The following is a 133,862-nucleotide window of genomic DNA, read 5'->3' as shown; positions in this document are numbered from 1 at the left end:
CTCTCTCTCTCCCTTGCTCTCTCTCTTTTGCTCTCGCTCTGCCCCGCCATCTTTTCTGCCGTGACCAATGGAGACGCGGTCGTCCCCGAAACTGAGGAGGCTCCGGTGCTCCGTCCAGAAGTACGATTGGGGCCGCCGCGGGGCGGAATCGCGGGTCGCCAAGCTGTTCGCGCTCAATTCCGGCGCCGAGGCAGACCCCGACAGGCCGTACGCGGAGTTCTGGATGGGGACCCACGGCTCCGGGCCGTCCTTCCTGTTGCCAGCCGGGTGCGGCAATGGGGGCCACAAAGTCTCCCCGGACGTCACTCTGAAGGCCTGGATTTCGAGCAACCCGGATGTTCTTGGTGATAAGGTGGTGGACGAGTGGGGCTGCGATCTCCCCTTCTTGTTCAAGGTAGGATTTTTTGGTCACTCCGGCATTGCCTGGTGAGGGTTGAAAAGATTCAATTTTGGGTCTTTTTTTCCACTTTCTTGTGGGAGTGTCGGCGATTGGGTGTGGTTGGTTCTGTGCTTCTCATAAAAATTCGCGCTTTCAGGCACGTGTGGTGGTGGGTCTTTTTTCTTTTTTCTTTTTCTATCGTCCTCTTTTTTGGCAGAATTTGTGATCCATCGTGGTTGGAGATCCGGAGATTGAACTGCAGTTTATATTGGTCTTCTGGTCTGGTCTTCTTTTTCGTGAAATGCGATTGGATTTTCACTTGCACTTGTCAATCAAAGCGAAGAAAGTTCAGTTTTTTTTATTATTATTAGCCTCCTTTGATATATGGTGTTTCTGGGCGGGCGTTAGGTGCTTTCGATCGCAAAACCATTGTCGATACAGGCTCACCCAGATAAGGAATTGGCGAGGGCTTTGCACAAGGCGCGGCCAGATGTTTACAAGGATGCTAATCACAAGCCCGAGATGGCTTTGGCCTTAACCAAGTTCGAGGCCATCTGTGGATTCATTAGCATGGAGGTAGCGTTATACTAGAGCTTTTGGATTTTTTTTTTCTCCGGTCATTGAGACAAATTCACGTGGTTGAGGTACCGTCACGTCGGGGTTTGCGTCTTTTCAGGATCATTCGCACCATATGATATTTTGCCTTGGGTTGCCTGGAGAATGTAGGTTAGGTGTTTGTTGCATTTACCTTTTTTATGAGAGTTTTCTTGAGTATGCGGCTGAGTACCGTCATTGTATATCCTCCTCCTGAAACTTTCCACCTTCTTGGATAGCTGAACTAGTCGATGTCCGTGGAAGTCTGGGAGAGGCTAAATAAAAACGTGGCCTAGCACTGACTTTGAGTTTTGTTTGAATGGTGCAGTATCGTTTGGGGGAAAATGGATAGTTGGGTTATTGCTCTTGGACAAAAGAATATGAATTATGTTTTTGTAGTGATTTTTCCCTTTTAGGTTTTTTTTTCTTGAAAAGCTTCTGTTGGACATCTCGTCTAATGCCCTTGCTCCCTTCCTACCCCTTCGTTATGCAAGAAAAATAAAAAACGGGACATATCTGTATAAAAGGATAATTTGACAATGCAGAACCTGGTAGATTTAATGAAGTTTGGGTGAAACTTCTCAGAACTTATAGTAGAAAAGTGAATGGTTTAGCTCATATTCTTAGCATGCCTTTGGACCAGTGGAACAGGTAAATGAAAAAGGACAATTGATTGACCTAGTAATGTGTACGAGATTTACATGTTTCTCTTGTTGGAGCAATAAATCCGCTTTGATATCTGTCATGGTATTTTAGAGGGAGATTTTGATTTTCAGTGAGCTACAGCCTGTTGAGCATTGGTCGGATGGAGTTCCTCTCTTATTCACCTGGAGGAACCTGCTATTTTCTGTGCAGGAACTTAAACAAGTGCTGTGTGATGTTCCAGAGATTGCGGAATTAGTTGGCAGTACAGATGTGGAAAAATTCATCAAACTGGGTGAACAAGAAGTGGAGAAAGCCAAGTGTCTTCTGCAATCGATTTTTACCAAACTCATGTCAGCTAGTGCAGATATAGTTGCTTTGGCAGTTTCCCAGATAAAAAGTCGTCTGGAGTTGGAGGGTCAGGTAATGCCAGAAGTTCGATATACTCTGTTCTTCAATTACAATTCTTCAGCTTTTCTGATGAAGTAATCAGTTCGTTGTGAAACAGTAGTTAGATCGATTAGATAGCTTGGAAACCTGGTAAAGAGTGGGAGCACTGAATTCCTTTTTGTCAGTGAAGTGGTTAAATGTCCTTTTCTTTTGAAATATATTCAGTGTGTTTCAGTCAAAAATTCCAAAACTGTGATTCTCACCTTTTGGCTATTGGAGGCTTTCTAAGAATTGAATGTATTGTACTTCCTTTTCTAGTTCTCAAAAATAACATGACCCTGATAATGACTTATACAGAAGCTGGCTTCATGGCAGAAGTTGGAGGCGTGCACATCTTGAGTAGGAGAGTTGCGTGGTCTAGTGCACATTGTCATATGATTATAAATCTTCACTTCACCATGAACTGTTCCTTGCACATGTATGTGTAGTTGGGTATATCTATTCACAGTTGAGTGTCAGAAAGTAATTGCCACCATAATAGTTTGGCACTGGAGCATTGCAACATTCTGACACCCTTTTCAACTAAAGATCTGTGACCAATAATAGTTTGGATATATATATTTTTTTAGTTTTAAAGTACAATCACAAATTCACGGCAAGATGTCCGGCCTCAACTGAATGCTGCAACTCTCTTTTTTCCATTTTCACTCTCCTCTTCTCCTTGTTTTGATAGCTCCTGTTGGTAATAATCGCTGACTGTTATTGATTTTCTTTTCCTTTACATCAGGTGAGACCATTGACAGATAAGGAACAGCTGGTGCTGAGGCTAGAAAAGCAATATCCAGCTGATGTGGGGGTAATTTCAGCATTCTTTCTCAACTATGTGAGGCTTAATCCAGGCGAGGCATTGTATCTGGGGGCAAATGAACCCCATGCATACGTATCTGGTGAGTGTATTGAGTGCATGGCAACATCTGACAATGTTGTGCGAGCTGGCCTCACTCCTAAGACCAAGGATATCCAGACTCTTTGTTCCATGCTCACTTACAAGCAGGTGTCAAGTTCTTTCTTTCCTTTTTGCCAATGAGATACTCTTGCTTACTGTGCTTAATCCATAGGTGTTAAAAGATGATGCATCATCGTTATTATTTTCTCCATTCCTAATTTCAAACAGTTTTGCAAGAAGAACTTTGCTCTTCCCTTGAATCAGAATAAAGGGATCAAATGTTTTTCTTATATCTACAATTAGTAATGCATGGACAATTTATTCTTAGGGATGTTTATAGATTCTGTAATTGGCTTTTTACTGGATTTATTGTTAGTATCTCTTACTGTGAAATGCTTTCATTTTTTTTTTTTTGGTTGGAGCTCTCTTCAGTGAAGAATGTTTCAATTCTACCCATGAGATGCCTTTCTGGTCAAAGGATGATGCATCTTCTACTTGACCAAGGTTAACATGGTAATGAAAACTCTTTCGCAGGGCTTTCCGGACATCCTAAAAGGAGTACCTCTGAAAACGTACATAACGAGATACATTCCCCCGTTTGATGAATTTGAAGTTGACCGCTGTGTACTACCCAAGGGCTCATCAGCCGTCTTTTCTGCAGTTCTGGGTCCTTCCATTTTTCTTGTGACCGACGGCGAGGGAACTATAAATGTGGGGTCCGTGAAGCAAGATGTAGTTGCTGAAGGCTATGTTTTATTTGTACCTGCGAACGTGGAAATTCATGTGACATCTGTGACAGAGCTGCATGTGTATAGAGCAGGAGTTAATGACAGGTTTCTCAAGTCCCGTGAGTTGGAAAACGGCAAGAAGTCTCAGATTTAAATCCAGTGTAGGACAAAAGATTTTGTTATGCCTTCTGTGGTCAGTCTCCGTTGTGTATGTAAATCATTCGTTTTCATTAGTTTCTTGCATGTACATGCATGAAACATGAGATCAAGCGAGTCTTATGGGGAATTATAACATAATTCTTCATAAAGTAGTTGTAGACTCTGATCTCAGGCAAAGATAAGCTCTTGCTGCAACCTCCTGAGGTTAAAATTCTTGAGCAAAATCCAGTAATTCCTATCCCGTACCTTCCATGGTTCCCTTTAGTCAAGGAAGTGTCCTTTGTTTTGAAGTTTGAATCCAGCCGCAATATTTACAAGGATCGATCTATTTCACATTTTTGCGGGGATGAGATATTTGATCCTTTTAAGAATAAATTGAAGAGGAATGAAGGAAGTTCTATATTTTTCTGAAGTTCTGTTGAATTGTGACCGATGATGTATTTGGGTTAGTTAAAACACCTGTTTCTGTCTTGTACGTTGTGTTTGGAGGAGGATGGTAGCATCCGATCTGATGGCATCATTGGCAAGTTCAATTACCTTTTGGTTGTTTCCCATCTTGATTTCAATTATTTTAAAACTCTCATGAAATAGATCAGTTAATTGATCCACTCAAGTAGTTTAGTTTCGATAAACATGAACCGATAGGCGTAGCTCAGTCTTAACAAACACGGTTTGATTATGTCAGATTGATCCATTTGAGTACTTTAGTTTAGAATAACGTGAACCGGTGGTAAATCAAATCGTTCTACAAATCTGATCACAATATAAGGTGCAACTCATGCATCAGTACTTCGATATGATGGAATCATTGACAAATTCAATCGCTTTTTGGTTGTTTCACATCTTGATTCCAATAACTTAAAAAGTCTCATAAATTAGATTAGTTTATCAATCGATTCAACTAATTTAGTTTGGAGAAATGTGAACTGGTAGGCGTAGCTCACAGTTGCAACAAACACAATTTGATTATGTCAGATTGATCAATTCGAGTAGTTTAGTTTAGAGTAACACGAACTGGTGGTGAATCAAATTGTTCTACAAATCCGGTCGCAATATAAGGCGCTACTTAGACATTAACACTCCGATCTAATGGAATCATTGGCAGGTTCATCACTTTTTGGTTGTTTTACATCTTGATTCAAATCACTTTAAAAGTCTCATGAATTAGATCGGTAGATCAATCTATTCAAGTAGTTTAATTTAAATAAATGTGAACTGGTAGGTGTAGCTTATAGTCGCAACAAACACGATTTGATTATGTCAGATTGATCTATTTGAGTAGTTTAGTTTGAAGTAACACGAAGTGGTGGTGAATCAAATCATTCTATAAATCCAATTGCAATATAAGGCATTACTCAAACATCAATTCTTCAATCTAATAGAATCATTGGTGTTCAATCAATTTTTTGTTGTTTCACATATTGATTGAGGCGCAGATACTTGGAGTGCCAAAAATTAGTATAATAGGACACTTAAATGCCAAAAGTTTAGAAAAATATACTTAAGTATCCAAATCGGAGCAAAATGTATTATTTAAATGTCAACGATGAGAAAATCCGACAAAAATACTGACGTGGTGTTTTTTGGGTAAGATAAGTGCAAAACGATATTGTTTTGCATGCTACGAATGGCTAAACAAAGAGCCAAAATGACGTTGTTTTGTCTTGGATTTGAATTTTTATATAAATATTAATTAAATTAAATTTAAAACTATTTAAAAAAAAAAAAGAAGATTGCAAAACTTCGGCTAGGGCTACAAGCCCTTGTTGCCACCTCCCCCACCATTGCGTAGTGGGTAGCGACCTCGACCAATCCTCCCCACTATCATTGGGAAGGGTGTTGGCAACCTTGGCCGACCAGCGGCAAGGGCTTGCAAGCCCTCGCCCAAATCTAGGGCAAGGGTTGCAACCCTCCTCTAGATTCGACGAGGGTCGCTAGCCCTCATGCAGCCGGGACGAGAGCCATCTCTAGCTAGGGCTCTAGCTAGGGCCTAATGACCATGGTCGACCCTCCCCTATCGTCACCGACCTTTCCCGGCAACGGTGGGGAGACGACGGCGAGGGCTTGCACAGACCTCACCCAACCTCTTTTGCAACTTCTCTTCTTCTTCTTCTTCTTTTTAAAAAAAAAAAAAAAAATAAAAAATAAAATTTGATTTAATTAATATTCATATTAGGATTCACATGAGAGGCAAAATGACGTCATTTTGATTATTCTTTACTGACTTAGCTCTCCGGAGAGATATGTAGGTGAGTTATATTATTAAAAATACTGCTACGTAGGATTTCTAACTTCCTTCGTCGAAATTGATACTTAAATATCTCATTTTTCAAAGAAAATAGTAGTTATATATGTATTTTTTGTAATTTTTTGCACTTAAGTGTTTCATTGCACTAAGTTTTGACACTTGCATTGCACTTTTACTCATGTTGATTCCAATCACTTAAAAGTCTCATGAATTAGATGAGTCAATTGATCTATCCAAGTAGGTTAGTTTGGAGAAACATGAACCGGTAGGCATAGCTCATTGTTGCAATAAACATGATTTGATTATGTCAAATTGATCCATTCGAGTAGTTTAGTTTGGAGTAACATGAATTGATGACATGTCAAATCGTTCTACAAATTCGGTTGCAACATAAGGCACTACTCAAACATCAACACTACGATCTAATGGAATCATTGGCAGGTTCTATTACTTTTTGGTTGTTTCACGTCTTGATTCCAATCACTTTAAAAGTCTCATGAATTAGATCAGTCGATTGATCCATTCAAGTAGTTTAGTTTAAAGAAACGTGAACTAGTGGGCATAGCTCATAGTTGTAACAAACGTAGTTTGATCATGTCAGATCAATCCATTTGAGTAGTTTAGTTTGGAGTATCACGAACTGGTGGCGAATCACATCGTTTTACAAATCCGGTCGCAATATGAGGCATTACTCAAATATCAACACTTCGATACGATGGAATTATTGGTAGGTTCAATCACTTTTTGGTTGTTTCACATCTTGATTCCAATCAGTTTAAAAGTCTCATGAATTAAATTAGCCAACCGAACCATTCAAGTTGTTTAGTTCAGAGAAATATGAACCGGTAGGCTAACTCATAGTCGGAGCAAGCATGGTTTGAATATGTCCGTTTGATTACGTTTAATTGATTCATTTGAGTAGTTTAGTTTGGAGTAACAAACTAGTGGCAAATCAAACCGTTCTACATGATATAAGATGCTATTCAGATATCAACACTGGTAATTTTTGGGCGATTCAAAGATTGCACAATACATTCTGTATGAGAAATTGAGGATGGGACATTTTGCATCCGCTGGACTACTTGAACTATCCCCTTTCCTTAAGAATTACGTTCCTCTGTTTTTGGGCTCAGCTGAAAGTGAGATCAACTTAAAATGGAGACACAAAGTTGAAAGGAACACATTTGACACAAGACAACAAAAGATAATTCGAGAAGTCACCTCGTCAAGCTATTACTCGAATACATTCATCGACATTATGATATCATCATTCTTTAGGAGACTAGATTAGTAAGAGAACTTAAGTATTTAAAAGAAACTTAGGAGGAGAAAGAAATTTTATGAGAAGTACCAAACCCAAGCTTCATTTTTCCAATGTAGGACACAGAATCAAATATTAAGCAGTCAAAATTTCAAATGACATTCTATTCAATGCAAACTAAACTCTCCAAAAAAAACATCGGTTCCACAAAGATAAGCTCCTCAAGCCTCTGTAATCGGATATTCGAACACTACATCTTTTCCTGTAAGTTTCCTGTAAACTCCTCCAAAGGTCTCCAACTTGTTCTCGGTGTTGTTGCGCTCCTTGGGATCCAAGAAAATCTGTACAAACCATACAACAGCTGTAAGTTAGAGCAGCTCCAAGTCTCTAATAAAACTATAACAGGAATTTTCTTGTGATTGTATTTCACTCAAGAGACATGTGAAACGACCTTCATTATCTTAGATCCATCAAGGCGGTATCTGACACGTTTTCCAACAATCTCGGCTGGAAACACCACATCCTCCAGCATAGCATCGTGAACAGCTGTTAAGGTGCGGGTACGGGGTCTCTGAGCAGCAGAGCCTTTCTTTGGTGGCCGCACTATTCTGCGGGAGGCAAGAAGGACTACATCCTACAAAAATAACAATGAATTCAATGCATGCAGCCAATTTCATGCCCTAAAATTGCATGAACTTCAAGCACTCATCACAACTCACTACTCTTTGACATCTAGAATTCCCGAATACTAGAATTCCCAATATTAACATGATTATTCATAACCCAAAAGGCTTGACAATTGTAATGCAAACCACAAAATTGATGTCTTCCACATTGACTCCCGAATCAAATGAAAGGAATGTTTTCTTTTTACGGCAAGATACTAAAAGTTGAAAATTCTCCAATATCATAACAATCAGAAGTATCCTCACCTTACCAGAACCAAATACTGAGAGACAGCATCATTTATAGCACATATAAATGTCTCATTATCTAGATATAGAAGACTTTGACACATGATTGCTGTGTTATCAACTGGAAGCACTGCTACTACCTTATTTCCTACCCTAAGTCAAACAAAATTTCACTCCACGCACTGCCAGAGTACAGTGATTCCTTTCAAAGAACACAAACCTTGCCACTGAATTTCTTCTCCAGCTCCCTAACAAGACGCAGGTGAACCTTGCGGAAAGCTTTCCTCAGTCTAAAGGGGACAAAGATGACAACAGCCTTGCGGTTCCCAGCAATGTCCATTTCACTAGAGACAATATAATGAAATTGAGTCAGATCATTGACAAGCCTATAAAAGGAACAGATTTAAAAGCATTGTTTCTGAAATCCATGTAGTGATAGTCATACACTGCAGAATTAATGAAAAGATCTTTCAGTTCACTTTTCAGCTCCTGGTTGGTGTTCTCCAAGTCGAAGAATGTCTGCAACAACATCAAATTGAACTTCGAAATCATATAATGCAACACCAGAACATAAGAGAAAGCTACACACATCTGCACGGCACTGACCTGTGCGACCATCTCCTCAAATTCGGAGGGTTCAACATCCTTGTCCTTCTGGATCTTCCTCCTGGAGGTGTACATCTTGACAGATCTATTTCCATCCAAAGCAGTCAAATATCAACAACAATGTAATGAGTGTCACCTACGACTAACCGACGTCTTCAGAAATTGCAAATCGAGAGACATTGTCGACTGGCACATGAGAAAAAAGGTACCATTTTATCGAATTTATTTAGGCACGTGCTAAGTAACTTAATCACTTTAAACTGGACATCAAATTGAAATACAAGCTATTAAGGGCATAACCAACAGCAAAAACAGTGAAAAACTGTCTAGAATTGCAGATGGAACTAAAACCTCGCAAAAATCGAATTTTTTTTTGCAGCACAATAGGTCCATTCTCCAAAGGCTTGCTCTGTCGAGCCCTTACTAGTCCTCTCAACTACCCCTAGACTCTAAGTCACCATTCACCCCAAATGACAATTGAGAACCCCTCAAAAAAACCCGGCATACATGAAGCACCAGAAAAACTCAAATTTAAAGAACGAGGCTGGTTCACAGAGGAAAGTTCAAATCCAATCCACAACAAACCCAAGAAAACAAAAGGGTGCGCCCCAAACACATCAATGACCACTTTCCCTTAAAGTCAATCCAACGAAAACTGCTCAGCTCGAGCAATACAAACACATCACAGGAGCAAGAATGTATTGCAAGAATCGACATTCTGACGACGACGGAGGAATTCGTAATTAACATCAAGTTGGTAGGAAGATAAGAAATTGATTCAGATGTACTCACGTTCAAGAAGGTGTACCGAGAGTCGGCACGTCGAAGGCCAAGAAGCTCGAAGGAAGCCTGCTTGAGGTGCCTGACGGAGGAGGGAGGGAGGTCGAAATGGAGAAAGAAGGTTTATAAAGCAAGGGAAGACAGTGTAACCCTAGCCCTCGTGATGGACGGTGGAGATTCGTTTCCCATAATATTTGGTTTCTCTCTCCTCTTGTTTTTATGGGGTAAAGCTAAAGCTCCCCATAAATATCACGAATTAATCAAATAATGGTCCCTCCTACCCAAGTAATTTTCATGTAAAATATACGCTTATTATATTTGAAAATTATTTAACCCGTCATCTTTCAAACACATTAATTTATCAAGATGATATCATGTAAGCAATGTGATTGATTAATTACGCGATTATGACTTTATGATATATATACATAAAATACTCTTTCTTCCGAAAAAAAAAATACGGGACACATATGTAATGGCTACACAAATAAATTTGACAAATGGCTATCGATTAAATTTTAATTTTTTCATGTCATTTTATAGCCATCCGTTCATATAATAATCGAACTTATTTTGATATTATTGATTTTCCTTTAGATCTACTTCAGTGGAGAGGACCTGCCTTCTTATTGTGTCAAGTTTCTGAAACTTCCCACGAATGAAGTAATAAATACTTAGATTAAGAATTGTAATATACATCTTCTTCTTTTTTTAATCTTTGGCAATTGATAAGTATAATTAATGGGGGAGAGTTTAAGTTTAACCTAATCGAGTTTTTATAAGTATTTATTTTTTTGTCTTTAGCCATTAATATGCAAAATTAACCTGCTTAGTGTAATCCGATTAGACTGTTTAGTTTGAAAATCCTACTTGATTACCTACCTCCATGAATATTTGAGCAAATTTAGACTATTACGTGAATTCTAGTTTACAATATCATTTGATTGCAACATTAAAAGAATACTAATGTCATCTTATATGACTTACGTGATTGATTATCTCCAAAAAAAAGTTTCACTGCTAAGCATATATACTATATCCATGCATTTTTGTCTGCGAAGATGCCAAAACATTTCATCTGTATATATATTTTTTTCTTTGAAAATTGTCCTAAGAATCCTAAACTTATTGTACACCTCCAATTTAATTGTTAAACTTTTCAATGTAATCCATCCGGCTAATTTTGATTGTAAATCGTTAACGTGATGACCAGTCAACGTTAGGTATCCTACATGGTAGCATGGACATGAATGATTTATATAATTTCATCTAAATTTTCCCTTTTTCTCCCTTTTCTTTTTCTTTTTTCTTGTTTTTTTTTTTCTATTCATCTTCTTCACTCCCATGGAGAGCTTGTGGGAGTAAGGAAGTGAGGTTAGGGAGCGGAGGAAGAAGCTGAAGCTCCCATTGGTGAAGCTTTGATCGATCGGATAAAACGCATGTGAAATAGTTTATCAGAGATTTCAACTCAAACAAAGTGCACACAACATGATTACCGGATCTATGAAATCATGTGTGCGAACTCTTATTTCAGGTGCATTTCACATCCACTGGTGAGGGCCGAGTTTCTTGCCTATGGCCGGTGAAGGAGACGAAGAGTGGGGTCGGAAAAAAAAAAAAAAGTAAGAAGAGAGGGAAAAAAAAATTAGATTTTTCTTCTTCTTTTTTTAAGTTGCAAATGACCTCATTTTGATTCATTTCTTTCTCACCTCTCAGTGACTTGTGACATGTGAAATGGCCAACGTTGACTAAACCGTTATACCAGCAATTTTCAACCTAAATTAATGAACGATTACATTGAAAAACTGTTAACATATTTAGGACTATATTGGTCAAAGTGAAAAGTTTATTATCAAATTGACGGTCATGTAATGGGTTTAAGATTTTTTGGACAATATTATTGGCCTTAAATTCTCTAGAGACGTTTTGAGGACAGCAGGCAGAGCGTATGGACAGATGATTCTCGCACTCTCGCACTCGATGTGAACGTACCATTTTCAAGTCCTTCCAAAAGCATGAATACACAGTATTATTCGATTTCAAATTGGTTTCCTGAATTTATGAACCGAACCAAAATCATGTCGATGGAGAACCAAAATATAATCCACTCCCCTCGTCGTCGTATGTTAAAGCGCTTTCATTTGACGATTCATCATCTTTCTTATGCGTCGAGGAGACAGCCAACAACGTTCTTGATAGCTTTGTAATTGCTGCCAATGAATGACGGGAAGTTTAAGACTGTCGCAGAAGTGAACCTAACTTTGGCTATCGGTCGGTCGCAGCCCTTTCGCGATATGAAAGACTTGGCAGCAATCGTTACATTAGCATTCTCAGCTGCAGCACTCGCCGGACTCTGCTAGGAAGAAGCAGCAAGAGTACGTGGAAAGGTTGAACTGGGATTCTTCGTTTTTTTGTTTGTTTTCCCTTTACTAAGTAAGCCATTGCTCGCCTCCTTGGGGCTGGAATCATAGGCAAAACCTGCTTAATAGAGAAAAGCTGTGTTGTCGTCTTTCCGAAGTCAGTCCAGTTAACTAATTGTGAGTCTTTCAGTCATTCCAAGTCAGTCCAGTTAACTAATTGTGAGCCTTTCAGTCATTCCAATTGATATCGCAGTAACTTGAGTTTCTGCAACGAGCGAATCCGCATTTCACACGCATGAGAAGAGCTTGCAGCCGATAGGCAAAAGAAGAGCCAGCTCAGGTCTTTCTCTAACCCCCTAAATTCAGGAGTCACAAAGCAACTTCAGTTGAAGAAGCAGGCTCGGAAGGTTAGAGTGGGAGGGGCAACAGTTTCCACAAAACCTGCGAACTTCTTCATCATTGTCAGCACCTCAACCTCACTAGACATGCTCAACCTCATTGCCCTGGTCAAGGGGTCTGAAGCAAGTTCGGGTTACAATGAGAGGAAGAAGTCCTGGACTTCATCCACACTCACCTCAATGACATCCAGAAATGGGTAGGCAATGACGCAAAATATATCTATGAAGGAAACAAGAAGAATGATAGAGTTGGCAAAGAGAATGTGGATGGAATCTCAATGATGCACCAAATGAGTTATTCCATTAAAGCTGTGTATCTCAATTGTTTCCACCAGTTCGTGGATTGATGAATTTCTTGATCAGTCAGAGGTTCTCCTGGACAGTGCTTTCGTGACAAAATGAGTGGCAATTCCAATGGGACAGAACAGCAAGCAAAGAGAGACTGAATGCCGTGTCTCGATTTGATTTTCCAATCCATCATGAAAGACCTGCCTGCATTTAGTACGTTGCAACTGTCAATATTGTGCATGCGTGACATATAAGAGAGAGAGAGAGAGAGAGAGAGAGAGAACCTTGCAGCGAAGAGATCTACTGCCAGCAAGTGAATCCATCCAGAAGCTACAGTCATTTCATTTGTGAACAACTTTGCAATCGCAGGAAGCTGCACAATTAACAAACAACATCGAGATCAGAAGACTCAGATAGTTGTCTGAGAAGATAGACAGATTGGAATCAAATGTGCAAAGAGCACAAATAATAGAACCAGCTTCTTCTAATTGAACACACCTCTGGCAGGTAATATTTGCTTGAAAACATTGCCTTCAGCGTGTCTGGTGTCCAGGAGAGGTATAATAAGTATGCATAGAAAAGACCAAGCACTATAAATGGTACACCCGTCTTCATGGATTTCTTAGTCTGCATTTGCTCAAACATAATAACCCAAGTATTGCAATTTAATATCATTGGGCCAGTTGAAAACATCAAAAGTCAAGCTTAATTACATGGAGAAAACAGAAGATTATGATCCACTGGTTCGCACATCATGTAGAGCAAGCAAGAACTGTCCAAAATTAAAATTCACCACGGGTTTTTATGTCGACGCAGCAGACAATAGCAAACAATCTGCATAACCAAATGAAGTGAATCGGTCACACAATTTTAAGTTCAACCGACTAACATGCTAGCAGTAAGATTGCATGTTGGATAAAGGCCAACCCCCCCACAAACCCCAACCAAAAAAAAAAGTGAGAGCATTTCTAAAATAGATGTCATCAGATGAACTTGCTAGATAGAACCATAGAATTTGCAGGAACTTCATAACATTGAACTGACATCAGATATTAAGTATTGGAAGGACCATACAAATGCATTTCAAATGAATAAAAAAAGAAGAGAGGGAGGAGGGGTAATACCACTTCGGCCTTAGGAGCCACAACCATGAGAGTGTAGAAAGGGAGAACAGCAACAGTTCCCCAAGTGAAAGCACTGCTAGCGATTTGAGATGTTGGCAGCCCTGCAACAGGTTAATAGTCTGAGATATGGCGCTAAAGGTAGTGTGAAAAATTCTGGGTACTCCCAGAATGAATCTTTTTTTCTTAGTCAGATGTAATGTCAACCATCTGTTTTTATTTTTTAGTGGGTACTACTGGTATCTTTTTCTAAGATTGATGGTTGTGATTGACTGCTCTAGAAGTACCAAAAGATGTACTCCATCAATTCACCATATTTGCTCATTGAACCATCCAATCCTGTTCTAATTTCTCAGGTACCTAACTTTCCTTGACAAACTAAAGATTGACAGATACAATCATCACTTTTTTGTCGCAGATTGTGTGTCATGTAGAGCCACAACAAGCAAAAGGTTATATTGACTATAGTACCAGCACTAGAACCAGAGAGCGTCAAGTTTTGAGAAACTTACAAGAAGCATGTGCTCCAAGAGCTTTCTGGTTTCGGATGAACCTTGCTGAGTGTGGTATTGTAACAATTCTTGATCCTCTGGCAAAACTCCACTCCCTGGGTATGTTGTCTCCTGCCCTCGGAATATGTAGGCCTAAAAGCTCAGCGTGACAGCTTTTCAGAGGAAACGAGGATCTTTGATGTGCTCCAATAGAATTTTGATCTGAAGTGGTTTTTATCAATCTTGAACTGCCAATCTGTCCAAATGAAATTGAAATTATAAGAACAGCTCTCAGACCCAGACAAGATCTGTCTAAATTGCGAACAAAGTTACTCAAGCGGCCTGCTTGAATCCCATGGCAGTACCAACACTTGAAACCTTCTCAAATCAAGCACAAGAAATCACTCAGAGGTACAGAGTAACAGAGAGTTACAAGTTAGCACACGGGACATTACAAAAAGAAGAGAGGTAGCTTGCAGGTAAGTTGAAGATGTACATGGCCAATTTTCAGGACAAGTGATATGCTCAACAGAGAATGTAAGTTCTGAGTTGACTCCATTATTTCTATCATCTGCCGAACGAATGGAAGCAACAAGAAGAAACACGCACTTCATTTTTACTAAAATTACCCTCAATGAAGCAGACTCAAATTCAAGCACTTCCTTTCTTTCTTTCATTTCATTTCAGCGTTTCACCACGGCACACCCGCAAATCCGCAATCAACAATCAAACATAGAACAGTTCGAGCAAAGGGCCTTTCAAGAACGCCGGAAAGAAGCCAAACAACACACACACACACACACACACACACACACAAAAAGGAGCTCAAATTGAGAAACGCAAGAAAGAAAAAGGGCATTTCAAGAAATGAGAACCGAAAAGAGAGAAGATCAGATTGATACCTGGAGCGGAGTGAAGTGGGCATAGCACAAGCAAGAAGAGAAGCCCATTTTTGCAGCAGGAAGGAGATGTCCAGACCCGATAATGCCTTCTTCATTCGCTTCTAGTTTTTTATAATGAATAACAGCTCGAGCCCCCGAAAGAGAGAGAGTGAGTGAGGTGGGTTACTTCCCAATGCGTGCCCAGCAAAGCGAAAAACCCGCAGCTCAAAGGACGGAGGAGAGAGACACAAGAGAAATAGTGGGAGACATGAAAAGGGCGCTTTCCTTGTAAGAACAAGGTCATTCGGAGCGCACCGAGCGGAAGCACCGAAAGAGGAAAAGTCCACGTGCACTGAGCGTGGGAGAAATTGCCATTGGCCGGTCGGACAGGATAGACCTCTCCCAGTCTTTCTTTCGGTTCTTCTCTCTCTTCTTTCTTGCTTGACTCGCTTATTGGCTTCTTTTCTTTCTCTCCGACCACCCATGTGTCGACACCTCGGATGGCGTGCATCTAAATGGGATTCGTAAGATTTCCATGTGTCGGGTGTTTTTTTCGAAAGATTACAATCTGAATTGCCAAAAAAAGATAAAGTTTTTTTTTTCTCTCGGTGCTCTGCTGGGGCCGTGAAGTGAGCGACCACTTTCACGGTTTTCTCTTAGGCTAATTGCGATCCTACAGTGAAGGGCCAAACTCTTGTCGGGACGACGGGACCCTCTATGGATGGATTCAAATGAGCTGTTGGACGGCTGAGATCTTCCGTCGCCGTGGATCGAGTGCAAGAGGCCCGTTGACGGAGGGCTCCGTTACGAGATTCTTATCGTCGGGACGGGCTAATGTTGCGTGCGTCTAGAGTGACGGCTACAGCTGGGGGATTTTAGGATTATGCAACCACGAGGCCATTCAGAAAACCTTTTAATCTTACATTGTAAAAGGTTCTGCTACAGAGTGGGAGAGGCAACAGTCTCCACAAAACCTGCGGACTTCTTCATAATTATCGGCACCTCAACCTCGCCAGACATGCTCGACCTCATTGCCCTAGTCAAGGAGGCGGTCTGGAGGAAGTTCAGGGTACAGTGAAAGGAAGATGTCCGGCACTTCATCCACACTCACCTCAATGCTCTACATCCAGAAATGAGTAGGCAATGATGCATTATATATCGATGAAGGAAACAAGAAGAACTATAGAATTGGCAAGGAGAATGTGGATGAAATTTCAATGATTCACCAAATGAAGTTATTATTTTAAAGCTCTGTATCTCAACTGTTTCCACTAGTTCGTGGGCAAAAGAATTTCTCGATCAGTCACGAGTTCTCCTTCTTGAGAAAACTCAATCCAGATTTTGAAATTGACAAAACTTTCTAATTCTAATGTTTATGTTAGAACAAGTGTTGAGACGAGCACCTATAATGCTGAGCAACCTTCAAAAACTTTATCCAAAAGTCTATTCTATTCCAAAATATTCATATATCATCCTCATGAATGTCCTCCCACTCTAACGGGTTCAGAACGTGTCAAGGCCAAAACGAAGTAAATCCAGAACGAGAGAGATTGCAAATTTGACACGGGATCAGAGCGAGAAAGATTTAAAATATAATTAGCAATGGCTAATAATTTGGACTTTCCATAAATATATATTCATCGAGTCAAATCACAAATTAATGAAATCAATTTTAGAGACAAGTTCCAAATGAGAAAGATATATTTATGAAAATCAATATTCTATTTGTATGGGCGATCGGAATCAAGTGAAGATTCTCTCTGTCTTTAAGGGCCACAAAATCTCTTTGAATCATTCTAGCCAACGGGTAGATTAGAAGAAAATCATTCGATAATTGGCTAAAGGCTAGTGTAGAATGGAGTAATATTTAAGGAAATGAATCGGTCAAAAAGACATACATGAACCTGAAATTCCAAGGTCTAAAGCTGATCTCAATATTACTTGTCTTTTTCTATGAGCTTTACAACTTGTGATTAGAGAAACATTAAAAAGAGTGACTTATGAATTAGTGCGATCTACCAGTGAGTGTTTGCACTCATATTTGTAATCTCTTATTGATTCTTTAGTGGAATCTAGCAAGTAAGTTGTCAATGTGAGAGAGTAACCATAGGCTTAATTTGAGCCAAACCACTATAAAATCTCATGTGCAATTTTCTCTTCCCTTGACTCATTTTACTTAAATCTATTGCACACTTACAGGCTATTTCAAAAGTCTGTTTCATCACATGACAAATTCTGATCTTTGTTCATATTTTGATCTTGACTTATTCTATGTTGCATTTATTTGCCTTCGATTTTATTTTAAACACTTACTCACCCCCTCTAGGTGTTCATACTAGTTTTATCACTCCTAGTTAATGCTTTCGTGACGAAATGAGTGGCGATTCCAATGGGACAACACATCATGCAAAGAAAGACCGAATGCCGAGTCTCGATTTGGTTTTCCAATCCATCATGGAAGACTTGCCTGCATTTGGTAAATGGTAACTGTCAATACACATGCACGCATGAGAGAGAGAGAGAGAGAGAGAGAGAGAGAGAGAGAGAGAGAGAGAGAGAACCTTGCAGCAAAGAGATCTACAGCTAACAAGTGAATCCATGCAGAAGCTAAAGCCACTTCATTTGTGAACAACTTTGCAATCCCAGGAAGCTGCACAATTCACAAACAACATCGAGATCGGAAGACTCATAAAATAGCACGATAGTAGTCTGAGAAGAACGATAGCCAAATTGGAATCAAATGTGCAAAGGGCACAAAATAGTAGAACCAGCGTCTTTCAATCGAACACACACCTCTGGCATGTAATATTTGCTTGAAAACACTGTCTTTAGCGTGTCGGGTGTCCAATAGAGGTATAATAAGTATGCATAGAAAAGCCCAAGCACTATAAATGGAACACCAGTCTTCATGGATTTCTTCGTCTACATTTTGCTCAAACATAATTGTTAGGGAAATCCTTATGACGTTTTGAAAATGACAAAATAAATCAAATGCTACCAATGTGTTTAATGGTTGAGTAATAGACTATGCAAATAATAAAACGTGTAAATGATTTTATCAAAGTCTATATTTGGAAGAACTAGAAGACAAACTCAATACCGAAGCTGAACTTATTTAGACTGTGTCCAAACCTTAAGGCTCAATATGTTCAAAAGTAGAATATATTCAAACTTATGTTTAGATTGTAAAGTCTATTTCAAACGGAAGATACTCAGACTCTACTTCAAACGAAAAACACTCAAACTTTACTTCAGACTGAACACACTCAGACTTTACATATAGAATGAGACACAAGTCCAAAATGTGACAAGGTCCAGAACAAGACACAAGTTCAAAATGTAGCAGATTCAAAACGAAACATGTTCAAAACGAGTTAACTTAACAAAACGTAACATAAGCCCCAAGCATATAACGGCTAGTGATATGATTTGAATTCTACATCAAAATAGTTTTGATTAACTCAATCTAATTGATTGACAATTGGATCTTGAAGACAAGAACTTTCTAAACAAAGAAGCTCTACTTATGGAATCAAGATTCTGTTTGTATGGGCGATAGAATCAACTTGAGATTCTACTTCTGTCACTCAACGACTACTAAATTTTCTTGATATAGATCTGTCTAATAGGTAGATTGGAAGACGATTCTCTAGGTACTATCAAACGGCTAGTTTAGAAGTAGATGAGTATTTAAGGAGACTAGGGACCTATGAGCAAGTAAGAGACGAAACGTAGAGTTTATAATTCCAAAGTCTGAACCACATTCGATCATACATTTGTCTTTCGCGAGCTTAAACATTTGTGATCGTGAAAAAAATACCAATAGAGTGACTTAATGAGATAATGTGATCTATCACTAAGGGCCCGTTTGGTTCAACTTTGGGGAAATGGCTTTACATTTCCCCAAATATCTCTGAATGAATGGACATTTTGTGAAGGCGAGAGTGTTTAGATACTCATTTTTTATGTATATTTTGCAAAGCAACTTTAAGTTAAAAAGAAAAAGGAAAAAAAAAGGAGAATAAAAGAAAAAAGGGAGGAGGAGATGCAACCACGTGGAAAGGGGAAGATCGTGGGGAAGGTGGCTCGACAATGGTGCTAGTGGCAGTGGGGAGGCGGTAGCGACGGCGGTTTTGGGGGGCTCACCCGAGGTTGCCAACCTTAAGCGACGTTTGGGTCGTGCACCAACCTCGGGCGACGTCGCCCAAGGTCAAGCAACCCAAGCGACACTCAAGGTCGTTCGACCTCGGCGAGGCTTCTCGATGGCTAGATCTAGTCGCTTGCGGCTAAGCTTCACGGTGGAGCAGCAAGGCCACATCCAAGGAAGAAAACAATGAACAGTTTTTTTTTAGGACAAAAGGGGAAAACAAAATTATCAATGAGGGCAATATTGAAAAAGAAAAAAACTCATTGAACCTTATATCAGCATTTCAAAGATAAGCATTTGGCCAATGAGACCTTAAAATACTAAACCAAACACATAATATTTTTCCCAAAGGACTTTGGGGGGCTCAAAGCCCATTAGGAATGCTGAACCAAACGAGGCTTAAGTGTTTACACTCAAATATGTAATCTCTTGTTGATCATATAGTGGAATCCAGCCAGAAGGTTGTTAGCATGGGAGAGTGGACGTAGATTTGATCTAAGTCAAATCACTATAAATTTTGTGTGCAGCATTCTCTTCTCTTAACTCTTCTTATTTAAGTCTGTTGCACACTTACAGGTTATTTCAGAAGTCTATTCCATCGCATAACAGATTCTGAACATCTACCAGAAGTCTGGTGGCTCGTTTATTAGACTCCAATGCTTATTTAGACTTTGCTCACAATTTATTTTATTCTAAATTTATTTGTCAAAACTTTTTTAAAGACCTATTCACCCCCTTCTAGGTGTTCATACTAGCATTTTTCAATATGCATATGTGTTGATTGGTTGATATTATTTATTACATAATATTGAGCTACGATTATTTCTATATATTGTTGCTCAATCTGTTTTGTTTTCTTTTGCTTCAAATCACGGTTTTTGAAAATCTAAAATTTGACGATTGATTTATCAATATTTTAGAAAGTGTGTTTACACATCTACATATTCAGAGATTATTTGTTATCATCAAAAAGGAGGAGATTGTTAGGAAAATCTCTTATGATATTTTGAAGATGACAAAATAAATCAAAGGCTACTAACGTGTTTAATCGTTGAGCAATAGACTATGCAGATGATAGAATGTGTAAAGGATTTTATCAAAGTCTATATTTGGAAGGACCAGAAAACAGACTCAATGTTGAAGTTGAACTTATTCAGACTGTGTCCAGACCTTAAAGCTAAATATGTTCAGAAGCAAAATATATTCAGACTTACATTCAGATTGTAAAGTCTATTTCAGATGGAAGACACTCAGACTTTACTTCAGACGGAAGACACTTAGACTTTACTTCAAACTGAATATACTCAAATTTTACATACAGAACGAGACACAAGTCCAAAATGTGACAAGGTCCAAAACAAGACATAAGTTCAAAACGTAGCAAATTCAGAACGAAGCATGTTCAAAATGAGTCAATTTGACAGAACATAACATAAGCCCCAAACATATAACAGCTAGTGATATGGAATGGATTCTACATTAAGATAGATTTGATTGACTCAATCTAATTGATTGACAATTGGATCTTAAAGACAAAAACTTTCTAAACGAAGAAACTCTACTTATGGAAATCAAGATTCCATTTGTATAAGCGATCAGAATTAACTTGGGATTCTACTTCTATCACTCAACGACTATAAAATTTTCTTGATACAAATTTGTCCAATGGGTAGATTGGAAGACGATTCTCTAGATGTTGTCCAACAGCTAGTTTGAAAGTGGATGAGTATTTAAGGAGATTAAGGACCGATGAGCAAATAAGAGACGAAGCGTAGAATTTATAATTCCAAAGTCTAAGTGACCTTCGATCATACATTTGTCTTTCATGAGCTTAAACGTTTGTGATCGTGAAAGAAATACCAAAAGAGTGACTTAATGAAATAGTGTGATATATTACTAAGTATTTACACTCAAAGTTGTAATCTCTTGTTGATCATATAGTGAAATTCAGCCAAAATGCTCTTAGCATAGGAAAGTGGATGTAGGCTTGATCTAAGCCGAACCAGTATAAATTTCGTATGCAACATTCTCTTCTTTTAACTCTTCTTATTTAACTCTGTTGCACACTTACAGGTTATTTTAAAAGTCTGTTCCATCGCATAACAGATTCTGAACATCTACCAAAAGTTTGATGGCTTGTTTATCAGATTATGATCCTTATTCAGACTTTGCTCGCAACTTATTTTATTCTGCATTTATTTGTCAAGACTTATTTAAACACTTATTCACCTCCTCTAGGGTTCATACTAGCATTTTTCAATAATAACCCAAGCATCGCAAAATTAATACCATTGGGCAATTGAAAACATCAAAGATTAAGATTAATTACATGGAGAAAACATAAGATTTGGACCCATTGGTTTGCACAACATGTAGGGCAAGCAAGAATCGTCTAAAATAAAAGTTCACTGCAAGTTTTTATTATAACACAGTAGACAATAGCGAACAATCTGCATAACCAAATGAAGTGAATCTATCACGCAATTTTAATTTTAACCAACATGCAATCGGTAAGACTGCATGTTGAATAAAGGCTAGTAAGTGAAAATGAGACTGCCCCTCCCCTCTCCCAACAATGAGAGCATTTATTAAATAGATGTCATCAGAGCAACTTGCTAGACAAAACCATAGAATTTGTAGGATCCTTAAAACAACAAACCGATTTTATTGATAAAAATTCCCTAATTGATTTTGAAGATTGATAAAACTTTTCTTAATTATCTTTTGATTCTGATGATAAGTTTTTCTAGGTGGAAACTCTTATATATATATATATATCATCAGACGTTACTGATCAGACTCAAGGATGTAGTGAAGATCTTATCCTTAATATTCAATCTCAACGGAATGTGGTATAGATCCAACTACAAATCATTGTGCTAATAGTTAGAAGATTGGCATGGATTCCTTGCTTATATATAAATACACACACACACACACACACACACACACATACATAAATATATATTGATCATTTGAAAGGAAAATATGGAATACAATCTTACTTATTTGGAACATCTCAATCTATCAACGGAAGAATCAAATGAAGACAGAATATTTTCCGAAGGAATAACTCAACTTATGAAAACCCTATTTAATGTATGGGTAGCAAATCTTTCAAGGAACTTTATTCTCGACATCAAATCTTCTATAACATTCAAGTCCAATGAGTTGAGTGGATGAATTATCTTCAAAGCTTGGGTCCAACAGTCAGCTTGGATACTGAGGAGTATTAAAGGAAGTTGTAATGCTAAAAGATGAAAAAGAGAATATTCTAAATTCCATAAGTTCAACAAAGTCTTATCCTTAAATACTTTCATCTTTGGTGAGATGTTCATTCTAATCTTTTAAAGGTTGTGAGTGTGAGATCAAACAATCTTTCACACAAGCTTTAATAGTGAATACTCAATCCTTAAAACCTCTTATTGATTAATCATAGTGAAATCCAATCGATAGACTATCAGTGCGAGAGAATAGATGTAGACCTATCAAAGTTGAATCAATATAAACTTGCTGTGTGCAATTTATATTTTGTGATAGATTATTATACATTGGTAAGATCTGAGCATTGCACCAGTTTGTTACCAAATGTTGTCCTATCGCAATATTATCTCAATTTTGTTTAATTCAATGTTCTTACCTATTCACCCCACTCTAGGTAATAAATCTAGCCCTAATAGTATTAAGTATTTGAAGGACCATGCAAATGCATTTCAAACAAACAAAAGAAGAAGAGAGGGAGGGGGGAAAGTACCAGTTCGGCCTTAGGAGCTACGACCATGAGAGTGTAGAAAGGGAGAACAGCCGCGGTTGCCCAAGTGAAAGCACTGCTAGCAATTTCAGATGTTGTCAACCCTGCAATGGGTTAATAGTCTGAGATATGGCACCGAAGGTAGTGTGACAAATTCTAGGTACTCCCAGAATGAATCTTTTTTTCTTACTCGGATGTAATCTCGACCGTCTGTTTTTATTTTTTTTGTGGGTTCTACTGTTATCTTTTTCCAAGATTGATGGTTGTGATTGACTGCTCTAGGAGCACCAAAAGATCTACTCCATCAGTTCACGACACTTGCTCATTGAACCATCCAATCCTGCTCTAATTTCTCAGGAACCTAACTTTCCTTGACAAATTAAAGATTGACAGATGAAATAATCACTCTTTTTTGTCGCAAATTGTGTCGTGTGGAGCCACGACAAGTGAAAGGATATATTGACTCATCACCGGGAAGCAAAATCAATATTATCCATTCAACAAGACTAGAGAATTAGCGCTATAACAAGAAACCGTCGAGTTTTGCGAAACTTACAAGAAGCATGTACTCCAAGGGCTTTCGGGTTTCGGATGAACCTTGCTGAGTATGGTATTATAATAATTCTTGATCCTCGGGCAAAACTCCTCTCCCTGCGTATGTTGTCTCCCGCCCTTGGCATCTGTCGGCCTAAAAGCTCAGTGTTACAACCTTTCAGAGGAAACGAGGATCTTTGATGTGCTCCTATAGAATTTTGATCTGAAGCCATTTTTATCAATCTTGAACTGGCAATCTGTCCAAATGAAGTTGAAATTGTAACCTGACAAGATCCGTATATATTGTGAATGAAGTTACTCGTGGAACTGAGGGATTTGAATCATTATTTCAGGTTTCAAAACAGATGCAAGTAATTATCGTTTTGTCTATGGTCCTGCTGTAAACTCATACTTCTATTATTGGACATATCTATTATGAGAAACATGAACTGAATACAATGCAATTTTCCAACTTATTCAGGAGAATGATGATAGGTAATCTCAGTGTTGACGCTTATAAACTTTCCAGTTCATCTGAATTGTGCCCTGCATCCTAACGTTCGCTTTCAATGAACCTAGAAATGGGGAAGAATCGACACCGATTATGTGTTTCATATCACGATAAGTTACACAAAACCATTTATACCGTGTTTTTAAAGGCTATTATCAACTTAACTTGTCATGTACTTCAGTAACACGACATCAATAAGCATGCACCAGAAATTGTGATATGAAATTGAGCCATGCCAGTAAGACGGCATCATATTCCAATCTGCATCCTTGTGTGGTACACCAGATACGGCTGCAGTAACTCTTTAATTCCATATGGATAGTAGCCGTTTAAGAGTATAAAGAACAATATGCGATTAACAGGAGCAACTAATCGGGTAATCAATCACGCTAAGCGTTATTGCGATCCTCCCAACGTAGGTCCACATTGAAAGCAGAGGAGTAGCTTTTGGGAACACGACATTCAAGCAGCCCGCTCGAACCCCATGACAGTACCAACATTTGCAACCTTCCCAAATCAAGCACAAGAATCACCCACAGGTACAGAGTAACAGAGTAACAGAGAGTTACAGATAAGCATACAGGACATTACAAAAAGAAGAGAGGTAGCTTGCAAGTGAGTTGAGGATGCATATGGCGAATTTTCAGGACAGGTGATATGTTCAACAGAGAATAAAAGTGCTGACTTGACCGTATTATTTTTAGGAAAAATTCCAAATAAGCACCTCAAGTGTCCTCATTTTCTCAAATGAAGGTCTAAAGTGGATATCATATCAAATGAAGGCTTGAAGTATTATCATTTTCTTAAATAAAGATTTGAAATTGACCTTATTCCAAATAAGTGCCTAAAATAGCCATATTAGTCTCAAATAAGGGCTTAAACTCACTATTTGGTCAAGGGCAACTTCGTTTTTTAAAATTTTTCCTTCTCTATTTCTTTTTTTTGTTTTTTTCTTTCCAAACTCAAAAAAAAAAAACACACACACACACACACAAAGGGAGGGCTCCCTCCGGTCTGTGGCCGCCGCCCCATCTCTAGTGGGGGGATGGTGATGGCCAGCAGGGTTACTTGTGCGAGGGCCAATGACCATTGCCGACAAGAGCCAAGGGCCAATAGGCGCTTGCCAGAAACTAGAGAGGTAGGCTACCCTTGCCCCTCAACCTAGATGGCAAGGTTTAGGGCCATTGGGTGATGACCGCCAGGCCTGCACGAGAGCCTCACCTAGATTTGGGAGAGGGTTGCTGCTCTCTCTTGTCTTTAATGAGGGCCTACTAGGCCTCACCTTTGGTTGGTGAGGGTCACCAGCCCTTGCTCAAGCGCCAACGACCCTACCAGCCCCACCAACAATGAGGTAGCGGCGCAAGCAAGAGGGTCCTCCCGCCTCTATTTTTGCTTTTGAAAAACAAAAAGCTTTTTTTAATTTTTAATCTAATTTAAATTTAAATTATATTTGGACAAAAATATTCCTAATCGGTCGGCGAGGTTAGGCTCTTATTTGAAACAATCATAATCACTTCATTCTCCCTTTTGAGACCGATATAGCCACTCGAAGCTCTTATATGAGAAAATAGTGACACTTCGGGTCCTTATTTAGAATTTTCCCTAATTTTTATCACTTGCTAAATGAACCGAATCAACAGGAAACACATCTTCCATTTCCACTAAAATTACCCTTAATGAAGCAGACTCACATTCAAGCACTTCCTTTCTTTCAATTCATTTTAGCCTTTCACCACGGGACACCCGCATATAAGCAATCAACAATCAAACATGGAACAGTGCGAGCAAAGGGCCTTTCAAGAACGCCCGGAACATTCAAACTCTGGAACATGAGAAAGAACCCAAACAAAACAAAAAAGGGAGCTCAAATTGGGAATCACAAGAGAGAAAAAGGGCATTTCAAGAAATGAGAACAGGAAAAAGATAAAGAAAGAAGAACAGATTGATACCTGGAGTGGAGTGGAGTGGGCATAGCACAAGCAAGAAGAGAAGCCCATTTTTGCAGCAAGGAGGGGATGTTTAAACCCGATGATGCCTTCTTCATTCGCATGGTTTATATAATGAATGACAGCTCGAGCCTCCGATAGTCAAAGAGAGTTAGGTGGGCTACTTCCTAATGCATGCACAGCAAAGCGAAAAACCCGCAGCTCAAAGGACGAGGAGAGACAGAGACAGAGAGAACTAGCGGGAAACAGGAGAAGGGCGTTTTCCTCGTACTCACATGGGCAGAGTCGAAGCACCTTCCAAACAGGAAGCAGAGCTGTCCACATGCACTCACATGGCATCGAGCCCCATCAATAACATTGCCGTTTAGGCATGTGCAAAACGGACAGCTCGAACAAAACCGTCCGAATCGGACTAGATTAGCCGGTTTCATTTGATTCCCAGAAGTGTTGATCCGGTTCCCAATTTCTAAAAGTAAAATAGGTGTACAGGCGATCCGGTTCTTGATTTTGAGAGACCGAACCGACTGATTAAACACTTTTTCAATTCGATTTCAAATAATGAAAAACAAGTAATAGGAAAAAAGAAATGATCATTTCCATTGGATCGAAATGAAAATTAGATCAGATTGATGATTTGGGATGGAATTAGGAATTGGATCAGAAACCGATCACCCATATTGCCATAGGCTGCACAGATAGGATAGACCTCTCGGTCTTTCTTTGGGTTGTTTTCTTTCTTCCTTTCTTGTTTGACTTTGCTTATTGGCTTCTCTCCGACCGCCTTTGGGTTGTTTTCTTTCTTCCTTTGGGTTGTTTTCTTTCTTCCTTTCTTGTTTGACTTTGCTTATTGGCTTCTCTCCGACCGCCCATGTGTCGATACGCGGGATTCGGTGCATCTAAACGGATTCCTACGATTCCCAAGTGTTGGGTGTTCTTTTCGGAGGATTCCAATCTAACTTTGCCCAGAAAAGATTATTCATTTTTTGTCGTTTCTCCAATGGGGCCATGAACTTGGCTCACGCGCATCGGGAGCGACCGCTTCCGCAGTTTTCTCTTAGGCTAATTGCGATCCTATATTGAAGGGCCAAAATCTTGTCGCGACTCGATGGATGGATTCAACTGAGCTGTTGAACGGCCGAGATCTCCCGTCGCCGTGGAACGAATGCAAGAGGCTCGCCAGCATAGGGCTACGTTCCGAGTTTCTTCACTTCATGAAAGGCTGGGGTTGCTCACATTTAGAGTTACGCTTACAACTAGTGTCTTCGGAAAATTTGAACCACAAAGCCTTTGAGAAAAACTTCTGATCTTTCGTTGTGAAAAAGGTTCTACTGCATACACAGTACATACTTCCGTTCAACTTATGCAAGGCCGTGCATCCTCCTGTGGACTACTTTGCTTGATTCAAAACAATTAGCAAAGTTACACACTTTTTATTCATCAGTCAATACGATCAACTGTACAACTAGCAAGTGCAGAGTCGTCAAAACCCCGGACTAAAGGCGGAAGTTGGATGCATCGACACCCAAAGTTTTACTCCAGGACACAATATTATTAGATACCTCAATGAATCAATGTGGATTTATCGTTACATGGCATACAAGTCTGTCGTCATGGGGTACTTTTCAAGCTGTGCTCGTCGAGCCAGGAGATGATATCATCGAGAACACGAAGAATCGTTTCATCAGGTTCGCCCTCGAGAAGAGCATGATAAGCATCAGGATACATGATGAGCTTTTTGTCCTTACTGCTAGCCTTCTCGTACAGGGCCTTGCTCACCGATGGATCAGTTACTCGATCGGCCTCTCCATGCAGAATCAGCAGCGGAAGCGAGACCTGGCAGGTTCCAGCATGCTAATCCAAGTCAAATTCGGTAAATTCTGGTCAATCAACCCAACACTGAGGCAGATTGCTTAACTTAACCTGGTAGGCCTATAAATGTTATATTAAGAGCCGAAATAAAAGCAGGACCGCACTTGTTCATGAAAACCAAGAAAAAATCAGTACTCACAGGATACAACTTAAACACCACTGCCATCATGCAGAACAAGTTTTTATACACTAGTTCAATGGACGATAGTCATTATAACAGAAAAGCCACAAGCAGCTGAAAATCCCGCTATACTGGAGTCATCAGAAAAGCGTGTTCATGTCAATGCCATAGCATCTATCACTGTATATAAATCAAACTGTTGCTTAAGTATGAAGATCAAGAAAAACTAGAATGCGAACTCAAGTTATACGATTTATTCTATTTCAATACACATGAAAGGATCAAGATGCATGTCAGATACTAAAACAAGCACAGAGATTGACTGTTAACAGTGATGACTTCACTCCAGAAAAGCTAATTGTTGTCTCAATTTCTTCCTGTTAGATTAAGTCAGAAAAAAAACCTTCAAACTTTCATGTAATATATACTGAAAAGATTTTTCTTCAAGTAGATATTTCCTCAAGTTTTACAAGATCGAGATCAGTAAAAGTACCACCCAAACGTCGTCAAGTATTTAATAAGATGTCTTCACAGAAGTGTCACATATTCAGAGTATCCTCAAGTGTGTAACTTATAGTTTCAGAGATCCTGGAGAATATAACTAGGAACTAGACATATAAAGGTGTATTCCGTCCAACAGAGGTTGAGGAAATGACCCAATACATGCTTCTTGGGAAGCCCTAAGTTTCACAGATACATGATGCATCTGATTTAAATGACTGAATCAATTAGGATTCATGGCATGGAGATACCTCTTGCAACCGGCGCTCTATGTCTTGGGTAGTCCTTAGCATCTCTAAAGCAGTCCCTAGGCGTGGTTTGTGTCTGTAGGCAATGACATTATAGGCAGTCTGCAATAGGAGAAATAATCATATTGCATAGCTACTTGTTAAACTGCGTTACGTTTTGATGCAGAAACAAATATGCAAGATAAAAATGTCACAAGCAGGAGGGCTGGTGGAGCTCAAGGCATTTGAAGGACCGAATAGAAACATCATCACAGCATAAAAGTTTTAAGCATCCCTTTTAACTAGGAATCTGTATCTTCAGAGAACAATTCTTGCATCCAAGAAATGCTTGCATAGAAACAAACCTGTTCTCTCTTCTTTGGTTCCCTAAAAGCTGCTTCAGCTAAATCCTTCTCTGGAACTAACTTCTGCTTTGGTAGAAACTTGGCTACACCAATTAGGATCTGAGTGACTAGCCACGGAGGGACAATATCATCTGCAATCTAGACAACTGACTTTCATTAACTACCCATTAAACGCCAGAGCCAAAAAACAACATTGACATAAGACTGACTTGAGAGACATACTTTGCACATGGGTGCAACAAGAACAGCCCCATCCCAGGCATTAGGCTGTTTTAAGTGCACCTTCAGGACAACAGCCCCACCCATAGACTGCCCAAAGAGGAAGCTTGGAAGAGTACGGTAATCTGGGTTCGCTGCAAGGAATTTGATCATGCATAGTGAGATTAGGTTGCCATAAATATGCATTTCAGTGATACTTTTAGAAGCACAATGATGATAAGAAACCCATGCATGTATTCCATACCTCGCAAAGGGATGTTTCCTTTATGAAACCATCACCACCAGTGTGACAAGAAATATAGAAAATGTTCAGGATTCCTTTTAGGTAAAAATATCATAGGAATGCACAATGAACCTCCTTTATGGCTAATGAATACATCTCACGATCCATGGACAGAAAAATCTCGAACTTCAAGGAACTAAAATCAAGTGCTGTGCATCTTTATTATTCATTAGTCTATAAACCTAAATCAATTAAAGTTTCTTCAAGAGCATTTTACAGCTTATTTTGATGGGGAAGGGAGCATTTCAACAGGATGAAATGCAACTACAAATGAATCGGACAGCATTTTTGTCTCCAAATTACAAGGGAAAAGTGTCATAGAGCTTAAGGAACACCAGCTTCGGCTCATCAAAGTGAAGAATCATTTTGAATGCAATTCTGCCCAGCAATTATTTTCTGTGATAAAATAGCTAAATAATTTCCTCTCATCAATTGCAACACAGCAAGAGGCAACATCGAAGTCATTTGACAAGTGATTTCTCCACCAAAATATTTCCTAGAAAACCTCAGGGACACGATGGCTGTGATTGTAATTGAGAAAGAACAATTCAAAAAGAACCATGGGTAACCTAGTATGATGCTTCACCGAATGATGAATAAGATCATCCAGATCATTTATTACGATCATGCCGTTTGTCAGTCCACGACTACAGCGTATAAGGGACAACCCAGTCATATGCAGATATGTTGCCTTTCACCAGCTCTTTCATGTACACCGAAGGGCAATAGGGTGCTCGGAATTCATGGAGTTGACAATCCAGATAAGGCTATCTTCAGCCGAAACTATTCATCAAGAACCAAGAGTGTCACTCCACTTAGAGGCCCAAACAATTTTTTTATTCCTCATGAGCTCAGAAATTCTCATGGTACCATCTAGTAGTCAAAGTTCCTTCACAACATGACCCAAACTCACCTACTTGCTTCCTCATGAGCTCTGAAATTCTGGCGGTACCATCTAGTGGTCAAAGTTCCTTCACAACATGACCCAGACTCACCTACTTGCTACCACAAAGAAAATGATCTTTTTTATTCCATGACTTCCTAAATCGGCATTGCGTTCTGTCCAGAGGCACCAATCAACCTCCAGGATGTCTTGGAACACCATGTCAAGACTACTTTGAGAATTTTTTCATATTTAAAAGTGATATTCACACGTCTGCTTCACCCTGAAAAAATCTGGCCGGCACTATGCTTTCATCATCTATCTTCTAAACAAAGCACCTAAATGTTGCAACTACTTAATGAGGCTTGTTATCTTACCTTTAACTTTGGAGAAATGTTCAATTACATCATCAACTATCCTGTCAAAGCTTGGAATGTAGCAGTGAAGACCTTCTGAAAGGCCAAATCCAGGGTAATCCATGGCAAATACACCATATCCTTCTGATGCCAATTTCCTCGCAATTCCTGCAAAAAAGTGTATTGACTATTTTATTTGCATGTATCAGAGGAGTCATCAGACAAAGTTGATTGCTTCCACTGTACAGGAAATACATGCCTTCAAAGAAAAAAGTGCAGGTGTCTCCATAACCATGGCAATAGCAAACAACTGCTTTGAGCTGAGATGTGCCTGGAAGCCAACTTTTTGTGAAGATCTCCACTCCTCTGGAATTCACCTCGTATTTCTGAATCAAAGAACATGAACTGATTAACTTCCTTGTGCTGAGATATGTCCAAAAGACAACTTTCTTTGGGGATAAAAAGCAACATGAAGAGCCCCTATCAGACAACTCCTTAACTGAGCCACTTCTGCTAATAATTAAAATGGCCAAAAAGTAAAAAGAAGAAGTCTGCCCTTTTACTCAGTCCTATATTTCTTGATGGCACTCTGTGTGTAGTTGCACATACATTAAGGTGTGTTTTGTGTCTTTAAATAGAGTCTCTGCAAATTAAGTTCAACTAGCAATAGCACCATAAGAAGATCGATGTCGCATTTCAGTGTGGGACCAAACTGATAAACCACTTCTTCATTTGCATAACAAGATACACATTAATCAATAGGCTTGGATGGGTATATGCAATAGGTTGCTCCAATGAATAATGGGAGCCACACCAAAGAAAGATGGCCCTGAGAACCAGTGAGTGCTTAAGTTTTGCAATGAGTATCCTCAAGCAGATGAAGGCCTCCCAATAGGTAACTGGAGTACCAAATATAGGCCATAAGGTTTATTATTACCTCCTCTATTTTCAACCCTTCGTCTGGTGTCTGCAACAAGAGAAAACACAAATAAATCAGCTGTCCCCTGATCAATAACTCGACTCTGTAATTACAACATCGGTAGTAGTGGAAAATTGCGTGACAAATAAAAGAGTGAACAAAACATGGCAACATAATGATAATAGTAATCCCAAACAAGAGTCCCAGGGAACAGCAAGTTCACAGCAGTCTCACCCAACGCCGACTAAGATAAACAGCAAGTGCTCTTAAGTTCAGTCAAAGGCAGGGGACCGTAAGACAAATTAATGTGGGTAGCATGCTTTGCTAAGTTTTTTTTTTTTTTTTTTTTTTTGGTGACTGAGGAACTGCCAAAGATCACCTTCAGGGATCACACGACCCTCCGGTGCTCAGTAGTACCGTTGGGCCTCGTCGCAAGCCACTACTTAAACGTAAACCTCGGGAGAGGCTGGCCAGGACCCCGCTTAAGATACTTTTAGCAACAAGAGGGTTCGCCCGTGGTTGGGTTGCTTTGCTAAGTTTATGTTTGGTCAATGCAACAAAGTACAGAACAGACGCAAACATGAGGCCAATACGGATGACCTTGAATTCTTGGAAGCAACTAACAAAACAGATAGAAAAGAAAGAATCTTTCTCAGAATTAGACGCAAACGTGAGGCCGATACGGATGACCTTGAATTCTTGGAAGCAACTAACAAAACAGATAGAAAAGAAACAATTTTTCTCAGGATTCCATGCCTAGCATCATTGGATTAGTAAATTCTCCATATTACCGTACCATTTTTTCCTGTCCTTCACCAAGAAGAAACGGTAATTTGTGATGGGAAATTCGATTACCACGTATGAAAACATCCGACGTCGAGAAAAAAAAACATCCGAAACATCAATCAATGCCGGAGCACCTAACTCTGCGATCGCCCAATAAATGCGAGAAAGCAACAAGGCACGGACATTATCTGAATCCCGACATCACAAAAAACAACGCCGACAACAACAGAGGCAGCGCTTACCTTGAAGAGAATGTGATCGATCCCGAGCTGGACATCCTTAAAGGCGTCGCGGGCTCGCCTCCTCGCCGGCGCCTCGTCCATGTGCGCGTCCAGAATCTTCCGCACCTCCGGCCCCACCTCCTCGAACCTCACCGGCTTCCCCATCGCCGCTCTGCCCACTCCCTCTCTCCCTCACCTCTACTCCTCCCCCTCGAAAGGCTTCACCTTTTTCGCCACGGAAGCGAGAGAAGAGGCGATCAACGGTCAGCGCGGAAAAAGCAGGGGTTACCCTTGTGAGGGTGGCGGCGCCTGCAAGTTTTTACATCACGGGCATCGAGGCCGTGTGGAATTTGAATAAGAATTTTGTTGGGTCAGAGTCAGAGATGACGAAAGAGAGGGGAGAGAAAGTGGGACGAAGGAGCCAGAGAGTCTACGAGAAATCTTCGCGGCTTCCAGATGGTGGGCGATGGGGACTCAGCGGAATCTTGGGTCTGCGTGGCTCTGCGTTTTCCTTTTCGTCTTGGGTCCATTAAAAATGAAGAGATTATATTCCCGAATTGAGCGTCCATAGCATTACCGTGCTGGAAAGTTTACCTTTTTTCTCTGGTCTGGAGCGGGATTGGTTTTGTTCCCAGCGATGGGTGTCGAAGTTGGACACGTCCGCTTCCCATTTGGGCACGTTCGAAACCTCCAAACGAGAGGAGAGAAGAAGAGTGGTGGGTGGTGGTTCCCTTCCCCCTCCCTTTGCGGTCCATTTCATAGAGTGGTGGTTGCAAGCAAGGCATTGGAAAGGAAGATGATAGCACTCCATTTCGTAGAGTGCGCTCTACTGTTGATTTGAATTGAGTGGAAGGGCAATAATTCACTTTGTTTAGTTTGCCCCGGATGTCCAGCCACTCTGTGAAATCTCTCCGCTATCCCGCCTTGCCCTGCCCCGCCACCACCGCCGCCAATGCCGTCGTCTGAAGTACCGCTATCGGGTCAGTGACGCTGGGATCACCGGGGATGTAGTCGCTGAAGTTGTGGAGATCGCCAATGGTTGTTCCATTGCCCATTGTTAGAGGTGGAAGGAGGGGAAAGACGAGATTTTTTTTTTTTTTGTGGAATTACGGGATGCAAATGATTGTTTTATTCGAATCACAAGAAGCAAGCGAAAGCTTATTGTGTAGAAGATCGGTTGATAGAAATTATAATTTTAACTGTAGTAGTGAAATCAATGTCGTTACAGCCGAACCCTGAGTTCGATCTTTCTCCGAGCCGGACTATTGTTTGAATGGGGGTTGAACGACCTCGCTTGTGTTTCGCAAGAGCCTGCACGAGTCAGTTTATGTTATGTTGTATGGGATACTTGCTGATGCACAAGTCAGGCAAGATCCTTTACGACTGTGTGTCCATGGACCGATGTTGCCTAAAGTGACGTCGTTTAGCCAAATAGAGGAGGAGGAGGAGGAGGAGGGGAATTCACCTTCGTTTTAATATTTCTTTTTTACTTCTTTCTTAAGATTTGCCCAGCATTCGCATCAAGAGTTGCGTCTCTTTGAGAGAGTGTCTTCCCTAAATTAGTTTTCCAAAATTTTTACCCATTTGGTTTGCTAATTAGTCAACTAGAAACACTTTTTGACCAAAAAAAATAAATTAGAAACACTTTTTGACCAAAAAAAATAAATTAGAAACACTTTTCGACTAAGGAAAATACACATGCATAAATTACGAAAGTACATTCATAAATCTAAGAAAGTGAAAACACTTTCCAGAATCGTTCCTCTCAATTTTTGAATATTTAACTTTTTTCTTTATATAAAATCCAATTTTTTTTTTTTTACTTTTTTTATTTTTTCTTTTCCTTCTTCCTCCTTTGCTAGTCACCAAACCTTGACCGAGGCTTGAACTAGTTGGCCTTAGTCAATCTCGCCGGGAGTCTCGTCAAATCCCTAGAGGTTTAACCTTGCTCAAGGCCGGCTAGGTTGGCCTAGATCAAGCCTTAGCAATGGTGCCAATGGCCTATCACTTTTGCCGTCAAGGTTTGGTGACTAGCGGAGGAGGAAGAAGGAGAAAGAAAGAAAATAAAATAAAAAGCAAATATATTTATAAAAAAAAAAAAAAAAATTGTTTGAGATAAAGTCATGATATTGAAATCATTTTCCAAATGGATTCACCAAACAAAGAGAAGCCAACCATTTTCCTAAAACTAATTTCTCTAAAAGCAATTTTCTTTTTTATGAAGTTTTTCCCTAAATAAATGCACCCTAAATATTGAGGACCTCAACTAGTCCATCTCTCTAACGATCTATGCTACCCTCATCAGTACAATGGAATTTAGAATTTTTCTCTCAACTTGAACCCAGACTATGATGAAAAGAGTAAATTCTTTTGGCCAACATCTTGTTGGACACTCTTTTATTTTGCTTTTTAAGCCAGAATTGTTGTTCAACCTATCCATTAGAATTTTGGATGCTCTCCATTCAAGCAACTTGTGCTAATCACAATAGATAATAAGTGAATCTATCACTTCATATGCTCTCAAAAAAGCTTTCAATGTACAAAAGGAAAAACCTAGGTTTTCTGAAGGAATAGAAACAAAGCCCCAAAGAATCTTAAACTATGCTCTCACTATGACACTTTTATATTATACTATATTGTGATAGAAAACACCTTAGACTTATACTAGTGTAACACATTTAGTTAAAGATTTTTTTGTGATATAGGAAATCCAAAACTTATATCCCTGCAAGATAGTTACACCAAAAATCCTAAATTTGTACTCGCGTATAAGAAAAAACTCAAGATAAATGTGTTGCGATGATACAAGTTTGAGGTAAATGTGTCACATTAGTACGAATTTGGCTTTTTATTATTATTATTGCTCTAATACCAATAAAGGGATCTATACTTAGAATCAAGGAAAACTAGGTTAGCATGTAGCAAATATGTTATACCACAGTAGGTGAACTTTTGTTCAGTCCCTGTAGGGCTTGCCTCTTAATTGCAAACTACCTAGATATTTAGTTCACAGCATAGAAACATTCAAGAATGCTAGGATGATTACATTTCTATCTAGCTAAACTGTATTTTTTCAGAAGATCCTATCAGGTTGGAGAAGAAAAGATGTTTAGAGGGACATGGGAGAGGTTTGGTAAATATGCCATAGTGGACATAACACTAATGAATACATTCAAAACACTTTATGAAGATTCTTAATTTTCATTTATATCAAAATGGTGATTGCACATAACACGAAAAAAATTTCGTGACATTGATTCTACTACTACACTTAAATTATTATATGAATACTTAATTACACTTCACTTCATGTGTATGATGAACTTTGGTCTAAGAAAAGGGCTAGAAATGTAGGAATTATGGTAGAATATCTAATCCAAATGCTTAAAAACTAATAAGTGGATAGATACCACATGTATAAAAGAAATGTATAAACCTTATAATTTAGCGATCTGTGATAATTCAATATAATACTTTCCAGAAGCATCTTTAATAAAGAAAATTGAAATTCTTCTTAGAAATGAAAATAGTGAAAAACAGAAATAATAGAAAGGAGCCCCGTCTCGTCCTTCATAGGAATCTCGTCCTTCAAAGGAAAATGAAAGCATCGTATTCTTTTGCCAACCAAACAATGTCTTCCACGTGAAATCATTGACGTCCACAAGATCAGATCATTGGTCTGTCTACGGATCAGATTCCCCCACAACAACAAACGACAGCGATGCAATCTGAAGCCCCAGTCAATTTTGACGTCATAAATATCCGAATATTACTTAAAGTGACAATCAAACCTCCATGGCCTAACAAATACATGTTAGGCAACTTCATGAATCGAGATTTATAAATTTTTTATAAGGAATCTCTACGATTCATAGTGCAATCTTTCGTAGAATTGCATTAGACATCAAGCGTTTAAGGGAGAAAATGGCTTTTACTAGCTCCATCTATTGCGTCATTGGTGGCGATTTGTTCGGTTACTAAATTCAACCCGTGGTCAAATGGACGGCCACGTGAATTTTGGGAATGACTTAGCTTGGATCTCATATTTGATTCGCCAAACAAATCTTGTCTTGTCCGTATTTCTTTTGTTTATCATTTTGGCTTAAATGCCAAATTGTATCAACGGAAATATATTATAGGCTCTGGTCAGTGTCTAAAAAAGACTTTTCATGCTAAAACCATTGGATATTGAATTTTTACCGAATTTTCGTACATCGACCTTGGTGAGAATTAACCAAAAAGTCCTCTCTCTCTCTCTCTCTCTCTCTTCATCGTCTTTTTCAACCTTCAACTATGGGTGAGAATTCGAGTTAGTCCTCCCCTTCCTCTTTTGTTGTTTTTGTTTTCATTTTATTGTTCTTTTCTTGCTTTTTCTTTTCTCTCAATCTAGACTCGAGAGGTCTCTTCTCCCAATTTAGTTCTTGATTTGAGAGTTTTGAACTCTTTCGTGTCAAGATCTATGTGTTATAATCTCCGAATCTAGATATGGAAATTAAATAAATATAATTTTGGGGATTGGTACCCCTCCACTCTATTCATGTATGGATTCTCTACATTCAGTTTCAATGATAACTGTAAGAGCTTTAATGTTTCATTCAATCATGAAGATTTGCTCATTCATATGTTAGATTTGTAATTGTTCGTGCTATTTTGGTTGCTCTGTAAGATGATGGTGGAGAGAAAGCTGAACCTTGGTGAGCATCGCCGACTGGCAATGTTATAGTTATTAATGTATTCATTATTAAGAGAAACATGATATTCAGTAATCAGTCACCGATTATAAATTCGTTCTTGTGGAATGAGTGTATGCTTAATTTTGTTGTTACTCAATTGATCGTCCTTATTTTCTAAAGTTGGCTTTACTTTTCAATATCCTTGAAGTAATGAATATAATTGTTTTGACACAAAAACCTTTGATAAGAATCAAGATGTAAATATGAACAAAAACCCATTTGTGTGCAAGATAATAGTTTCAATCACATCAGAGTAAAGTTAGTATGATGAAATTGATATGCTACATTTATATATCAAGTGAATAGATGAATCATGAAACGAGTCTCTCAATTAATTAGTAACGAGAAAAATGACTGCACTAATCAGTTCATCAATCTAACAAATTAAATGTGCTATTTTTGTTCCCGATCTAATTAAATCTACCTCATTCAATTCACGGCATCTGGCTACGTTTTTATAAATATTTTTTTTGAAAAAATAAAATTTATTTTATCGAAAGTAACAAACGGACGTAACTAGCATTATCATATTGGAGATATTTTTTTCTTTAATCGTGAGGCGACTAATAGCCATAGGGCATCTGGCGTTTGCAAGAGTCCAACGAAGCCGCCTTTCTTCCTCGGCCATCCCAAAAAACGAGGTGCACATGTCCTGCCTCTTCCCGCATCCCCATTGGTCCTCCCTTGTAATGCTGCCCGGAAGTGGAGCCCCAGATCGTGTGGACACGTGTCGCGATCACCGCCCAGATCGGTGGGGTGGGGCCCACCCGATGTTGGGTTTCCTTGCACGTTGCCTTTGCGGAGGTGGTGGGGGTGGAGCGTCAGCGTCAATTACGGATGTTGCCCCGTCCGGACAGATGGACGTGATCTGGTGCGGCCCGTTCCCGCTCGTCGCCTGCGATTGACCATCCATCTGGCGTGGACCCACCTTTTAATTCATCAAAATTAGATCGTACTCCAACCTGAAAATACGAATATCTTCGTTGCGCCTTCGCCTTTTCAAAAGAAATATAATGATTTCGTTAAGTCTCTTTGTTGAATATTGATTAATGAAAATTGTTGGAAGGTTTTCACTATATAACCGATGAGATTTTAGTTCCAATTAAACATTTTATCATGTAATAAATTACGTAAATATTTCGATCATCTTTCTTATGAATAATCAAGTCATTTGATGCGGTAAGAAAGGAAGGTAATAAAATGTTATAGGAAGTCTATCATCCAAATCCTCCAATAATACTCGCTATTCCATGTTTGTTGAGTAACTAAATTTATTGGGTAATGTACACATATTATCATGATATTTTAGTTTTTGTTGAACATTTTATCATGTAACAGATTGTGTGAGTAAGTCGATCCTCTTTATTGTAAATAATCAAGTCGCTTGATGCAGTAAGTGAGGAAGGTAATAAAATGTTATATCAAGCATGTTGTCCAAATCCTCCAACATTACTCGCAATTCCATGTTTGTTGAGAAACTAAATGTATTATGAATTTCACACGTATTATCGCCAGACTTTTTGATCTTGTTCTTTTGATTTTACGAAAAAAGTCAACTCTAACTTTTGATTAAACAATTTATGAAGTTATTTGTAGTTAGAGATTATCGAACACACGTAATAACTCTTGATGCCAAAGGGTTTACTTTCTTAGTGCATGACGTGTTATCAAACATATTTAGTGTTGCTATCAGTACGTGATGTGTTATCAAACATACCTAGCGTTGCTATCTCCGCAATAGTTGTTCTAATCACTTCATGTTATTGTTAAATGACTTACTGACCGACGAAGATTTGGTTTTCCACGCAAAATGAATAAGAACGTATCAACATAAAATTCTGTCAATGACGCATGTTTTTAAAAAATTCAACATTTAATGAGATTAAGTCTATTCTAATATTGACTCTAAAGATTCAACCAAGTAGAGAGAGAGAGAGAGAGAGCCCTAACCGAGTAAGTAAAGAAGAAGTATTTATTGAGTTAGAACTATGAGATTTTATCATACGACTGTTTAAATGAGTTAATTATTTTAACTGTTTAGTAGGTGAGGAAGGTAATAAAATGCTCCGGAAAATCATAATGATAGCAAGCATGTTGTCGAGATGCTTGCATGATAATCATCGTTCCATGATACAACTCTTGATGCTGTTGTTATTTTTGTTTTTTAATTTTTTTACAAAGCAAGTCCACTCCAATTTTTTATTTAAACAAAAATATACCACGTGTTAGAAATTATCAAATAGACGCTCAATGTTTCGTCAAATATATCCAGTGTTACTATTTTTAATGCATGGTAAGAGAGTATTAATATCCAGCGATCATCAATTCTCAAGTAATCGTTATCAAACAAATTTTCGTTTCCATTTCCATCCTTCAAAGTAACGTGCCCCGTCTGAAATCGTCACGTATACTTGTTCCTTCCGTAATTGCAAATTACGCTGTTAAAGTATCACGAGCGAACAAGATATGATCACGACACCAGATCCAAATTTACTATTTTTTTATTTATTTATTTCATGGTTAGATGTCCCAATTGTCAATTTCGAGGAAATGTCAAAGTTGAAACTTGGGGGGATGTGTTGGAAGCCAGCTTCGAAAGCGAGTGAGGGAGCGGACCCGGTCTGTCCGAACGTGCTTAAGTGGCTCCGTCCGTCGCACTCGACGTGACGTGTTTGGTCCAAGTCAAAGGCTCCGATTGCCGACCTCCTGTTCAACTTGGGATGTTAATACGCCGTCCCTCGTTTTCCCCGACTTAAATATATTATCTTATCTCAATTTGCCCTTTTTTTTATTGTATATAATAAAATAAAATAATCAGTAAGATACTTTTCGCCCCTTGTGATTTTTGTTTTGTGTGGAATTTTACTAATTCAGACCGTGCGACTCTTCAAAGATCCTTTTTACCATTCTAAGCCTCCAGAATCTTTGAAAGCGTGCTCCGAAACATCATGTAGATTGACTAAAATTATATCTATTATATATAATTTCATTGCGGCAGTTTCGGTTTCATACAAATTTTCTATGGTATATAATCCAAAGCGGTAATTTTAGATTTTAAATCATCTCACTTCCCTTCTTTTCCCTCATGGTGCGATTTTTAAGATACAGCAGTACTACGTAGGTAAAGAACCAAAAAGTAAAGGTTGTCGGAAAAGGGAAAATTGCATATCTTTATTTCCGTATATGTGCACAAGTAGTGCTATTTTTGTTACTTTCAACCCCGATTTCTTTTTCTTTCTTTTTTTATCGGTCATATTCTCCTCCTGCTCTAACTCTCATTTTCAGATTCTGGTTTACTTACCTCTTTGTAGGGCGTAGGAGTCAAAACCCACATTTGAAATTAAATCATTCTCACCCCAACTCTTTGAAAAAGTCGGGATTCAAACTTCCCATCTCTCCCTTCCATGTTGAAAGGGTGGAAAAAAAAAAAACACCCCAATTTCTTTTACCTTTTCCGCTCTACTTTCCTTGTTATGTACTTAAAATTTATATTGCGGTAGTTTCATTTTCATACAAATTTTCTATGGCATATAATCCTAAGTGCTATTTTTAGATTTTAAATTATCTCCTTCCCCCTGTTTCCCTCATGGTGTGATTTTTAAAATTTCCTTTTTGACAAGGGCATATGCACAATTTTGCTTCCAGGAAACAATTTTTGAATAAAATAACACGTTTGGTAACTGTACAAAATTTATGTTTCTGAAATAGAAAAAGAACAGAAACACACACACACACACAACACACACACACACATATATATATATTCTTTTAATTTTTAAATATTTTTATTTTATTTTTCTTTTCTTTCTTTCTTTCTTCCTTTTGGCCGGTCGTTGGCCTTGCCCAACCACAATAAAAAAGAAGAAGAAAAAGGTGAGGTTGTTTAAGTGCTTTCATTTTTTTGCTTTAAACATGGCCGAGGCCTCGACGCATTGCTCTCTTTTTTGGCCAAAGAAAAAGAATAATAAAAAGAAGAAGAAAAAGGAGAAAAAGAAGAAGAAATGTTTCTCGGAATTATTCCCAGGAATAAGAAATACGTTTTTCTACTTTTTATTTCGACTCTGGCGGCGAAATCAGATCTATGAGCCTCGGCCTCGCCGGGATAAGAAATAAAAAAATTATACAAAAAAATAGATTTTTTTTGTCGAACAAGTTTACCAAACGTGGATAAAAAGAATAAATAAATTTTTCAAACGCAAACAAAACTGTTTTTTTTTTCCTCGAAAAAAAAAAGAACATAAATTTTTGTTTCGAAATAAAAGAACATAAATTTTTGGAAAACAAAAACACAATTAGACAAACAGGGCCTAAGTGAACCATAAACGCTAGACTCAGAGAATCGAATGGCTATTACGATGTGATATTTTATACATGGAATATCGGTTTTTAAATTAAGAAATACGAGAGAGAGAGAGAGAGAAGTCCGGGAGGGAAGTGAGTCCACGGCCGGAAATACCGGCAAAAATCACGTTTCCTTAATTAGGAGATATACAAGCGTAATTAGACGAGAAAAAGGTGAGTGGAGCGAAGTGGGGAATAAGATAAATCTGTGGATTAGAATATTTCCTTCGAGGAAGAGAATGGCAACATGCCAAATAAAATCCGAGCCACCTTCGTCGAACCCCAAGGGGGGCATTGAAAAGTCAAAGCGGGGCCGAAGTAGAAGTAGCTTTCGCTTTCTCACTCATGCCCAAAAGGAAGAAAAGAAAATTAATAATTAAAAAAAAAAAGAAAACTGGATTTTCTTTTTCCCTAAGGGGGGCCCCGCGACGGCTGCAGGAAAATCCAAAACGACGCCGTCCCCGGCGCGTTCCCACCTCCCGGCCTCACCTAATCTCCGCCTTTGATAATAAATTCGCGTTAAAAGCCGTGGCGAGCTGCGAAGTCTACCCCTCTCTCCCCGTTGCGCGTCTCCCTGCTCTCCTTCCCTCGGCGGATCTCTAGAGGTATTCCCCTCTCGCTTTCTCTCTCTAGCTCTGTCTCTCTCTAGGTCCTCGACTTCGATCTCGACCCCGATCTCGCCGCCGCCGACGGTCCTCGCGCGTCCGGCGCCCGTCGTCGCCGGATGAGCTCCGGCGGCTCGCGATTCCGCGCCGGATCCGTCGCTTCCGCCTCTGATTCTGGAAGTTCGGAGCTCGGACGGCGTCGCTTGAGCTGCTTCCGCGAGGAGAGAGCTTGCGTGTTGACGTCGCTTTGCGTACGGTCTGTGTGCGGTTTGGACTGTCGAGACGTCGGTTTCCAGCTCGGTTTGAGCCGCGCGCGCTTCTATTTTTGCCGCTCCGGTCCGCCCGGTGTGGAGCGCTGGGGGAGAGACCTGTTTTTCTCCAGGTGTTTGCTCCGATCTGGCGGTATCGAGAGAGGAATTTCGTAGTTATCTTGTTTTTCGGGGTTTAGAAGGATTGACCGGCGATTTTGAGCGAATCGTTTCGACTAGACTGGCCTCTTTGGCCAGATCTTGTTTAGGTTTTCAGCTGCGTGTGTTGATTTTGGTGTTTTTGGATGTGTTTAGGCGTTCTACTGCGGACTACAGCGGTTTCAGGAGATGGATCATTTCCGGAGAGTTGAGCAGAACGCCTTTGTTGCCGCCTTTGAGGAGATGAGGGGATTCGTCTCCGTCTCTGACCGGAGGGAATCGGTTGTTTGTCCGAAGCCTCGCCGGGTCGGGGTTTTGTCCAACAACCCCTTGAGGTCTCAGATAAGGTAATTCTTCGTCTTGTGTTTTGGATGAAATGATTTTAGTGTTTTGAGGTTTGGAAATAACACACTGTGGTTTCTGATGAACAGCCATCGATCTGAGATTTCCAAGTCAAAAGCTGCGGCAGAGCTTCTGGACCTCATCCTTAAGAAGGTAGTTGGATCTGTCTCATCAGTCCACTTCTAATCCTGTCTGAACTGGCTGGAATTCTGGCTCAGACTTTTGTCGCCTAATAGTCAACGTCCGAATTCAGTTTTATTATATGTTTTGGTTCTTTGGAAGTATGAATCAGTTCGATCGGCTATTTTGCTTCATATGTAGTGTCCTAGTCCCTATTGTTTTGTTAAGTGGATCTAGTCGAGCGTTCTTTGGCAAAAAAGAGGACTAAGAATAACTTGAAAACAGCTGCTCAATTGAAACATTAAGGAATTGTTAATAATTAATTTGGCCGAACACATCTTTTAAAGTTAAATCTAATGTTCTGTCCATCTATGCATTAATATTTAGTCCCCAGAATCATTTTTTTTTCATTAGCCCGTCACATTAAAGAAGATTTTATTTATTGCAGGAGGATTATGAGTTGGAGCCGCAATCTCCACTGCCAATTGCTTCGACACCACCCCCATTTTTTGCGGGATCTCCACCGAGAAGGGCTGAGAATCCTTTAGTACAGGATGCCCGCTTTAGGGATGAAAAGATTACTCCAATTATGGCGTTGCCAGCTATGTCGCCATCAGGTTTACCATCTCCATCAACTTCTGCACGCAAAGGGTGTGCGAGGATGAAGTTTGGGCTCAAACCTGCAGCTGTTAGAGTAGAAGGTTTTGATTGTCTTAACAGGGATAGCAAAAATTCTAGCATTCCTGCTGTTGCATAACTCCACTGAAGAAACTGTATATAGAAAGGAGCTTAATGCAGGGCATACTTCACATAGTCAAGCAGAAGATCGAGAGTTTCGAAATATTTTGGAAGCAGAGAATTCGAGTACCTTTTAGTACCTTTTAGTACCTTTTAGGGTTGTAAATACCATCTGTTCTAGTCGGCAATTCGCATTTCAGTAATCTGTATAAGTAGGTTGATTGAACAAGAAAAGAGCCATCGAGTATCTGTTCTTGCAGCAGGTACTGAATTAGTGAGAGAGTTCTTATGTAATATAGGGAGGATTCCTAAGAGACAGTATTTCTGAGATTCAGAAATCATCCATTAGATGTGCTGTACAGTCCATGATTTTGGGTCAGATGTAAATTTGTGGATATTTTCTGATTGATCTTGGCTTATTTTGCGGCATAACTTGCTACTCTTTTGTGAGACGTGGTAAAACTTCGTTATGGTGCTTGAGGTGTTAGATCGGCTTCAGACGATTTTGAAGTTACAAGGTCTTATTGATTCTGATCGCACCGCTCTTCACGCTTCTTCTGAAGTATATCTATTCTCGTCGATCCACGTGCTTTGGAAAAGTATGCCTTCCATGACTTATCCGCTGTGCATTTCTCCCCATCATCAGAGCAGCGCAGGGAAGAGCTTACCAATTCAGCGCTTGCCTCACCATTCCCTCCGCGAGTGAACTTGCTTTTAGTAGTCTTGGTGTAGGTAACTGCATCGGTAGGTCGTCATTTGTATTGTTTAATCACTGCTTTAAAGGGGTTTCGGTTTTGCAATCTTTGTATACCGTCATCGCCTTCATTACTCTAAAAGGGCATATGGGATGGTTGATTCAAGTTGAACGGTTTATCTCAACGATTCGAAAGCTATTAAGGAGCAACGCGATACCTTACATTCTTTTGTGCAGTGGTAGACAACCTGATAATGTTCTTTTTGCTGAGCAATTTCACAGGTTGTTAGCAACTGCTTCACATTTCATGTCATGGTTCGAGTAGACTGTGTCTTGGTTGTACGATTGTGTCATCATGTCGAGAGGACATTAACGGGCTCTTTTCTGACTCGCAGAAGTACTGGCATGCAATTCTCACAAGTTGGTGTCGTCTAACGTAGAAATGGTACTGAAATTGGACCCAAAGCTATCTTATTCGTATCCGGTGGCCGGCCCATCTGAATTTCAGCTCACAAGATCTGCAGTTCAGAAGAATAAAAAGGATCATGTTCTTCAATGTGTAAGCTGAAGAGGCTCACCCAAGGCTCCAAGCTACCATTTGTTTCTGATGAAGACTTCAAATTCATAGAGGAAGATGGAGTCGCTAAAAGGGCTCTAAGAGGGTCCATTTTAAAATTTCGAATGAATGGGTCCAAAGTAGCTGAGACTAAAGACAAATGAATAGATGGAAAAATACATAAAACCGGCCTCTAGTTTCGCAATTTCATCAATTTGCATTCCGCAATTTGGCAATACAACTTTAGAACATGGGAAGGAATCCAAGACTAAAAATGAGTAATTTCCCTTCTTTAAAGGAAAGAAACACTTCTGAACAAAAAAGAAAAAAAGGGAAAGAGATGATTGGTTGAAGGGTGGATAGATTCTAAATCTGAAATTTAGAACTTGCCATGTTAAACCTGAAATGTACCTTGTTTGCCCTTAGAATCACCCCCTTTTTTTGGTTTGGTTCCAAAGTCTACCTAAAAATCTAATTTTCATTTGTTCCCTTTTTTTGTTTTATTTTTTACATTGAAATTATATGAGCAACAAAGCGGTTCAAAGTCAAGATGAACAATAGAAATCTCTTGCCACCGGCGCGGTGGCTCCACCGGATAAGGCTCGCGATCCTCAACGAAGAGGTGAAGGGTTCAAAACCCAGGGGAGGCGCTAGGTGTATTAAGTGTGACTCGGGGGTGGTGGGTCCTCCCGCTAAGTGTCACTTGGGGTTACGGCGAGCGCAACTGTCGGCTACAAGCTAGTTCCTCCAATTCAAAAAAAAAAAAAAAAAAAAAAAACAATAGAAATCTCTTACTTGCCAAAAGCAACAATCCATAAGATGAACACGTAGCCATGTACAATTATAAATAATAAAAAGTTCAAAAAATGTAAAATAAAACATAATTGTATGAAAACAAACAAATAACATACTTAATTATTGAATGATAGTCTAAGTGAAGGCGAATTGAGAATGAGTGAGGGTTGTGAAGCTCAAACAAGTGAGGGAAGAGAGAGAGAGAGAGAGTCATGATAGATTTGATTGAGGAAGGATTTTTGGAGATTACAGAGAAAAATAGCAAGAGAAAAAATTTGAAACCTGAAACCGGATGAATTTTTAAGGTGATTCGGTCTATATACCGGTTATAACCAGTCTGGTTGCTTAACCTTACTTATCACCTCTTCACATCACTTTTTCAAGGGAAAAGTCGAATGATGCGCTTAGTTAGTCTAATCACCGGAATCAACGTCCATAGAAAGAACAAGTTGATAAGTAATCGAGATTACTTTTGTCTTAAACCTTTCCAAGGACAACGCGGTAAAACTTTGGGAGGTTTAAGAAACACAACAAGATTATCGTTGGAAAATAAAATAAAATAAAAGGAGCAAATTGGAGGTGGGGCGGGAAGCGGCGCCACCTTACCATTTACATGGCCCTAAAGTGGCAAAAGCCATCATGAACAGTGAAACACGTCTCGACTGTCGTTTATATGCCTTTTTTTCTTATTATAAAATTTAGAAATTTCGGTAAAGAAGCAAAGTTCAACAAATTAGAGAGAGCAGCGTAATATCATTCCTTAAAATAGCCATTGAAAAAGAGAGGAAAATGTGGCGGCTGCACCGAAGGCAACTTGGTATAACAAAAAGGTATAGACTTGGTCAAATTAAAATATTCATGTGTTGGGGTAAAATTCCAAAATTGTAAGATTAGTGGGTCATTTGCCTAATAAAAAGTAATAATTATATATGTAGAGAATCCCACAACTTGACGATTAGTGGGTCAGCCCTAGATTCCCCAAAAAGAATAAGATAGTGAATCCAGTGTACGGCGCAAGTTTAATGTCGGTAAAAAGGAAACTTTTTTATCGTTTGAATTTTCCATTAAAATTAAAATACTTGCAAGTGGTTGTTCTGTAAAATTAAGAAAAACAATTTGAAGTGACATTTGATGTCCTTGCCTATATACACACACATATGTAACTCGGACCTTTCATCCTAATTTCACTATGCATATTCTCTCTCTTCATAGAGTTTTTTTAATACTAAGATAGTTGTTTTGAAACAAAGAAGATAAAAATAGAGTAGGTGCAAAATATGAACAGGATTTTTAAATTTCTTTTGCTACTATTTCCATACACACATAATATATCATGCAGATCTTCGCCTTTAGCAGGTCAATATCTAATCCAATGGTACAAACGTGATGGCCTAGCTATATGGAGTCTAAAGACCGGTGAAACACTCAAAAGAGCTCTAATTTTGAGCTCTAAATTTATTGATGATTCAAACAAATTTGTGAATGAATTTGTAAATAATTCACTATAGAATCATGACGTTAAGAGATATGTGCAATCCATCAATAATAAGAACATGAAGATTTGACAATGAGAACCTACTCATTGCCTTTTCCATCCACCACTTTTTCGTGTTCATTGTATTATAGATGAAAGTGCTCCGTCATGTTTATAAAGCAACGAAAAGGGTTCAAATACTTAAGAACGAAGTTAGTAGTTATAATTCAAACTGAACATCAATAACATGTGCAAAATCTTTATGATGACGCTAGAATAGAGTAGTGGTGCATATGGTCGCTCCTCAAACTATGGGTCGGTGCCTAGGTTTTGAATACCGAACACGTCGTTCATGCGTGCACGTGTCGAAACACATGGTCTCTTTCGCATAAACCAAAAATCGAAGGAATCCATCAAATAAAAACTTGGAATTTGCATTAAGAGTTGCGCAAACTATTTTGTTTTAAGAGTCACGTAAAACATTTACTTGATGGTAAGGTTGCTATATCCGTATTATTGGCTAAAGATCACTATAAAAAGTCGGTGAAAATAAGATTTCTAGCATAACCATTTTTAGGGGAAGTCGTCCAATCAATATTAAATATATTGCACGGATATCAATGTAGTTGTAAACTTCTCAATTTTATCAAGTTAATCTTCTTTCGTGAAATTCTCGTGTAATCATTTCAATTATTTTTTGCTAAAAATTATTAATGTAGTGGGATAGTCACGAAAGACGGTTGGTGATGATTAGATGATTAAGTCAGCGATTTTTGGGCAAAAATTGACTAGAAGGACCTCATTTGAATATTACACAAAAGTTTATAATTAATTTGACAAAATTGAAAAATTTATTACTTAAGCAATATTTGCACAATAGATTTAGGACTAATTTGATCATTTAAACCATCGCTAGTGTGAATGAGTCTGAATTGATTGATTTTGGGCGGTTGCCGGTTCACATAAGGGACTAGACCCAACCGATGGACCAGTCCATATTACTTAAATTTTATTTTTATCTTATTCAAAAGCAAACCCTAGTTGGTAAATTATGTTTCATTTTTTTTAACTAAATAGAGTAATGAAACAAACCCTACGCATTTGTTCATTATTTCGCCTATCCATATATGTATACATACATTCTATTATTATTTAACAAATTGATATGACACCATGAAATAGAGTACCTACAAAATCTAGTTGATCGTACCCTTGATCATGCAAACATTTATTTAATGAATAAAACGAAAATAATGCTCATTTCTTTTAATGTTAGGAAACTCCCACTCATAAGGAATAAAAGAAAAAAAATCACCGGTTGCGAGACTGACCTTGAAATCAATCCAGTTCCACAAATTGTGAATCGATTCTATTAAGATAGATCAGATTTCAGGTTCCAAGGTGGGAATCAATTAACCTTAGTATTTTCCTAAGCTATGCGTTATATCTAAGAAATCAATGGAGATGCTGTCGATGAAAATCATGTGCGCACATTGTTGCAGAAAATATATAATAAAACTTATTAATGAAAAAAAGAAAGAATAGACCTAATATCAATGTACGAGATTGAAAATCTTGGAATTATTTACAAAAAATAAAAAGGCACGATCCAAATGGTCATGCAAAAATCGAATCTACGTACGACATAATCACTAAACTAATCCAACTTGGCGGGCTTCTTAATCCAAATCTCAATGCTAATCACCTTTTTTTTTTTTTTTTTTTTTGGCTCTCCAACCAACCAGAAAACAACGTGCCCACCGCCATAGAAAAGAAGGAAAAAAACCGGAAACCGGCAACCGGTATCGCCGACGGCGGTTTTGGGCTGCTTCCCACAAACCAGGAGCGGACGTGGGGGTCGCGTCTCCCGGTGGACGGTTTCCCACATTCTCGGCACGTGCCGCCCGCGCCCCCGGTCACGTGGTTCCGCGGCCGAGTCCTCCTCCTCTTTTGCATGGACGCCACTTACTTCCTGTTCTCACCGTCCTTCCGAAGACGGGTTTTCTTTTTGATTTTTTATAATAACAAAAACATTAATTTATACAGTTCCGTGAAATTACTACTTGACCCACAATGTATATATATATATACACTTACATACATTTTTTTCCAGATAAAATATATATTTCTAATAGTTCAAATTGCAAAACTCTTTAACGAAGTCGGCCAGGTGGTGCATAAAAAATGGGTCACATGTTTGCCACTTGACAAAACTGTGCCACATGGCTCATATTCGATCAATAAGCATCAATCCAATAACATGTTGGACAAAAAATTTGTCGCGTATTAGAGTTTAGATTGAGATTCAAAATATAGGAGTCGATTGAAAGAAAGCATGTTAAAATATATTAGACCAATACATAGATAAAGATAGAGATAAAGATAAAAATACTTTGAGATAATTTGTTTAAAATCTACTTAATTCAAAAATGAGAAAACTCTAGTAAAAAAAATGTGATAAGAGCAGTTTGCTAATGGACAATCGTTTGGGTAGATAAGTTTATATTGACAGTTATCCAAGTCAAATTCGAAATAGATTGGATATTTGTTTAAACCCAAAATTATGGATGGATAATCTCAAATCAGCCATTCGAGATAAAGTACGAGCCTCTCCTCCTCTTCAAAATATCAATTTTGAAAAACTGATCAAGAAAGAAGTTCATAAGGTTTAATTTATTATTTTATGTTCAACAACATTTGTTTAAAATCTTACAATTTGATTAGAATTTTAATAAGGGAAAAGACCACTAAAAACTTTACACTTTGCCCAAAGTGACGAATTTACTTGAAATTTTTTTTTGTGATATGAAAAATCCGAAATTTTGCAAACTATGACACATTTACCCCACCGAGGGCATTTTCATCTTTTTTTTTCTTCTTCTTCTTTCTTCCCTCTGCTAGCCATGGAAGTTAGGGCTGCCCTCGCTGGCGTTGGGCGAGGGTGGCCCTTGGCTAGGTCAGCCAGCGAGGGCACCCTTCACTGGACTTGAGCAAGGGGTGTACTTGGCGGTGTTAGGCGAGGGGTGCCCTCCCCAAATCTGGCGAGGGAGGCCCTCCCCCAACCCAACCGAGGGCTGCCCTCGCCCAACGCCGGCAAGGGCAACCCTAGCCAATCCAGGTGAGGGTGACCCTCGCCGGACGTTAGCTTCCCTCCGCCATGGAAGAGAGAAGAAGAAGAAAAAAAGAAAAAATAATTTAAAAAGTACAAAGACTAAAATGTCATATAATTTAAGGTAAATGTGTTACACATATATAAGTTCAAGGTTTATTATGTTACGAAAAAAGTTTAAGGTAAATGTGTCACGATTGACGAAATTCGGGGTTTTTTATGTCATAAAAAAAAATTGGGTAAATTTGTCACTTTGAATAAAGTTTAGGGTTTTTGGTGGTCTTTTTCCCTCTTAATAATAGATAGGGAGGGACCACCCCGAGTTTTCACTTAGTCAGTAAGATTGAATAGAAATGATATCTAAAAAAATTAGCAATTATTAAGAAATCCAAATGCTTGAAAAAAGTGTAAGTATTCTCAAGATTAAAAGCAATGCGTAATCTTCTATCTTTACTTTAAAGATTAAGATTACACCCATTTCAATTTTAAAGGCAAGTTGTAATCCAAGTCTTAAAAGAAGGAAAATAAGTATTCTCAAGATTATATAGTAGCTAAAAATTAACAATATCATATACATATATTACCAATATCGATATAGGAGATATCATAAGATTCTTGAAAGGGTGGGGACCGGCAAGAATGTCTAATAAATATCGAGAATTGGCATTAAGCTAATGTCCTATAGGACTAAATTTGTACCCCCCACTGGAATCGTAGCATTAACATAATGTCGACGAGATGTGGTGGGGGTGCAATTTGAATTGCAAAGCTTCCAAGGCGGCGGTAAGATTGTTTAATACATAATCGGTGGGCACAAAGAGCTAAGTTCTTGTAGGCCCTATAAGTGGCCAAATTGGAGTCTTCCTTTGGGGAGTAATGATGACCTTAATCAATTTGACAAATTGGGTGAACCAGGGGGAATGAACCGAGCTAAGTATCAATATAATTAGCTAGTTTAGGTACTAAACTAAGTAACCTATTAAGCAGACGCACCAATTTCAAAAGTAGGGAATAATTGAGGGGAAGAGAGAGAGAGAGAGAGAGGGCCTCTAGAGTCAAGATGGAGATGTGTATGGGATTGGTGGTTGGCTCAGGGGGCGTGCACATGCTTTTTTTTCCAAAACAATGGGTGTGCATGCGAGTCAACATCGCCACCAGCTTTTGGCAAAAATATATGGTGCGGAATCCGGACGGGAGATCAAAAGGGGAAATGGCAATGAGTATCACATGATCCATGTGGCCACCCCCCCTTTTCTTTCGAATTGCATCGTGGGGAAATGCACACGCACATTATCGTCCTGAGATTTCGGCAAAATCTTCCGTCCCGATTGTGCATGATGACATATTCCGTTTGTGTGGGGGAATTCGGTCCTGTAGGGGGATTTGGGGAGGCAGCCAATCCATTGCGTTTTAAACATTGGGGCGTGGGAAACGCAAGCAAGTTGCGTTTGATGGGGGTATTGCAAGTGGGCGTTTATTCTAAATGTGGATGGTGGATCCTCCTTCTCATTGCATTGCCATTTTGTGGGGGAGTCGGAACTCGGAAGTGATGTTCTCCGCATTCGCTTTAGTTATTAAGGGGCGTGCATCATTTCTGGTCCAACTCGAAAACCGGATCAAATTGATTGGTTCTGAGTGATTTGCATAGGAATCGATTTTTCCTATTTCTGAAAATGAATCATATTGACCGAACTGCTGAAACCAGCTCATACTTATATATTATTTTTTATAGCACAATTCATGATAAAAGTTTGAAGACAAAGAATTGATCGAGCATTATGTTCTCGGTTCCTTATAAGATTGTCTCGTTTTTTTTTTTTTCTTTTTTTTTTATAGCAGAAATCATAGAAAGAAAATAATAACATTGCCAACTCTCGGGACAAGCCAAGAATTGAACTGTGATTGGCTGCTCCGATCTAGTTCCTAATTTTAGGGTACATAGAATCGATTCCTAGTTCTATAGAACCACCAATTTGATTTCTCGATTCTCATTCGAGAATTGACTTATATTGAAATCGATCACCTTTATTAGTTACCTCCAATGATATTGAATGCAAGGTAAAAAGCAAATGGAGGAAATAAAGGTCGAAAGCAGCCGAGAATCTCAAAAGACATATCCTAAAAGAACAAAGGGTACATAAAAAGCATGATTCCTATTAATGAATGTTTCGACACGTTTGTCAAAATGAGAAAGCGGGGCGATATGGTATCCAGCGAAGGAAGGCAGGCCCGGAAGTTAATCCGCAATCCCACAGAAGATTATCACCGATTAAACCTTGACTTTAGAGATTGAGAGAGGTTTAGTCAATTGCTTACGGGATGGGGGATCAGCATTAAACGCCGACTCCAAAGTCAACGAGAACGAGCCACACAGGAGAGAGAGAGAGAGAGAAAGAGAGAATATGAGTTAGGACTCCAAAACTGTTGGCCACTCCCACTGCGCCCACAGCCCCAGCTCAAAACCGGAAACCGGTTTTTCCCCTAAAAAGAAAAAAAGAAAAATTCAGCTGCGAAGACTTCCCGAAAACCAGGAGCTCTCGAGTTTCTTTGTTGTTATTATTATTTGGGGATTATAGTGGCGGAACCGACAGCTGGAGGTGGGGACCGCGTGGGCGGGCGGGGGAGGACGTCCTTTTCTTGCTTCGATGTATGTGGCGATTCGACCGCCGTCTGACACCTGATGAACGTGCCCGCCACGCGCTCTCCCTCGGCCCTGATTTCTGGGCCCACTTTTGCATGGCGAGACCTGTTCTCCCCCCCCCACACGCTCGGGCCACCTGCCGCGCTGCATGCGGAATTACGACTTTGACCTCGTACCTCTCTACGTTTACTTCACGCTCGGTCCGGTGTATAGATTTCAGATCCTTCTTCGCGAAGTACATTTTATCAGCGAGAGACCAAATGCACCCCCGACTTTCATTCAATCTACCATGTTATCCATTTGATTTTTTTTAATGTGACTAATAAATTTGTAAACATTCCACGTAATTCATAAATAACATCGAGTATTTATTAAATATTAAACCAACGTTCAGGAGTCATGTTACACAAATTAAAAATTTAGAGATAAAATTACATAATTGAAATTCAGAAATTGTTCGTGCTATTGTCTTTATTGGTAATTGCATGAACGACGAATCGTATAGTGTTTTACTACCACGCACATAAATAAAAGAGGCGAACTATACCAAGTATCTAAGATAATGCAAGACTCGGATTCGACGCAATTATGTGAAAAAGGTTGGGTCCTCTGCTATTGGGGATGAAAATATCACCAAATCCATGTCATATGGGAAGAGTTTAGAATCTATGTTATAGACAAATTGAAGAGAGATGTAGGATAAACACAATCCTAATTAGGAATCAAGATCAAATTTCCCAAAGTGGACTCAGTCTTCGAGAAACATCTTTAATTGCGCGAATCCGATTCGAGCACAAGTAAGATCCGATCTTCTCACCAAAATTCGGATTCGAGATAAGCTTTAACTATTCTTAAACCCACTAGAGTCGGTACGTTTGATGGGAAGTGGACTCTGCGGGTCCCAACGGTGAGAGCACGAGTCACATGTGTCGGAGTTGTAATGCTTTTGATGTCATTGCCTTCCCCAAGTTTCCTTGAAGAGGGAAAAGAAACAAAATTCACACAAGAAATTTGATCTTTTCAATAAAGTCCGGATTCAAGATAAGCTTCAATTATTTTAAAACTCGTTGAGTCTAAAATTTATGTTACAGATAAGTTATATAGGATAAACAAAATCCTAATTAAGAATTAAGATCGAATATTTGGAAGCGAATTGACAATTTAAGCATGAGCAAAATCAGATCTCCTCATCAAAGTTGGGATTCCAGATAAGCTTCGACGGCTCTCGAATCCGTCGGAGCCGGTACGGCCGATGGAGAGTGGGACTCCGTGGGTCCGGATGGCGTGAGCGTGAGTCGCACGCGCCGGAGTCGTCGAGTGGTGTCGGGTCGCGATTTGGGATGACGTGGCCTTCCCCAAGTTTCCTTGAACGGGGGAAAAAAGAACAGCAGAATCCGCAGCGCCTCCTCCTCGAAGAAAACCAAAACCGCACTCATCCTTTCCCCGTTACGCCTTGCTACTCATCCGAAACCATAAAAAGGAAAAAAAAGAAAAAAAAGCCGATAGCCCTTTTCCATTAATATATATATGTATATATATGTATATATATGTTTATAGATAAATGTACGTATGCATAATTACTCTCTCTCCCCAGTTAAATACCCTCACAGCTCCCAGACCTGAGCAGAAACCCTGAAACTCCCACTTGGCTTCTCCTTCTCTCTTCGAGGCTTATCGTGTTCTGTACTCTCTGTGTGACGAGGAAGATAGTGGAAGGAGGAGGAGGAGGAGGAGGAGGAGGAAGAGGAGGAGGATGAGGATGAGTTGCAACGGATGCAGAGTGCTGCGGAAGGGCTGCGGCGACGACTGCAGCATCCGGCCTTGCCTGCAGTGGATCAAGTCGCCCGACTCCCAAGCCCACGCCACCGTCTTCCTCGCCAAGTTCTACGGCCGCGCCGGCCTCATGAACCTCATCAACGCCGGCCCCGAACACCTCCGCCCCGGTACCTACTCTCTTCCCCTTCTTGTTCTTGTTCTTCCCTCTTTTTTTTTTTTTTTTTCTTGTTTTTGGTAAGTTTCGAACTGAAAACCTAAGTAAAGATTCTTTTTTTGGCTTTCGAAGCATGCAAAAGGTTGAAAAATCTTGACTCTTGACTCGCGATGGTTTTTGGGTTTTTCAGCGATTTTCCGATCCTTGCTATACGAGGCCTGCGGCCGGATCCTGAACCCGATTCACGGGTCGGTCGGGCTGCTCTGGGACGGGAGCTGGCAGCTCTGCCACGCCGCCATGGAAGCCGTCCTCAGCGGCGTGCCGATCACGCCGATCGCCTCGGCCGCTCCCTCCGAGGCCGCCGCCCCGCCCCTGAAGGCCTACGACATCCGGCATATCCCGAGGCAGGAGAACCCCGCCGCCGCGGCGGCGATGATGGCGGCCGCCGGCGAGGCCAACAGGGCGAGGCCGATCCGGTCCGGTCGGTTCAAGCGGCCCGGAGCCCGGACGAAGGCTCAACGGCACCCGGCGCCGCCGCCCCCGGCGGTCGAGTGGTGTGACGAAGAGTCGAACCGGTCGCCGAGCCACGACTCGTCTTTGAGCCACCAGTCGGTGCTGGGGGCCGCGAACGCGGGGGTCGGGTTCGGCGGCGGCGACAGCAAGGAGACGGAGAGCAACAGCATGGTGTCGGCGGAGACCACGACGACGACAGTGGCCGAGCCCCCTCAGCCGCTCCAGCCCGAGCCGGAGCCGGAGTCGGCGGCTGCGGCGGGGGCGGCCGAGCGGGAGGACGGAGCATCCGCCGAGCCGGAGAGCGAAGTGGGGCTCGAGCTGACGCTAGGGTTCAAGCCGGCGTCACGTGAGGACCACGTGATCCCGGTCAAGAAGAGGAGGTTCGAGCAGAGAGACGAAGCGTGCAGCATGGAGCTGGGGCTTTGACTCGACTCCTAAGTTTTCCTTTTTCTTCCCTTCTTTTTAGGCCGACGGCTCTGAGAATTCGGTAGAAGAGTTTTTCATATATTTCTTTTTTCTCTTTTCACTTTTGGGTTTGGATTCGGTAGAAGAGTTGCAGAACCCATTTTCCTTCATGGTTTTTGGCTAGTTTTCAGCCTTAGGAATTTAGCATATTCAATGTTTTCTTTGCGAAACGTACAGAGCGAAATATACCTTTCATCCAAAACAAATATTGCTCTCGAAGCGCTTCCCTTTGTTCGTCCTTCTGTAGCACTAGAATCATGAATCATCCCAAATTCATGTATGTATGTCACATGAAGGCTGCAATTGTCCTGAGTATTTGGCCTCGCGGAAGCAAGGGAGGGCACATGGAATGCCCACGCGATCTGACCTGACACTTCGATTCCATGCCTCGCGCGCTACGTTCCAAGCCATGTGAGAACGGCACCTCCTTTTAGGTTTTTCTGGTTGGGTACAGAATTGGCCCAACGTCGCGTCTGCATCGCCTTTCTAGGTTCGATGTATCGTGAACCGCGAAGCCGATGGATGCGCGTCATCGCATGCTTGTCGGTCGGCTTCATATGCTTGTGCGTACGAGGTGATGTGTATGTATGCATGCGAGGTTCTACTTGAGTTTTCGCCATCTCAAACCCGTTCTCCCGACCTCGACATTAGGCTCGGAAGTTGTACTAGTCTGTTTCCCTTTCGGACGATCGTATGGTGAGGCCCGTATCGGTTTATCCGTGGCTTTCCAAGTTCGTCGATAACCCAGAAAGAAGTCCAATCCTGTGACTCATGCAAGCGCGGAACTTACATGATTGATCGAGCACAATTCGGTTGGAGTTAAATAAGGTGCGAAGCTCATCGAATCAGAGATATTCATGGTGAGGTACGAGAAACCAGATTTCAAGTAACCTGTCTTCTTGGCTACGGAGACGGACTGATCATTTGATGACATTAATGGGGTCAGAGAAGTCAAACGTGGGGTTATTAGGAAAGGGTCGGCAGAGAACGCGATCAGATCAGATCCTGGGAGGAGAACGAAGCATTATTTTTCATGAAGAGAGAGAGAGAGACGGAGGGAAGTCTTCTTGGAATGACGGAAAACTGAGGTGGTACGAAACATGTGACTGAGTATGGCCACGCAGTTGATGGCCAGCTGAAAAGAGCCGTCCTCGTTACATCAAAGCTGCAAGGACAAATGCCAAACCCAGTACAAGTCAAGTGCTCAAGCTGTAGAGTTCTTGGATGGACTCGGATCTGCACGTCAATTATCGGACCGCCTCTTGGATACCGAATTAATCGCAATCATAGATTTCATCAATTTCAGGTGCATCCTACAAAATTTAAGTGATTTTTTCATGTTAGACCTCGATACATATTCCCAAAAAACCAGCTTTTCAGTTTACGTCAAATGGCTCATGATTGATCTCCCTCCTGTCGTTTCGGGAAAATTAGCAATTCCCCGTTCAATAGGGAAGAGGTGTCTGTATGCGTAACCATTAAGTTTAGCTCATGGCCGCAAAAATAAAAAGAAACTTGTGTCGATAGCGATTTCGAGACAGATGGTCTTGAAAAGAAAAAGGGCCCGTGATCTTCCTCAAAGCTCAAATATCGGAAGGTAATAGGAAGAATTCGCGATCTCATTATAGCAAAAAATCGAACATATGCGTAAGACAACGACATAAGAACAACAGAAGTATGTTTCTGTCGATTTCTTGTGCAACTAGTTTTTCCTCTCTCCGTTTGTATTATCTAATTAAGGAAGAAAAAGGTATATCGAATTTCTAATTTTCTGTTCTAGCTGACAAAGTTCTACGTATGCAACAGCCTTTAGCTAGTCTAAAAGTTTTCCTTGTGGAATTGGAAGCGAGTTGACGACTCTAGGCTGAGTTCTTGACATAGCTTCCTCAGTGTTTTGGTGAGCACCGAACTCCCACAATAGAAAACACCTGCAGGAAAATTATTACCGACATATCAGACCCGAATTGGTAGAATGTTCAAGTTCCAACAGTTAGAAAATCACAGGTTCATGTTCCAAACTGGCTAGAACAACCAAATCAAGTGCCATTATGTTGACACGTTCATCGGACGTGATGTCGTACCTATACGAGACGACTTGTGCCGCATTGCAATTTCAGAGAACACCTTTCTCCAATTAGGCCTCGCAAAGTGAGTTTTTATCTGTCGAACAAGCAACGTTAAAGGACAGCCTAAATAGGTGCATTGTGCTGTGAATGTTTCTTTGTTTTTCTTTTGTGTGACTGATCAAGAGTTACCTGACTTTCCGAGAAGATGTCGACACCATTCTTCGCGTGCTGCAACTTTTGGACCATGGCAATGAGTGCTGATCTCGCATCTCCTTCCTCATATAGAGAGGTCAGGTAGTTGTGCATCTCTATTACATTCTACAACAATCACCAGTACCCAAAGCGACATTTTAGTTGAAAAACTATAATTAATTGGAGGATTCATCACACTTGGTAGTTTTGGAAATGGCGAACCGACATGATCGTCTCTTTCTGCAATATCATCCATGACGCCCTTGAACCACTCGAAAGAGTTTTGTTCCCTCGTAACCCAGTAAAAGTATGCTCTTTTAGGACCTTTTCTTGCCCCTGATGATTGATCTTGATCCGAATCCTGCATGCATCAATAGTTTTGGCAAATGGTCGTGCTAACTGAATTTGAAATTGCTTGTGCGAGTGTTTTTCCCTTTTCTACTTACTGCTTGGAGCTTATTCAACTTGACGTGATTCAGGATATCTTTTATGATGCTGATGAAAGGAGTCGCTCCGATGCCAAGACCGATGAGTAGGAGGATGTCATACTTCTCGTAGTCCTGAGCCGGAGCACCGTATGGCCCCTTGATGAAAATCTTTGGAAACCTTGGACAACAATGAATATCTGTTAGAGCGAAAGCATTTGCATGGAAGGGGTGGGACAGAATTTAGCCATAATTTTCACTCACTTCTCTTGTAACTCTTCCAAGTTGTGGGTTGTTCTCGTGGCCATCTTCGTTAGACCTCCCTTCCCTGGTTTTTTACTTGGTGGCTCACAAACCTAACAATTTCTCATTGAAGAAGATGAACATTGAGTTCGATACTCAACATGGAAAATGTGGTGATTTTTTTATATCTTTCGACTAGAGTCCATGGGTTGTGCAATCTAAAAACGAATGAGAAAATCAATAGAATATACCTCGGCGAATCTATTCCTGAGCTCTGTAGTCCAATCGCCCAAGGCTCGCATGTGAACACTCAAGAAGGCATCTCCCGGTGCGGAAGTAATGGAGAAAGGATGCCTGTCCCGAGCAAAAACACCGATGAGTTTCAGCAATAAAAGCCATAGGGGTATGACGAGTAAATAGGTTTCAGCGATTATGTTCTATACACCATTCGAACTTTGATATATCAGGGCATTTGACGAAAAGGTACATTCCGCTGTTGTAGTTGAAACCTGGAGGCTTGCTCATGTACAATGCAAGGACGTTTCCAGAATAAACAATGGCCTGAAAAGTTTTTTGAGCCGAGCATGAATTTATCGTAGCACTAAGATTCGTGTAAACCAAAAAGGAATGTGGAACACGGCAGTTCGGTAAAGTGAGTGATACCTTAACGATATCAACTCGATGTTGGAGTTCAGAAGCAGATGTGAATGCTCTCTCGCTTGTGTAGAGTAGGATTGGGACCATCACATACATCCATGCCTGCATAAAGTCCAACCGTATAATGATTCTTGCCGTGTTTTCAGAGGAATGATGGTACGACCGGAGAATTCAGGCCTTATGAATTAATGGTGAACAGAATAAGGAATTAGACCATTGTGTACTTACCGTTTTCGTGTACCAAGGTCGACTGATCACGAGGAAGTAGCCGTGAAGTATGAAGAAGACATAGGCAACGGCTAGCAAATGATGTGCGTACCAGAAGGCATTAAATCCTGCTAAATGATGGAGCCCCCACGGTAGCTTGATGATGTTTCTCCTGAACCAATGAGTCGCCAGTGTGAAAGAGAAGGCCATCATCATGAACATGAGAACCCCGGTGGTGCTGGACAAGTTATTGACCAAGTCGATGTAATGAGGTTGCCTATTATGGAAGTACGGGCCAAACACTTGCTTGAATTGTGATTTTGGGCAGGAAGTTATCCTGGGGAAGTTGCACATAAAATGCATTGCAATGTGAACGACAGATCCTATAGCTATGGCCAGCGCGATTATCTTGTGGAAGTTTATGTTGTCGTCGAATGGTATGAAGGTACCAAGGAAGGACGACCGTAGCTTCGTGAGAGTTCTTCTGCATACGGGGAGGAGGACGAGAGCCATGTTGAGATTGAGTGTCTCGGCAGAGCCCTTGGCGTAGCAAAGACAATAGCCCGTGATGTCAAAGGCGGGGCCGTGCCTCGTTTTGTTAAACTTCCAAAGGAAGAGGATCATGTTTGCGACCAGCCACAGCCCGACGACCCATATTCGCCTCCAATTGTCATGGATCCTTTCGATGTTCTTGTGCACGAGCCGACTCATTGGGTTTCTGTATCCTTTGGGAAGCATGGTTCTGGTCAGGTTTTGAGAATTCACTGACGACTTGCTCCTTTGATCAGGGTTCACCATTTCTCTCAGGAGAGTCTTTAATTGCCACATCTGAAAACAAAGAAGCGATGAACAACAACATGGGAGGAACACGAACTCGAACAGGACATGATGGACTATCTGACTCGGTACCTCGATGTATCCTTGATGGTCGGGATCAAGTCTTTCCATGATCAGAGATGCGTGAGATGCCGCTTGCTGCTGGAGATTTGACAGCCTATTCGAGGCGGCGCTCAACACTATCACCTTTGAAAAATTTCCAGTCCATCATAAAAGAGCCCAAAGGACACGCTAAACGAGTGATTAGTAAGTCTCCTTTTGCCTCACCTCTTTTACCTCATCCTCAGTTAGCCTCCCATCACCATTCTTGTCACACCTGCAGCATTCGTCGCGAAACTTCATCACATGTATTACCAGCAACGCAATGTACGCTTTAGGTTGCGAACGATAATAGGAGATGGACGAGAGTTGCTTTACATATCAAAGAATATCTGCAGTCGGGATTCGAGTTCTCGAGTCGTCATGTCTTCCCAAAATTGTCTCAATTGGTCTATTGATATTCCATTCTCGGCATTCACTTTCCTCCGTCTTGATAAGGCGTCGAATAACTCTCCTGCAAATTCCTTGGAATCTCCCATTCCTTCCACGCAGAATAAAACAATGTCACTTCTCAATCAAATTGTGCAATTATTATTATTATTATTATCTGGAAAATCATGATTCAGATAGCAGCAAGACTTTCTAAGGATCAACCAATGCAGACTCCAAATTTGTCTCTCGAGAGTTGGCCGTTCGTCGCGTGTTGATGGAAACGCTTCTCGATTGATCTCCAGGCATCTCCTTCCTTCCCGGTAATTGTCCTATCCAGAAACCTCAAGCTCATGAGGCCTCGAGAGGCACTGGATGCCGTTCTTTCCATCCTAGGGATGCCGCCGTACGATACATTCCTCTTCCGCGTCGTGCTTGAGTTCCGCCTCGATGGCAATGGTATGTCATTAGGATGCGGCGGGGCGGAGCTCTCACTGGTTTCCACCGCATTGTCCATCTCAATGCTTTCAAGAGAGCATCTAGCGGAACTCCCGTTACGGTCATGATGAACCCTCATTGCAACTATGAACAATTTGTGGTTTTGGGTGTATTCCCTCCGAGGGTTCGGGTGACTGGGAAAAGTATGAGGATGAAAGATGAAAAGAGAAGTAAAGATGGTGAGTTTTAAGAGGCGGAAGAGGAAGAGGAAAGCCTAAAGATAGGAAATGAAACAAGAACAATTGTAACCAACACACACCATTACAATGGAGGAACACTTTTTTGTACCTGGAATTGTTTTTTGACCACCCCTGAAAGTAATGCCGTTGCACCACGTAACTGGAAAGCCAACCGATTCTTAAACATCTCATAAGATCAACCGAAAACAAAAATTATGTTTTTCCAATGTAAAAATACTACAAAAACGGCAATTTCCATGGGACAACTTACGATACCTTGTACTAAAAAAAAAAAATTTAACTTACCCAACAACCTGCGTTTTGTGCAGAAGCATATTCATGTGTATTTTTCGTCTTCTCAAGTTATATAAATATGCCCAGTTTAATTAACTTGTCAATGAATATCTGGATCTGCTGTTGTCCTTTTCAAGCTTAAAGATAAACTATTGTAATTGAGCACGTAATTGACATGGATGATCGGGTCGCCAAGGCCCAAAGGAAAAAGTCACTCCCCCAAAACTGGCTAGCCTCCCCTTCGCAGGCCCCATGAGATCTTCTTTGTTTAGAGGCCTTGTTTGTGGATCCACGGTTTTATCGTAGATAATAAAAGTATGTGTTTTGACCAAAAATAGTTTATTTAAATATGCATTTATATAAATATTTATATTATGCAAATCCTATGCTTGAAAATAAATCTTTTCACTTTCAAAGATTCATAAACACGAAGTAGAGTAAAAGAATTACAAGTAAAAATTAAGTGAACTTTATGTCAAAATTATTGTGATTCGGGTATATACAACTTGATGGTATGCTTTTTACAAAATGATAATCGTAACACTCCCGTTGAGTGAGAATATATCATGATTGTTATGGCAAATGTATAAAAGCCCACTTAATTACCTTCTAAGGGTAAAAAGGATAATGCAGCGTTAGTGTGATTGTGGCCTTCTTCACGGGCAAAAATTAACTTATCAATCTTTCTTTTTTGCTAAATGAAGCACACGAATCTCAGCAAATAAACATAGGACGGAAACAAAATCGAGAAGAAGAAAATCAAAAGTTGGAATTCAGTGACTAAAACCCATCGTAGTTGTAATTGAATGTGCAATTTTCATCGTCCTTTTGTCGATAGAACTTTTTGCTTTTACATCCGTGGTTAATCAAATGAAAAAGAAAAAAATCACTATCCTTACCATTAGAAGATAACAAAACAAAAGTTACAAATCAGAACTTGGGTAACTGATGGGAAGAAAAGAAATGCAACCGAAATTTAAACATCAATATGCTCGATTTTCATAAAAAAAGATATACACTTCCCTAAAATTAGAAAATTAAATTTAATTATTATCAACTCTTGTATCTATTTAAAAGAAGTGATTAACTGTTAAGCTCCACTTACTTCGCAAAAAATAAATAATTTAGAAAATATTTTTCTAAGAATTGTTGCTTATATCTATTTAAATAACTAAATGATAAATAATATTTTATTATTGACAATAATTAATATCTAAACATTTTCATGAACAATGGAAAATAGTTTTATTTATTTATTTTGTAATAAATACAAGTAATCATTTTTAGAAAAGCATTTTATAAATCATACATTTTTCACGAAATAAACACATCATTATATTCCATTGATCTGGCCCTAGTAAAAATAATTGTTCTATCAATTAATTAAAATGGGTATAGGTAGGAAAATGACATCTCAAATGAAGAGAAATAGTTGAGAAATGATAAAAACACTTGATGGAACTTTTTCTAAAGCTTATGTAGCGTCTAGGTGATACCTTTTTTGTAATCATATATTTATGGAGATATGGATTTGATCTATTATCCTAAAATTGGAATGATGTTTGAGAATTGACTATCGACATGGAGGAATTAGTTTCTTTAAAAAATTGTCATTTCAATTTTCAAAGTACTTGTTTTTTGTTTTAAGTTAACCTAGTAATTACGGTAACAGTGTTCATGCCCCCACTTATGTTGTTCAACAAAATCTTTACTTATGGTGCTCTGCCACTTAAGTTATTGTTCGTAAAAAAAAAAAAAAAAGTAACATTTTTACGTATAATCCATGTGAGGTCATAATCGGCCACTATACTTTTCTGCAGACTTAGATTGTATTTTTCACTACAACATGATTTACCGTTTGGTTGATTTTGCAATATACTTAGGTATTTACTTGTAGATTTCAAACATAAATTGTCCCCATAAGAAAGAAAAGGTTTTTTTGAGTTAGGTTTGTTGTTTCATGAAAAATGAATAACTTCGAAAGTATTTTTCTAAAAATGATTATTTATATCTTTTGAAATAATTAGTCAGTCTAATTTTTTTCATTATTGATGACAATTTATGTCTAAACATTTTTAGGGATAATAAAGTGTATTTTTTTTCATTCATTTTCATAAGAAATACAGTATATTTTTCTTAAGAAAATGTTTTCTAAATCATTTATTTTCTATAAAATAAATGGGACCTAATTAATCAAAACTCACATTGATCGTATTTGTCTAACCAAAGTCAATTCATTTCAAATCCATACATTTCGCAGGCCTACAAAGTGCATTAGATAAACTGATCTCGAACAAGAATTATCTTTTCCAGCTTTGAAGGTCGATAAAATCAACATTTCTGTACATGAGGAACATAATTTATGTTTCGAAAATGAAGCTTCGACATCAAAGCCCAACAACAAAGTGGCGTTTGGTTTGGTTTTAGGAGCAGATTATATTCTCAAAGCGAAAAAAAAAAATTAAAAAAGCAAAAAAAAATTTCTTTTTAAAAATAAGATTTTTGGGATGGAAATTAAAATTTGCTTTTATTAAAAAAAGAGTTAATACCCTTAAAAATCACAACCTAAGACACTTTTGACAAATTTATCTCGACTAACTATAAAAACAATAAATTGATACATATATGATAAATTTACCATAAACTAATTTATTTGACCTAAAAAAACCAAAAACTAATAAATTTGTGACAAATATACCATTCACTAACTTTGATAAATACTACAAAAAAATCACATAAATTATAAACTGTGACAAACGGAGCGTAAAATCTTTCACATGTCATTTAACTTAATAAAAACTAAAAGAGGGTAAATTTATCACAAGTGATCAATTTAAAGTAAATTTGTCAAAGGTATATTATTTGAAAAAAAAATAGTTTAGGATAAATTTATTACATACATATTTTAGGATATTATAAAAAAAAAAAACATGAAATAGTCCTCGCAGCAGGTCCAATGAGCTGAAAAGAGAGAGAGAGACACTTCTCCCCCACGCTGCCGATGGAGAACGCCATCGCCGCCCCCGGCGAGACCCGTCGATCCCCGCAGATTCCTCGCCCCCAGCTCCCCTCTCGCCGCTCGCCGGATCCCGCCGCTGACCGCGCTCTCCCCGGGGGCGTTTCTCCGGCGCTGCTTTCGCGCCAGGTGAGCTCCTCCCCCGTCCCTGCTCTCCCTCCCCCTCCCCCCCCCCCAGCTCCCCTCGTTTCTCGCCGCCCCCTTTTCGGCTAACCCTAGCTTCCGCTCGCCGATTCGCCGTTGCCTCGGGCTTCTTCGGTTCGGCGCCGGAGCTTGTCGAGTGTTGGGGAATGGCGGGGCCGGCGTTGCTTCGAGCTTTCATATGGATAAACTGAGTGAGCCCGACTCGCTGCCCGGCTCGTGTCTTGAAATGGGAATCGTTTTCTCTCGCTTTGCTCTGTCGTGATGCGCAAGCTCGGTGCTTTAGGAGTTTAGAGTGTTTTCCGGGGCTGCTATGTCTGAAATTTTTAGTGCTCGATGAGGGTTATCGAGGAATGGATGTTCTCTCGTTCGATATTTGAAGAACCGTTCGGCATACTTTTTTTAGCTGGCAAAGATTTCTTATACTGTTTGTTGGTTGATTTACCTTGGAAGCACCTCTTAGCGGAGGTACTAAACTTAAGTGATGCTTGAAGTTGATTAATTTGCAAGCTGGGCCCTACCTGTAATCTTTCTTTTTTCAGGTTGTCTCTTGTTGCTGTGCATTAGCATATTGAAGTTTCGTCTTTGGTTGCAAGATGGATGAAAATAGGAAAAATTTCTTCAGGAAACATTCCAGTCCCCAATTTAAGAGAAAAGGGGTCGGCAGCAAGAAAGGGAGATTTAATAATTCTGGCCATGAGCAATCATTTGGGAGCGATGATGCTGCTGACACTGTCTACCGCATACTCTGTCCGTCAAGAAAAATTGGTGGTGTTATAGGCAAAGGTGGTGGCATAATCAAAGCCCTCAGAGATGAGACCCAAGCAAAGATTACTGTCTCTGATTCAGTTCCAGGTTCAGATGAGCGAGTAATAACTCTCTATAGTTTGTCTGCTAAAATTTCAAAGGGGCGAAATGATGGAAATTCGGCTGAGGGAGACATGGAAATACATTGTGCTGCCCAGGATGCGCTACTGAAGGTGCACGACAGAATCGTTGAGGAAGATCTTTTTGGTGGAATGACTTTTGATGATGAGAATGACACGACTTCAGTTACAGCACGACTTCTAGTGCCAAACAATGTGGTTGGCTGTGTGCTAGGCAAACGGGGTGATGTAATTCAAAGATTGCGAAGCGAGACCGGTGCAGCAATTCGTGTTCTTCCTCCTGAACATCTCCCTACTTGTGCTATGAGCACCGATGAATTGGTGCAGGTAAAATTTCTTATGTCCATTTTGTGCCCTTCTCAGTGTGCTTGCGGTGGTTGAGGTTATCATGTTTGCTTTCCAAATAGTGTATTGAAGGATAATTGCCTTAGATGAGAAAATTTAGCAGAGCAATTATTGGGACTCGAGGTTCTAGGCAATATTGCAAATCGTAAATATATGATAGAGCTTGGATTAGGTTTTTTTTCGTATTGGGCGAACTTTCTTGAATTTAAACAAAGGACACATAGTTTGTTGTCTTTTGGTCTTTTTGGGATGGAATTATGGAGGATGGACATTGTTGAAGCCTCAATGGTATGAAATCAAATGGAGATAACTGAACTGAAGTTATACAGATGACTTATGGATGCTTGAGAAAAGGCATCCATGACACCTGGCACCTGTTGCGAGCTGTTCATTTTGCCCAACTGCATGATATTCATGACAAGATCATCACGGCAGCTTGAAGTGGAACTTGAATCCATTGTCTAGGCTATATTGTTGTTGTCTTTTGCACTCAAGGAATATGAGAGCGGTTGAAGATAAACATTGCTCATTCACAAAAAATGGAGGTTTTTCTTGTTGCTGTAGTTAGTATATTGAAAAGCCATGACTCTGTCTGCCGCTGTTAGTGGCCTGGCGGACCATGTATAAAGATGCTCTTCACGACATTAATTTACCTTTCGCTAATATCAATTATCTTCACTTGTCTATATATATATATATCCGTTGCGCAAGCAGTATCATTCATCAACTTTTTAACCAATAATGCAAGGTTTGAACCTGAGCTATGTTAAAATAAAACAGCATATATAACCTGAAAATCGATCAGCAATATATCCTTAAAGCAATAGTTGCGAAAAAAATCACACTTAATTATGGCCAAATTATGTGAAATTAGAGGAACAGATGAGGGCTGATTTCTGGGAGGGTCCCTTTAGAAAAGTGAACAAGATAATCAAGTTAAGAATACGCTACTGAATTGGTGTTTATTCAAATTATATTTTTCCATATGACCAAATGGTACATATCACAATATACTTTTTATGTGCTTAATTGCTTGCATGTTCTTATTAAATCCACCGTAGTATTTATCGCGACTTCCTTTAAATTGTAATCCCAGAAGGTGTAATGCAGATATCTGGTAAACCTGATGTGGTGAAGAGAGCTCTTCATGAAATCTCCACTCTACTGCACCGAAATCCTCGAAAGGGTGAACCGCCGTTAAATATGCCTATGCCTCCTAGGGGCCAAGGTTTCCCTCCAAATGCTCCCATGCCAAATATGCTTCCACCCATCAACCCAATGTGGTCCCACCATGCCTCGGACCCCTATGATATGCCGCCATCAATGCCTTGGGCGCCCGACCAACCTCCGCGCTTTACACCAGGTAGTTTTGATGGTGTTTCCCCTGGACGTGCAATGGAAGCTTCTGCTGAGTTTTCAATGAAGATTTTATGCTCTGTTGCAAAAATTGGAGTAGTAATTGGTAAAGGAGGGTATAATGTGAAACAGTTACAAAAGGAAACTGGAGCAAGTATTCATGTTGAAGAAGCATCGACAGAGTCAGATGAGCGAGTCATTCGTGTCTCTGCTGTTGAGGTATGCACTGCACTCCTCCAGCAATAGCAGCTCTCATGTTACATCTCTTTAAATAGTTTAGCCATACAGCAGCTTGTTTTCTTATATTGGTGTAGTGCAGATTTTTTAGCTAGCAATGTGCTTCTGAATAATTGTAGTGGAGTTGTTTCAGGTTCTTGCGGATCCCAGATCACAGACCATCGAGGCAATCCTTCAGCTTCAGGATAAAGTGAGTGAATTTTCTGAAAAGGGTACAATTACGACTAGACTTCTTGTTCCTTCAAGTAAGGTTGGGTGTATCCTTGGACAAGGAGGCCATGTTATCAACGAAATGAGAAGGCGAACTCTGGCAGATATTCGTGTTTTTGCGAAGGATGATAAGCCCAGGTGTGCATCTGAGGATGAAGAACTTGTGCAGGTGATTATGTTTACTTAATTCTGTGATAGACATTGTCCTTATTCTATATTTGTTAAGATAAAGGGTGTAGTAATTAAGTCTCGCATGGGAATTTGACCTGATTCATGCTTTTGATACTTTAGGTATCAGGAAGTTTTGGTGTTGCTAAAGATGCTTTGGCAGAGATCTCTTCGAGAATTAGAGCGAGGACACTTCGGGATGAAAATGCTGGAGGTAAAGCTGATTCCATAGGACCTCCTCGAGGATTTGCTTCTGGAGGAAGCCTTCATGCTAGAAGGCTCCCACTCTCTGGACCTGTGGGTGTTGGCAGCTCTTATGAATATGAACATTTCAAGGTAACATAATGTTTCTGCCTATTTTTCTGTATGAATTTCTTCTTCTACTTGTGGATAGATGGTGAGCTATAGCCCATATTCTATTCTTTGTGTCAGTTTGTTGCTGCAATGTGTATTTTGCCTAAAGTCTCCCATCTCCCATTGGCAATGTAAATTGGCATTAAAAGTTTAGGGAAAAGCATCTTATTGTTAATGTGAATTCTTGCTGGCAATGTACATTTTGCTCTAAAAGCTCCTATATGCAATGAAAATTAGCATAAAAGTTTCAAGCAGTGCCAGTGATATCCAATCTTTTACAACTGTCAGATCACTGGGAAGAACTCGATTTGTCATCTCAGTATCTATATAAAATATTTTACACAACTAGCTGTGCCATAATTCCATTTAGCTGTGTCATGATACTGATCTCTTAATCTTATTTAGTGAACAAAATGGAAATAGATTGACTAGGCTTCTCTGGAGTTTGTGGGATGAAAAAGTCATGCATGATACTAACTAGATACTCAGTTTTGATGTATTGGAGGAGATATGTTTTTGCAAAAAAAGATAATATTAATATTCTGCCTGTTCTATTCTTATTGAAGGGTGGTCAACCTGACTATGAACCGCTTGATTATCTGGGACCACGGGCTGCTGCTATTAGGTAATACCTATGGTTCTCCTTCATTGTTGTAATACCTAAAAGCTATGTGCAAGTACCTTGATTAATTTTTTTTTTTTTTCTCTTTTGGGTCCTAGATACCACACTGTCAGCAGTGATTTGGAGACTAGAATTTCTAGGAATGCGGTTGGTCCTGGTGTCGGAGGCAGCAAGATTGCAAATTTTGGTGAGGTAGGTTTTTTACATCTTGTGTTTTGTGCAAGGCATGGGTAAATCGATGCTGCAAGGACAAAGTTACGTGCATGAACAAAATAAAAAGCTGTCCACTTAGTGTTATAATGAGCACCAAAAGGAATAGTTGGGGAAGAGTTGATGCACTTGCAATTATTCATTAGTTGTCCTTTTGAGGCGTGATCGCACTCATTCCCTTGGCAATTTTGTGTATGCCCCTGTTTTAGCATGTATTCACTGTCCATGTTATGGTTACCGATGGAGGCATTATGTCTCCCTTTGTGTAGAGGATGCCATATTGGTCTACTCAAGTTGTGGGTCTTGCTTGGTCTCAGTTGGCAGTCTTCCCTAGGATTGGCTTGAAATCCTTGATTGAGGACACATAGGATTCGTGTGGTAACCATCCTGTTTCCAAGAAAAATTCTACTCAGAAATGATTTTTTCTGATTCCGTTTCCTGTACGAGTTTCTAACCATTTGATGGGGTTTAGTAACTGTTTAAAATTTCTAATTTTGGAATAGAAATGCGTTTGGAACGACTATCAAATTTTTTTTTTTCGTGATTTATAATTTTTTAATTTTAAATAATTTTATTACATCTTTTTTTTTTTTCTCTTTTTCTTTTCTTATTCTTCTTCTGGTTCTTCTTCCTTTCACCAGTCGTTGGCCTCGGGTATGGCTGGCGACCTCATTCGGAGTGTTGCTAGGCCTCAGCTAGGCTCAACCTCGCTGGGCCACTGCGAGGTCGGCCTAGCTGCGAGGTCGGCCTAGCCATGGTGAGGCTTGGCCAAGCTGGGGGTGGTGATGCTCTGGCGAGGTTACTAGCCCTCGCTTGGCTATTTGCCAGCTATGGCTGAGGCTGGCAGCTAACAAGAGGAAGAAGAAGAAGAATAAGAAAAAAAGAAAAAGAAGAAAAGAAAAGACTTGATTATCCTTACCAAAAAAAAAAAAAAAAAAAGACTTGATTATGGAGTTGTTCCGGAAATAAAGAAACAATTTTTTTTTTTACTTCTTGATTATGTTTTAAATCTATTTCCAAGAGACATACCTTACCAAATGAATTTATGGTTTTTTTTTGACATATGTTTACTAGAAGTCCTAAAACTTGTCACGAAACTATAATTGAGTCATATAATTTGTCAAATTGGTTTAATCGATTTCTTCCATTAATTTCATCCAATTTGATTAACGGAAAATACTAACGCAGCTCTTTTTAATAGTATCTCTCCTATGTGGCTAAATTATAAGATATATGACCAAAATGAAGTCGCTTTGGTATAAATATGAGTTCTAAAAATAATATTATTTAAATTAAATTTAAAAATAAGCTAAATTGTAAAAAGAAAAAGAAAAAGAAAAAGAAAGGAGAAGTTAGATGGGTAGGGCTGCAAGCCCTTGCCGTTGCCGCCCACCATCGCAAGGAGGGATCAGTGAGGGTGGGGGTTAGTTAGTGGAGGTCACCAGAGCTTGACCTAGAGCCGGCCGACAACCCTTGCTCGATCTAGGCAAGGGTCGGGGGAGGTTGGACCCTCACCCGATCTGGACAAAGGGTTGGGGGAGGGTCACCACCCTCGCCAGCCCCTGGATGAGCCCTAGTGATGCCTGCCGGTTCCTCTCGGCTATGGTGGGGTGACGGTGGTGAGGGCTTGTAGCCCTACTCGCCTGACTTTTTTTTTTTTTAATAATTAATTTAAAAAATTGTATAAAAAATCAGATGTAGACTAAAATGACATCGTTTTAGTTTTATACTTTGTAATTTAGCCATCTCATCGCCATGTAGGGGAGAGATAATATCAAAAAGAGCCACGTAGCATTTTCCATTAGCCAAATCCGATGAAACTAATGGAAGGACTTAATTGAACCAATTTAATAAGTTTTAGAATCTAAGTCCACTTTTTTCAAGTTTTAGGATTCAATTATACTTTCTTGGCAAGTTTTCAGACTTCTAATGAATATATCCTTTTTTTTTTTTTTTTGGGTGTTTTGGGGAGTAAAAGAACAGAATTAGTTACTATTTGGCCAATCACCAAATAGGGCCATGGTCTCTTCTGAATCGTCCTTAATCAGAACTTAATTTTCCAGAACCAAATATGGACCTTGCCACACTGTCACCAGAAAAAATGTTGTAAGAATCTAATATAAAACTTATTGTGGGAAGAGTTATTTGCAAAGAAAATTGAGATTTTTTGGTAAATATGGGTTCTAGGAGAGAGGTTCTTGATCATCAGATCTTTGAAGGATATGTGGGTAGAGGGGATGCGGTGTAGTAGAAGAATCCAAATCACTGATTCAGATATATGGATAGAACTTATAGTGGGGTCTTGAATATTAGTGTATTACTGAATCATGAACCTAACCTATAAAATGTCACTTTGGTGGCTATATTGTAATCCAGGAATAATTGAACTATTCATTGCTAAACCAGACCGATGCAGCTGTAACTCTCAAATGGAAGTGTAAATTCTCTTTCCTGTTTCAATGAGTTTTCTATTTCCATTAGACTGCATGTTAGAAATAGTTTTATCTAATTCTAGAAGTTGCAAGTAGTATTTTCATGCCCTTGTAGAAGAATATAGCATTGTCATTCTTGGTTTCGGGATAAAAAAAAGTTTGTCATCAAAGGACGATAGGATTAACAAGTGGTGTGGCTGTTATTCTAATGTGAAAGAGGTTGGCAACATGGTCTCCAATTTGGCCATAAAGTTCAAATAGAAAGAGAAACGTGACTGAATTTAGCAGAAAATATAGAGGAGAAACATCCTTTCTAGTATGTTACTGAGTTCTGAAACTGGAAATTGAATTCCACCCAGGAACTAACCCTAGGTGTGGAAGTCTTTTGCTATTCCCAGTTTGGCTTTTGAGGCCTATTGAGTCAGTATAGGGCCATATGTTCAAATTTCAACAAGTCAAATAAAGACATGATCTCATCCTTCCAGATGACATTACTATGTCTTGAATGTCTTATAGCACATCTCTAGACCCGAAGAAACAATCCTTACCCTTTGCAACGAGGGGCTGATTTAACTTTCTTGGAATTAACTGACAAGTGAGCTGCAAGCTACTCATGGACCACTTAAAGTCAACTATGAGTAGATCAAGTCCTAGTAGGGCCTTAGAAATATTTTGCAAGATTAAGCAAATAGTGTAAATTCTTGTGTGTTTTCTATATTTATACATGAGTTTAAGGAATAAAGATATAATGACTATTCTCTGGTTTTATTTTTTTCATGAGTTATCTTCCTTAAAGTTTGCGTTATCTATTCAAATCTTTTGATGGGAATTGACAGTTTAATATCTTGACTTCGATATTCAGGTCCTTGGAGGTAGTGTGAAACTTCGGGATATGCAATCTGGTGGTCAACATTCTGCTCTGGAAAGTCGTGGATCTAATCCTCACTTTCATTCCTTTACGAGGTCTGGTGGGCAGAGCATGACTAGTCAGCAAGGTGCCTATCAGAGCACAGCTGCTCATCGTGGCTCTTACCGGAGTATCAGCGATCAACCAAGCATCTATCCTCCCCATAGCCCATATACCCAGCAAGAGGCATCGCCTTTCATTGGTGCACCACAAGGTGCCTATGGCTACCAGAACATAAGGGCTCAAGAAGGCCCCTTCCGGTACTGACATCAGTTCGGACATTTTTGTATATTAATTTACAAGTTCTCACAATGGTCAGCATCATTTCGGCAATCTGACAGTTATAAGTAGAGGTCACTGTTCATTGAATGGGATAAGCTTAGATAGAGCGGATAATCTTGTGTCGGGCTATGGCAGATTGTTCACCTGTTTCTGCTGCTAAATTTGAACGGGCTGTTCCCAAATAGTTGGGTTCTTGTACTGTCGGATTATGTAAATTTCTCATTATTTTAGGAAATGGAGGCTAGTGAATTGAATGGCAAGTCGGTGAGTTACGTGTAATATTATAGGTTTCACAGAGATTTTTCCGATTTGTGGCAAAACTCAGTTGGAATGAGCAACTGTTGTTGAGTTTTGATTTGTTCATCTCATCTTCCTCGCAAGCATGAGTAAATGATGTCGCTCCAGCCCTGAAGGGCCTTCGTGAAATAGGGGAGCAAACTTTATGGGCCTGGACGAGAATTGAACCCGTTCCATTTTTTTATGCTAAATAACCAGAATACGTAAGCTTTGTTCTGGGGTCGTGCAACTAGAATCGGACTCTGGATCAAAATAAAAGATTGGCCATTAACTTGTAACGCTTGACAGGATCACCCATGTTCTCCAGGTGTTCCGGGCTAAGTTTAATTATGGGAGAATCATCTGGTCTTCTCACACGATTCAACGTACAAGATTGGTGTTCAGACGTTTTACCCTTCTTCAGGAAGTGACTCATATGAGACATTAAGCGAAAAGAGAATTAGACTTGGATTCAGGGACAGAATTCTCCACCTATACCCGATAAGATGAGCAATAACTCTCCACGAGGGAGAATTTTTCAATAAGTCAACTCGAAATCCAATTTCGGCCATTGCTCGACAATCGTATCAATCACCCCTCTTAGTCCAGTCCGGGCTAAAACTCGGAGTACGACCTCCACGAAACGAAATCGTTCATGAGGGTTGTATGATATTTTCCAGCATGATCCGCACATTGCGCGAGTAAAAATCACTCGAACAGTGTTGCAGTGGCCGATGCCAAAATTGTGCCCAAACGAGTGCCGACAGGTCGCGTCCAATCTTGCTTAGCTTTCCTCTGTGTGGACGTAAGGGAGGAAATAGCACTTTTTAGCCCATATTTTCATTTTTTTTTTTGAGTCGTTGACTTTGGGCCTCGTCTGTAGTGATTCACCACTTGGAACAGAGAAAGTACAATATCAATACATAGGTTACGTCAAGTCATACGTTGACTTCGATCCCATACTCTTCACCACTTCGAAGTGCCCCCGGTGTGGATAAGCCTTCGTGTGGCAAATTATTTTCTCTAGACCAAATTAATCAATCACTGTATAAAAATCATGTGGGGTCCGCTCCGATTCCAGTGGATTCGTGAATTTTAAATTTCAGAATGTCCAAACTGTATATACATGAGTGAAAATGAAATGAAATTATGAACGGGATAAGAAGCGCATTATCGCATTTTCTTCCGCGATATCATTGTTAAAGTAAGAACCATTGAAAAAGGTACAGATGTTCGAGGTGTGCTAATACTGTTGACAAATTAGGGCAATAGTGTGAACCATTTAATAAGGTGAACAAAAATGTAACTTTTCAAGCGATGCAATATAGGAGGAAATAAGGAAATCAAGTTGGTAAAATACTTCTCAATTGATAGACATATCCCATATTGCAAGAACGGGAGGACTTGCACATCTCCCGAGGTTCTAGAGGCTTGAGAATTCGTCTTTTGGTTGCGTGGAATACAATTCAAGACAATGCGAGTCATACCATTTTGAACAAAGTGTACAATATTAGATTTGCTTGAGAAGCTTCTAACCTTGCCGAAAAGGAAACAAAGGGGAAAAAAGAGGGAAGTAACATGGTTATCTCTTCATCCTCCACACAAGAGAAGTGCTTCACGCACTTGGCAACTTGGCCTTTAGGGATTTATATGGTGGTCTTTCCTGTGTAGAATTTTCTTTTCGGGCTTTGTCCTCATCATCTCAATCTCTCATTCTTCCATGTCCTCGACCGCGTGGGGAAGAGAAAACACACTCTCTCACTGCCCATAAATGGAACTCTGTGGCCCTGTGATCATTATTGCCACTGTCATCTCAAGAGAGAGACACACACACGCATATCTTGTCACATCACAACAACAACAGGGAGATCATTTCGATATCCCGTTGACAAACATGAAATTTCCCTAGTTGCGTACTTGGGTGATGTTCTCATTTCTGGAGTCGCCCTTGTGTCCATAAGATCGATGGGGGTTTCCCATTGTCCACCACCTTCCTTGGACCTCTCATTTGGTACAAGGCAAACTGACATATAGGTTGCGTTTGGAGACTTTTAGAGAAATTCTTTGGAAAAACACAAAAACTTTTGGACAATTTTTTTTTATTTTTTAAATTAAGATAATGTTTCGTAAAATTTAATTTAAAATTCATTGAGAAATAACCTTAATTTAATACCGTTCGGAAAAAAATTACATTTATAAATGATTTTTATTGTTTTTTTTTATAGAAAGAATTACCTTCATCGGTGAGCCAAATTTAGCCTCATTGGTGGTTTTTGTCCTTTGGCAATGATGTTGCATGAGGTGAGGGCATTATGAGAAGTATGAAAGTTTAGCAGGAGTAAAGTTAGGAGAAAAAAAATTGTATCGATATTTTAGAAATGCTCGAAACTTAAAACTTCTTTAAATGCTTATAACGTAAAACTCCTTTGGAACCTTTGGAAATGCTAATACATCTCCTCAAAACTTTTCAAAAAATTTGCCAAAAGCTTTTAGACCTCAAAGGGCTTTGGCAAAATGTTGCCAAATGCAACCTTATAATCCCCTATATTAGTGAGGGTCTTATCATTACATTGTTATGATATATAGTCTTCATGTTGATTCAACGTACAAAATATTTGTAACTGGATACGATTCACACCTCGAGGAATACCATATAACAATACAGGGAGTTGTTGGGTTTTGGGCATTATGAGAGTGAACTCTAAGTTCCAGAATGATGAAACCTGTTTTTGTGAGGGACGACCTAGGTTCTTGGTTTAACAGTAGTCACTCAGACCTTGTCCATCTACAATAATCGATGTCACATCAATCCTGGACAAATATGAGTATCTGCACCTTATTAAATGGATTGTTTCTAAGACGTGTTGAGCAAGTACAAATTTTAAATCCTTAGATATGTTGAAAATATATCTCGAGTTTAAATCTGAAAAGAAAAGTTTCCTATTTTGTATGGGTTTTTTAGTTAGAATTGCTTTCCCATTTGAGTAGATTTCTTATTTTGGATCTAATTAGGGGTGATTGGTTTTCGAATGAGCTGGCTCCTAGTCCTGGACCCACCTAGGAACCTTGGGTGAGTCCAAGAACCGCTGTGTCTAGATAATAAGAAATGTTTTGGTCTAAAAAAGTGGCGGGAGATGTATATGCGTGAAATAGAGCCTTAGTAGAAACAATATGTCAAAGTCTAAGAAGAAACAATCCTTCATCAATTCTGTAACACTTTGATTTACCAAGCCTTCCACAGCTACATATCGAGATTTAAGACCGAAATCAAAAGCAACATGGGATACACAGCCATGAACACTTTTCAATCGCAGCTCAAAGAAGTTAATAAACATGCAAAGGACTCGAAAAAACACAGGGCAACTCACAACTCCTGTGATGGAGGAGGCAGTGATAGTCAACTTGTCGTCACTTTGGTAGTCCTTGTAGAGAAGATCTGTAACACAAACAACCACAACAACACGCAAACATTTTTTTTTTTTTAAACAAACGATTGAACAAAACAATGTATGAGAAAATCTGTGAGATGTACGTCAGTGGAGAAACGAGCTCAAGACAATCAACAATGAAGGAGATGGAGGAGAGACCTTTGCTTTTTTGCCAATGTCCAAGTAAAGAGTCTGCTGCAGGGGAGACGCGTGAGACTTAAGTGAAGAAGCTAGTTGGGGCAAATGGTAATTAGGGTTTTGAACTTGATGTCCCTACATGAGTGTACTGCGTGATCGAGGAGAGAGTGAAGTGAATTAGCGTACTCTAATTAGTGAAGTGAATTAGGGAAAATTAGTAATTAAGGTTTTTATTTTTGTATAATAGAAGAATTAAAAATATATATCGGTCTAGTCTAGGTGGTCTAGACACTTGAAATTGGACCGATATTCATCAATTCTAATTTTTGGCATCTAGGAATTGATCTCGTGAAAATCGCTTGGAACTGGCCGGTTTAGACAATTCCTTTTGCTCACCCCTTAATCCACCTATCTTCTATATAAAAAGTGAGCTTTTTTTTTTTGGTGGGTGAAGAGCACCCAAGAGGAGTTTGTACTCGTGAATTGCATCCTAAGTGTTTAAAACTGTGAAAATCTTGTGTTAAAATGTTGTGCAATTTTTTTTATGAGATTAAGAGATTATTTCGTAAGAAATTGAAAAAATGTTAAATACTGTGTGAAATATTGGGTATAGTTAGGAGTTGGAAAACACCGAGAGTTTGTATTATTTGAATGTGATTGTAATTTTCATTATATCGCTTAATCTATAATAAAATTATTTTATACTTTTTTGGTGCATATAACCAGCCACATAAATCTGACGTTTGAGTTATGTTCTCGTTTTGGTCTATTTTAATATTTGATCACTTGCTCTCCGTGATAGGGCATTTGTTGTTGGTTTCTCTGGAACATCAACTATATAATGGAGCAATAAGGGTCAGGCATACAAGGAGCCATAGATGGTCATCCATGTTTCATTAGAAACGACATGATCATGTCACATGTTTGATACTCCAACAAACTCAAATTTCATCAAGTGGTGAGATTGCTACAGGATGCTGATAAAAGTGCACAGGGCAGTGGAAAGGTGGGTCGACGCACATCATACAAACCCTACTTAGTAATTCTTGTGAACGTTTGTTGCATTGGTCTGTACGTGGATATAATCATGCTGGGTACTTGGCCACTTACGTGCAAACGCCAAAACTCAACGTCCGCAATGTCAACTTATTCTAAAAATCACACAGCACCGCCCGGTTCAACAGGATGTCAAGTACCGTCATGGTCTCGTTATGGTCTGTTTGGATCGGATTTGAGTCGATCTAGCGGATTTTTTGTCGAGCCATTCAATCGGCACGGCAAATGCCTATCTATACAGATCGATTTCCAGACTGGATTTGAAAGCAATGGACAATAGTTTCGTCGCTAAGTCAAATAGACTCTATCTGAAATGGGGGGAGAGAGGTCAGCATGCACTCAGCCGCCTACCCCCAGTGGCGATGGACGTTCACCTAGGTAAGGAGATTACTATAATTGCGGACACCAACTTCGATCGACGCTTCTTCAAGTGCTTTTTCTAATCAAGATGAACGATAATCTTTTTGAGGGAAAAGCTCATGATTGATATGATATACTTGCGCGTGCTTATCTCATAAGGTACACTTTACACCAAAGTCGCAGTCTTTTTGGGTTATTTTTATTTTGTCACATATATCTCCATAAAGTAAAAGAGAGTTAAAATTTCCCATCATATCATATCATCTAATCATGTGTGCCGTGATGGATTCAATCAACAGCTTATCTTTATTTAAAAAAATATTGGGTATTCTCAAAAGAACGGAAAAAATTAATAGTTGGGGAAATGATTATTAATTAGTTTGTTTATTTAAAAGAAAAGCCACTCAAAGTTCTAAATTTTCATAAACAGAATGCGACTCACTGTGAAATTTCCAAATTAATATAATCAAGTCGTAAGCTACTAAACTAGTTTTAATTATTAAATCCTTTTTATCATGATTTACATAGAAGGCCTACAACAAGCATAAATTTGGAAAATGATATTTGGAAGCACTTTGGTTGCACTTTTCATGGAAAAAGATTAGGGCGAATAGTTTAGGACACCGTCGTGTATAAGATCAAAGACTTTTGGTGTGTTTTTCTCATTTTCTCTTCAATAATTTTATTTGCAATTTTTAGACGAGCAATAATTATTTTTTTGTAGTCTTAATAACCATCTAAGCCCATTTATTAAAGCAACCATGATTAATTAGATCTTGTGTAACCTCTCTTTTCTCACATAATTATCGATTATTTAATCTCTGAAGATCTCACGAAATTTTTACAATTAGGTTCCTTAATTTTTTTTTTGCAACTAGGTCCCTATATAAATACTTTTTTTTTTTGAGTTGATCCTTCAGTTAAAAATATAAACGAAGATGCTGACGTGACTGTTAAATGCTGACGTGTCACCTTACACGCATCTTACCTAGCAATCAAAATATAAGAAATCGTTCTAAGAAGTTTAGAAATATTAAAAATCTGAAAAACAAATACAGGAAAAAGAACCAAAATACAGAAGGGGATGGACATTGAACATTTACGTCAGTATTTCCGTCTATGTGATTTAAACCGAATGACTGACTCGAACGAAAAAGAATATAACTTAGGGGTTCAATTGCACAACTTTTTTGAAGGTACCCGATTGAATTGTCTACGAAAGTTTGGCAAGGCTTTATCTCGAGAGTAAAGTGCACGCCAGGTTGAATTGACCTGATCCTAAGCCCAAGGCACATGGATAATGAAAGCCACTCCGCCTCTTGCGGTAGATATCGCAAATTAAGGTTCGGTAGAATTCAACAAGTCAAAACACGGATTGATCCGATCGAATTAATATAAGAAAATCTAGTACTTTTTTTGCCTAAGTTGATCCTTTACCAAAGTTTTCCCCACACACACTGTCTTTCTTAAAGCAAACAAGAGAAATTGTATAAAGTTCATTTGAAGCCTGAATGCTAAAGGGGTCGTTTTCCTTGAAACCCTTTTATGAGAGCATGGTTGGAGAAGATGTTCAAAAGTAAAATTGCGATAAACTTAACGGGTTATATCTTCTTTCATACACTCTATTGATCGGTGGATTACAAAATGTGGACATCGTCACATGTGGAATTAACTAAGTATAAGTGTAGATGATAAATCCATGCTAAATTACGTGAAATGTACGTGGACTTTGACCTTCGCAATTTCAAGAAAACCACGCAAGGGAAGAAATCTTCCGATCGAATCGCGTGGCTCCTTTTCTTGAGAATCTTTCGCAAGATATGGAGTAGACGAGCAAAAGGAAAGACTTTGACCCGACTAATACGTCATGCTGGTGTGTCCCTCCTCTGATTAAGCTACAATAAGCCTAGATTAAGATAATGCAGATCGTTTGAGCACTAAATCTTGTTGGTACATAAGATTGGTTCGTGAAGATCTCGAAGGATCTTCTCCTCCCCCTTAGTCAAACGTGAACTTAGCTAGAAGCAAAGCATATTCAATCTTGGGCGGAAATCAAGATCTTTCTGCTTTTCATGTCGATCGTGCAGAATTAGGAATTGGGTCAAAGGCCTGGCCAATTGATAAATCATGTCGTGGAGTCAAAATGCCTACCACTAGAGCAATCAGAAGTCTTCACTTCCTTTAAGTGATAAGTCTTCATTTAATGTGAAATTGTCAGAGATTATTTGACTAGAAAGATGGGATACGATAGGTAGATAAATTTTCTAGTACTTATATGAGAAATGAATTTATGTAAAAAAAAATTGGATACAAACATACATTATGAAAGTTAATATTTAGTTTCGTGAGTATGATATGATTGAAACTTGTAAAAATATATGATAATTGAAACCCTAATCGAGGGAGAGACAGAGGAGCGTGATCAATCGTTGACTATAGCGCAACTGTCCTTTCAAGCGTAATATTCCACTGGCTTAATGATTGATTGTTCGCAAATGGGAGAGAAAGAGAGGACTAGATGCATCAAGCACTTGGTCACTATCTGATTGGTAGAGCACATGTCCATTCTACTCGACATGAAACCAGCTACTAAGAATTTTTAATCCGCAATATGATTAGAATTTACATCCCAATTCAAGATGGGTGTTAAGCTTATATAAATAAATTACGATAATCGGACTTGCTTACTCATGTAGAGTTGATTGAACTGTACCCAACTGAATGTCTAATTAACTTCAATATAACTTGTGTGCTCTAAATGTTTTATGTGTGTTGTTTATCTCATCTGATTTTTTGGAATGTTTTGACTCGACTTAGAAGAGATCAAGAATTGTGGGTCTCGGAGCCCCCTCACTTGCATCATGTTGAGGCAAGGGTGACGAGATATCGCCTAGTTAGAAATCATGTGCTGGTAAAACCCTATAGTTTTAAAAAGGATATCTATTTACAAATGATTTGTAATTTCTCAATGGTGCACATCCTTTTCTTTGTGAGAAAAAAAGTAAAAGATTGGCGTATTTGAGCTCGATAGAATTCGTTAGAGAACTAAATTACATGGGCAACAAAAGAGTTCTTACCCTTTCGTACGATTATAGAGCTACTATACTTTAATGCGAGTTTGTGGGAGGTGGTATAATCGAGCAAATCGACTTTTTCTGATAATCGTCAAAGATGCATAAGTATTAATAATAATGCAATGATGGGTAATCATGGGCGTAGTAATCTATGGGGATATCCTAGTCTGAGTAAAGCTAAGTATAAAATATACGCCATCTGAAGAGCGAAGCGCATATGCTCCACAAGAACATGCACGCTTGAGAATGTATGAGTGCCAAAAGACCCGCCTTTTTTTTTTTGGGCTAAAAAAATGCGGATCTTTTTGGTTTTTGTTTTTTAATTTCTTTTGTTTTTCATGCTAGTTTTTGAGGTTCCTAAAAAATGTAGTTACATAATTCTATTGAATTAGCAAATTACCAACTATCTGTGGTCATGAACCACACCTAGGTACACATGTTGTACTCGCCATGATTATTTTCTGGCCTACCACTCCTTCCCATGCCAGGAATTACTTGGCTGGTCTTTGGTGATGCCAAACTCTATATCGACCCTTCATTGAGAAATTGGCACTTGTCGAGCGAACAACTGAATGGTGCTATGTATATTGAACGTGCCACCACTAAGTCGAGAGAGCTTTTGGTCAAATGTGAAACATTTTGAGGTATTTATTGTGGCCTAACAAAGAAGCTTAAAGTCTCCACTCGTGTAAACCCTCTGTGAATCCCACAGTCCACATCAACCCATATCGACAACTGACAATCCTAATTTTTAATACAACCCGCACGGGGTTATTATCCCTAGCTAAAAGAATGTAAAGTTGTGTAGGCAGTGCACTCGAGGAAAAAAAAGAGAAAATGAGAAATCATTTCGCAATTTTTGAGGGCCTTAGGGCGCATGGGGGGTATTAAAATAATGCGAAAAAGGATGAGCACTCGATTAGTACGTAATGCAATATCACTCGAGAGGAAGAAATAAAATAATGGGTTGGGGAGGGGAGGTAAAGAGGTGGAGGAAGATAAGGTGGGTGGAGGGTCAGAGGAGTTCATGGTGGCGCATAAACAAACACATGATATTATCTTATGCACTAATTTATCACCTCTTATTGTTAAAGTAATGATGCTCGAAACTGATCGAGTTCGGCCGTCTTGTCCCATTTTGACTCTCTTTTAGGCTTTTCAACGTCTAGTAAAGGGCCTCCTCTCTCAAAGGACTAGCATCCACCTCTTTTTTTTTTTTTTTTTTTTTTGGTTTTCTCTCTATAGTTTTTTTTTTTTTTATATTAATTTTTTTTTTTGAGAGAGACCACTTCTGGAGGCACTAAAAATTGCACCCGTGCGAGGAGAAAAAGGTTCGTGTCCAATCATTTTCATTGGTCATAGGATAATGACTAATATAAGTTCACGCCCGCAATGTACATTATACTAATGGGTTCTAATTTTCCCACTACCACAAAAAGATCTAATGGCCAAAACGGCCTTTTGGCAATATGGAAAATCCCGAGGGCCGGATTGTTTGCCATTAATCGCAAATTTAAAAGTAGGTTTAAGTATAATATTCTTGACTTGCTGTCGGCATTTGAATATTATCTAAATTTCGGAAAATTATGAAAATATTTTATGTTGATTTACCTTCCCAAAATTTCTATGTTGTTAAAAATTTTGGGCGTTTCGAATTATAAAAAAGTTAAAGTGCAAAAACCATAAAGATCTTGGGGTTAATATAAAACAAAAACTTAAATTAGTATGCTTGTGATAAATTTATTCAAAGCTAATTCTTTGACCACAAAAAACTTCAAACTAATATATTTATGATAAATTTATTCTTTGCTAGTTTCCATTAAATTTTATTAAATGACAAGTCAGTTTGAAGTTTTACCCTATGTTTATCTCAAGCGTATTGATCTTACGATTTTGTGATATTAATCTAATTTAATAAAAACTGACAAATGATATATTTGTCACAAATGTACCTGTTAGAAGTTTTTAGCAATCAAAAGATTAGTTTAGGGAAAATTTGCCACAAGTATACTACTTGGGGGTTTTTGGTAGTAAAAAAATTTGTTTAGGGTAAATTTGTCATAGTTGTATTAGCTTTAAGTTTTTCATGGTATTAATCTCGAGTATAATCTAAAATAAGAAGTGGATTCAGACAAGCCTCTAATCTCTCCTCTTCTTGGAATGCGTGGATTCATAGACAGAAGAGTTATCGGAACTCATAATGTTTAGAGAAGAGAAACCCAAAAAAATAAATCCAAAAAATCGAACATGAAATCTATGGTTTAACATTCCATGTATCTTAACTCGAGGTGGATCAAATATGGAAACTTTGTATGATCCTCATTAATCATAGTATATATTCACAAAAGATAAATGGCAGGGCCCGACAGCTGACTGCTCGGCCGTCCCGTGAGCCCGTCACTAGTTTTAGTATCTCTAAAAAATATTCCAAGAACATTATCCTTTGCCTCCAAAAATCCCACTACTAGTTCCAAATTTCATTGTGACCACTGCCTCAGTGGTGATTGACCGAGAGAAAAGATAAAGTGAAAAATGAGACTGACAGATCAAAAAAATGAGGGGAAAACGAGAGTAGTGGGAGGAGCAGTATCATAACAATGGTGTAAGCGGATGATGGGGATGACTGCAAGAGAAAAAAATTCAGACCTCTTGCCTTTTTGTCAAACACAACAAGCTGGCCATTTTCCGATTCGAGAGCTGAAGCACTTTGCCCCATCACTACTTTGTCCTAATGCCTTTGATCAATCCTTTGCACGGTCTTAAAGGCTGACCTAAACGGCCGACGCAGCATCTCTGCTTTTGCGCTAGTTTGTTTATTGTCTTAAATGAGGATTACTATCAATAAAGAGAAACAATTAATAACAATTTATTCTAAATTACATAAAACCAATTAATAAATAATTATAAATTGTTATGAGACTACTTTTTCAAGAATTTGTGATTTATAACAAACTGTTATTCTCACATTATCCTAAATACTATTATGATAGCAAAGCCCATTAACAAATAATGTATATCAGTCCATTCATCTTCCAAAAAACAAAGAACTCTTGCTTTCCCGTCTCGTCATCTTTACAACCATAACCATTGGGATTCGCCCTAGTGGCCACTCTTTCAATATGGAAGGAGGAGGTGAGGGGTTCAAATCCCCACCTTCTCAGGGGGGACGCGTAAGTTTCAGGAGTGGGTTTCAACTCCCACGCCTTGCAAGAGGCAGGGTAAAAGTTTGAGAGTGAGTGTAGTGTAGAAATATAGAGGACTGACAAAAAAAAAAAAAAAAAAAAATCTTTACAACCATACTTCTCATCTCGTATCTCTTTATTTCACAAGAAAGAAGGTGTATAGTAAATTGTGCTACCAAAATTTTCATCTCAAACCTCAAATCTTTCATGTTTCTACGGTTTTAAGGGCTTCAAGATTATCTGAACCCCGTACTTGGGTTTTATGGTGAGCACGATGACGGGGGCGTGGCGATAGCTCTCCGAGATTGTGAAGCTGAACCGGGAAATCAACATGGCCAGTATGATCTTGGCCTCCATGAGAGCGAAGGACTGGCCGATGCAGTTCCGCGGGCCCATCGCGAAGGGCACGAACCGGCCTGGTGTGAAAGCTTTCGACGCGAACCGCTCTGGGTTGAACTCGTTCGCATCCTTGCCCCACAGCTCCTCGCTGTGGTGAATGGCAAGGACTGGAATCCAAATCGAAAGTCCCTTGGGGATGTGGAGGTCGCCTAACTTGATGTCCTCAAATGCCATCCGGGGAAGCACCGACGCCGGCGGATAGAGCCTTAGCGATTCATTAATCACCATATTTAACTATGGCAAAGTAGAAAAAAGAAGGAAAGGTTAGTGATTGGTAACCTAGGAAATGATAGAGCAGTAGGAGAAGAGAAATTAAATTATTTGGGTGGGAATGGAGATAAACTTATCAATTGTGATGTCATCTTGGTAATTGATAAAAATTGGGATAAAATGACAAGAATATGGCAGGGACTTTAAATGGCCGGGTAGTATTAACCACACATTGGTCATGAAATCATGCGACTCTGTTGCAACGATTCCCGAAGGTGAGTTGTATTTCCTTTGGAGCATTATGCCACTTGCCATAACATGCACCATTTGTACACGTTACGTACATCTTTTATGTCCAGCACCAAGAAGTCGCTTGCATTGGCGGCAAAACTTTATTTTTTTCACTCATCAATCGGAAGCACAACCTTCGACCCAAAAAAAAATAAAAAAATCGGAAGCACAACCGATGAGCTCAAAATTTTTAAAAAAAAGAGGATAAAAGCCACACAAAATATTCTATACTCTAATAATTAGTGCGGTACTTTCTAACAAGAGAGGCTGCTAATATACACAAGACGATAACACAACTCAATTTATAATTTCTTTTTTTTGAATTTGACCTCTTTACCCCGCGTTTTTCTTTTTGATTTCTTTATGAAGAATCAAACATACAATTCAAGCTGATTAATTATTTACCGACACTAATGTGATAACATGACATGAAATGAGTCCTCAGTTACGAGCTTGCAAATTGTCCGCAGTTAGAAAAGGAGAAACAATAAGAGGGGTAGAATTTCAAGCTTACCAGGGTGAGCTTGGAGAGGTGCTCGACTGAGGGATCGGCACCATTGCAGACCTGAGCGACCTCCTCCCTCACTCTCTCTTGCCAGGATGGGTTGCTGGCCAGAAGCATGACCGTCCACGTCAGCAGCAGCGCCGTGGTGTCGTGCCCGGCGAAGAAGAAGGTCTTGCATTCATCCATGATCAACTGGAGATTCAAGCTGAATCCATTCCCTGATCTCTTCTTCTGCATCTCGTTGAGCAGCATCCCAAGCAGGTCGTTCCCGTATGAGCTGCTCCGCCCGACCTCGACGCAGTCCCTCCGGCTCTGGATTATCTCCATCAGCAGCCTTTCCACCTCCATCTTCAGTGACTTTATCTCCCTATTGTACTTACTTGGAAAGAACCTAATAAATAAACAATAATTGCCATTAGTTAACTCTCAATTGCTTCCTTTATCGATGCGTTAGGTATGGTTGGAAAAGTTCGCAAAAAAGTAATGGAAGTTATAGAAATTTATGTGACCACTGCTAAATGGGACGTACCGGCTACCAGGAAGGCATAGGTGGCGGCTTGCTTGGGCGCAGAGGTTTTGGAGGAGGGTGAGGAGGTGGAAGATTTGCTTGCCCTTCTCGTAGCTACTGTCGAACTCAGTCCTGGAGATGATGTCGGCTGTGAGTCTGGCCATGTACTCGCTGATCTCAAACTCGGTCTGGCCCGAGTCCACTGCCTTCTTCAGCGATTGGAGCATCTGGTTAGTGCACTCCACCATATATCCCGCATAGCTCTAATTAAAAACATTTAAATCACGATTAATTTATTAGTCCCCAATTGGATCAAAGCAAAATGGAACTTCTTCGCATTGCTGAACCACGAACTAGCAATAAGCTTGTGCTTGCGAATCAGATTGGCTTCGCAGTATATTGATGAGTACCTTGAGTTTGTCTCCCATGAAGGCGGGAGCGACGATGTGCCGTTGGTGGTACCAATCGTCACCGTTTGCCATCAGGAGTCCCTTCCCGATGAAATGCTTCGAGCCTTGCTGTTGCAGCCACGACTTCCCAGATAGAGTGCTGTATTTGGACAGGAGCTCCTTGATCAGCTCGGTCTCGGTCAGGCACATCCGCGGCTCCGTCCCGTTCCAATATATGAACCGTTTTCCTGCGCCGAAAAATGGCATCGAGAAATCGTCAGGGACTCTGGTCCACCCCTCTGGTTCCTCGCTGGGAAAATCATTATTAAGGAGCATATGTGAGTGTGTGGTACGGATATTTGATATATACATACCATATTGCTGGGACCAGAGGACGTAATGGGGCAAGAGGCGGGGGACGACGTCGTGGCGGATGGAGTCCATGTCGTCGGAGGTGGCCTTGGCAACGAGGGAGGCCATGTCCAGGATGTTGCCGATCAGAAGGCGAGGCCTCGGGCCACGCACGCCTTGCCTCTCCATTATTTTCTTGATGCGTCTCGGCGTCCACCAGTAACATGAGATGGTCTCGTAAGCACCCTTAATTAGCAGACTCAAGAGTACGACTAAGATGGCTGTTAGGATCCCCATGGCCATGGTGGTGCCGGGGGCGATAAGGCAACACTTGTTAGTATCTCAGAGAGAGAGAGAGAGAGAGAGAGAGAGAGAGAGAGAGAGGTTGCGATGGAGAGAGAGCTCTCTTTGCTGGAGGGTATTTATAATGAATAAACGCATGGGTATGAAGAGCGAAAAGACATTCTGATTTATTTGAGTTTTTATTTATTTATTTTACGTGATGGAATGTGGGGTCAAGGGTAGGGGTGTGCATGGTCCAGACGAGCGGTTCCCAACCTAGAACCGAGAACCGCCCACTAAGGACCGGTTCCGAAAAATTGGAACCGGGATCCACCCTTTTGTTGCATGGATCCACCCGGGAACTGGACCACTGGTCCAGTCCGGTTCCCGGGTGGATCTATGGTACCAATCTTGATGCGAAATAATTTTGGTTTTCAACATAGAATGACTACGTGACATCAAAGCAAGTCAAAGAAAGAAAAACCAAATTTAAGTACGTGGAACAAACTCATCAAGTAAAGTAAATTAGACAAGGTTACAAGGATCGTACTTCCATATCCAAAGCAACCAAAGATATCTCCGATAAGTTTCTTGACATGACAAACATTTTCCACATCATCGAGGACAATCAAAACTCTCATGTGGCCACATAAGTCCTTGAAAAACTCAATTCCCAAGCTGGCTAAAGCAACATCCTTAGGTGCCCCTTCCAAAACATCAGAAATTAACTTAGTTCGCAAAAGCTGAAGCCCTCCTAATTCTCGAGTTGTTTCTGTAATATTTGCGAGGAAGGAACAACCATCGAAATACCGGGAGACTTCGTTGTATACGAGTTTTACAAGAGTCGTCTTGCCAATTCCAGCTTTGCCATGGATGACCACAACTTTCTACTTGTCCTCGGCACCAATATTCATCAAGCCCATGATGCGGCCTTCAATTCATCACCCCATCCCTCCACGCCATCTATCTAAAGGGTAGTTCAACCTAGCAGTACAGTCAAATTCAAGAGGTGAACAGTTTCCTAACCCAGAAGGAAGAAGAACAAAATTGAAAAAAAAAATTAAAAGTTAAAAAAGCTCAAAACTTTATCTCTTTCTCACAACCCTAAGCATAGAATTTACCGATGATCAGACATACGAAAAATCAAAAAACACAGCAAAAGGGAAAAGCAACCCAGGATTCTGCAAATTCAAGCATGAGCACCGTCGAAGACAAAGCACCAAGATGAACATCGATCGATTCCCAAAACAAAGACTCGAACTTCACTATGTTCGGACCTATTGGGTAATCGGACCAAAGTACAAGTTCGCAAGCAGACGATGAATCGAGAGGCAAGCTGGAAGCCGATGATCGTACCTTGTTGAGTGACGGAAAATGGGGCTCGGTCGAGATGGACAGCAGAGGCAGACGAGCAATGGCTGTGGCAGGTGGCGAACGACGCAAGAGGGTGGACAGCAGCGACGGAGGAGCGGCGGCAGCGGCGTCGACGCTCCGGGAGGAATCGAAGATGAAGAGACTGAGCGAGGGGGCGGACAATAGTGAGGGGGTGAACAACAGAGGCGGAGGAGCAGCAGTTGTGGCGGGTGGCGACTAGCGCGAGAGGGCGGATAGTGGCAGAGGAGGAGCAACGGTAGCGGCGTTGACGCTTGGGGAGGAATCGAAGACGAAGAGATTAAGGAAGAGACAGAGAGAGAGAGAACTGAAGACGAAGAGATGAGATGCAAGATGTAGGGTTTCTTTTACTATTTTTTTTTTATAATATTAAAAGGTTTCAGTCCGGTCCGGGTGGGCAGGCGGGTGGGTTTGCCCACAAAACCGAGAACCGGACCGGTACCCACCGGTTCCCATACATAGGAACAGGGAACTGGACCGGTTCCCTCAAGAACCGCCGGTTTCGGGCAGTTCCGGGCTGTCCGGGCCGTTCCTGGGTATTTTGCATACCCCTAGTCAATGGAATGCTATTCTCTGTCTTGTCTAGTCAAAAGTGAGTAAATTTTGTCTAAACAGGAGAGGTTATGCTAATTAACCTTTTTAGGTGAATAATACAATGAGAACTTTTTCTCCCCAAGTTTTGAAATTGCATAAAGGGGATTTTCGAATTATTAATTTCCTTAAAACAGCATGAAATCATTTCATTTTATTTTCGAATCTTGAAAATGATGTAGGCTAATAGTAACACCTTTGGGGGTGAATAAGCATTTTCAATGAACTTGACAAAATATCACGAAATTGAAGGTGCCAAGGTAGATATAAGTGTGAGTGGAAAACACAGAGGGTTGATATAAGCGGTGTTTTGATTATATGAAGTAGTGCAATGTGCTTCTATCAAGTAATATGTGAATATGAGCAGAGGGATAAATAACAATGGACTCAGAGCTTATAGTGGTTTGGCTTAGTATAAGTTTACGTCCACTCTTCTAAACTAACAGTCTACTGGTTGTATTCCATTAGTTGATTTTTGAGAAGTTATACTTATATTCAAGTGTTTTTTCTCAAAACTGATGTTGCCTATATTCAAGTAGATAGATTTCATTAGCTCATACTTAAGCACAAACTATTACAATGCCAGCACTTCTCAAGAGATTACAATATGAGGATCACATAAGACAATCGAAAGAAGGTCATGCTCTCTGGAAATTTTGGATTTTTGAATGCTTAATCTATCTCTCTCTGGTGCCTTCGTCTTCTTTTATACTCCTCAGCATCCAAACTTTCTAATGGACAATCTTTAAGATGATTAATCTTCAATCTAATTGTATAGGCCTCACCACTAGTTAGTCATTGTTGGAGAAAATTTCCTTGAGTGTTTTGAAGTTAACAAAACGTTTCCATCAGTCTAGTCTGAAGACTTGCAGACTCTTCCATCAAAGTCTGAAGACTCCAGATTGCCAAACTCAAGACTAAAGGTCTATCCTCATTGACAGTTTCTAGACCGTCAAAGAAGGCTTATCCAGAACTGGATGTTTCGTTAAGGATTTGACTTTATCAACTGGAGAAGATCTCTTGGCTGGATACAGCATGTCAGAATCCATTATTCAAATCAAGATTGATTCAGGGATCATGGATCCGTTGATTGGCGAATTATACTTGGAAGATTCTACTTATGGAAACCTAGATCCTGATTGTATGAGCGAGCAAGATTGGTGAGCTATCGTCATATTCCTTAAATAGCTTGGAATCTTCCTAATTGATTCTATTCAACGGGTAGATTGGAAGAATTCCTTTGGTAATTGCCAACGGGTATGATGGCATAAATGAGTATATAAGAAAGACATTCCAATTGTTCAAATGTGTGCGCGATAGAAGAATTCCAAAGTCTGAAGCTCCTTGTTCTTAGTTAATTAAACTGTTGAGCGAAATCTTGTACGAGAGTTTATATCTTTGAGAGACCTTGAGGAAGTGTAGTAGAGTCTCTACACTATGGAATCAAGGAAGAGCTTTACTGTAACAACTCTTTTGTTTCATAGTGAAATCTAGTCGGTGGGCTGTCAATGCGGAAGAGTGGACGTAGGCTTAGATTAAGCCGAACCACTATAAACCCCGTGTTCTTATTCTCTTCCTTACGCTCTTTTACTTTGATCGTAACTTGATTTGTTTACAAAAGTCTAATTTCTTTTTCATAATCTATTGCTGATTTGAGTTGCACACTTCACTCGGGAAAATTATTTTTACACCTATTCACCCCCCTTTAGGTGCTCGTACTAGCTTTAACAATTGGTATCAGAGCCTGTGTATTCACTTAAATTGAAGTGTTTTGCTTCAGAGTTAAAGATCCATGGCTAGTATGTTGGCTCCAGTACTGGTTGAAAGGCAAAGCAATACCAGACCGCCTTACTTTGATGGAAATGAATACAACATATGGAAAAACATGATGAAGGCATTCCTAAGATCAAAGGATCATCTGGAATGTGATGTGGTAGATAAAGGAATCATTCCTAAAGCTGCATCAGTCTCAGAAAGAGGAAAAGAAGCCATTGAGTCTAGTGAAATGACTCAAGAAGAGATGACCAAGAGACAAGCTCTTGATGCAAAAGCAATTTATTCTTTATATTGTGCATTATCTCCTATTGAATATAACAGAATATCTTCTTGTGAAACAGCTAAAGAAGTCTGGGATAGATTACACATCACTTATGAAGGAACTGATTGAGTGAAAGAAACCAGAATCAACATTCTGCTCGATCAATACGAAGCATTCAAAATGAAATCAGCAGAATCTATCACTGACATGTTTAGTCGTTTTACAGAAATCGTGAATGGTATTGAATATCAAGGTCAACCAATTTCTGGACCCATGAAGGTAAACAAGCTACTGCGTGGACTGTCCAATGATTGGAATAATATAAAGACCTCAATAAGGGAGACGCAAAGAATTATCCCATTATCTGTTGACGAATTGGTTGGGACTCTTCAGTCTTATGAAGTGGAGCAAATCAACGAAGATGAAGATCCTAAAGGTAAGAAATCCATTGCATTAAAATCTAATGATGATTCTGATGTCACAGATTCTGAAGACGATATGGATGATGAAGAGCTTGCTCTCATGATATGAAGATTCAGAAAACTAAATAGAAAGGGGAGAAGATTCAATCCGAAGAAACAAAGCTTTCAAAAGAAATCAACTAAGTCAGTTGAGGATGATGAATCCAATAAAGATGTAGTCTGTTTTGAATGCAAGAAAAAGGGACACATTAGACCCAATTGTCCCATTCTGAAGAAAAAGAAAGGAAAAACTGAGAAATATCGAAAGACACTTAAAGCAGAAACGTGGAGTGATACAGAATGTGAGAAAAGTGATGATGATTATGACAATATTTGTCTCATGGCACAATCAGACTCAGATTCAGACTCCAAGGCAGACTCAGATTCAGACAGTGAAATCGAGGTAAGTAATTTGAAAATCCCTACTAAAGTCTTTAGATACATTGATGAATTGTGTCCTAGTCTCAAAACATCTCTCAAAAAGATTTCCGAACTTAAAAGAGAAAATTATGCATTGAAATAACAGGAAAATGTTTGGAAAGAAAATGTCAAAAGTTTAGACAAAAGTGTTACTACTTTGAAAGAAAATGCAGACAATCTTTCAAAAGAAAATGTATTCTTGAAAAATGATATCTCAAGTATCTCTAAAAGATTTTCTATAGGATCTGAGAAACTTGAAAAAATTCTTTAAGCACAAAGACCTTACTTTAACAAATCAGGTTTAGGAATGACTACTGAAACCATTCCTCTAATTGATTTTCCTAAGGTAAATGAAAGAATTAAGAAAAAACCTATAAGAGATTCTTACAAAAATCATTTCCAGAGAATTTTTGTAAAACCAGTAGGTCGCAGTGCTCTTAAATGTTCTAAGTGCAATAGCTCAGATTATTTTGAGAAAGAATGTCCTATGGTTTGGAAACGTGTTAAGAAGGTATGGGCAAAAACCGTATATTACACTAACACTAATGGATCCAAGAAAATATGGGTACCGAAGAAAGCTTGAGTCTCTTTTCAAATGCAGGTCACTATCAAGAAAAAAGTCAAATGGTACTTGGATAGTGGATGCTCAAGGCATATGACAGGAGATTCAAATTGCTTCATAAAGCTCGTTCAAGTTAATGGTGGAAAAGTTTCTTTTGGAGGAAATAATAAAGGAAGAATTGTGGGATATGGGGCTGTAAAGATTGGAAGCCTCACGATCAATAATGTTTCCTTAGTAGAAGGACTTAACTACAATCTGCTGAGTATCAGTCAGCTGTGCGACACCGATTTCAAAATCAACTTCCAAGAAGGAATATGTTCAAGAACCAATAAAGATTCCTCTCAGTCTTTCACAGGTCGAAGACATGGGAATATCTACCTTTTGGATATCAAACCAGATGAAACTCAATGTCTAATCTCAATTCAAGAAGAAGCAAACTTATGGCACAGAAAACTTGAGCACATCAACATGAAACAAATAGCTAAAATCTCAGCAAAGAAGCTTGTTCGTGGACTACCCAATCTGATATACCAAAAGTCTGATCTATGCACACCATGCGTGTTGGGAAAACAGGTAAGAAACTCATTCAAACCAATAAATCAAGTATCCACTAATCATATACTGCAGCTCTTGCATATGGATCTCTTTGGACCAACTAGAACTCAGAGCATTGGAGGTAAGAAATATTGCCTAGTAATTGTGGATGACTACTCACGATTCACTTGGGTATATTTCCTGGCAAGTAAGTTTGAAACCTTTTCTTATTTTATAAAGTTTGCTAAAAAGGTCCAAAATGAGAAATTGTATGTTATTTCAAGTAAAAGGACAGACCATGGAGGTGAATTTGAAAATTAAGACTTTACAAAATTTTGTGATGAATCTGGTTTTTAGCATGTGTTTTCTTCACCATATACTCCAGAGCAAAATGGAGTCGTAGAAAGAAAGAATAGGTCGCTTCAGGAAATGGCTAGAACTCTTTTAGTTTAAAGTAACATCTCTTCTCGTTTTTGGGCTAAAGCAGTTTCTACAGCGTACTATATTATTAATAGAGTCTTTTTAAGGCCTATTATGGAGAAAACTCCCTATGAGTTATTCAAAGGAAAAAAGCCAACTGTTTTGTATTTTCATGTGTTTGGATGCAAATGTTTTGTATTGAAAAATGCAAATGATCGAGTTGGCAAGTTTGAAGAAAAATTAGACGAAGGTATCTTCCTTGGATATTCAACCACAAGCAAAGCTTACAGAGTTTACAACAAAAAGACTCAATCTGTGGAGGAATCGATGAATGTCAAATTTCAAGACTTTATGCAAAATCAATCGATTCAGACTCAACCTGAAGAATCTGAATTTGCTCCAGACTCTACAAACTCTAAATCTTCAGAAACAGCTCAGATTTCAGAAGACCAGCAACAAATGATCATCGAAGATTCAAATGAGAAAACCGATCAACAGTCTGACAAATCAACCAGCAACTAGAAGCATAAGTCCAATCATCCCAAAGATCTCATTATTGGCAATATTAATGAAGGGATTTGCACAAGATCTAAAAGGTGTGAAGAGTCTAGTGTTGTGGCTCTTATTTCTGAAATAGAACCCAAAAGCATAGAAGAAGCTTTGACTGATGAAAGCTGGATTGAAGCTATGCAAGAAGAACTCATGCAATTCAGCATCAATGATGTTTGGGAATTGACTCATAAACCAAAAGGTAAATCCATCATTGGAACTAAATGGGTTTTTCAGGAACAAGATGAACGAGAAATGAAAAGTCGTAAGAAACAAAGCAAGACTCGTGGCCAAGGGATATACGCAAGAAGAAGGGATATACTATGATGAGACTTACGCGCCAGTAGTAAGGTTAGAAGCAATTAGATTATTACTTGCTTTTGCTTGTCACAAGAATTTCAGGTTATTCCAAATGGACGTCAAAAGTGCTTTCCTAAATGGATTCATCCAAGAAGAAGTCTATGTGGAACAACCACCTGGTTTTGAAGACTCAAGGAAACCAAACTCTGTATTCATACTGAAAAAGGCTCTAAATGGTTTAAAGCAAGCACCACCTCAAGCTTGGTATGAAAGACTAAGTAAGTTTTTAATTCAAAATGGCTTTGTCAAAGGTAAAGTATATACTACATTGTTTATTAAAAGAGAAAGCAAAAGTTTTCTACTGGTTCAAATTTATGTTGATGATATTATTTTTGGATCCTCTAATGAAAATTTGTGCAAGAAATTCTCTAAGTCTATGCAGGATGAGTTTGAAATGAGCATGATGGGTGAGTTAATATTCTTTCTCGGGCTTCAAGTGAAACAACTGAAGAAATGAATTTTTATTCATCAAGAAAAATATACTTAAGAACGTGTCAAAAAGTTTGGACTAGAAAATTGCAAAAAGACTGACATACCAATGTCAAGTTTTTTGAAGATGGACAAAGATGAAGAAGGAAAAAAAGTTGACCAGAAGCTATACAGGAGTATCATTGGTTCACTTCTTTATCTAACTGCTTCTAGACTTGACATTTTGTTTAGTGTTTGTAAATGTGCCAGATTTCAAGCAGATCCTAAAGAATCTCATCTAAGTACTACAAAGCGTATTATCAAATACATTGCCTCAACTTCAAACTTTGGTCTCTGGTATCCTAAAGAAGGAGATTTCACTCTTCTTGGATACTCAGATGCAGACCTAGCTAGATGCAGAGTTGATAAAAATAGCATCTCGGGCACCTGTCAACTACTTGGAAGTAGGACAGTATCTTGGTTTTCAAGGAAACAAAGTACAGTAGCTCTCTCTATGGCAGAAGCAGAATATGTAGCTCTTGGAAGTTGTTGTTCACAAATTCTGTGGATAAAACAATAGCTAAGAGACTTTGAAATTGAAGATTCATGCACTGAGATCAAATGTGACAACACCAGCGCAATCAATCTCACCAAGAATCCGATTCTTCACTCAAAAGCAAAACATATAGAGATTCGACATCATTTCATTAGAGATCATGTTCAAAATGGAGAAATTTCGATTTAGTTTATTGATTCAAAGAATCAACTAGCGGATATATTTACAAAGCCTTTGGAGAAAAATCAATTTGAAGTTTTTCGTTCTAGACTCAATATCTTAAAGTCTGAGGAAGTTCAGACTCAAGATTGAAAATCTAAAGACTCTTAGACTTAGACAATTAAGACTCTCGACTGTAAGTTATTTTTATTTTATTTTAGAAATTTATCTCTTGGATCAAATCTTGAAAAGGTACAATCTTTTATTTGAAATTGATTGGTGTTACTTCCCAGTTTCCTTGATTATTACAATTCTTCTTTTTCGAAAAATAAGTTATTTTTTAAAATTACAGTTATCTAATTTTTTGAAAAGGCAGTTATTTTTCAAAAAGGCATTTTTATAATTCCTTTTTCACGACGCTTCGTATGCCTCGCTTCGATTGCCTTATATACTACTGATTCTTCTTCGTTTTACTTACAAAAACCCTAAGAGAGCACATATCTTCCATTTCTGTCTTCTTTTCTTGTTTAATCCTCGAAAAGTTTTCATCTTTCTTGGGAAACAAGCTTGGAATCTCTCAAAGACTGTGAAAGATGTTGTCTCAAAGAAAGTTTTCAAGGATCGCAAACATGGGACCACAGCAAATGCGTGAGGGGCCTACGCACTTTGATCTCACCTAGAAAAAAGAATCTCCTAGACAGCAGCAGAACCCACAACATTCTCAGCAGCGTCCATCTCCTCCATCTAGACCTCAGGATGTTGCATATCAAGAAGAGGAATAAATCATCGAACGCAGAACCCGTAAGAACTCTTAAGCCCGCTTTTACCTACAAGCTTTATCGTGCTTTGAAGAGGAGTGGTACTCCGTTGAACTACATTGATGAATTTCTGAAAGATAAATGGTATAGAAATGAAACTTTCTTTTTACGCACAATGGAACGATTGAGAATTGCCCCTGCAGGGTCGGCGGAAGACGCCTTGGCAAATATCCCAAGCGATCCACGTGTTGGAGGGCTGAGTCAGCCTGATGGAAATGACGATGATATGATGTACAGTCAGTTTAAACTGAGAATGGGTGTTGCGGCAAAAATCCGAAGCAAAAGGACAGACTTGTTTCGCTCGGAGGAACATAGGCAACTGTACTCTAAGTTGCTTAAGCATGGCGTGATAAACCCTAGAAGGGTGGATTTTGATTTTCTTGACTTTATGAATGTCAATCTGCGAGAAAAATTCAATCTTCTGCAACTTGAACAGTTTTGTTCTGAAACAACAGAGGCTTATGCTGAACTTACTGCTTACTTCTATTTGAATCTTAGTTTCTTGGATGCGAATAGGTTCTCTTTCAGTGTTCGAGATCAGGACTATGTGATTGACATGAATACTTTGGCTGATGTGATTGGGGTTGAAAGATGGAGATATCAACCTATCAGTGTGTCTATTGCTCGTGCAACGTTGGAGCTTGTTCAGGATAGAACAACGGAAGGGAAGATTTCCTATTTGAGGATGAATGCGTCCAACATTTTGCTGCACAAGATAGTGATTAACTGTCTCAGACCAAAATCAACTTCAAAGACCGACGTTTCAAACTCGGAGGAAAAGTTGATGTACGCTATCAATGCTGGTAAAAAGTTCTCTCTTCCACATACTATTATGTTCCACATGTACAGAGCAATTGTGAAGGACAATGGTCAACTTCCTTACCCAGCACTTGTGACCAAGTTATTTCAGACATTTGAACGTTCAGCCTCCCCGAATTCTTTGTGTTCGAACGTGTGATCAAATGGTGGTGCGACTGAAAATGGTCTCTAAAATGCGTATGAAGGAACTCAACAAGGCGTTGAAGCAATTTAAGGAGAAAACTCCTGTCAAGACTCATCCAGTCTCTTCGACTGCAAAGAGAAAGGGGAAGGAGCCCATGATTGCTCCATCCAAGAAAAGAAGAGCACTCATCATTGAGGATGAAGAGGATAGGGATGATATCACCATTTCTACAATGGCATTGAAGAACTTAAGTTGTTCTACTCCAGAATCAACGGAGAGACGGGAACAGGACAGGGATGAGACAGAACAGAGAACTAGAGAGAGAGAGAGAGAGAGAGAGAGAGAGAGAGAGAGAGAGAGAGAGAGAGAAGAATTGGAGAATTAAGGAAGGAGAAGAAGAGGGCAGAAGAGATCAAGCAGGAGCAGAGCATGAGGAATATTTTTCTCTACCCGAAGGCATGGAAACAGGGGGAGATCCTGCAAAAAGAGGTACATCCTCATTCCCTGCCACTAGTGAAGGAGTAAGCCGCTCTCTAGCAGATCCAGATGACATCTATGCCTCTCAATTTCCTGAGGAGGGACATGATGTTTCATCGCCTAATCTGCATGACCATGCTGATTTGCCATTATCTGCCAATACACCGTCTGATCGTGCAGATGCCAGTACTCAGACCGATAATTTAGCAGACTTACGCAGAGTGCTTGATGTTCTTTTGGAGATGCAAGGTCAAATCTATGCTCTGGGATACGAAATTCAGAACTTGCAGAATGCAGGACAAGCTTATTCGGTTTCTTTGAATGATCAAATCCATGCCCTTGCTCTTCAAGTTCAAGCAAATGCTAAGGGTGAAGATGCGGCGCAACTGAAGGAGGACTTGAAAAAGCTGGAAGGCATTGTCCAGTCAATGGGAGATTTCCAGCTTGTCCGTGTTCCCAAGCAATCTTAATTCCATTTTCTTTTCATCTTTACCTTTTTAATGATGATAAAAATGGGGAGAGATGTGGTGCAGATTTGAACTTTGAACTGTTAACTTTTGTGATGTCTTGACTTGACTTGACTTTTGTGCTTGGCTGTTTGGATTTGGATTGGATTTGGGTTTGACTGTTTAAACGTTTGTTTATCTTAAGCACTGTTGATATCGCATGGCTTTGTTCATTTACAGAACTAACCTACTTTCTGTGGATGCATATTTTAATGATATCTTTACTAAGCCATTTATCTTTTATGAGATATCCATGTTTGCTTGAGTAATGTTTTGCAGGTCAAAGTTATCCAAATCTGCAGGAAATTTTTGTTACCATAAAAAATGGGGAGATTGTTGGAGAAAACTTCATCGAGTGTTTTGAAGCTGACAAAATGTTTTCATCAGTCTAGTCTGAAGACTTGCAGACTCTTCCATCAAAGTCTAAAGACTCCAAACTGCCAGACTCAAGACTCAAGGTCTATTCTCATTGACAGTTTCTAGACCGTTGAAGAAGGCTTATCCAGAACTGGATGTTTTGTTAAGGATTTGACTTTATCGACTGGAGAAGATCTCTTGGATGGATACAACATGTCGGAATCCATTATTCAAATCAAGATTGATTCAGGGATTGTGGATCTGTTGATTGGCGAATTATACTTGGAAGGTTCTACTTATTGAAACTTAGATCTTGATTGTATGGGCGAGCATGATTGGTGGGCTATCGTCATATTCCTTAAATAGCTTGGAATCTTCCTAATTGATTCTATCCAACGGGTAGATTGGAAGAGTTCCTTTGGTAAGTGCCAACGGGTATGATGGCATAAAGGAGCATATAAGGAAGACGTTCTAGTTGTTCGAGTCTGTGCGCGATAGAATAATTCCAAAGTCTGAAGCTCCTTGTTCTTAGTCAATTAAACTGTTGACCGATATCTTGTATGCAAAAGAGAGTCTATATCTTTGGGAGACCTTGAGGAAGTGTAGTAGAGTCTCTACACTGTGGAATCAAGGAAGAGCTTTATTGTAACAACTCTTTTGTTTCATAGTGAAATCCAGCCGGTGGGCTGTCAGTGTGGAAGAGTGGACTTAGGCTTAGATTAAGCCGAACCACTATAAACCCTATGTTCTTATTCTCTTCCTTACGCTCTTTTACTTTGATCATAACTTGATTTGTTTACAAAAGTCTAATTTCCTTTTCATAATCTATTGCTGATTTGAGTTGCACACTTCACTCAGGAAAATTGTTTTTACACCTATTCACCCCTCTCTAGGTGCTTGTACTAGCTTTAACAGTCATAACTTGCTTTGCTGACTACTAATGGAATCCAGTTGTCATTTAGGCTATTAGATTGAGAGTGGATGTTGGCTTGAGTATAAAGTTGAACCACTATACATTGCTATGTGATACTCATATCTCACATCGATTACTTATTAGCATCACACATGCTATCTCACATCTATCATTATCTTGAGTTGCAATTATTTGATATTTTGCAGAAGTTTTATCATCACCACACAATCTATTCAACTCTCCATTCTAGGTTGTATTGTTAACTTCAATAGTATAAGTGTTTCGTTCATATCCAGAGTCACTGGTTAAATACAACTCTCCTGTTGTCTGGTGATATCAAACTTTCACCAGCCTTCTTATATTTTGCCGTCATGGGATTTTGCTGATATCCACTCAATCCCCTGTTAATATCTATCTCTAATTGAACTGGCTTCTCAATTATATTCTTCTGTTATTATCAAGGCACTTTAAGAATGACAGTAATGTAGATCTTTTAGGCTTAAGAACTTGATATTTTCAAGTCTATATGAAATCTCCATAATGTTGTCTAGTTATTTAAAATCTCATTATTGATCATTTCAAAGGTCCTTTTAACGTAAAAATTACTTGAAACACAAAAAACTCTTGCATTTATCAAGATCGTTATAAATCATGGATAGTTTTGTCAACTTTAAAATATATTAATAGGTTTTCTCAAAAGAAAATACCAAACACTCATTTCTACATATGGCTGAAAGAATTACAAGGAGATTCGTTAACAATAGCTAATTTTTGATGTGGCAATGCGAGTGCCCAAAAGATGTCAAGTCATCATGGGCATTATTTTGAAATATTAACTGGATACCTAAAATAAAGGCAATTAAATTCAATGTGTAAGACAAGAGAACATGTCCACAAGCTGTTATGAAATGATTAATGCAACCGTTGAGATACGTTGACTATTTTTTGTCATGGGAAATCAAAGTCTCATCGACATTGGGCAATCTACTAGTAATTAAATGACCATAAAAGGAGAAGCAAATGCCAATGTTGGCCATTCATTTCCAGGAAGGATATGTATATTGAAAGTTCTAAAACTTATCATAAAAGTATAATTAAGTCTTAAAACTTATAAAAAAGTGCAATCAAATTCTAAAACTTATCAAATTTATACGATCAAATCCTTCAATTAATTTTGTCTATTTAAACTAACGGAAAATGCTGACATGGTTTTCTTTCTAATACTTTCTCTCTCCTATGTGGTGATGACATGACTGAAACATAGAACACTAGGCTAAAACGACGTTGTTTTGGATTTAATTCTAATTTTTAACCATAAGCTAAATTAGATAAAATAAAAAATATTTAAAAAAAAAAAAAAAAAGGAAAACGACAAGGGTGGAGGCCCTCATTACCGTTGCCCTTGTCACCAAAAAGGGCTAGCAGGGGTTGCCAAGGTCTTGCTTACTGCAAGCAAGGGCTCGACGACCCTCCACCTAGATCTAGGCTAGTGAGGGTTGCCAGCCCTCGCCCAGCTATGATGGCCCTCGGTGGGGATCACTAGATTGTGCCAAGGGCCGGCGACCCTCGCCCAAATTTGGGTGGAGGGTTGCCGGCCCTAGCTAAGGCCCCGGTGACCCCTGCCGGCACATGTCGAGCCCCCATCGACCCTTCCCGCCAAAGGGGGTGGTGGCGGCAAGTCGCCCTTGCCTTTTGCTTAATTTTTCTTTTTTTTTGGGTGTTTTTGAAGTTCTTTTTTATTTTATTTTATTTTATTCATATTTTGGTTAAATAAGTTAGAATTTAAGCTGCGTTATCGCCATGTTAAAAAAGCCATGTCAGCATAGAAAGATTCGATTGTATTAATTTAACACGTTTTAGGATTTGATTGCACTTTTTGTAAGTTTTAGAATTTGATTGTATTTTCATGATAAGTTTTAAGACTTATAGTGAACATATCCCTTCCTAGAATCAAAATGCACATCTCTTCTTGCGTTCCGTTCATTATTGGCATCTCAAAGTAGACAAAATGTCCATCATAGCATGATATGCTCAAGTCATTGCCTTGAATTGATCTCACAAAATTATTCCCCCCAAAAGAAAGAAAAGAAGAAGAAGAAGAAGAAGAAGAAAGAAAGCTATTAGATTTCTTGTTCATTCCTATATTGTTTCCTTATTAGCTCAAATAATTTTTTTTTTGAACTATTAGCTCAAATAATTGAAGTACTTATAAATTTGAACGAATTTGACTTTACATTACTTAATAATCTAAGACTTGGATATTTATATCGAAATTTGTCAATCTATTATTAATTTAATGACCATTAAAGGAGATCCCAATGCCAAGTTGGTCAATCAAAATGCTGGGATAATTGCAAAAGAAAATTTTTGACCTCTTGGCTTTTTGTCAAACACAAGTTGGCCATTTTCAATTCAAAGGTTAAAGCACTTTGCTCCATCACTACTTTGGGTGGATTTGGTTGCATTTTGGAAATGGACTTTGAGTGTAATGAAAATACCGAAAGCCAAAACTCATTAGGAAAATGTAAATTGTGTTTGGTGAATTTTTTTTATAGAGCAACTTTGGGTTCAAGTATTGTTCAGCCCAAAATTTTTTGTAATGGGTTTTGACTGCATTTCTTATATTTTTTATTATTAAAAAATCAAATTCTTTGCTGGATTTGGTGAAGGGCTTAGGCCATTGGTGAGCTAGATCTAGCCCTCGCTATCGTTGGCTAAGGGGAACACCTGGCGAGGGTTGTGATGCCAAGGTGGCGGTTGCCTAAGGTCGTGTGACCTCAGGTGGCAGTTGCTTGGGTCAGTGACCCTTGCCGACCCCTTGTCAATCAGATCTAGCCTTGTTAGCCCTCGCACAATGAAGATGTACAATAGCAAGGAAGGAAAAAACTAGAAAACTAAAGAATTGGTGAGGGTAGTTTTGGAAGGGAAAAAAATATTTAATCGGAGTTTTAGCATTTGAGGAACGTTGAAAGCTCAATGTTGGTCTCTACTAGCATTGAGCTTTTAGCCTTCCCACGACCAACATTTGGCTGAAAGCCGCTTGGGAAGGCTTGTACAACACCCCAACATTTCTCTAAGGGCTCTTGAGGTCGAAAGCTCCTTGGGAAAGTTGAACCAACCACACCCTTTATCTTAATGCCTTTGATTAATCCTTTGTATGGGTAATAAGGGCTGAGTAAAACAACCCACATTGGATCTACGCCTTGCTCTAGTTTGTTTATTGCCCAAATAATGGCCCTATGAGCAAATAATTGTAGGATATGTAATACAATATTTTGTTGTAACTAGTAAAATTTAAACTGGAATAATAACACGAGAAAGCGATAACAAATTTAATAATGACCAAATCAATGAACAAATATATTGAATGAATTTTCCTAACAAGTAAAGATGATTAACTACAAACCAAATATAGACTTGCAAATTGCTATAAAATTGTAATTGCATTAGACAAAAGGTGATGTACAAATTATTGAATCTCCTTAAGGTGATTAGTTCTTGCCAATGGTGCTTTGCAGATTTACGAACTATGCCTCTCAAGATATAACACATCGAACCTATTTGTATTAGCACTATGCAAACAAGACTCAATCAAACATTTCTTTGAATTGGCACACTTAGAAAATGTGTTGTATATTCTTCATCATTTTTTTAAAGAATAGTTGATTCAATTTATAGAGTTTTAAAAGGATATGAATTGAAGAGATACATTTGAAAGGACGTGAATGGACATATCTTTTAAAGACAAAGAAATTGTTGTAGAAAATTAAAAGGGCATGAGCTGAAGAGACATGTCTTTTAAAGACAGAATTTGCTATAGAAAATCGAAAGGACATAAATTGAAGAGACATGTCTATTTTGTGCAGCCATTAACTCATAATAACAACAATCCCCCATCAACAAAACATTTTTTTTTATTCGAAGAAGTCTAAGTGTGCCTATGAGAGTACATCAAGCTGGGAAGTTTTCGCTTTGGACCTTCTTTAGTGAAATCTATAGGACCTAAAAAAGTAATTGATGGACTAATTATTGAATTGCTAGTTGTTTGTGCAAACCCAAACAAAAGACCTCACATTGAGTCTTTCCGATTTAAGATTGGTTCTTTGTTATGTTCATTCTTTCAGTTTTGAACTTCTTGGGATTCATGCATGCTTTAAAAGAATCTAACCTTTAAAGATTTTCATAGAGTTGGCTAACTCTATGCATTTAGGTGCACTCCTATCAAAGGTTCATTACCTTACTAGAATGTTGTATTCCAAGTTATAGGGATCATTATGCATAGTGTACCCTTTAAACACTATAGGAAGCATTGCTCCATTAAAAGAATGGGAAATGGTGCTCACATTAGAGTTTCCAAAATTTGCGTTGTCCTATTAAACCTAGTCCATGGGATCTCCAATGAATAGGTTAAGTTTCAACATTAAAACCCCCACTCCTTTAGATGCGCAGTTTACCTGCTCTTTTGACAAACTTTTTGTTAATGGATTTGTAATTTTTTCCTTTCTTTTCACAAAGTCTTAAGAGATTATTTCATTCAGGAGCAACTATCTTATGGTATTAGATCTATGACAAACATGTCCAAACTTACCGTTATATAGCATAATTTGTGTCCTTATAACCCTTACTTGATTTTCACAGTGACTACATATTGCACATATTTTGGTCACAATGAAACATGCTCCAAAAAGTGTTGAAGCCACTCTGCTTCTTTTGTACCTCTATCCAAAGCAATAAACTTAGATTCTGATTCTTGAAATCTCTTTTGAGAAGGTTCATCCTGATTTCCTTTCGCAGGATATATATCCTCAAGGAATTCAACATCCCTTGATTCTAGTATAGTATTGGCATGAATTTCCACATTTTCAGATTTGTATTAGGAGGATTGGATGGGCACCCTCACACTTTCAAAAATATATAGGATGGTAACCTTCCATTTCATAATTCACATGGAGTCTTACCCGTCTTCTTGTGGGGTACTTTATTAAGAATATAGTTTACAGTTAGAATTGCCTCCCTCGACAAATTTTGAGTTAAACTCGAACTTAAGAGCATGTCATTAGCTATCTCCTTTAGAGTTTTGTTTTTTACTTGATTGATTTTTTGGCAAACTTAGTCTCAACACAAGTCTCCTACTTGTGATAGGCATCCTTGTAATTAGTCCCAAATTTGCTATCCTCGTCATTATACCATAGTATACATGCTCTAAACTAAGCCATAAATAATAAGACACAATAATGTAACTAAAAACTTATCTTTATTAATAGTCTCTATGTACAAAATTTTTGAGTTTACATAAATGAAAGCCACATTAGTTTTGAACAGGTCATTATACAAGTACTCTTTCCCTACATACATCTCTTCTCTGGAATGTACAAACTTGCCAAACTCAAATATAATTTTGAAACCTCTATTGACAAGTTTAGAGCTAGAAATTAGATTCTTCTGGATCTTTGGTACATGCAACACATTTAGCAAGGTGATAACCTAACCAGAGGTGAACTTCAGGATCGCCTTTTCTCTCCCAGCAATCTTTGCTGATGCAAAGTTAGCCATATAGATCTTGTCCCTTTTCTCAGCCTTCTCGTAAGAGGAAAATAGGTGTTTGTCCATACAAATTTAATTCGTGGCATTTGTATCCAACCACCATTCATTGGTGTTCGGCACCAATAATACCTTAGACACCACCATAGTAGTCAACCTTTCATCATCGTTGTCAAATTTAATTGCTTGGCTACACCATTGCCCTTACCTTTTTTCGGGCACTTCTTGCAATCCTCAAGTCGATGGCAATGCTTATTGCAAACAAAACACGTCCATTAAAATTTTTGGGATTGTCTATTTTGCTTGCATTTTTCTTGAAAATACTTCTTCTTCTTCATATCTTGCTTGGATTTGGAAAACTAAATAGTATTGGCCTTTGGCTCTATAGGAGAGTTTGCATTCCTTCTATTGTTCTATTCAATTCCAAGGTGTATAATGAGATATTCAAGGCTCATCTATTTTGATTTGTGCTTCAAATAACTTTGAAGTTTGACTAGCCCAAAGGCAGCTTCTCAATAATGGCTTCCACTTGGAATGATTTACTAGGTGACATTCCCTCAGCAAAGATATCGTTCGAAATTCTTTACATTCCTGAACTTGACTCATGATAGCTTTAGAATCCACCTCTTGAAGTATGGGAATTTGGCAACCACGAATTTCTTGTGCCTACGTCCTCTATTTTGTATTTCTTTTCAAAGGACTCCCATAATTGTTCGACATAAACATTATTATAGGGAACTTAATTAAGGATATAATTTTAGAATAAGAAGTCCTTGTACTTCCATGCCTCCAACTCTTTGAGCGTAATGACATCTCGCTCAACTAGACTAATTAGCAAGCACACTTCTAATAAGTACTTGACCATATTGGGTGTGGTAAGATACAAAAACATCTTTTGCTGCCACTACTTAAAGCCCACACTGGTGAATCTCTCCAGTTTCTCATTCAGAGTAACTAGATTTAGTACAATCAAAGTAGGCAAAGTCTATTGAATCATCCCTCTAGAAACAATAACATATGCCATTTGGCTCATATTGCTATGATAACTAGTATCAGTCATGTGATTTGTACCCTTACTACCATGGGTGGTCTAGGCCCAAAGGCCCACAGCATTTACTCCCACAAAACTAGGCCCCGTGGTCTAAAACTCTCTAACAACAATGGTTGAATTGACCATAGGAACATCTTTGAAACATTCGGGACATTATTGGGTATTTAATTGTTATAAGCTATCTTGATTTTCAGACTAAACCAACAAATGGTAAGGATCGGCTTAAGATTGTAGGATACATAATACAATACTATTTGCCGTAACCAGTTAAATTAAAACCGAAATAATAATATTGAGAAAATGATAACAAATATAATAATAACCAAGTCAATGAATAAATGTATTGAATGAATTTTCATAACAAGTAAATATTACTGAATTACAAACCAAATGTTGATTTGTAAAATTGTAACATAATTAGATAGGTGGTGAGGTACGGATTATTGAATTTCCTTAAAGCGATTGGTTCTTGCCAACGGTGTTGTGCAAATTTATGAATTATGTTTCTCAAGATATAGCACCTCAACCCTGTTTCTACTAGCACTATACAAACAAGACTCAATCAAACTTTTCCTTGCACACTCAGAAAAATTATTGAATATTCTTGTTCATTTTTTTAAAGAATAATTTATTTCAATTTATAGAGTTTTAAAAGACAGGAACGAAAAGACAATTTGAAAAGACATGAACGAACATATCTTTCAAAGACCCAAAAACCGCTGCAAAAATTGGACATGAACTGAAGAGATATATCTGTTTTGCTCATTTTAAGTCATTAACCCATGATGACAACGATAATGAAATACGGAGAATTCTTGCTTTCTAGTTTCTTCATCTCTACAACCGTTTTGTCTCGTTTTTTGCACGAGAAAGAAGGTGTATCAAAACTTTCATCCTAAACCTCAAAAGTTATGTGTTTCTATGGGTTTAGGGGCTTCAAGCATATTTGAACCCCGTACTTGGGTTTTACAGTGAGCACGATGACGGGAGCGTGGCGGTAGTTCTCCGAGATCGTGAAGCTGAACCGGGATATCAACATGGCCAGTATGATCTTGGCCTCCATGAGAGCAAAGGACTGGCCGATGCAGTTCCGCGGGCCCATTGCGAAGGGTATGAACCGGCCTGGCGCGAAAGACTTTGATGCGAACCGCTCCGGGTTGAACTCGTTTGCGTCCTTGCCCCACAGCTCCTCGCTGTGGTGAATGGCGAGGACCGGAATCCAAATCGAGAGTCCCTTGGGGATGTGGAGGTCGCCCAACTTGATATCCTCAAACGCCGTCCGAGGAAGCACCGTGGCTGGTGGATAGAGCCTCATTGATTCATTAATCACCATATTCAACTGGGGCCAAAATAGAAAAAGAAGAAGGAAACGTTAGTGATTAGTAACCTAGGAAATGATGGAGGCATAGATAAGAGAAATTAATTATTCGGGTGGGAATGGCAATGAACTCATCGATTATGATATCATCTTGTTGATTGATAACATGGCTAAAAATGACTAGAATATGGCAGGGACTTAAGATGGCCGTGTACTATTAAACCACGCATTGTTCATGAAATCGTGCGACTCTGTTGCCGCGATTCCCGAAGGTGATCAGAGCGAATATGCCACTTGCCATAGCATGCACCATTCATAAACGTTAAGTACAACTTTTATGTCCATCACCAAAAAGTCGCTTGAATTGGCGGCAAAATTTTATCTTTTGCCTCATCAATTTCAAAAGCACAAACCCCATGAGACCCAAAATAATAATAATAATAATAATAATAATAATAATAATAATAATAATTATTATTATTATTATTATATCCTCTAATGAGTGCTAAACTTTCTAGCTAGAAAGGATCATGGATATTTACATGACCTGATAATACGACTCAGTTTATAAAAAAAAATAAAATGAATTTGACCGTTTTTGCTCTCATTTTTGTAAATTTTGTATAAAGAATCAAATCATAACGATGGTTCACATGATTTAAGCAATTTTACCATCGACATAAATCGTGATTGATTATCTACTGACGTTAATGTAATGACATAACATGAAATGAGTCGTATGAATTGTTTGTAATTAGTAAAGGAGACCCAATAAATGAGACAGAATTTCAAGCTTACCAGGGTGAGCTTGGAGAGATGTTCGACTGAGGGATCGGCACCATTGCAGACCTGAGCGACCTCCTCCCTCACTCTCTCTTGCCAGGATGGGTTGCTGGCCAGAAGCATGACCGTCCACGTCAGCAGCAGCGAGGTGGTCTCGTGCCCGGCGAAGAAGAAGGTCTTGCACTCGTCCATGATCAACTGGAGATTCAAACTTAATCCATTCCCTGATCTCTTCTCCTGCATCTCGTTGAGCAGCATGCCGAGCAGGTCGTTCCCGTGCGAGCTGCTCCGCCCGACCTCGACGCAGTCCCTCCGGCTCTGGATTATCTCCATCAGCAGCCTCTCCACCTCCATCTTCAGTGACTTTATCTCTCTATTGTACTTACTTGGAAAGAACCTAATGAAAAAAAATAATAGTAATTGCCATCAGTTAACTCTCATTTACTTCCCCCCATTTTTTTTTTCTGGTCATAACATTTACTTCCCTTTACGAGGCGTTAGGTATGGCTGGAATCCGGTTTTCGACGTTTCATTATTACAGGAGAAGTTCGAGAAAAAGTAACGTAAGTTCTATAAACTAATTTGACCACTGTCACATGGGACGTACCGGCTCCCAGGAAACCACAGGTGGCAGCTGGCTTGGGCACAGAGGCGTTGAAGGTTGGTGAGGAGGTGGAAGATTTGCTTGCCCTTCTCGTAGCTACTGTCAAACTCAGTCCTGGAGATGATGTCCGCCGTGAGCCTGGTCATGTACTCGCTGATCTCAAACTCGGTCTGGCCCGAGTCCACTGCCTTCCTCAGCGATTGGAGCCTCTGGTTAGTGCACTCCACCATGTACCCCGCACAACTCTAATAAAAAACACCCAAATCACGATTAATTTATTAGCGCCCAATTGGGTCAAAGCAAAATGAAAGTTCTTCACATTGCCAAGCATGTGCTTGCAGATCGGATCGGTTTCGCAGTATATTGATGAGTACCTTGAGTTTGTCTCCCAGGAAGGCAGGGGCAACGATGTGGCGTTGGTGGTACCAGTCGTCACCGTTCGCCATCAGGAGTCCCTTCCCGATGAAATGCTTCGACCCTTGCTGTTGCATCCACGACTTCCCAGTTACAGTGCTGTATTTGGACAGGAGTTCCTTGATCAGATCGGTCTCGGTCAGGCACATCCGCGGCTCCGTCCCGTTCCAGTATATGAACCGTTTTCCTGTGCCGAAAAATGGCATCGAAATCATCAGTTCGGTACCAATAAATTCATGTTCGAAGGGGGCTCTGGTCCACCCCTCTGGTTCCACGTTGGGAAATCGTTTTTAAGGAGCGTGTGTGTTAGGATTATCTGATCGGTATACATATATACCGTATTGCCGTGACCAGAGGACGTAATGGGGCAAGAGGCGGGGGACGATGTCGTGGCGGATGGAGTCCATGTCGTCGGAGGTGGACTTGGCAACGAGGGAGACCATGTCCACGATGTTGCCGACTAGAAGGCGAGGTCTCGGGCCACGCACGCCTTGCCTCTCCATTATTTTCTTGATGCGTCTCGGCGTCCACCAGTAAAATGAGATGGTCTCGTAAGCACTCTTCAATAGCAGACTCAAGAGTACGACCAAAATGGCTGTTAGGACCACCATGGCCATGGCGGTGGTGATCCGGCAATACTTGTTAGTATCGGAGAGCGAGGTTGGGGGGGGATTGCGATGGAGAGATAGAGATAGCTCTATGCAGGAGGGTATTTATAGTAGTGATTGTCGAATGATTAATTTTCTTGAAAATGCCAAACTACCACTTCTACATATGGCAATAATTAAAGAATCACGAGGACATTTGTTAAAAACAACTACATTTTTAATGTGGCAATGCGAGTTTCCAAAAGATGACGAGTTATCAAAAGTAATATCTTGAAATATCAGCTTAATACCTAAAATCGAGAAAAAAATTAATGTAATGGATAAGACAAGAGAATTTGTCCACAAGCTTGTTAGCAAATGATTAATACAGCTCTCGGAATAAGGACACCACCACTTTTCATGGGAAATCAAGGAGGAGAATTAAAAAAAAAAGTTATAAACCTATTATAATTATATCAATTCAGTCCTAAATCTTTTGTATTTATGCTAGTCCAGTCCATCTAGTCAATTTTAGCCGGCTACCGCTAACGTGGCGCTACCGGCATTGATGTGGCATTTTTCAAATAATATTTTAATATTTTTGAATTTTTATAATTTTTTTTTTTTATTTTATTTATTTTTCCCCTTCCCCCTATCTTAAGGGAAAAAAATAAATAAAATAAAGAAAATATAAAAATATAAAAATATTATTTTAATAATGTCTCATTAGCCCCGATAGCGCCATGTCGGTGCCGGCCAGCTAAATTTAATCAGATGGATTGAATTAGTACATATGCAAAATGTTTATGATTGAATTGACCAAAAAACACCTTATGATTAAATTGACACAATTGCAATAGATTTAAGATTTTTTTGATAATTTCCTTGAAATCAAAGTCTCATTGAAATTTGGCAAATAGGTTTTGGATATCATATTAATTAACAAAACTTATATATATATACTTTGATGCATAAATCAAAGTCTCATAGAAATTGGCAATCAATTATTAATTGAATGACCATATAAGGAGAAGCAAATGCCAAGTTGATCAATCGAAATGCACATCTCTCTGGGGCAAACCTTCATTATGAGCATCTCAAAGTAGACTCAATGTCCATCATTGCTTGATAAATACCAAAAGAAGATAACGAAGAAAGAAAGCAAGCGGTCAGATTTCTTGTTGATTTGTGCATCGTTTCTTTATTAACTGAAACAATTGAAGTACTTATAGATTTGACAGAATCTGATATCACATTACTTAATAATCTAATATTTGGTTTTTTTTGGGGGGTACTTTGATGCATTAATCAGAGTCTCATCGAAATTTGGCAATCAATTATTATTTAGATGAGCACATAAGGACAAGCAAATGCCAAATTGGTCAATCGAAATGCACATCTTCGGGGATAGACCTTCATTATGAGCAACTCAAAATAGACACTGTGTCCATCATTGCTTGATATGCTCACTTCATTTCCTTGAATTTATCTCACAAAATACCCCAAAAAAAAAAAAAAAACAGCAAGAAGGAGGAGAGAAAGCTGTTAGATTTCTTGTTTAATTTATGCATTGTTTCCTTATTAGCTCAAACAATTCAAGTACTTATAGATTTGATAGAATCTGATATCACATTACTTAACAATCTAAGACTTGGATTTTTTAATTTTTAATTTTTTATTCTTTGATGCATGAATCAAAGTCTCATCGAAATTTGGCTATCAATTATTACTTAAATGACCATATAAGGAGAAGCAAATGCCAACTTGGTCAATCAAAATGCACATCTCTTCTGGGGGTAAACCTGCGTTATGAGCTTCTCAAAGTAGACACACTGTCCATCATTACCTTATATGTTCGCTTTGTTGCCTTGAATTTATCTCCCAAAATACCAAAAAAATAAAAATAAAAAAAGAAAGAAAAAAAGCTGTCAGATTTCTTTTTGATTTGTGCATTGTTTCCTTATAGCTCAAACGATTGAAGTACTCATAGATTTGAAAGAATCTAACATCACATTACTTAATAGTCTTTGGATATTTTTTTTGTACTATGATGCATGAACCAAAGTCTCAACGAAATTTGGCAATCAAGTATTAATTAAATGACCTTATAAGGAGAAGCAAATGCCAAGTTGGTCAATCGAAATGCACATCTCTTTAGGGGTAGACCTTCATTATAAGCATCTCAAAGTCGACACAATGTCCATCATTGCCTGATATGCTCACTCCATTGCCTTGAATTTATCTCACTAAATATATTAAAAGAAATAATAAAGAAGAACAAGAAAGAAGGAGCTGTTAGATAACTTGCTCATTTGTGCATCGTTTCCTTATTAGTTCAAACAATTGAAGTACTTATAGATTTGAACGAATATGATATCACTTTTTCTTTTTTAAATGCAGAGGATTTGGCCTAGCTCACTTTGCGGGAGCACAGCATCGACTATACCTCGGAAGAGACTAGCCCAGTAACCCCCAAGCCAAGGCCCCCCGCTTAAGTCACGGAACTGTTCTAGGAGTTGTGACTGACTCTAGGAGTTGAACCCCTAACCTAACGATCAGGAGGCCAGGCCTCAACTAGTGCAGCCATGCGTGGGTGGGTTAATGATATCATATTACTTAATAATCTAAGACTTGGTTTTTTTTTTTTTTTTGTGTACTTTGATGTATGAAGTTGTGAGATAGAGAGAGAGAGTATCTAGCAGGCATTGCCATTGCTAAAGAAGGTCTAAGAAAGAAACCAGTCTTTGCTAATTGATTGATGGTTAGATGAGTCGATACATGAGATTAAACCCATTAATTATACTAAAAATTGAACACTTACAAATGTGTTACATTACAATTTAGTTTATTAAAAGAATTCATAAAGCATTTTATTTGATTTTCTCTATATATAATGTTTTAATTTTGTGCTATATCCTGATCTACAAGTACAATGTCATTAGTCAAAGGGCTATTGCAATTTTGCCACTACGTCCTCTTTTTTACATTTTTATTGCTTTTTCTTAACTAAAAAATTAACTAGTTTTTAGACTGAATTTTGAGTTAGGCAAGAGAATCACTCGTGAACCATAAATTCATCGTGCTCTTTAGAAACTAAAAGTAAAACAATAATAACTTCGATAGGTGACAATTTGTTTTTTTCTTAAAAACAATACATATGAAATTTTTTAGTTTGTGGGTAATTGACAATCAATATGTTAGAGAACTTTTAGTTAAATCACATCTAGTAAAGATTCACAATATATATGAAAAGAAACCGTGAAACTATTGCTTTATGCGACTTAATTGAGATGTGAAGATTCTATCGCTATTTTATTAGGATGAGAATATTCCTATCAAATCTTTCTTGTGTTCTTGTGGATCTCCACAAGATAGCCAATTAAACACATCTTGAAAACAATACGCTGTGTATTAATACTAAACAATCATGCACGACGATAATCAGCCATTACCAAACGATCACTAAATGACAACTAATTTTGCGGCGGTGGAACCGCAATTCAACACAGACATAATTATGCATACATAATTGTTGATTCATGCTTATACAAGGTCGAAAACTCATTGAATTAGATGGGAAATTGAAGTCACGAGGTTCGAATTTTTTGCTTGCTAACGCTCACATCTCAATTCTCAGCCCTAGTTCACCATGCGCGACGCACTTTGATCAATCGTCTGATTGCATGCGCCGAAAGACGTATGTATAACTCAAGCGCGTTTGGCATTCTTGCACGTCATCGTCCTTATATCTTCATCAGTGCTTGTCGGCCTATAAAAATACAAGAAAATCTTATGTTAATCTATCGTACTCTCTATCTTGCGGAGCGAATCACCCTATAATAAGATTCGCATGGCGTTATTCTATGTTTAGTTGCTGCCGAGTGTATTAATCCCAGAAAATGGGGAAGAAATTTGAGAACGACGCAAAATATATGGTCGTACTTCTCGTCTCAATTCCCAAGGATGGTCATAGGGTTAAGTTCATTGACCGTTTAATGGATTCTCAATCTCTAAGGGAGCTTGTCATGGGGCCAAGTCACTATGTTGGTATACAGAATTCCATTAAAATCGATCTCGGGGTGCACGTTCTTGTTGAAGATGAAAATCTTGTTTTTGCGTGCGCGCGTATGCCTATCTTCTTGCCCAAGTGTCCTCTTCTTCGAAACGAGCACCATCTTTTGAAAATACCAAGATAAAAATGTCATGCAAAATGACAAAGTACAGAATCGAGTTCAGCGAGATGATGCAGCAAACGGGCATGGTTCTAGACCAAAGGACTACTCCACGGTCAAAGAAGGTGGATGAGTTCGCTCGACTTTGAATTCCAAGTATAATCAGCCCTTGAAGGAGTGCGTACAAAGTGTACTAAAACCCTAAGATGAGCATGCACTTATTCTACAATTTAAACTGTTGGGAAACATGTTTTCTAGTTTACCTTTAATACTCTACTAAACTGAAGGGACACTAGAAATTAACATCGCGAAAGTTTGAAGCATGCAAATCCAACGCGCTGGACCTCCAAGCTTAATCTTATCTTTCGTTTTAGTGGACTATTTCATGTGGGCAATCTTACAAGTGCTTTTGAACTATTGTGGATTGACAGAAATTGAATAGGCAGACACGTGCCGAGAACTATAACCTCCTCGATCTTTTATAGTCCAAGCAATTTGATATCCTGAATAGTGCCGTAAGATATCTTTCGAAAGCTTGTTTCGAGCACTATCGTAAGTTGGATTTAGAAACTTGTTCGATGTAATTTGAGCCCCAAAATAGATCTTTTTCGCACAAGCCTTATCCATTACGCTATTTTTGCGGCCTCTTCATTAGATTCCCCAATCTATCATTTTCAGTTGACATTAGCAAAGTACAAGCTGATGGTTACTTTGAAAGCTTACGGTGTGAGAGAGTGACATTGAGTATATCTCATATCTTCACACTCAAGATCTCACTTTCTGTGAAGAGAGACGCATGACATGGCCTATAAATAATACGCATTTGATCATGATGAATGAGACAAGCTCTCCCGCACTACTCCTGGTAGACAATCAGTGATCTGGACAGGTATAAACAAATGATGGAATGGTTGGTGAACATGTGAGTGCACAACTAAGCTTAATCCCCACCTTTTTTAGTTGGGCCTTCGCACTTAGATTTGCAAAAGTCTGTGTACGTTCAATTTGTACATTGTATATGCACATTCGGCCATTCATTCTCTCGAGCGACCACTCATATTATTTTTGTTTTTGCAAAGGGGAGTCTTGAGGTCAAATTTTCTTCAATAGGCAAACTCAGATGCCTTCTTTCCACCTCCGCAGTCGCTCATTTGTTTGACCCTTTCAGACAACTCAGAAGGGGATTGCTTAATTAATTAGAGAGAAAACAAAATGCCCCTTTTTTATTTATAATTTCTATGATTAATTAAAGGAGTCAATTCGATGTGCGTGGATTCTAAGGCAAATAAGAAGAGATCGCCCTTCAATTCGCAACTTGGGAAGATCAGACTTTAACATTGCGCTGCGTGCAATGCTGTGCCAAAAGGTGCATGAATTTCAACGGAAAGACATTTCATGCAATGTCCCAAGGATGAAATTAGTGGTGGTGGCTCCATAGTTTAATGAAGACCTTCACGTGCAGTCGCCATTCTTTACAAGGGTTGCATGAGAGAATCGTCAGTTTCTTGAAGTTAGTTACGTATAATACGATTAAACTCTTCTGAACTCAGGACCTTACTGTTTCATGATGCCGGTTGGTCTGCTATCACCGCTGCTGGTACGAGCAGTAAACAAGTAGATTGTGCTTTAGACATGGAACGTCGTTTTAGGGACATGTCTGATGCTGTAGTGCATTGACTAGAGATCCAAAACTGAGCGGATTGTAATCTAATATCATGGTAAGGCTTTAGATTTCGGCATCAAATCAAATAAACATGCGTGTGAGCTACTAGTCCTCAAGTCTTGTAACGGGAGAATTTTAAAATCGGCACCGTTTGCAGAGGGAACTGTCAAATAAGGAGAGCCAAGGCATCCCATCAATTGGCTGAATGTGTACGTCGAGATGCTATAATTAAATATTTTGTCCGCTATAATTTACTGAGATATTGTACAAAGGTGATGCGACCCTATCATGACATTTACCTTTGGAAACTATTATTTAATGTTTACTGTGCATATTTTTCCCTATGCCTTCACCCTTAATTGTGAAGCTATCTGCTGTTGGACTTGTGAAACATTCACTCAACAGTGAGGGCAAACAAGACATAACTAGCCTGTATCGGTGAATTACACCTCATCGAGGCTACAACTAAAGAGCCCGGACTTTGCCAAGATCGTGAAATATATGGGACTTGGTTTGCCGCTAGACATCCTAGGATGGATGCAAATGCAGACTATTTCGTGGGATTCCATGATCAAACGATGATATTGAGCATCCGCTGACTCCTCCTGTGTACTCTTCTCAACCCTTTCACTTCGTTCCCATTCTTTTGAATGCACGAATGGATCGGCCTGTGAAGCAGTTGACTAGGGAAATTCTGTTCTGAATTAAAGAGCTACATAGATCAGCCATGAGCCATACGAGAAGCTGTGACATCAAGTGCAGCTGATTCACGGCTTATTATGAAGGGTTATGGGTTGCATTTTCAAATCCCACAGTCCAAGAAGTAATTGAATCTTATAAACATTCAAATCTTCCCATTCCTTCTCCAAGATACTCATGTCAAACTTTCACGGTCGAGGGCTATATATAACCAAATAATTTGAAGCGCAAGCACTATACGCCGCTGATGAGTGTGGAACACACCAAAGAGATGTGCTTTCTGCACACCGTTCTGATATATTGGATCTCAAACAAGACATTTGCCAATATCACTCTAGCAACAGTTGTGATGTACCGGACCATCCCTACTGGTAATTCTGGCATCTCACTCATTGAGTTTTGAATTTGAACCTATTTTGCATTTACCAATTCAGTCTCTTTAATTTTTTACTGGGTGTCAGTAGCTCTGATTATCTAAATGGCTAAGCAAAACAACAAAGAAACCACCAGAGATTTAGGGGCTTTTCCCAGGTCCCGGAATGGGCCTATGCAGGGAACCGATCGATCTCATTGGCCTAATACCAAAATGTCCAAGAAAAATCAAACCAAACCGACTCAAATTTTTCTTTTGATATTCAAGGCTAAGCGTAAAAGGAGAATTAAGAAATGAAAGTATTACGTGTACATTGCGTGAAGAACACACATTATCATTCGCTTTTCCCATAACCGTCGTAAATTTAAATTTCAACTAGCTAGGTAGTTCCTTGACTAATACGAAATTAATTCAATTTTGTTTTTATCCTATTCAAAGCGAGGGTTAAAGAAGCTCTAAATCCACCAATTCTTTGTAAACTGAAAATTACGTCAACAAGACAAGAAGAGCAAGCTTAAAATAATAAATAGGAAATGGAAACCAAATGACCAGGCCCCCGAGAAAAGTTAGCAATACAGGACTTGTTGACAGGTTTCATATATCAGGGACATTATATGCCACGACAGTGACTAAAGCCAGACTACTAGTGAAAAAGAAACACAGCGAGGTTGCATGTATTGCAAAAATTTTCTGATCATACAGATAACAATTCACGTGAAAAGAGCGGACTGAAAATCACATTGGACATCCCTCTTAGTTATTGGCAGCCAAAAGGTCAATGTAAACACGCCAATTCTTACCACCTTTCCGAAAACCGAAAAAATAAAGAAGAATCATGAGCCTAAGTTCCATGACAACGATATCAAATAAGCTTCTTTTCCTGATTCGACAGCATCGGATGCTTGGACAATGTCCATTGCTTTTTATTGGTGTAAATTCCAAGCAGAGCAAAGCGGAAAAACCAAAATATCATGATCAAAGCTGCAAAGAGGAAAGGGTACTTCTCAGGGGAATGCGTGGTTATGTAAACTAAATGAAGACCAAATATAGCAACAAACAGAGAAGGCACTCAAAATTGGGTAGGCCGCAGAAGAACCGGTGACCTCTGAATCTCGCTTGTCCCTGGGCACATGGTAGAGAAGAAAGTAGAGAGTATTGAGGGTCATATAAGGAAGTAGAAGTCAGTCACGACGTAGAAGAGGAAACATAGAGAGCAATCCATAATGGGTCAACCGCTTGTAAAGAGAAGGATCATCCAGAGCAAGCAAACTGGCCAGCAGAAGTGGCAGAAGAATAGACTTCTCATGCACTGCATGTACAACACGAGAAGCAGGGGTGCAAAGATTTAGACGCACATCACATTGCAATGGTAAGTAATAAGTGAAAGGGACACACTACAACTCACCGTGAAATGAAAAGAAGTAAAAGGACAGCGAATTGTTCAGTAAACCACAGAGGAAACCTTGACTGCTTGGGGAAGATATGGGATGGATCATAGAAGGCAGGCAAGTTAATACAGTCATAATGAAGCTCAAAAGCATGAGCTTAGGAGTAAAAACAACCTTTTGTCCTAGATAAGAACTGATGTGGCGCACCATAGTTAGCTACATAATCCTCACATATCCACCTGTCAAACAAAGCAAGACGAGAGAAACTACAGAAAGCACCAGAATAGAAGGTACGGTCACAATAAAGCCAATTTATGTAAAATCAAATGATCATGAATAAGAGTATTATGACAGAGGTCTTCCCTTAGAAAACTACATATACCTACTATTCTAAAGCTTCCGCCCTTTACAGGCAAGGGGGGGCTTTAGAGTATTACCATTAATATGATCCCAAGCACCTTCGGCTCACAAGCTAGGTCTACAGTTCTTATGGATATTGACTACTGTCTTCCAAAGAAGTGTTTGGCGTGGCTAGACGTACCGCATTAGATACTCACGCATTTAAAGCAGCATGCTGTTGACTGTATTGATTAAACCCTATGACAATCGTAGAATTTCCGCAGTTTCAAAGCTTGAGCTTATGTCAGGCCTACTATTCTACCTTGTCTAGTCTAGGAACATGACCAACTAAACCACAGTACAATTCATTAATGTAACACGTTGCTTCCTACAGATATCCAGAATGAATATTCACTTCATTAACCGAGGCACCTGTCCACTTGTCACTGGATAATCTTTAAAAACAAAGTAATAATTCTGATGATCTAAGAAGTCAAACCCTACCATTTGATATTTTATATAAGGTAAAATGCAACTCGTAACATGCTCTAGCTAAGCTTTAAGATAGAGGAGGACTATTTTCATTCATGGCATGTGAGGGATAATGCAGTAGATTTATTCTCTGTTCTTCCATGAAGAATATAACAAAAATAATTACGCACTTTTCTGATGAGTAAAGGTATGGCCACCAGACGACTGCAAATGTTCCTATAACCACCAAACCCAACCTTGACACCTCAAGAAATGGATTCTTTCGCCGGAGGCATTTTCCTAAGAGATGACTGGAGAAAGCAGGCGCAAAGTATGCACTCATATGTGGACATTGATACATGAAAATAGCCAAGAATATCAAAACAGGTTGCAAATATTTGATACCCTAATATTGCATCGCCTTTGAGTAATTTTGTCATCTTAATGCAGCAAACAATCTCATCTCTAATCCTGTAATTTCATGAGAAAACTGGTGACGACAACACCATTAAATAAAGACGCTGCAACTATATGAATTGACTTGAAAATGACAGCAATGGGTAGGAGGAGAATACAACTACCCTCGAGATTCAATATGGTTATGTGAAATTAATCATATTGGTGTTGTTCATAAACTAAGACAATTGTATCTTATTAGAGTTTAAAGATAAAAAGTAGCTTTTAACCGTTTTTTCTTCATAGGATATCATGAGACACCCGGACCCCTAGAGTGCCAAGTCAAAATCGGAGTAAAATAGATAATTTAAGTGTTAATCCAGCCAAAGTGCCGACATAGCGATTTTCCGGTGAAGTAAGTACAAAACAACATCGTTTTGGTGCTGACGTGGTAAAAAAATATAAAAATTAATTAAATGAAATTTAAAACTAAATTTATTAAAAATATTTAAAATTAAAAATTTAAAAAAATTAATTAATTAATTAATTTTTTTTTTTTAAAAGAGGTGGCCGAGGGCTAAGCCCTTGCTATTGCCGCCTCCCTACCACCGCCGGAAAGGGTCGGTGACGGAGGGGGGAGGGTTGGTCGGGGTCGCGAGCCTTGGCCGGGGGTCGGCGACCTTAGCCCGGTGGTGAGGGCCCGCGAGCCCTCGCCCGATATGTGGCGAGGGTTGGCGGCCCTCACCCCGATTTGTGGCGAGGGTCGGCGGCCCTCGCTTGGCGAGCTAAGGGTCGACGCTCAACCCCTCCCAGATTAGGGTGAGGGCTTGCGAGCCTTGGCCGACCCTCTCGCCTTCGTCGCTGGCCCTTCCTGGCGGCGGTGGGGAGGTGGTGGTAAGGGCTCAACCCTAAGCCGCCTCTTTTTTTTTTTTAAATTTTTTAATTTAATATTTGTATTTTAAAATGTTTTAAATAAATTTAGTTTTAAATTTAATTTAATTAATTTGTATATTATTTTTTTACCATGTCAGCGCCAAAACAACATCGTTTTTGCATTGTCTGGCCACGTCAATGTGCAAAACGACGCCATTTTGCACTTGCTTTGCCGGAAATTGCGCACGTTAGTATTTTGGCCAGATTGGCACTTAAGTGATCAATTTTGTTCCGATTTTGGTACTTAAGTGTCACTTTCGTAACTTTTGGCACTTAAAGCGATCTTTTACCAATATCATGAAAATATAGATAGACAGTCATTAGTTAGATAACTCCTAATATTGCAGGAAATAAACAAAAAAGCAGAAACGATTGTAGCAACTTTCTAAGTCCAAAGGCTTATCTCAGCTCCTTTTGGAAGGCAATGAGGTAGATTAATAAAAGACTTTTTGGAGTGGAAGGATAATTTGAAGGAAACTTGAACGCCAATGATAACCCAAGTCAAAGAAGGATTACAAGAAGTCGCATTTTGCCCTTATACAACTTCTCTTTACTTCCATCATGTAGAATTGTGAATTTAAGGCTAAGGAGGCCACTTTCACATAAGATTTTACATTTCAGATGCTCTCAAATGGATGCTCTCTCTTAGGCATCACCTCATTCATGACACCTCTGTTGAGAAAACATTCCCTAACAAATTTTGAAGATTGACAAAACTTATCCAAAGTAAAGACTTTGATTCTAATGATAAGTATTTTTTAGGTGGAAAGTCCAATGGATGTGATCAAATGTTATCAATCAGAACCAAAGTTATGGCTTAATTATTTCATTCCATATATGTTTTGTCAAATAGCTAGGAAATAAGACAATATATTTGTGCAATGGCTAATGGCGCTAATTGGATTCCTTGCCTTATATATAAGAAGTTCAAAAGGAAAGTTTTCTCAAAATATCTCTCAAAAATTTGGATTTCCTAGAACATTAGACTTGAGGCGAAACATTCTTTCTAAATTGAAGTACTCAACTTATAGAAACCTAAACTGCTGTATGAATAGTAGAAACGATAGGAAGCTTCATTCTCAACAACCTTGAAGCAATCAAATCTTCTAAGCAAGATCTAGGCTAACGGGTAGATTGGTTGGATAATTCTCTTGGAGATATGTGCAACGATTAGCTTAGATAAGAGAAGTATAAAATGAGGTCTTGAAGTTGAAAGGAATAAGAGAGCAGGAGAGAATCGAAGCTTACAATTTCAAAGTCTGAAGAGTATTTCCAATCAAATACATTCGTCTCGACAAAAGTACATCCCAAGTGCCAAAATTTGACATGGAGGGACTTAAGTGCCAAAAGTTTGGAAAGTGATACTTAAGTACTAAAATTAGAGCAAAATGGATCACTTAAGTGCAACTTCAACCAAAATGTAGCCATGGTAAAAAAATTAATATAAAAATTAATAAAATTAAATTTAAAACTAAATTTATTTAAAACATTTAAAAATTATATAAAATTTTTTTTTTTAAAAAAAAGGGGCAAGCGGGCGAGGGCTAAGCCCTCACTTTGCCGTTGCCGAAGGACTAGCGGCGGGGAGGCGACGGCTCGGTGACCCCGGTAGATCCTCCCCCTCCGCCGCCACCCTTTCGACGGTGGCGAGGTAGGAGGCGGTGGCGAGGGCTCAGCCCTCGCCCGCCTCCCCCTCCCTTAATATTTTTATTTTATTTTTAAATGTTTTAAATAAGTTTAGTTTTAAATTTAATTAAATTAATTTTTTATTAATTTTTTACGACATCGTTTTTGTATTGTTTAACCACGTCAGTGTGTAAAACGGCGTCGTTTTGCACTTCCTTCGCTGGAAAATCGCAACGTCGGCATTTTGGCCTGAGTGGCACTTTAGTGACAATTTTACTCCGATTTTGGCACTTAAGTATTACTTTTCAAACTTTTGGCACTTAAGTGTTCCTCCGTGCCAAGTTTTGGCACTCCAGGTATCCATACCTCCATTCGTCTTTGTAAGCCATATTATATAATCACTTAGAAGTTGAGAGTGTGTGAGGAGTTATTCACACGTGCTTGAGTAATCATTACTCTGATTTTGTAATCTCTGATTAGTTCGTATAGTGGAATCCAACCAAGAGGCTATTAGCATAGGAGAGTAGACATAGACTTTTTTTTTTTTTTTTTTTGATGACCCAGGAAACCTTGTAAGCCGACAGCCGACGAGAAGAACCTGGGGGCAACAAGAGGAAACCACCACCCCATGCCACCGGGTAAGTCACCAAGTAACTCCACCAGCCTCCTTGCATTGCAAGGGATTCGAACTCCTCACCTCTCTCGCAAAGGATCATAGAAGCCTACCCAGCGGAGCCACCACGGCTGATGGTGTAGACATAGACTTGTTAAAGTGAAACCACTATAATTTTTTGTATGCAATTTTCTATCGTTTACCCTATTTATTTTACTAGTGATATAATTAATTGTGCACTGGTAAAATCTAATTAGTGCACATTCTGTCACCAGATGTTGTATTTTTGCAATATTAGTTTTAAATTGTTATAATTTCTACAATATCACCTATTCACCCCTATAGGTAATAGATCTAGACCTAACAATTAGTATCGGAGGTTGAGAGTGTATGAGGAGTTGTTCACACGAGTTTGAGTAATCATTACTCAAATCTTGTAACCTCTTATTTGTTTGTATAGTGGAATTCGGCCAATAGGCTTTTAGCGTGAGAGAGTGGACGTAAGGTCGTCAAAGCCGAGCTATTATAATCTTTTGTGTACAATTTTATATCTCTTGCTCTCTTTATTTTACTTGTGATAAAATTAATTGCTTATTGGTATGATCTAGCCACTGCATATTATTGCAGGTAAAATAAAGAGAGTAAGAAATAGAAAATTGCATACAAAAGATTATAATGGTTCGGCTTTAATAAGCCTACGTCTACTCACTCATGCTAACGGCTTATTAGCTGGATTTCACTATATGAACTAATTGGAGGTTACATAATCAATCATGTTTTTCTCTAACCTTCACTTGAGAAAACCTTCAATGAACTTTTCAAATGTAGGAAACCAAATATTTCATATTTTCAAGTATTTTGTTATAAATGCTTTATCTTGAATATGAAAGATCAAACGAAGGGATCTTTCTAGGATACTCAACCACAACCAAGGCATTTGGAGTTTACAATTAAAGACCTCGCATAGTGAAAGAGTTTATCAACATGAAGTTTGATGAAAGTCTTCAAACATCTAAAGATTCTAATCATATTCAACAAGAAGGAGAGCAACAATCTGAAGAAGTTCAGGAACTAGTACAAAGAAAGACATCACACTCAGCAGGACAAATCAATAATTTGAAAAGTCTAATAGTGAAAAACACCCAACATCCAATGACGTATTCAATAGAAATTGGAAGTATAAGTCAAGTCACCAAAAGGATCTCATTATTTGAGACATTGATGACAAGATTAGAATGGGATTGACGCTAAAGGATGCCGTTAGTACATTGGCACTCATATAAGAAGTTAAACCAAGAAATACTTAGGAGACATTGTCAAATGAAAATTGGATCCAAGCAATGCGGGAGAAACTTCATCAATTTAGAATAAATGAAGTATGAAAATTAGTTCCTAGATCAAAGGGTCATCCCATAATAGGAACCAAATGGGTGTACAGGAACAAACTAGATGAACAATGAAAAGTTACAAGAGATAAAGTAAGAGTGGTTGCCAAAGGCTACTTTGCTGTAAAAAGGATTATTAAGCACATTAATAATTACCCCTCTCTTGGACTTGGGTATTCTAAAAGGTCAGAGTTTGTATTATTTAGATATTTTGACGCAGATTTTGCAGGATGTAAGACAGGAAAAACACTTCTGGAACTTGTCAGATGTTAGACAGCATGTTTGTGTTGTGGTTTTTTAAAAAGCAAACAATAATGGCTTGGCTTTATTAATAGCTGAAGTCGAGTATGTAGCTGTTACACTTAAATCCTTTGGATGAAATAACAATTAAAGGACTATGGAGTCATAAACTCGAATACAACAATCAAGTGTGACCATATAAGTGTCATCAATCTGACAAAAAACCCAATCTTACATTCCAAAGCCAAATATACTGGGATCAAACACTATTTCATACGTGATTATGTCAACAATGGTGAAGTAAACATACAATTTATTGATCCTAGAAATCAATTGGCTAATATTTTTACAAAACCTCTTGAAAAGAAAGCGTGTGACTTTATTTGTGTCGCGACCTCCCCAAAGGAGGATGGACCACCTAAGGGGTTGGCTCATGAATTACTAAGCCTAAACTTAGTCTGGGCTCTCTCAAGCCTATACCAATTTATGAGTTAAGATTCAAGTTTTTAACATGCAGATGATTTTCAATTAGGAATCGTCACTAATTTATTTATGGAGGGTCAATTAGAAACCTAAGTAAAGTAACTGGATGATTATTTTACTCCTACGAACTAGAGACTGTGGGAATGGAGACTTGATTATGCTAGATTTCTCTAATGTTTTTTCAGTACATTTTCTATTTTATTTATAAAAAAAAAATGTTCAATAGGCAGTTCGGATTGATTTTAATTTACTCTATAACATGTGAAGTGATCATGTGGGTGTGCAATCATTATTAAACACTCGATAAAACAAAATCACAAATAAATTACAAACATAAGGAAGAGATACTTACCTTGAAGCGATGTAAGCATATGTAATGTTAGCTTAAAAATCACATTAGCAATCCTAAATATGATTTCTTATTAATAAGTAATCACAATTTTTTTTTTTTGTTGAGATTTTTACTTGTTTAAATGAAACCTAATCTACTTGCAATGCAATGCAATGCAATGTATGAAAATGTCTAACTAAAATGACATGCAACATGCAAATGTCACGAGGCATTTATTAAATAACCTAATCTAATGATGGGAAAATATTAAATTCGATTATCCTAATATGTCATACATTTAAATGATCCTAAACTTGCAAAAACTAAGTGACATATAAGGGATGACTTAATTCTACGTGGCACACACATAATTTTTTTTAATGTTTTCTTTTAAAATTCAAAATTAAAATTGCCCTATAATTAAACATGCAATTTAGATTAAGAAAAAGGAAACCTAACATCCTAAGGTAATATTTTTGGTATTTCTTATCTCGAAATTTCAGTATAAATAAATTACCTAATCTAAACATGCAAGTTATTCTAAAACAAGCAATATTCTAGTAAAAATCAAATCCAATTCAGATATATTTTTTTGGGTTTTCTTTTATGGAAGCAAATCAAATCAAGCAAAGGCATATAGTGCAGGAAATCACATCCATATCAAGCACGACAACAAATCAAGCAAGATATTATCCATTTTCGTTTAATTTTGAAAATAAATTGACAAATCATATTTCAGGCATGAGATCGAATTGGATAACTTTTCATGAAATCATGAATCATATATTGAGCGTGAGACTGGATTGACAATTTTCCATACAATTGCGAATCGTATCTCGAGTATGAGACTGGATTATCAATTGTATGCACATTGTGATATCAGGAAAATTTCCTAATTCACGAGAATTCAAAAAGATTTCTTTTGGACATGATAATATCTACTGAATATTCAAACATGATTGCAATTTTATGAATTGGGCATAAGATATATGAAACCAAATTAATCAAAATTCTTACCTAATTTGCGATATCGCCTGGATATTGTTTCTAAATTCAGACGGACGGCGGATTACGAGAATCACGATGAGGATGACCAGCGATGGCTCACGGTGGCCGTTCACGAAACTCGCACGTCCTGACTCGAATATTCTAAACAACTTGCAAAACAGAAAACCCAGCACTTTGGCCTGGTGTGTGTCCAGCGAAGGCTCGCTTGGACGTCGTCGCGGGTGGCTTGCCAATGGTGGTTCGCGGTGGGGGGAGTTGGGAGTCTCGTGATGTGAGACGGCAACTCCGGCGTTTGTCGGCCAAACCGCGGGACTCGTGATGATGAATCGTATGAAGGTAGCGAGCCTCGGTGTCGTTGGAGCTGCGTCGTTGAGACTTGACGCAGTGGCAGGCTGGCAGCTTGAGCACAAAGTGCAGTAATAGCCAATGAGAAGGCGAAAGTTGCGAGCACATAGGGAGCGTTCGTTCTTCACCCGCGTCGTGCGAGGGACATGAAAATCTTCCAAATGGGCGTCTTGAATTTTGACCGCAAGGGAATGTTGGATCACCCTCACCGCCACGTTTCTCTCTCTCCAATTTCTTTGCTCTCTCAATGGCTGCGTGTATCAATACGTGTGGCCTCCTTACATAGCCGAGGGAGGGGCTACGCTCTTGAAGGAAAGAGAATAACTTCGCATGTAAGATATTTCAGCTCTTTCCTGCTCATGCACATTGATAATATATTACCTCAAATATACGTCTCCACGTGTAATATTCTCTTTTATTTTTTCAATATTTCATCAAAAACTTTCCAATCTGCTGTGAAATAAATCATCCAATTTATATATCGCATGAATATATACAAGATTTACCAAATATTGGCAGAATAATATGAATCCTTTCCAAAAATATCCAATTATCATTCTTCATAAGTCAATTTTCGATCTTAAAAAAATAACGGGCTTTGGCCAATTCGCTCTCTTCGTCAGCTTAGTCCAACTAGTCAAATTAAAGTTCAGAGCCATCAATTCAAACTCATCTGTCATCGGTTCAATTTAAAAAATGCTCTTAAAATTATATACTACACAATCTAATTTCTAGCTTCTTTTTTTTAGGGGTTAAAAATTAATCCATAATTTTCTATGCAATAAATAAATGATCAGGTCGTTAAAATTTAAGTGTCAACAATTTGTAATGAATTGTGGATTAATAATCCACTTGTTCAACGTGTCTAAGATAGGTTTCTACATAAGGAAGAACATCGGATGGAAGATTAGTAATTGCAAATTCAAATTTTTGGCGGGTAAGATTATTTTGGAAGTATATAAGGTATGACTTATTTTTACTCCATTTAAATATTTTATTTTAGGAATTATTGTGCAAATTATCTATTTGGGAAAATGTGTGTAAATTTATTTTGGAAATTGCCTTTCAGTTATTCTTTAATATTCGAATAAACTTTCAAATTTTTGGAAACTGCTATTTTGTTAAAGACTCGCGACTGTTCATTTTCTTTAAAAATGACTTCTTTTAGTTATTGCTTCTTCATTCTTTGTTCAAAAACACCTTCAGTATACCTCAAGAAACCCTAGCTGCAAAATATCTTCTTCCTGAGACGATTTTTATGCAAAAACCTCATTTCTCTTCGAAAAAGATCAAAAATTTATTTCTCATTCTCCTTAATGGCCCTAAAATCTGCTAAAAAATCAAAGCCCAAACCTTCAGCATCACTAAGATCAAATCGCGTTGCCGGAATGCAATCTAGGGCAAGAGGAAGCACTGATCACTTTGAGATTTCCGACTCATTCGAAAGCGTCGAAGGTATGGTTAGCGAAGCAAACTCCCCTTTGTTCTTAAAGTCGAAACCTATCATTGCGCCTCTAAAAAATCTGGGAAAAAATGAAGATGTGATTGCTAGTCTGTTGGCTAATCACAGCTTCGAAAATGAGGAAGCACTGGACCTCATGTTTGCAAACCCTATTAGAAGCATTCCTCCGATAAACATAGGTGATTCGAGTGGTGTAAGCACTAGCACTAGGAAAGGGAAGAGAAAGTAGTAGAAACCCCCGTTTCTAAGAAAAAGGTTTGATAATGATGATGGACGTAGGGGTGATAATGATGAGAAGTTATATGCGAACTTCAAGAGAAAAATGGCCAGTTTTGTGGTTGAGGGAAATTGCACTGAAATATTGATCAGGTCCAAAAACCATCTGGAGTCTTTAAACTCTCTGATGCGTAGAGGAGTTATCAATTAAAGGACTGTGGATTTCGAATTCTTTGAATCATTGACATCAAAATCAAGGACTTTTTCGATAAACTTCTAATGAATGAACTTTGTGCCAGGGAATTTCCAATCTATCCAGCCCTTACTGCATATTTTTACTCCAGTCTTTTCATTCTATTCTGCTGACACAATTGAGTTTACTGTTTGTGATAAAGCTTATCTTCTTCAAGCTTGGGACTTAGCAAAAATTTTGTGAATAAAGTATTCAAATTTTAAGCCTATTGATATTGATCTAGACTTTGCCTATAGGTCTATCTCTGGAATTTCTGATTTCTCCAAGAATACAAAATCTCATGTCTCTCGTCATTTGTTTCCTTTGAAGCAAATTGGTCTTCACAAGATTATCATCAATTGTCTGAGACCTAAAGGCTCTTCAAAGGCTAATGTTTTGCAGTTTGAAGCCAAGCTGATATGGGCTATTCTGAATGACCATCCATTTTCTCTTGCACATCTAGTTATCCTTCACATGTACAGAACTATGCTGAAGAACAAAGATCAGTTACCTTATGGTTCTTTAATTACAAAGATTTTCAATCCTCTCAACATTGGGATTCCGAAAAGGCTGAGTACATTGAAGATGCCCCCTAATGAGTGTGGGAGAGAAAATCATGAGAAAGATGAGTTTCAGATTTACTGATGAGGGATGGAAGGATAGGGAAGGAAGACCAGTGAAAATTAATGTCGATGACAACATTCCAAAATTTCCTTCACCACTCAGAAAAAGAAGGAAGATTATTGCTGAGACAGGAGGTCCTCAGGCATTTTTAGAAAGGCTTACTAAAGAATTCACCGAGGAGTTGAACTTAAGGGAGGGTGAGAAATCTGATGACGATCTAGATAATTTGATTGATGAGTATCAACATGATGATGAAGGAAGGGAAGAAACTGAGAAAGACGAAGGAATGGGAACACTTGCTAACCAGTCCAAGCAACAAGAGGCTACTAGTGTTGAACCTGCAAAACAGGTTAAGGAACAACCTATTGAAAATGAGACTAAAAAATCTACTGAAGGGACACCAACTGATGCTCCTCTGACTCAAGGGGAATGATAAAATTTTTTGGATGTGTGCGTTGCGGAAGCATGGTTTTGGTATTAGTTATAATTTTTGGTTAATGATGTGTGCAAATGTATGATATAGTTTGTAGAGGATGAACAAGGGATAAACTAGGATAATTGAAGGACAAAGAACATGGGATATGGGAAATAGTTTCATTAGAATAATTTTACAATAGTTGAAGGAAGTGTTGGTGGAGGAGCTTCAAGATATGGAGTATTATCTCATGCTCCTCTCACCCTCTTACATTTGTTGTTCTACTATGCTCTCCCCTCTTTCCTATTTATAGGGTGCTCTACCAACATTCTAGATTTGTGTAGAATGTTGTCCACTTAGGCTTAATCTAGAGAGTTCTAGATTGTAATTTATCCTCTCTTCTTCTAGAGAGATCTACACATGTGCTTCTACATTTTTCTTTCTTTCAGAAACTTCATCTAGGAATTCTAGAATTTTAGCAACTCTAGGAAATTCTAAAAAATGGATCACCATTTCCAACACTCCCCCTTGATCCATTTTCGTGATATTTTGGACATTGTATCATAAAGTCGCAGACATACCTTGAAATCTCTCTTTCTCATTTGTCCCATGCCCTTTATTCTGTCTTTGTTCCACAATCCCTTGCATTCTCTTGTCGGAACACTTGCACCCGCCTTCGAATGCGCATGTCTTTTCTTTAACGATGGCCCATATGTCTTGGGGCATCAAAATGCTCTTAGTTGTAGTTGTTAGCTTGGGCTCTGGCTTTGGCTCTCGCAGGCTCAGGCTTAGGCTCAGGCTCTGGCTCTGGCTCCGGCTTTGGCTCTGGCTCCAGCTCCGGCTCTGGCTCTGTTGGCTCTCGCTCGGGCTCCGGCCTTTTTAGTTGAGGATGGTGATGACAAACACCCATAATCATCCGATATGCTTGGCTTTGATGCCATGATAAAAAAAATTTGGATGTGTGTGCTGCGGAAGCATGGTTTTGGTATTAATTATAATTTTTGGTTAATGATGTGTGTGCAAGTGTATGGTGTAGTTTATAGATGATGAACAAGGGATAAACTAGGATAATTGAAGGACAAAGAACATGGATATGGGAAATAGTTTCATTAGAATAATTTTATAATAGTTGAAGGAAGTGTTGGTGGAGGAGCTTCAAGATATGGAGTATTATCTCATGCTCCTCTCACCCTCTTACATTTGTTGTTCTACTATGCTCTCCCCTCTTTCCTATTTATAGGGTGCTCTACCAACATTCTAGATTTGTGTAGAATGTTGTCCACTTAGGCTTAATCTAGAGAGTTCTAGATTGTAGTTTATCCTCTCTTCTTCTAGAGAGATCTACACATGTGCTTCTACATTTTTCTCTTTCTTTCAGAAACTTCATCTAGGAATTCTAGAATTTTAGCAACTCTAGGAAATTCTAGAAAATGGATCACCATTTCCAACATAAATTAGTATTAATGTTGACCTTATTGTGGAAAGCATTGAAGATCCATAAATTGTTCTTTCACAAGAAGCTGCAGTTGTTCGGGGGGAGCAAGAAAGTCAGGAAGTGCAAGAATAGTTAGATGCACCAGCAGATTTTGAAGAACCATTGACTGAAAATATACTAGTAGATTCTACTAAAGTTCCTGTTAAGGTTGATGCAACTGCTGCTGATGATCCAAACATTTCTGTTGAAGCTGATAGCACAACCTTTCCCATTGGTGAGTTAATTCAACTTGATGTTGCAACTGATCCTAATGCTAACCACAACCTGTAGAAGAATAGAAGAGAGGATGATAGAATGCAGGGGAAGACTTGGTCTTGAGAAGAAAGAAGAGAGGATGCTAAAATGCTAAGGGAGATTGAAGTTGAGGTAAATCCTGCTACTATGCTTGTGATGATAACACTGAAGACGGGATATTCCTCAAGTCATTGCTTACATCAAGGAGAAAAATGTTGCTATGGCTCAAGATCTGAGGAATCTCAAGTTGCTTTTTGGACATCAGATGCAAGAATTCCTTAAAGAAATGGACAAAAGGCTGAAAAGAATTGAGTATATTGTGGACATGCAGTATTATGTCCTAGTTCAACTACCTCTTAAGCCAAACCACCCTCTCCAATTCCAAACCCAAATCAACCATTTTCTTCCAAATAACTTTCTCTGTATGTGTTATTTTATCTAAGTATCAATTGATCTTTACTTGAATTTTAGCGTGGTTTGTAATATTTGCATTTTGGGATTGACTTGCGTACTATGGATGATTATAATATTAAGCTTTGCCTTATATTCTTTTTGGCTGCTGACAAAATGCGGGAGAAGAAGACCTAGCAGAACTCGCAGGTTTTATACATGGTTTGTTTTATACATGATTTTATACATTATTGTACTGACAAGTTTTTTTTTTTTTTTTGCAGGATTAATTTTTTGGAAGACTCTGAGTACGAAAACCTGACAAGATTGGTTAAAGAGTTCTTGTCCTTTTTTTTTTTTTTGAAATTCAGAGCATTATCTATAAGAATCTCGCATAAATTCTTCCTATTTGAATATTCTTATGGCCTGACTACTCATTATTTAAATTTTGGTTACATATAGAGCTATTCAATTTCAAATAGTTTTAATTTCTAAAAGTTCTGCTCGGAAAGTTTTGTCATCATAAAAAAGGGAGGGTTTGTCGAGAAAACATTCCTTAAGTAATTTTAAAGATTGAAAAACCTATCTAAGTAAAGACTTTGATTTTGATAATAAGTATTTTTCATATGGAAAGTCTGATGGGATGTGATAAGATGTTATCAATCAGAATCAAAGTTGTGACTTAATTATTTCCTTCCATATATGTTTAGTCAAATGGTTAGAAAGGGAGACAATATACTTGCGCAATGGCTAATGGCAATGATTGCATTCCTTGCCTTATATATAAAAAGTTCCAAAGAAAATTTTTCCAAAAAATGTTCCTAAAAGATTTGGATTTCTTGGAACATTAGACTTGAGGAGAAGCATTCTTTCCAAATTGATGTACTTGACTTATCAAAACCAAAATTGATGTATGGGTGACAGAATCTACTGGAAGCTTTATCTTGGCAAACTTGAAGCAATCGGATCTTTTAAGCAAGATCCAGGTCAACATGTAGATTGGCTAGATAATTCTCTTGGAGATATGTCCAATGATTAGCTTGACAGAAATGAGTATAAAAGGAGGTCTCGAAGCTGAAAGGAATAAAAGAGCACGAGAGAATCGAAGCTTATGATTCCAAAGTCGGAAGAGTATTTCTAATCAAATACATTTGTCTCTGTGAATAATATTGTATAATTACTTAGAGGTTGAGAGTGTGTGAAGAGTTGTTCACACGAGCTTGAGTAATCATTATTCAAATCTTGTAACCTCTAATTGGTTTGTATAGTGAAATCCAACCAATAGGCTGTTAGCGTGGAAGAGTGGATGTAAGCTTGTCAAAGCAAAACCACTATAATCTTTTATGTACAATTTTCTATCCCTTATTCTCTTTATTTTACTTGTAATAGAATTAATTGCACACTAGTAAGATCTAACTACTGCATATTTTGTCATCGGACATTGTACTTTTGCAATATCAATTTTAAATTCTTCTAATCTCCACAATATCACCTATTCATCCCTCTCTAGGTGGTAGATCTAGACCTAACAACCTCACACCTCGTGAAGTACTAAAACCCATGTAAGGGTCCAGTCCAATTCCAAAGAGATTATCAA

The 133,862-nt window shown here is 38.9% G+C and overlaps 11 protein-coding genes and 1 long non-coding RNA gene across 17 annotated transcripts in view; 4 read left to right on the top strand and 8 right to left on the bottom strand.

Annotated features, from left to right (window-relative positions):
* The window catches only part of LOC104449434 (mannose-6-phosphate isomerase 1), a 4,642-nt gene extending 268 nt beyond the window's left edge, over positions 1–4,374 (top strand). The window contains exons 1-5 of one of the 2 annotated variants that reach the window (XM_010063591.3): positions 1–394; positions 788–955; positions 1,829–2,038; positions 2,793–3,059; positions 3,486–4,374. The exon at positions 1–394 is cut by the window's left edge and continues 263 nt beyond it. In XM_010063591.3, coding sequence (XP_010061893.2) covers positions 68–394; positions 788–955; positions 1,829–2,038; positions 2,793–3,059; positions 3,486–3,833 — 1,320 coding nt within the window. In that variant the 5' untranslated portion in view covers positions 1–67 and the 3' untranslated portion in view covers positions 3,834–4,374. The remainder of the gene's footprint in view (positions 395–787; positions 956–1,828; positions 2,039–2,792; positions 3,060–3,485) is intronic. The other variant, XM_039315945.1, reaches the window with a different exon arrangement.
* Positions 4,375–7,386: 3,012 nt separating this feature from the next.
* Positions 7,387–9,817, bottom strand: LOC104449433 (40S ribosomal protein S7). Its single transcript, XM_010063590.3, has 6 exons — positions 9,660–9,817; positions 8,868–8,952; positions 8,707–8,780; positions 8,482–8,605; positions 7,799–7,981; positions 7,387–7,688 (listed from the first exon to the last, which is right to left on the bottom strand). Exons 2-6 carry the CDS (start codon positions 8,940–8,942, stop codon positions 7,569–7,571), a joined length of 576 nt encoding a protein of 191 aa, XP_010061892.1. The 5' UTR covers positions 8,943–8,952; positions 9,660–9,817; the 3' UTR covers positions 7,387–7,568.
* Positions 9,818–12,436: 2,619 nt separating this feature from the next.
* LOC104449431 (protein ABA DEFICIENT 4, chloroplastic) lies at positions 12,437–15,561 on the bottom strand. The gene is made up of 6 exons (XM_010063589.3): positions 15,208–15,561; positions 14,327–14,561; positions 13,818–13,918; positions 13,192–13,320; positions 12,978–13,066; positions 12,437–12,897 (listed from the first exon to the last, which is right to left on the bottom strand). The coding sequence occupies exons 1-6, from the start codon at positions 15,253–15,255 to the stop codon at positions 12,765–12,767; spliced, it is 735 nt and encodes a 244-aa protein (XP_010061891.1). The 5' UTR covers positions 15,256–15,561; the 3' UTR covers positions 12,437–12,764.
* Positions 15,562–16,766: 1,205 nt separating this feature from the next.
* Positions 16,767–26,472, bottom strand: LOC104449430 (protein ABA DEFICIENT 4, chloroplastic). 3 transcript variants are annotated; one of them, XM_010063586.3, is made up of 6 exons: positions 26,079–26,466; positions 23,641–23,875; positions 23,088–23,188; positions 17,980–18,108; positions 17,748–17,836; positions 16,770–17,653 (listed from the first exon to the last, which is right to left on the bottom strand). In XM_010063586.3, the coding sequence occupies exons 1-6, from the start codon at positions 26,124–26,126 to the stop codon at positions 17,509–17,511; spliced, it is 747 nt and encodes a 248-aa protein (XP_010061888.2). In that variant the 5' UTR covers positions 26,127–26,466; the 3' UTR covers positions 16,770–17,508. The 3 variants fall into 3 exon arrangements, with proteins under 3 accessions (XP_010061889.2, XP_010061888.2, XP_010061886.2); XM_010063584.3 differs by having other exon boundaries at positions 16,772–17,653; positions 23,641–23,902; positions 26,079–26,461; XM_010063587.3 differs by lacking the exon at positions 17,980–18,108 and having other exon boundaries at positions 16,767–17,653; positions 23,641–23,902; positions 26,079–26,472.
* Positions 26,473–27,485: 1,013 nt separating this feature from the next.
* On the bottom strand, positions 27,486–33,556 carry LOC104449429 (caffeoylshikimate esterase). Of its 2 annotated transcripts, XM_039315750.1 has the most exons (9): positions 33,420–33,556; positions 32,847–33,344; positions 31,837–31,866; positions 31,159–31,285; positions 30,921–31,067; positions 29,381–29,511; positions 29,159–29,296; positions 28,818–28,916; positions 27,486–27,908 (listed from the first exon to the last, which is right to left on the bottom strand). In XM_039315750.1, the coding sequence occupies exons 2-9, from the start codon at positions 32,988–32,990 to the stop codon at positions 27,684–27,686; spliced, it is 1,041 nt and encodes a 346-aa protein (XP_039171684.1). In that variant the 5' UTR covers positions 32,991–33,344; positions 33,420–33,556; the 3' UTR covers positions 27,486–27,683. The 2 variants fall into 2 exon arrangements, with proteins under 2 accessions (XP_039171684.1, XP_010061885.2); XM_010063583.3 differs by lacking the exon at positions 33,420–33,556 and having other exon boundaries at positions 32,847–33,352.
* Positions 33,557–42,399: 8,843 nt separating this feature from the next.
* On the top strand, positions 42,400–44,543 carry LOC104449428. The gene is made up of 4 exons (XM_010063581.3): positions 42,400–42,504; positions 43,068–43,258; positions 43,343–43,406; positions 43,822–44,543. Exons 2-4 carry the CDS (start codon positions 43,101–43,103, stop codon positions 44,128–44,130), a joined length of 531 nt encoding a protein of 176 aa, XP_010061883.1. The 5' UTR covers positions 42,400–42,504; positions 43,068–43,100; the 3' UTR covers positions 44,131–44,543.
* A 10,297-nt stretch (positions 44,544–54,840) lies between these two features.
* LOC104449427 (LOB domain-containing protein 41) lies at positions 54,841–56,507 on the top strand. The gene is made up of 2 exons (XM_010063579.3): positions 54,841–55,323; positions 55,501–56,507. The coding sequence occupies exons 1-2, from the start codon at positions 55,134–55,136 to the stop codon at positions 56,247–56,249; spliced, it is 939 nt and encodes a 312-aa protein (XP_010061881.2). The 5' UTR covers positions 54,841–55,133; the 3' UTR covers positions 56,250–56,507.
* A 1,599-nt stretch (positions 56,508–58,106) lies between these two features.
* LOC104451914 (putative respiratory burst oxidase homolog protein H) lies at positions 58,107–61,960 on the bottom strand. The gene is made up of 14 exons (XM_010066470.2): positions 61,609–61,960; positions 61,333–61,495; positions 61,183–61,231; positions 60,988–61,101; positions 60,100–60,906; positions 59,878–59,973; positions 59,660–59,775; positions 59,466–59,568; positions 59,236–59,327; positions 58,993–59,152; positions 58,773–58,907; positions 58,544–58,672; positions 58,370–58,448; positions 58,107–58,216 (listed from the first exon to the last, which is right to left on the bottom strand). Exons 1-14 carry the CDS (start codon positions 61,958–61,960, stop codon positions 58,107–58,109), a joined length of 2,505 nt encoding a protein of 834 aa, XP_010064772.2.
* A 3,351-nt stretch (positions 61,961–65,311) lies between these two features.
* On the top strand, positions 65,312–73,876 carry LOC104449426 (KH domain-containing protein At4g18375). Its single transcript, XM_039315685.1, has 8 exons — positions 65,312–65,499; positions 66,054–66,725; positions 67,854–68,318; positions 68,470–68,715; positions 68,838–69,050; positions 69,635–69,693; positions 69,789–69,882; positions 73,195–73,876. Exons 2-8 carry the CDS (start codon positions 66,108–66,110, stop codon positions 73,504–73,506), a joined length of 2,007 nt encoding a protein of 668 aa, XP_039171619.1. The 5' UTR covers positions 65,312–65,499; positions 66,054–66,107; the 3' UTR covers positions 73,507–73,876.
* Positions 73,877–84,837: 10,961 nt separating this feature from the next.
* Positions 84,838–88,058, bottom strand: LOC104449424 (cytokinin hydroxylase-like). Of its 2 annotated transcripts, none has more exons than XM_010063575.3 (5): positions 87,712–88,058; positions 87,359–87,585; positions 86,970–87,211; positions 86,450–86,831; positions 84,838–85,668 (listed from the first exon to the last, which is right to left on the bottom strand). In XM_010063575.3, exons 1-5 carry the CDS (start codon positions 87,989–87,991, stop codon positions 85,249–85,251), a joined length of 1,551 nt encoding a protein of 516 aa, XP_010061877.2. In that variant the 5' UTR covers positions 87,992–88,058; the 3' UTR covers positions 84,838–85,248. The 2 variants fall into 2 exon arrangements, with proteins under 2 accessions (XP_010061877.2, XP_039171187.1); XM_039315253.1 differs by having other exon boundaries at positions 85,527–86,069.
* A 416-nt stretch (positions 88,059–88,474) lies between these two features.
* Positions 88,475–89,695, bottom strand: LOC120294670. The gene is made up of 2 exons (XR_005551896.1): positions 89,327–89,695; positions 88,475–88,954 (listed from the first exon to the last, which is right to left on the bottom strand). It is a non-coding gene; the product is annotated as an uncharacterized LOC120294670 (long non-coding RNA).
* An 18,250-nt stretch (positions 89,696–107,945) lies between these two features.
* LOC104449422 (cytokinin hydroxylase) lies at positions 107,946–110,780 on the bottom strand. The gene is made up of 5 exons (XM_010063573.1): positions 110,483–110,780; positions 110,106–110,332; positions 109,735–109,976; positions 109,143–109,524; positions 107,946–108,365 (listed from the first exon to the last, which is right to left on the bottom strand). Exons 1-5 carry the CDS (start codon positions 110,760–110,762, stop codon positions 107,946–107,948), a joined length of 1,551 nt encoding a protein of 516 aa, XP_010061875.1. The 5' UTR covers positions 110,763–110,780.
* Positions 110,781–133,862: the final 23,082 nt, after the last annotated feature.

This window comes from Eucalyptus grandis, chromosome 6, assembly GCF_016545825.1.
Source record: "Eucalyptus grandis isolate ANBG69807.140 chromosome 6, ASM1654582v1, whole genome shotgun sequence".
Lineage (NCBI taxonomy): Eukaryota > Viridiplantae > Streptophyta > Magnoliopsida > Myrtales > Myrtaceae > Eucalyptus > Eucalyptus grandis.
Note: the sequence above shows the minus strand (reverse complement) of the source record. Positions and strands in the feature narration are given on the sequence as shown.

Bases quoted from the DNA above. Each gene is read 5' to 3' on its own strand.
- LOC104449433 (XM_010063590.3), bottom strand. From the start codon at position 8,942: ATGTACACCTCCAGGAGGAAGATCCAGAAGGACAAGGATGTTGAACCC. The intron at 8,781-8,867 runs GTCAGTGCCGTG...ATGTTGTTGCAG, and splicing joins TTGAGGAGATGGTCGCACAG to ACATTCTTCGACTTGGAGAA. The intron at 8,606-8,706 runs GTATGACTATCA...TATTGTCTCTAG, and splicing joins CTTTTCATTAATTCTGCAGT to TGAAATGGACATTGCTGGGA.
- LOC104449431 (XM_010063589.3), bottom strand. From the start codon at position 15,255: ATGGGCTTCTCTTCTTGCTTGTGCTATGCCCACTTCACTCCGCTCCAG. The intron at 13,321-13,817 runs GTATTACCCCTC...GAGCAAATGCAG, and splicing joins TGGCTCCTAAGGCCGAAGTG to ACTAAGAAATCCATGAAGAC. The intron at 12,898-12,977 runs GTTCTCTCTCTC...TACTAAATGCAG, and splicing joins GTAGATCTCTTCGCTGCAAG to GCAGGTCTTTCATGATGGAT.
- LOC104449430 (XM_010063584.3), bottom strand. From the start codon at position 26,126: ATGGGCTTCTCTTCTTGCTTGTGCTATGCCCACTCCACTCCACTCCAG. The intron at 23,903-26,078 runs GTATCAATCTGT...GGATCTTGTCAG, and splicing joins CCCACTCCACTCCACTCCAG to GTTACAATTTCAACTTCATT. The intron at 23,189-23,640 runs GTAAGTTTCGCA...AACCCATTGCAG, and splicing joins CCTTGGAGTACATGCTTCTT to GGTTGACAACATCTGAAATT.
- LOC104449429 (XM_039315750.1), bottom strand. From the start codon at position 32,990: ATGGGGAAGCCGGTGAGGTTCGAGGAGGTGGGGCCGGAGGTGCGGAAG. The intron at 29,297-29,380 runs GTATGTCTCTCA...TCAGTTGTCTAG, and splicing joins TTGTTGCACCCATGTGCAAA to ATTGCAGATGATATTGTCCC. The intron at 28,917-29,158 runs GTTTGTTTCTAT...CTCCTATTGCAG, and splicing joins AACCAAAGAAGAGAGAACAG to ACTGCCTATAATGTCATTGC.
- LOC104449428 (XM_010063581.3), top strand. From the start codon at position 43,101: ATGGATCATTTCCGGAGAGTTGAGCAGAACGCCTTTGTTGCCGCCTTT. The intron at 43,259-43,342 runs GTAATTCTTCGT...TCTGATGAACAG, and splicing joins CCCTTGAGGTCTCAGATAAG to CCATCGATCTGAGATTTCCA. The intron at 43,407-43,821 runs GTAGTTGGATCT...TATTTATTGCAG, and splicing joins TGGACCTCATCCTTAAGAAG to GAGGATTATGAGTTGGAGCC.
- LOC104449427 (XM_010063579.3), top strand. From the start codon at position 55,134: ATGAGGATGAGTTGCAACGGATGCAGAGTGCTGCGGAAGGGCTGCGGC. The intron at 55,324-55,500 runs GTACCTACTCTC...TGGGTTTTTCAG, and splicing joins CCCCGAACACCTCCGCCCCG to CGATTTTCCGATCCTTGCTA.
- LOC104451914 (XM_010066470.2), bottom strand. From the start codon at position 61,960: ATGAGGGTTCATCATGACCGTAACGGGAGTTCCGCTAGATGCTCTCTT. The intron at 60,907-60,987 runs GTACCGAGTCAG...CTTTGTTTTCAG, and splicing joins ACCATCAAGGATACATCGAG to ATGTGGCAATTAAAGACTCT. The intron at 59,328-59,465 runs GTATATTCTATT...AGAAATTGTTAG, and splicing joins TCAGGAATAGATTCGCCGAG to GTTTGTGAGCCACCAAGTAA.
- LOC104449426 (XM_039315685.1), top strand. From the start codon at position 66,108: ATGGATGAAAATAGGAAAAATTTCTTCAGGAAACATTCCAGTCCCCAA. The intron at 68,319-68,469 runs GTATGCACTGCA...GAGTTGTTTCAG, and splicing joins TTCGTGTCTCTGCTGTTGAG to GTTCTTGCGGATCCCAGATC. The intron at 69,883-73,194 runs GTAGGTTTTTTA...TTCGATATTCAG, and splicing joins AGATTGCAAATTTTGGTGAG to GTCCTTGGAGGTAGTGTGAA.
- LOC104449424 (XM_010063575.3), bottom strand. From the start codon at position 87,991: ATGGCCATGGGGATCCTAACAGCCATCTTAGTCGTACTCTTGAGTCTG. The intron at 87,212-87,358 runs GTACTCATCAAT...GTTTTTAATTAG, and splicing joins TCATGGGAGACAAACTCAAG to AGCTATGCGGGATATATGGT. The intron at 86,832-86,969 runs GTACGTCCCATT...TTTATTTATTAG, and splicing joins CTATGCCTTCCTGGTAGCCG to GTTCTTTCCAAGTAAGTACA.
- LOC104449422 (XM_010063573.1), bottom strand. From the start codon at position 110,762: ATGGCCATGGTGGTCCTAACAGCCATTTTGGTCGTACTCTTGAGTCTG. The intron at 109,525-109,734 runs GTACGTCCCATG...TTTTTTCATTAG, and splicing joins CTGTGGTTTCCTGGGAGCCG to GTTCTTTCCAAGTAAGTACA. The intron at 108,366-109,142 runs GTAAGCTTGAAA...TTTTGGCCCCAG, and splicing joins ATCTCTCCAAGCTCACCCTG to TTGAATATGGTGATTAATGA.